Source organism: Myripristis murdjan, chromosome 5 (genome assembly GCF_902150065.1).
Source record: "Myripristis murdjan chromosome 5, fMyrMur1.1, whole genome shotgun sequence".
Lineage (NCBI taxonomy): Eukaryota > Metazoa > Chordata > Actinopteri > Holocentriformes > Holocentridae > Myripristis > Myripristis murdjan.
Genome location: NC_043984.1, coordinates 31,748,015 through 31,860,514, shown reverse-complemented (window position 1 = coordinate 31,860,514; position 112,500 = coordinate 31,748,015). Strand labels below are relative to the sequence as shown.

The 112,500-nt window shown below is 42.8% G+C and overlaps 4 protein-coding genes and 1 long non-coding RNA gene across 8 annotated transcripts in view; 3 read left to right on the top strand and 2 right to left on the bottom strand.

Annotated features, from left to right (window-relative positions):
- The first annotated feature begins 19,678 nt into the window (after positions 1–19,678).
- On the top strand, positions 19,679–45,262 carry wnt4 (wingless-type MMTV integration site family, member 4). The gene is made up of 6 exons (XM_030051049.1): positions 19,679–20,382; positions 40,640–40,721; positions 41,786–41,939; positions 42,751–42,882; positions 43,602–43,744; positions 44,500–45,262. The coding sequence occupies exons 1-6, from the start codon at positions 20,120–20,122 to the stop codon at positions 44,968–44,970; spliced, it is 1,245 nt and encodes a 414-aa protein (XP_029906909.1). The 5' UTR covers positions 19,679–20,119; the 3' UTR covers positions 44,971–45,262.
- A 271-nt stretch (positions 45,263–45,533) lies between these two features.
- On the top strand, positions 45,534–61,570 carry LOC115358912 (uncharacterized). The gene is made up of 2 exons (XR_003928215.1): positions 45,534–45,689; positions 61,424–61,570. It is a non-coding gene; the product is annotated as an uncharacterized LOC115358912 (long non-coding RNA).
- cdc42 (cell division cycle 42) lies at positions 61,194–82,439 on the bottom strand. 2 transcript variants are annotated; one of them, XM_030051050.1, is made up of 6 exons: positions 82,342–82,439; positions 72,232–72,372; positions 71,598–71,670; positions 71,071–71,180; positions 67,466–67,663; positions 61,194–63,099 (listed from the first exon to the last, which is right to left on the bottom strand). In XM_030051050.1, the coding sequence occupies exons 2-6, from the start codon at positions 72,334–72,336 to the stop codon at positions 63,010–63,012; spliced, it is 576 nt and encodes a 191-aa protein (XP_029906910.1). In that variant the 5' UTR covers positions 72,337–72,372; positions 82,342–82,439; the 3' UTR covers positions 61,194–63,009. The 2 variants fall into 2 exon arrangements, with proteins under 2 accessions (XP_029906910.1, XP_029906911.1); XM_030051051.1 differs by lacking the exon at positions 61,194–63,099 and adding an exon at positions 64,573–65,678.
- An 840-nt stretch (positions 82,440–83,279) lies between these two features.
- Positions 83,280–86,883, bottom strand: snrpe (small nuclear ribonucleoprotein polypeptide E). The gene is made up of 5 exons (XM_030052612.1): positions 86,707–86,883; positions 85,591–85,617; positions 85,386–85,448; positions 85,059–85,137; positions 83,280–83,529 (listed from the first exon to the last, which is right to left on the bottom strand). Exons 1-5 carry the CDS (start codon positions 86,758–86,760, stop codon positions 83,474–83,476), a joined length of 279 nt encoding a protein of 92 aa, XP_029908472.1. The 5' UTR covers positions 86,761–86,883; the 3' UTR covers positions 83,280–83,473.
- Positions 86,884–112,236: 25,353 nt separating this feature from the next.
- sox13 (SRY-box transcription factor 13) overlaps positions 112,237–112,500 on the top strand; it is a 54,771-nt gene continuing 54,507 nt past the window's right edge. For all 3 annotated transcript variants that reach the window (XM_030052041.1, XM_030052040.1, XM_030052038.1), the window contains exon 1: positions 112,237–112,500. This exon is cut by the window's right edge and continues 58 nt beyond it. The gene's annotated coding sequence lies outside the window, so the exon portion shown is untranslated.

The following is a 112,500-nucleotide window of genomic DNA, read 5'->3' as shown; positions in this document are numbered from 1 at the left end:
GTGGCGATAGAAAAACGGCGAAGGAGAGACAGAGCAAAATAAGCAGAACAATTAACACTCCCCGAGCTTCTGTACGCGTCGGAAACAGTCATGGCAAAAGAAAAGACATAAGAAGAAACTGAGTGATTAATGATTATTTGGGAAGGAAATGGGTCATTGCAGCAACAGAGGAACAAAAGGATGCAGCAGAGAATAAATTGAATACACACACAAATACAAGTGGTAGGTATTAAACTTACACTGCAAAAAAAAAATCTCCGTTTAGTCTCAAAATCTTGTGTTTTCTTCAAACAAGTGAAAAAATCCGTCAGTGCAATGAGATAATCCCACTTGTTTCCAATGCATTTTCATTTTTCTGGGAACGAGGATAAATCTCTTGAATCAAAGCGAAATCAGGATCGAGAAAATGACACTTGACTTAAGAAAACTCTGCAAACAAGTGAGATGATCTCATTCCACAGGCAGAGTTTTTCACTTGTTTGAAGAAAAGCCAGATTTCCACACTGAAAATGAGGCTAAATGCACTTGTTAAGTGAATATTTTGAGACTTTTTTTTTTTACAGTGTAATGTAATGATTCCAGCGTTTCGCAAGCAAATGAAGTGGGAATGTATGAAAAACAAATGTGGAGCGCAGAGCTATGAGGGTGTGAGAAATACCAGCATACTGCGCTGCGAGGCGAAGGAAATATATGTATGATATGAAAATAATCCAAAAAATGGAACATATGAAAGAAGATGGATGGGTTGGACTGGGCTGAACATCTGTCTGCTGCTGCAGAGAGCAGGAAAAAAAAAAAAAAAATTCTTCACATTAAAGTGCTGCAGGGTGAGGGAGCCAGTGTGTTCCTATAAGGCCGCAGCAGACGCGGTAAGTCTGAGTCACCCATCCAGAACATGGCGCGTCGTGGACGTTTTTTCACGTGGGAGGGTGGTGGCGATGTCGAAAACACACCAGTTACTGTACAAAACAAATCATACAGATTCGCGGCAAGCGGGAGCGAAAAAAAAAACCTGGAGTCGGCCGCGATGAGATCCTCTGCTTATCATCAGATAGCATGCCGAGCCACCCAGAGATTCCACACACACCACATCTGCTCAACACATGACCCCGCAGCCATGCCATACTGTAAAGCAGCCAGGCGAACGCTCCAGAGACGACGCTGCGAAACGTTCGCGTAAGGTTCTGCTCCGATCCGCTTCTAACCGAGACAAAAAATGACTTGGAACGAGGGAGAAAACCAGACGGATGAGGGATGAGAGCGAGAGGAACATAACTCACGAGCGAGACCGAGGCGGTGGTGTATGGGGAAGAGCCGCGGAGACGACAGCTCCGGCGCGGATCTAGTTATTGATTTGCGATGAATCAGCCTTGGGGTGCATTGTTTGAGCGTGAACGTGCGGCGTGTTTGTGATTTCTTCCAGATGATGATTTATACGACGGTCTCCCGCCGCCCCGGCGCTCACGTGACTTGCGGGAATGAGCGAGGTGACCTAAGCGGTGCTCATGCTCGTATACCCGACATGCATCCTCCCTCTTCTCCGTCCCATCATTCTCATGACCTGGCGTCGCTCCATCCAGTGCCTCTCCCTCTCATATATCCCTTCATCCCCTTGCTGACTCACCCTTAGCCCTCCATCCCAGGCCAGGGAATCGTCACTTTCACAGCGGGTGTGCACGGTTTGACCCTGTGTCGTTGTAAGCGTTCGGGTCTGCATCTACGTATGCCCGCGATATGGACGCATTTTGCCAGTCTGAGAACGCATGTGCTGCATGCATGTTGCTCTGGATCTGTGTCAGAGGGGAAACAGGTCCCTCTCGCTGCCAGTAAAGTCCCATTAATCACCCGTACAGCCACAAGGCAGGCTGGGCCGGCGGATGGGACCGTATGTCTGTAACTCTAAACCACAATGCCTTCGCTGCTTATGTACATCCTCCGTCCACCATCGATCACGCATCTGGATCCCATTGTCTCATGCCCCAACATCAGACACTCATCTGGAGAGAGGGGGAATGGAAGGAGGAAGAAGGGCACTCCGATTACGGGTAGAGTGATTAATCATAACCATATTGGAAGCAGGACGAGGCAACGACAGTGTTGGGCTACAGGGCAGAGGGATAATGGCTGCTCCGCTGGGGTTGGGGCGCTGATAATCCTGTAAGGGTGTAACATGGAGGGGCCGGAGCCCAAAGGGTGCACACAGAGAACGGGTAAAAGGTGAGACCTGGACTCGGAGAGAGGAGCTGAGGTGAATGAGCTCGTCGTGTTTTTTCCAGCCATACCTCTGTTTTACGTTAACACAGGCAGAGGCGTTTATACCAGAGTCAAACATCTGATCCTGGTCGACTTACGGGTGTGGGTTTGAATCTGAATACCAGTGAGAGGCTCAACAAGCTTGTCGGCAGAGAATATTTAATCATGGCTGAGCTTTTCACAGTGCATGGCCACCCACAGCCATCTGATTTCCACACTTCCTTATTTCCCTACTGATTTGACTTGATTTCATGTACAGTAGTCCTAACTGCTAAGTGCAACGTGGATATGAAGTTCATATAAAGTTCATTACAGCCAGTCAAAGCTGCCCAATTCTAACTTTCACTGGAAAACTGCCCGAATAAAAATCCCCAAACCATGCTTTTAGAACATTTACATTTTATTGATTATGTCTTTTGTTTTTACTTGTGTGCTTCCTAGTTAGTTGTAGTAACTCACCAAATGTATGCAATGTTATAAAGGGCAGTAAAATAATGCATTATTTATACCTTTTTCTTGGTCAAAACTGCAGCTGCAGCTAAATACAGCTACATACCGCACTGTACTGGATCAGAATAGACCGACCCATCAAGTAATAAAAATGTCTTGAATCAGTTTTCCATCTAACTTTGTTTATTTCATTGGTAAGTATCCAGGAAATAAGCAGGATAATGTACAGCCACGTGGTCATTGTGGCAAAATGCGACCCAAAAAGGTGATCAGCACTTAGATGCAAAGCAAAGGGGATGGCTGGCTGTGCATTATCCTTTATGTATAATTTCATGAAACAAAATAAACCAGCTCCATGTTTGTGACACAGCGTATCAGAGCAATTAATGCAACAGATGTAGATTACAATAAAATAACGTTATATACTTCTAACAACTGATTCTGAAGGGACGAGAAAAGAGAAAGTGCGACAAGACAAGAGAAAACAGAGATATTCCCGTTGTGTGCACATTATAAGTACATCGAAATTCTGCAGCACACAGACTGATTTTGGCGTTTTAATTTTCCATTTTAGGTAGTTTGCTTATACCCAGAACAAGCGATAGTGGAATACTTTTTAATTCTTTGATCAAGTTGCTAGCATAAGTTCAAAGATCAGGAAAAAGCCCTGACATTAGAAGTGCTAGATCATTCCTGTGACCTTGGAATGACCGTGTACGATGGAGAGAACGGAGGAAAATTATTTTCAAGGGAGGCAGTGCAGCCGGAGCAGGTAGACGAGGGAAGATAAGGGAGAAGAGGATGTAATTCAAGGGGGAGGGCGGGATGCAAAGTATTTCTTGGAGAGCAGAGTTTTTCCGCTGTTTGACAGAAGATGAGGAGTGATTTGACCGCGAGGAGGGACGACTGGGTCGCCATAGGGGGAAGGGAAGGTAGCCAGGTAGCCAGGAGCATTCCCCGTGCATTTCATAGCTGCATTTTGTCAAGTGAACGTCAAAGAATCCATGAGGTATCTAAATATTCCTCTTCAAAATCCCTCATTCAAGCTGAGATGAAGAAAGGACAGCGTTGGAGGGCTGGATCGGTTTCAAATGAGTTCATCCGTGATCAAATCAGGAAACACCCTACAGTACTGCGCTGTCACTTGTTTCTCTCTTTTCCCTGTGTGTTTTCCTTCTTAATGATCTGGAAGTGCAGCTCCATCCTGTTCACCTCCCCACAGAGGCGACTCCTCTCAAATATCACCTTCAACTATCCTCCCAAACAGAACTTTGGGCTTCAAACTCCAAATTTGACTCTGTGACAATCCTCCCATAACACGGTGGAGACGGAGAGGAGCTGCTGAAAGAGAAAAAAATTTCAAGAGGAAAAATCAGCAAAAAGGCTCTTGTGATTCAAGCGAGGCTCTCCAGATCCTGGACACCAGACAAAACTTCATCTGCGGCCGCTCCTCCTCCAGCCTCCACCTACCTCGGCTGACAACAACACCGGGCGGCGTTCAAAGAAAATCCACTAAATGGATGGGGTGTGAGCTCCAGCTGCCCTGAGTGTGTGAGGGCCAGCACTGACACATGTATTTCTGGATTGAACTTGACAACAGCTATTGTTTTGAGTTGATATAATATGTTGGATTCGGTGTTTAGCTCATATTTTTTTGGTGGAAAAAAAAGTCCACAAAATAGCTTGAATGCTGCATTTTGGCCGGCGCTGCATTAAAATCAGTGAAGTCAAACGTCACATGATAAATTCATATTTACAAGGTGTGTTTGGGTGGTTATCATATGTCTGCTGGGATGGCAAGAAGCTGGACCAGTAAGGCTGTAAACAATGAACTGCAAGAGTTTTTACAATACAATACTGTAACAATAACTTATAATATTATGATTAAAAAAATGATTATTACATGGATATTATTTATTGCAGACCTAGTGCAAGGTTTTGAAGTTGTCAGTGTTTCGAGATGATGCATTTTTTTTTTTGTTGTTGTTGAAACAAAACACTTGTGTGGTGCTCTGGTGGAGAAGGGAGGAAAACCCTTACGGAAAGAAAATATATTTACCAATATATTAAATGAAATATATGGTAATGTATTAGAATATATTACATTTCATATATGAACAACTATATATAGAAATATATTATATATTTATATAAAATACATGGAATTATATATATAGGTGAATAATATATTTTGCAAAAATCATTTCCCATAATATATTGTATTTTATATTCAGAAAAATCCTCCATAATGTGTTTAGATTTAAACGTGATGGGTTAATGGGTTAATATATTTAAAAATACATGATCTATGACATTCCAATTATATATATGTATATATGTACAGATATATTGCCACATGTACTATGTGCAATATATGGTAACATATCTCAAATATATGTAAAAATTTATGGAAACATGTACATCAAATATATGTACAGATATATTCTAACATGTATGTGCACTATATGTGTACATATATAAGAACATGCATGTGCAATATATGAAATAATACATAAATAATTGCGCATTTCAGATATTGCAATATATTGGAAAATATAAAGACGAGTTCCCATATATGGAAATGTATTATCTAATATACCACATGATATTTTCCAATATACTGCAATATATTTTTGTTTCGTAAGGGAAACAAGTCAACACACCCACAAGCGACCGGCAGGGCTTCGCTGTGTGGAGATGCCATCTGCGGTGTAAAATGGAATCCGGGGAAGTAAAAGCGAGCAGAGCCTTTATTATGTTGTTAACATGGAGATTTCTTGCATTGTAACCCCGCTGCACAGTTCACACAGAGGATGTTACCAGCCGAGCACACAGCACTTTGGGCGCTCTTTGATCTGTGGATTACAGTAATTGATGTTGAGTTTTAAGGGATGGACTGTTCAGCGTATGGGACATGTTCACTGGCTGTGTGAGGCTGTGCCTATAAGAATCTGGATGAGTCATAACCCCGCCGCCCCCCCCGCCCCCAGCTCCGCTCAGACGGCCCCGATCCTGCTCTGGCACCTCTGTTTCTGCCCCATTCAGGGCGATAAACCCCAATTATGACTGCCCTCATCCGGGGTTCACACACACACACACACACATGCATGCAAAACTGTATGTAAGCTAGCAAGCACACACATGAACACACTCACACACACACACACACACGGGGTCTGATGGTCAGGTGCCCCAGACAGCATTCCCCTGTGTGATTAGGCTTAGTGAGCCATCTCTCCTCTCCAACCTGTCGCCAGTAGCTCTGCTTGGCCTTAACACCCAGCCAGCCAGCTATACAACACCACTGTGTGCGTATGTGTGTGTGTGTGTGTGTGTGTGTGTGTGTGTGTGTGTGTGTGTGCCTGAGTGAGAGTGAGTGAGTGAGTGTAAGTATGTGTCCACAAATCCAGTCAATGTCTGTGTCAAATTTCTCTTTCACATAGATCTAGCCTGTGTGTGTGTGTGTATGTGTGTGTATGTGTGTGTGTCTGCTGTCTGCAGCCCCTAAAGCTGTGTGGATTAGTGGCAGGACCCCACCAGAGCATGACAAGGCTTTTGTCTCTGGAGCCCAGTGGTTTTATGGCTGAGCATGCTTGTGTGTGTGTGTGTGTGTTGCCATGTGTGAGTGCATGTGAAGGCATGCAGCATAAAAAAGTTACTTGTTGTCTTTATTTCCTGGCCCTTTATTTCTTAATCACAGTGTGGCGATGGGTTAGCAAGGGGGGTTGTGGCTTGGATGCAGGCTTGTCACTGTGTGTGTGTGAGCATGTGTGTGCGTGTGTGTGTGTGTGTGTGTGTGTGTGTGTGTGTCTGAGGGATGCCTTGATGTCCTGTAAATAGCTCCACAGAGAGAGCAGCTCCAGTCCAGAGAGCGCTGGTTCGTCAGGGTCCCAGGAAGCTGCTGCGTCACCGTCCCGCTGCAGGCTGAGCTGAACAAACATGATCCATCATGAAAATGATCACGTTAGGCCATTCCCCTTCAGTGGATTTGGTTCCAGGCAGCAATTTCCTCATGTTTGCAAGTTAATTGGTTTAAACTTTATTTCCTCAAGGGAAATTTATCATAGACTTACATGTTGACAGTGCACAGAGTCTACATGAGGAATATAGTATAAAACAAAAAGAAAACAAGATGAATAATGCCCATACTTCTGGCATACAAAAATGTGTCTTCCATACATGTCCATTAAATAATATCTGAAATGGTGTTCCTCATGTATGACATGAGTGTATTGGTAACACTTTACAATAAGAGTACAACAATTAACGTTAGTTAACGTTAGTTAATGCCGTAATGGTTAATTAACTGTTAGTTAATGATTATTATGGCATTTACTAATGTTAATAATATCTACAATAACCCTTAAATAATATATAAATTAATACCTTATCATGAACAGCATTAGTGCATGATTCTTAGACACATTAGTTAACGGTTAGTTAACTGTTTCTTAATGTTTATTACCTGTTACTTAATGTTTATTACGGCATTAACTAACGTTAATTGTTGTACTCTATTGTAAAGTGTTACCTGTGTATTTAATTAACAAACACTGGAAGCATCATATCCTAAGCATCAATTCAGATATTGTTTACTTAGCATCTACTACCCAATAATGCATTTTCATTACTATTATTATTATTATAACATCAAAGGTGTGGATATTAATTTCTTGTTTTCTTAAGGTGACATTGGATTTAAGGAGCATGAAACTGTTCTCACTTAAAAGAAATTACTTCAAAGGAATATCCGACCCTGGGAATGTAGATACGCTTCCATATTTTGTAGCAGGTAGACATGAACGGTGGCTAGTGGTCAAATGCCGCACTCCACCACGTACTAACACGCAGAGCTGCAGTTTAGGTTGATAAGGTCTAAATTAAGTATATCTCAACTGGAATGAGGTGGTTAATCGATGGTAAGTATGGAAAGGGGTGGGTAAGAAGGTGCATGGATGGATTTACTCTTCCCAAATAATTCAGTGGCTGTCAGGCTGATAGGCGGGGATACTCTAAAGTGCTGGAAAAAGAGACGTGTGCACTCCTTATACCTGAGTATATCCCACACCACAGCACCTCCCCGACTCATTACTGCCTCTCCCCTCTGTAATTCCAGTGTTAAATCCCTCCGCTCTCTATACTGAGAAGTGTACCTCCGACTACATTTCACATCAGCCTAATGGAGTGTACATGCCAAATCTAAGTGTGCGTGTCTTCACATTGTCTGCTAGGCTGGAGCCGAGCTTTGACCCCGCTGTCCCTTGGTGCCAGTGCTCTGAGAGAGAGAGAGAGAGTGTGTGTGTGTGCGTGTGTGTTGGTAATTGGGGATCGCGGGCTGGACCGCTGCGGTTTTCCGTGGAACTGATTCCGATGGGAATACCAGAGCTTTGACCTCACAGAGCAAAGATCCCCCACCTCTAAATCCCTGTCTGCCATGTGATAGTACAATACACAGACGGAGAGAGGTATGGGGGGGGGCTGGGAGGGGCGTTAAAATATGACAATCAGTTCAACTTTCATGTGCTGAAAATGCCGATACCGATTCAGTGTTCCTGTCCCAGTTTACAGTTCCTGGCACTCGTGTTTCCACAAGGAGTTATGGTGGAAACACAAGCAGCCCAGACCTCCCGAACAGCAAGAAGGTCACTGTGGCCGCTTGTAATGCAGGCTAAACTTACCTTAACTGACTTTACCCTCTTTTTTTTTTCCAACTTGCAAAAAGAAAGTTTTAAGTCTGAATCTTCATGGCTTAGATTTAAAGTTTAAAACATATTAATTAGTGTCAAGCAATTGCAACAAAGAGAGGAGATGTGGTCTTTTACAGAAATAAAAAGCATAAAATAACACTGATAATGTGATTTTCTTTCTTTTTTTTTTTTTGACTTAATGATGATCACAGACTGAAAATCCTCATTTTACCTTAAGAGTGAGCCCAAAGAATTAATTCAGTAAGTTAAGTCATTTCTCAGTAAACTATACAGAATGAAACAGTGACTATTTTTGCACATCATATATGAACATATTAACGTCTTATTCTGTCTATATATATCTCAACATGCTCATTTATTGTCATATTGCATAATACTCTCACATTTTGTCCACTTACTGCCCTTTTTGTTTTAAAATTTGTTTGCATAACCCTAAAATCATAGGTACAGTTTCAAAACGCTTTGTAGATGCACATTTTAACACAATAAATTATAATTAAGGTATTCTAGTGTTTTAATTTTTGGCTTGTGTTTGCCTTATTCTTACTGCATCATGTTATGTGCTGCTATGACAACCCGCGTAAGTATCTTAAAATCTTCTGAAATGTCATGAACAAAGTTGAAGTGCAGCTGTTTGATTTGAAAAGCGTACAAAACCTCCTTGTTCTTGTTGCGTGTAAAAATACCCTCTGCAAGGTGAAGGTTTTTGCAGAGTTGGTTGGAGGTACAGCGAGGGCTGCGGGATGCCACAAGTCACTTCAATGCATCAGGCTTGTGTGTGTGTGTGTGTGTGTGTGTGAGAGAGAGAGAGAGAGAGACCTGTGTGTTTAAGCGCACGTGCACACACACACAAGTGCCTGGGCGGTCAAGGAAGGGCACATTCACGGTAAATCCCCACTTGGTTCAGTCGTGGTGAGAGCGAGAGTTGACGTGGTTCAGTGCCCTCAGAAAACAGAGGAATAAACCAAATTAAGTCCAGCTGTGTGTGCGTGTCGGTGTGTGTCTGTGTGTGTGTGTGTGTGTGTGAGTGAGTGTGCAGGGCCCAAAAATGATGCTGGGCTGGACAGGGAAGGGAAACCCGCGGCAAGAGCGAGGCCTGGCAGGCTGGAGCTGTTGTTGTTTTCACACTGGGAGTGCGGTTAGTGCCTGGAATACTTGACAAACCTTAGCAGCTGGGTGCAACTATCTGATTTCCTCTCCACGGCTGAAGTGGCTCTGATAAGGCGGGCGAATGCACCCCCGAGGACTCACACCTCTCAACGCCTTGACGCAGACACTAACGTGGTGCTCTTCGCCCGCTCTGCGAGGGCCCCCGGGACGCCGCCGCCGTCGCCGCCACCGCCGCCGTCGCCATCGACGCAACAATGGGGGGAAAACAACGGCCGCCGATGCATGTGCCGGTGGGAAAAAATCGGGTCGCACCGGGGCTCTTGAGCGCCAGGAAGGAGGCCTCCTGCGCACACGGAGAGAGTTTCCCTCCGCCCGTGTGAGACGCTGGCGAGGAATAAACACATAGCTGTGGCTTCTGTCACTAAAAACAGAGGAAGTCGCAGCCAGTAAATGTGGAGAGGGAGAGGGCCGAAGCTGCAGCCGGCACCTACGTATTCGACGCCTCGGGGGCCCACACACCTCTCTCTCTCCCTCTCTCCCTCTTTTTCTCTCCCTCTCTCTCTCTCTCTCTTCTCTGGTTGCTGAATAACCAGCGTGACCCCAGCAGGGTAGAGGGGACTGACCCTGGAAGTGAAAGGCTACTCCGGGATCACTGGGACCACCACTGGGTCACAGATTTAAAGCTGGGAGTGTGTGTCACTGTGTGTGTGTGTGTGTGTGTGTGTGTGTCCTCACCATGGTAGACGCTTCCATTTAATCATTAATGGCTTTTCAAGTGGGATGACGATATCACCAGTGTCGTAGCGGTAAATAAACAGTGAACCATGACCTCCAGTGGAGCCAATTACATTCATGCTGTTTTTCCTTCCAAGAGCTCAGCCTCATGCGACTCTCAATACTTTGATATTACATACGGCTATAGCTGCTGCCAGCGCTTCAATCTGATTGGCTGGAGGGGGCCTGTTAAAGCCGCATATCGGGGCGGCTCGAACATAGTTCCTGTCAGCTGTGTAACGCACTGTTTTGTATCAGTGCTCACTAATACATCAGTACAGCTCATTTCAAAGTGCACATTTTGTTTTATGTGCTGGTTTTGATAAGAGCTACACAATAGAGGGATCGCTGAAGTGTTTGGGTTTTGTTTGCCTGTGATTTTGTTGTTTTACTGCGTTTGTGTTTGTGTTTTAAAATGCATGCATGGTTGTATATAAGTGTATAGTTGTATTTTTAAGCATAGTTTATGAGCAGAATGATGTTTATGTATTTTTCAGTTGTTTTATTAATGCAAATTCTGCTTCTATTCAGTTCTGCTTCTACTCAAACTCCTAAACTTTACTTTTAATATTAATCAAATCATTATTATTATTATTATTATTACATTAGTCCAACTATGTTAGCCTATCTCAGCCGTTAGCCTCCACACTCTGCCCCTTTTTCAAAATCCCAGCTGCTTCAAAATCAGGATTATTTTCCAGCAGTCAACACTCTGAGCTCGCTGAGACATTTTTTTATGTAGATATGTGCCGTATTAAAGCCACTGTGGTAAATTATTTAAGTCGATGCCGCGGCTCAAGGTGAATAACATTAGCTGAATCACCTGGTACATCTCAGTTCCAAGATGTTCTAGATATTATTCTCCACAAAAATGGTGCATTTTTTTTTTTAATTATTTAATTCTCCCTAGTTTTAATTGTTGGCCACTGGCCATGCTTTAAGCATAGAAATGGACTCTGGGTTGCCCTTTAATTTCCTGTATCAGGATATCTTATTGTGCATTATTGATTATCTTCAGTCTGTGCAAAAAAGTTAAATTACGTAGATTTATGTCGCCCTAAGAAAGGTGATGGACGCCTCTCTGCAAAATAAAACAGATGAACTGGATTTAATTGGGTTTTAATTCGGGTTATCACACTCCACCACCACGTCAAGTCATTATAGCGACAGGAAGATGTAAAACTCCCAGAAAACTAAATGTTCACCCAGAAGCTCCGACGTCCACTCGGCCACTTCCGTCACACAGGCTCCCTGACATCAGCTTTTATCTTGTGAATGAAACCTGCTGAGCTGAGAGGAGGATCCTGCGGGACCCTGCCTTGTGTGTGTGAGTGTGTGAAGGAGCTCTCTGGAGAGTGTATAGGCTCAGGGCTTTGAGTCTGTCCGACGTGCTGGGATCAGACAGCAGCACAATGACCGGGGTCAGAGATACAGCCAATCCTGTTAGACCATAACCACAGCGAACCCGTCAGAGAGCATGGAGCAAAAATATATATGTTTGATATTTGTTTTGGAATATGTGTGGAGATATGTTTCAAAATGGACAAAAATTGAAAAATATATATACTCTTATACATTTAAAGATTATTTTGAAACAGGTTTTGGACACTGGAAATGCATCTTCTCGCTTTGCACAGTTTACAACACATCCAAAATATGTTTTTTCTTGGGTTACACCAATATGTTGTGTTTTATTTTAAAGGATGATATCAGCCAGTAACTCCTCCCTGATATTAGTGAGCTGAAGTTGTCATGTTCATAAAATTTCTTATACAGCATTTTGGTCAGATTCTATGCCAGTATGCAGGAATATTTCAAAATCATCATTACTAAAATGTTTATATATCAAATATCTGACCAGAAAAATCACTTCAGTGTACCTTACCCTGAATTACAGAACTACTAACCCACCAAAAACTAGTTTATGACAGTGTGTGTCCCGCATCAAATTCTGAGAATCCAATTCTGAAACAACTGAATATCGTCGACATGAAAATGATCAAATCCAAAATATTGCATATCAGCACACCCAAAGCATTTGCTCTCGCAGGTTTATCTGTGACATAAAGAGAGAGAGAGAGGGAGGGAGCGCGAGCCCTGCACAAACTGTGTGTGTGTGTGTGTGTGTGTGTGTGTGTGTGTGCACATCATGTTGGAGTGTGTGGTCAGTGTCGACTTTTTGCTGAACACCAAAGCTCTTCCAAACCCAGTGACAAAGCCTCAGCAGGTGGACGAGTGGGGGCGGGGTGTGTGTGTGTGTGTGTGTGTGTGTACCGGTGGGGGGGGGTCACAGAGGGCTCAGTGCTTCTCCTCATCACGCCCCTCGACCCTGAAGAATGGTCTGATTAACAAGAGCCTAATAGGATGATGGGGCCACACTCGGCCTTTTACGGCGGCTCTACGGGGCCGCGGGGGGCCGATGCACAGAAAAGTGAGGGGACAAACCTCAGAGGAGTGCAGAAAAATATTGTGTAGCAGCAATGAGGGTTATATCCAATTATTAAACCATTTATTTTTGTAATCGTGCCCTCTGAATATGAGATTGTGTGATTATCCCAACCCAATCTCCTGTTTCATTGTCACTCAGTCACATTACTTTGAAGAGAAATGACCGAAAAGTTGACTTTCTCTGAGTGGAAACCTTCTCACTACTTTGATTTTATCCAATAAAAAAGATTGAAAAAAAAAAACAAAAAAACATTGCAACCAACACTGTTTGTTTGCTCGGCCATTCAGACTGAAGGAAACCAAAAATCTGGAGCTCTAAGGGAAAAACAATATAATTAATCGTGGGATGTATAACCACTTCCAGGGAGTTACAAAAACTAATGAGATCACTGTTAAATTATAATGCAATGAGCCCAACACCAGTGCACACACAAAATGTCAATATCTGTTCAGTTTTAATCATATTTTCATGTATTATCATCTGTGTTTATTGTTTTTTTTTTGTTTTTTTTTTTGGCTCAGTTTATTTGCTTTGCTGTCTTCCAGGCCAAGACTGTTCTATAAATGAGCTCTTTAATCTCAGTGAGGCCTTCCTGGTTATACATTACACATGGTAAAATGTATAAAGATATGCCGGATTACAGGAAAATGCGTACAAAATGATGCACGAGACGTGTAGATACTTTCTAGCTGATCGAATGGTGCAGCCATAAAACAATGGTTTGTATATTTCATTCAGGATTGTCATGATACAACTTCAGTGAAGCACTGAAACCAGCAGATACAGAATATGTGTGTGATATTGTCGTGTAATATGGAAATTGATGTTTTTCTCTAAATTTGAAGATACTTAATCAGAGTTATGTGGTTTTAAAAAAAACGATGTCGTTCCTGTGTTTTAGGCGAAACTGCCTCCTTTGGTTGACAGATTTGCCGATGAACTCTCGTCCTCTGGGGTCCGCTGAGGCTCTCGGCGGCGGGGCCCGTGGGTGACGGGACGGTCCTGCCGCTGCGGTCACATGACGCCCGCCAGGCTTTGTAATGGACGCCTCTCAAGTCTTTTCAACGGAGCTCAGTCTGGCCCCGGGACCCTTGCAAGGCCTCTAGGGGACCGCTGCTGAATCCCCATTGTCTCTGCAAGTGTGTGTGTGTGTGTGTGTGTGTGTGTGTGTGTGTCCAAAGGGCTCTCTGGGGCCCTCTTGGGGGCCGGTGACTCCTCTTTGTCTCCGGTTGGCCTGCTGTCAGAGTGTCTTTGTTATGACAGTTGGGCTGCTTTTATACGGACTAAATCACCACTCTCAGCTGTTCATTTACAGGCCTAACCCCTGACAGCCCTCGTGACACCTCACACACACACACACACACACACACACACACACACACTTCAAACATCACCCTCCTCCTCTCCACCACACCCTTCCACCACCAAAACAGAAAATATTTCAGCATTCACCCGTTACAAATCTCTGATCTTTCGCCCAGTGATGCTGGAAACTCTGTGAGGGCAGAGGGAGGACGACGAGGAGGAAGAGGAGGAAGAAGAAGAAGAAGAGGTGGGAGGGTTATAAGGTGGCCGGGGGAATGGGGAAGGGGCGGTGTTAGCCCAAAGGGGGTGTGACCTCTGACCTCTGTGTTGTGGCTGGGGCACAGGGAGGTCAGAGGAGACAACAAGCCCTGCTAATCAGTAACTCTCCTGCAGATACTGCACACAAATAGATAGAGAGAGATAGACGGACGCTGCGGGAGTCACTTCACCTCCGATCTGCAGGGAAGGAGCCCATGTTGCCAAAGCAGTTTAGCATCAGTTAAGGTTCATATTGTAACTTGTGGTCATTATATAAAACATTTTAGAGGATCCCTGCAGCGGCAAAAGTGCAAAATCTCTCTCATTTTCAGTGTTTTTCTTAAAACGAGTAAAGAAATCTACCGGTGGGATGAGATAATCCCACTTGCTTTCAATGCTAATGGACTTTTCTCCAAAGTGTTCTTAAATCAAGTGTCATTTTCTTGATTCCAGTGGGTTAATCTGCCTTATTCTGTCTTGTTTCACCATATTTATACTAGCTCCCAAAAAAAAATCCTGAAACAAGTGAAACTCCAATTGAAAAAAGTAGCATTATCTCATTTCCCTTTACCTTGTTTAAAAAAAACAAACAAACAAAAAAACAAGATCTTCCCCCCTGACATGAGACTAAACTGATTTGACTGATTAGACGGAGATTTTTGCAGTGAACGGGAAAAAAAGACAAACAATAGGAAGGAAATAAGAGGAAAAAATCAGAAAACAGTAGAGCAACAAGGCAGAAAAAAAAATCATTAATGAAAATGGTATTAACAATAATAAACAATATCAATAAAATATGTGTTCACTTGCATTTCAGATGGATATGTTGAACTTAAGGTGTCATTAAGTTTCACATTAAGTTAAAATAGATAAAGATAAAAGTATATTTGATGCCAGTTCCTTTGTATCCAGTCCAGTTTCACTTGTTTCAGAAGTTTCCCCAGAAACTCAGTGTCAAAGTGTTGAAATTGGGTTTTTTAACTACTGTCAACAAAAGGACATTTGATTTAAAAAAAAAAAAAAATTAAAAAATTAAAAAAACATGGCAACACGTTGATTTGACTCGTATTCTTTTATTAAAAAAAAAAAAAAAAAAAAAAAAAAAAATCAGACTTTAGGTCTCCGGCCGAGTCAGAGCTGATAGAGAGAGACAGCATGATGTCATTGATATCTATAGTCAATATTGAAGAGCATCGACCTGTTGAGTGTGTGTGTGTGTGTGTGTGTGTGTGTGTGAGAAAGAGAGAGAGAGAGAGAGAGAGAGAGAGAGAGAGAGAGAGAGAGGAAATGTGGAAGAAAGAGGGAGGACAGTAAATACTTACATTGTCCTATGTGTGTGTGTGTGTGTGTGTGTGTGTGTGTGTGTGTGTTGGAACACTCCAGTGGAAATGGTCTATTAGATTCGGTTCAAGAAAGATTGGGCAAGAGAGACGGAGAAACAGAGGAAAAAACGAGAGAGAGGAAGAGAAGTGTTTGAACTGTCATCACTCTTGCAGGATTCACGGCATCAGACACACTGTGTTCACACGTGTGTGTGTGTGTGTGTGTGTGTGTGTGTGCATGTGTGTGTGTGTGAGTGTTTCGCCCAGGGGTAAATGTTAGCGGGCCGAGCAGCATTAGTGTTACCGGGGTGATGGCACAGGAGTGTAAAGCGAGGGCAATATAAAACCTGTCCATCCCAGAATGCCTTTGTGCCGGGCGTGTGTGCCAGCTCCCGTTGCCGTGGAGACGGGGGGTCGTTGGGGTAACGCCGTCTGTCCTGACTCAGGCCTTTTCTCTCTCTCATGACCCTCTTTCACTGAAGAACACACACCCCGCGCCTTTCTCTGTCTCTGTCTCATCCTTCGTCTTTCTCTCTCTCTCCGCTACACACACTCATGCGCAGATGTGTGTGTGTGTGTGTGTGTGTGTGTGTGTGGGCTGGCTGCACGCTGTGTGTAGCGAGCCCAGATGTCTGGGGGTCCGCAGGGGGGATAATGGTTTCTTTCACAGGCAGCGGTGTGTGTTCATGAGTGCGTGTGTGTGTGTCAGCTTGTGTCTCCCTCAACAGTGGCATACACACACACACACACACACACACACACACACACACATTTACAGCAACTAAACATGAACACACTGCGCTGGAATAGTAGCCACTTACACCATGCCACTGTGTATTCTCTCTCTCTCTCTCTCTCTCTCTCTCTCTCACACACACACACACACACACACACACACACACACACACACACAAGGCTGGGAAGGAAGCGGCAGGGTTGAAACTGCTGAGTTTTAGCCCTGGTGGTTACATACTTGTGTTTATTATTAGATTTATTCTCTTTCTGAGCAGAAGAAGAAAAAGAAGAAGAAGGAGGAGGAGAAGGAGAAGTAGTAGTAGTAGTAGAAGAAGAAGAAGAAGAAGAAGAAGAAGAGCTATAGTTCAGTGTAAAGTTACAAACAGATGATTTCAGTCAAAAAACAGTGAAACTGTGCTGGAAACAAGTGGGATAATCTGGCAGATTATATCACTTGTTTGAAGAAAAACAAGATTATAATTCAGAATAGGTTCAGTTGAGACGCAGCTCAGCTCCACTGACACCGAGAGTGATTTCCTGCTGATCACTGACGACGAGCTGCTCTACTCACTTCCCCCCTCTGTTGGCCAATCAGCAGCCGAGCCGGTGCAGACGGACTCTGGGAGCCTGGACGTGGCCCTGGGCCGGACGCCGCTGGACGCCGCGGGCTGCGCCGGTCCAAGCGGCTGCACGGCTCACATGACAGCCTGTGATGTGCGGCGCGGCGCGATGGGTTTCACAAAATCCCCTGTGAGCTCAGCGCAGGTGCCACCCGTCTCGCTGAGCGGCAGCGGCGAGCGTCTCCAGGAACAAATCAGCTCGACTGGAGCAGAAGCCCGGAGGAGCCTGTCAGGCCTGAATGTAGGTCAGCGGGTTTCCCACAGCGGAGGCGTCGCTCTGCACAACCTGCACCCCGTAAACTCTCAATCCCCTTGTCCACTGCTGTTTTTAGCTCTTATTCTACACTGTGTGTGTGTGTGTGTGTGTGTGTGTGGTTATGTGGTATTTGCCCTTTTCACCCTGATGAACTCTGTTCCTTTAGCTGCACATGGATCAATGAAGCTCCATCTCATCTTTTAGTGGCTTCAATCTGAAAGATGGCCTGTATGACTCAGCCCTGTGTGTGTGTGTGTGTGTGTGTGTGTGTGTGTGTGTGTGTGTGTGTCTGCCTGCCAGGAGCCACATTGTGCACAGCTGGTGGCGCGGCTGCAGCGTCTCGTCCCAGCAGGGTGTATTCTTAGCTCCCTAAAACCCAATAAGTGAAATGAGATTAGACGACACACACACACACACACACACACACACACACACACAAGCTTAAAACCCGGCCCTTGTGTGATGTATCAAAGGCTACTTGCCAACCTCGGTGAGACGATTATCTTGCTCCTCTTTCGATTTTCTCACGTTTTGATCGAATTTCAAAAAGCTGCTCACCTGTGTTCACTACAGACAGCAAAACTTTAAAAAAAAAAAAAAAAAAAAAAAAAAAAATCCAGGCCTTCCAGCCCACTGTGACCGCTGTCAACTAAATAGGCCAATGCTACACAATAAATGTTGTGTCTGTAGCTATTAGTTAAAGCGGTTGGAGCCGTACAGGCCACATGTCCAGATTTCAAGGCCAAAATAAAATTCTGAGATTTAGATACGTCGTGAAATCAGGTCATTTTCTGAAGCAGAGAGAAGCAGATGCAGTTTGTTTTCATTGTTATTTTATACATGAAAAGTTACCAGAATGCAGGAAATACAATCCCCTTCGTCCTGAAAATGTGCTGGACCTTCTCGCTCTGGTTTGGAAAGTCGTCCCGTTGCTGGACTGTCAAGGTGATGAAGTCTCATTTCTGTCAGTGGGCTGGTTCTGGATCTTTCCACATGGCGCTGGACCGCTGAGGAGACGGGACTGCAGTTTCAGCTGCAGCAGAAACTCACCCTGATGTTGGTGCTGCTCAGGTATGGAGACGCCAAACCCGAGTATTGTTTAGGCTTCAACAAAACTCTGCAGCTTCGAAACGAATTCACGAATCAACCAAACTTTAGACTCCTGTCTTTATAAACCCTACACACACACTGCTCTTTTTGATGCACACACACAAACTTTTCTCACTTCTGACTTAAATCCCCATCTAAACCTCATTAGTGACCATACAGTCATTTATATTTGTTCTACATTTATTTTGTTTTATTTTTTTATAAACTTATTTTGGTCATTCCTCAATTTATTTTCATTATGATTTATCTCTATTTCACTTTTTCATTATATTTTCATTTATTTCTTAACTTCATTTGGTTTGTGCCTGCTCTCACATATTTTTTTTAATATTGTTACATTGATATTTTGTTGTGTCCTTATTGCATGAATTATTACCTGTTATTATTAATATTATTTTTTTTATTATTATTATTACTCCAGGGTAGGTCTTTCTTATGAATAGCTTTTCCTCCCTTGCTTAACATTTATTTAAGCAGGTAAAAAAGGCCCGTGATTAAAATGTCTCTTGCAAGACGGGCCGGCCCCTTTTGTTATGTGTGAATAAATTAAATGAAATATTAAAAATTAATATGTTAAACCTCTCTGCTGCTGCCTCCGCCTCGCGCCAGGATCAGGTGAGTCATATTGATGTGTTATATTGTCCTCTGTGGTATTACATCAGGCCAGCATGGCTGCCTCACCTTATTATACTCCTACAACATTTTCATCAATCAATAGGCTCGAGCTGACATTTGTCATATTATTGGGATTTGCGGGTTTCAAATGCAGACATTTTGCAGCCAAGCTTTAAATAGCCTGTTGACCGCAGAATATTTGGTTGAGTGTGTGACAGGGAGTGTGAGGTGCTGCCAAGAAGTGTGTGCGGTTTAAGGAGAGTGTGTGTTTGCTGTGCATGTGTGTGTGTGTGTGTGTGTGCGAGAGAGAGAGAGAGAGAGAGAGAGAGAGAGAGAGAGAGAGAGAGAGAGAGTTGGAGAGGAGTGGGGGGGCGGCAATAGTGAATGGCTGTGCTATTGCATCCTCCCAGGAGACCTCTAAAACACACATAAGTCCGTCCGTATACACACACACACACACACACACACACACACACACACACACACACACACACACACACACACACACACACACACACACACACACACCACCTTACCGTCGCACTAAACCCGCCTCCTTCATCCCCAAAAAACTCACTCCCATCTCGCTGCCATACCTCTCTATATCCTCGCACCGCCCCTCCACTGAAGTCAGCTCGCACACTCTCCGCTCTGCCAGACGCACCGAGAGACGGTGGTGTGCGAGGAAGAGCCGTGCCGTGCGTATTTTACGCGTAGCCCACGGAGTGTGTGTATGTGCGCGTTTGTGTGTGTTGGAGCTGGAGAGCCCGCGGCGCGCCAGCAGGAGAGCTCTGCTTCTGTTTGACCGGAGGGTGATAAGCCTTCAGAGAGGAGGAAGAACCGTGAAAAGTCAAGCCTGAGAGCCTCGTTAATTTGCCCTTTTTTTTTTTTCTTCTTCTTCTTTTCTTTTACAATTCCACTGCCTCTCCAACCGCGTCAGCGCGCAGCCGAAACGAAACGCAAACAAGTTGAATAAGAAGAAGGGTCCCGTTCAGGTCGTGGCTCCGAGTGGTGGTTCTTGTTGTTGTTGTTTTAAAACCTTGCAGCATCCCTCTTTTCCCCTCTGAGCGTGGAGAGGAGGAGGGAGGGAGGGGAGAACCGGACCGGCCGGGCGGACCGTGAAGCTGCGCCTCTCCGCCGCGCCTCCCCGCTGGATGTCCCAGTGGATGTGGGACGATGGATTAAAATCCTCCTCCGTCCCTCTCCGGACCCCCGCCGCCGCCGCCGCCGCCGCTGCCGCCGCCTCTGCTCCTCTTTGGGCTCTCCATACGCGCCTACCGACCCCCGCTCACCCCGGGATTATTTCAGCTCTCACCGATCTCACCTCCCTCCCTCCAGAGATGACCGAGGAATATGTTTTGCGCTGCGTCCTGATGCTCTGCTTTGCGCTCCTCTCGGCCAACGCGAGTAACTGGCTGTAAGTAAAGTTGAGCTTTTTTTTTTTTTTTTTTAATTATTATTATTATTTCTAAGCCCATCTCCTTAGAGACTGCACCAGAACAGGGACCTTTCCTGTGCATTACCACCTGTCCTTCTCATCCCTTTCTTTCAGTCACTATTAGATGTCCAGTCTCTCTCTCCTGCTGGTTAATGGTTAACCATGCCATTCCCCTCACACACACACTCTCTCTGTCAGACTTAATAACTTACCAACGCTGCTTCATCCCTAAACAAAGACTATACCTTACAAAAACACTCACATATCAAGTCAGGGCACTTGTACTTTTTGGGACATGTGCTGCTTTTCAAGAAGTTTATTGTCATTTCAGCAACAGAGTTGATGTGTCTCGATGTGTTCTTGAAGATGACAACAACATAGACACACAAATCATCATACAGATGATAAGACAACGACAACATTGACAACACACAGTGACAATGCAAACTGTAAAGTATAAATTCATATGCAAACATGCGAGGTGTCCATGTTTCTCACGTGAAAATCAGGGTTTCACCCGTGTCTCCTTTCATGTGAAATTTAGTTTTAACGTGTGAGCCAAACATTCTGGCAGGTGGGGAAAAAAAGGGGGAATGAGAAACATTTTTTCACCTATAAAACTGGAATTTTTACATCTGAAATAAAAACTGTCACGCGTTGTCAGAATACAGCATGAAAAAAATTGTTCACATATGAAGGCCGATATGTGTCCAAAATGCACATGTGCTTTGAATTTACATCTGATTTTTTTTTTTTTTTTTTTTTTTTTTTTTGCAAGGGAAGAGCTGGTCTACTTCCTAAAGCAAACCTTATCTAGTCAAGGATAGAGAGATGAGCATAACACTCCCACTGGAGAAGATTTAATGAGGTGATTTATGTTGCAAGACATGATTTAGTAAGAAAATGCATTACGGTGCAGGTGGGAAGGTAACAGTGAGACAGAAGCCGATAAAAAAATCATGTTTGTACATCAATTTTCCTTGTGAATATGGTGAAATTCAACTTTTATTCTGTTTGGAAATCTCATAAGGATCCATGAGAGTCCCCAGATCCCATTCTGTCAACCTTTAGGTGAATTAGTTAACCCTAAAATCTGCTTACAAACCTCTTGATACTCCTTTGTTATATGGGACAATGAGAAAACCATTAATGCCACAGGGCTGAAATGTGGTCATTTCACTTTTTTTTGTCAGCAACACTGCAATTTCAGGAGACAAGGTCATTGACAGAAGTCACGTTAGGCAGTTAGGTGACGACAAGAGCAGCTTTACAAAAAAAAAAAGTTAGAAAATTTAGAGGAACTCAATACAAATATCCTAGCAAAGGCAGTGATGCCAAATGACATAAATTACAAACTATTAACTCACTACAGAGTACCTCAGACACTATAAATTTATGTAGGAATATTACAGGGATATCGTAGAGGATTAAATTTAACATAAAGCACCATAATTCACGATTGAGTACCACAGACAGATTTCATGTCCTTGTAGGAATATTACAGAAAGACATTAGGAATATTACAGCTGCACCACAGGAGATAAAAAAAAACACCATGCGGTGCAGTAAATTCAATATTAATGTGCTGTACTTTGATGGAATATTATAGGAATATTATAGGAATATTATAGGGATTGTATTGGGATACAGTAGGAGATTTGAAAGCCTAATACCCCAAAGTTCAACAAGGTCACTATAAACTCACTACCACAGTCACATGTATCTCCCTATGGGAATACTTTAGGAAAATTATGGTGTTTATTTTATTTGTTGTTGTTGTTGTTGTTCGTCAGGTCAGTGTGACAGCCCTAAATCCCGTCCTGGGACACCGCACGCTGTGACTTTGCAGTGTATCCGTAGTGCCACCTCTTCCTGGGGCCGGTCTGTTGGGTCGCATGTGTGTGCCTGCTCTGTCGGCAGCCAGTGGGAGGTGGTTAGGTGGGTTTCTGCATTCCAGCGGAGGCTCTGCTCCACTTTCTGCCGCCATTCACTCCCGTGCAGTCAAACAAATTTACAACCACCGATAATAATTTAGGAATGACTGTCCTATTTATTCCCCTCCCGCCACCCTCCCCAAAAAAAAAACAGTCCAGCAATTGCTCACATACTGTAGGTAAGCCTCAGGTGTAGTGGCGAGGAACACGAGGACCAGGTTGCCATGGTATTAAAGTTTATATTGCTTGACTCTAATGAAAAATCACTATAATATTCCTAAAGGGACGCACAGTATGTTCATTTACAGTGACCTTACTGTGTAATGGTGTCATTACAACCTACAATATCCACGTTAATTTTTCTGGGACATATTGTATTGTATTGTATCCTCATATTGCAACAGTACACGTTCATCGTGCACGGCAGACGGCCTGTGAGCGATAGCGCCGGTCAGATTCAACCCGAAACGAGGCAAATTAAAAGCACTCTGCCTGCCCTGAACTCTCTGTCACTGAGTGCAGGGCAATTCTGCTGTTTGGGGCTGAAGGCGTGGTGACAGCAGGCATGTACGGGCAGGCTGCAGAGCTGCCAGTCTGCTGCGTGGGATTACACTGCTGCAGTAAATCTGCAGAGCTGTATGTGGTGTATCTGGGCTCTCGGCACGTCAAACCCTCAACCTCCAAACGGCAACAGGCACACTTCGCTCCAAAGGTCACGAGGAAGCGAGTAAATGAGCGGAATATGATGAATGTTATGGATCAAATGTATATGTGTATACAGGGAAGCTCACTATAAACAGCTACACCTCATCGTATAAAGTATGTCTTGACGGCTTATCTGCTCGGCCGATAGTCATCGTGTCTTTCAGGGCTTTTGTTTTGAACCTTCACGTTTTTTTTTTTTTTTTTTTGTGAAACAAACTTCTACATTTAAACTCAGATGTCTGTTGTTTGTTTCCCTTCCTCGTTCTGATATCGATCGGTTAAAGCAACATGGGAAAAAACAAAACAACAAGACAGGGGAGGACATCCTTCAGCGTATTCCAGCATGGACTGAAAACGTAATTTTCTAAGATGATTATTTTCCCATGTGGCCTATTGCGATGTTATCATTCTCGCATTGTTGTGAGGCAGATATTTCACTGGGAATAACTGAGATGAGCTGGGTCCAAAGCATGCATACTTTCTATAATAACAACAAGAGTGATAATACACAGGCAGACAAGCTAAAAGCTCGTTTTTGTTTTGCTTGATGATACAAAATCAGTGACTTTAATAGTCAGTTCTTCACTCACAATGAATCTGAAGAAGAAAAAAACATCTTTTAAAACTTGAAGCTTCCTCAGGTGAAAACTAAGATAATAACTTAATTTCGGATGCAGACAGGCTACTTCATTCACAATTACGTGGAAGACAAATTCATAAAGATCCACCGCTTGAAACCCTGTCTGCATGCTGTGAACAGTGCATAGCAGGGCCCTTAGGAAAACAGAGAGCTGTGACTCTGCGCTCTGATTGGCTGAGTCACATTAAAAACACTGTAAAATACCCAATAAAGTAACAACCGAACAATGAAATATAAGCATAACCGAAAACCACCGCTCGCTCTGGTATTTATGCATCACTTAGCAGCCACTTTGTCGAGCTCATGTTTAAAAAGTCATCTTCGCTGGCAGAGGAGCAATGTTAAACTATGATTTATGAAGAAATAAACTATTTCTCGAGCGTTTTGTGTTGGCTCACGGTGATTCAGAGCGGCTAAGATGGCTTCGGGGCTTCAGCTACACCTCCCAGCTGCTCAAACCGCAGCCTCGCGTGACTTATTGCTTACATTACCCTCAGCGTTGCTTATTATTGTCACCTGTAGCCCGTGTGCCAGCGCCTGGTCACTTTCCCAAAACCGCCGCGGCTGCTGAGTCATGCTCAGAGTCCCGCGGCCGGAGAGAGGGATTTGAACGCTACTCTTCATTAGTCTGTCCGTCATCACCCTCCTCCTCCTCCTCTTCCTCTTTTCTCCCTGCACCGACTGGTTCTGCTGCACCTGCACACTGCTCCAGGGATCTGCAGTGTGTGTGTGTGCGTGTGTGTGTGCGTGTGTGTGTGTGTGTGTTTTACTAAGCTCACTTCTCCCTCAACTGTGGCACACTGCACATGCTTTCAGTCGTTTCTCCTAAACACACTTAAAGGGAAAGGTGGCCTCGTATTAACACATGAACACACACGTTTAAGAGGAAGTGGGAGAGCGGTGTGTGTGATGGTGTGTGTGTGAGTGTGTGTGTGTGTGTGCGTGCGTGAGTTTAGGAGAAGGCAGAATGAAACACTTAGAGGTTTCTCAAGTGTCAGTTTAAAAAAAGTTGAGGCTGTAGCAGCACTCAAAACATCGTCTCAAGTACAGTAACTACAGTAGTTGGAAATACTCACTTTCCAGCGCTGGTGTGGAGCAAGGAGGATTACAGCTGGCATCCGTCTAAAGAAAAGGCAAAACAAAACAAAAAAAGCCAGCAGTGCTCCGTTTCATTTATTTATTTAGTTACAACGTCATGAATCTGCCCCGGAGAAAGGATTATAATCCCCATTTATTTGCTTAGGAAAGCTCATCCCCTTTGAAACATCGAAGGAGTTGAGTAATTGCTTTTTAAACATTCGTGTTCTGACTTCACTTTCACTAGAAAACAGCACGGGCACTTTCGGATGCCCTGCTCCCACTGTCAGCGGCGCGCGGCAAAAGCAGATGGCAGCAAATCAACTAAAAATGTGGAAACTCAACAAAATGTGGCTGGGAGGTCAGATTATGGCCGAACGCTCAGGTCTCGGCAGAATATTTTATGATTTCAAAACGCCGCCGCTCTGTTGCCCGCTGCACTTCCGCATGTCTGACTGGCTTTCCGGACGTGATGCCATGCACATATTAGGCTTTACTCACTTGTCAATATATGATTTATCTAATCGCTCTGTAATGTTTATGATGACTAAGAGATACTAGAGCTGCCTTGTTTCCAGTGAAACAGAATGAGGCCTGAAAAATGTGAAAATGAAAGTATTTGCATTTAAACTGCAGCACTAATACTGACTCACTTTTGATGATTGCCTTGTTATGGATGTCTGGATTCGCTGGAAGTACCAAGAACGTCAGGAACATGATTTGGATGGCTTAATTAAAAGGCTCAAATATGAAATAACCATGCTCCGTGTTATTTCGGACGGTATTACGCGATACGTTTGAAAAGCGGAGTGGTAGGCATGCGGGATCCAAAAAAACACGGTCGTTTTAACCACGAGTGAAAAACAAAAGGATCTGGACGGGATCCAGTTCCAAAGAACTACAGAACGACGACGACACTGATCTCTCCCTCTCCATCTCTCCATCTCTCACTTTGTATCTCTGTTTCCGTGTGTGTGTGTGTGTGTGTGTGTGTACTTGTATGCACTACACAGCGAGGATCAGAAAACATTTTTAACCCACAGAGCGGGGACATTTTTGGGAAGTGAGGACATTTTGGCCAGTCCTCGGAGCTACAAAGGCAAAATCTGGCTTATTGGTTCGATTAGGGAAAGGCTGTGGAAGGCCGTAAAAACGAATGGAAGTCAATACTGTATAATGTTCTCGCAAAGATAGAAAGACAAGAATGTATGTATGTGTGTGTGTGTACGTGTGTGTGTGCGCAGGCGAACGTATGTGCACATGTCCTGGATAACCATGGTGAGGTGCTAAAGAGATGGCAGCTGATGGGTAACTAGAGAAAGCAGAGACCTTGGCATTGCGGCACACTGTGGCGCCTCACACTTCGGTCATACGTACACACACACACACACACATGCATGCACACACACGAGTGATGTGAAGCTGTGGCATGTTATTTCAAGCCCGCTTGACACCGGTGTGTGTGCAATTATCATGGCACCCTGAGAGGCGCTGGACATCAGTCAGGGTGAGCGGACGCTGCGGCGGCTGATGAGGAAACGCCGGGATTAGGTCGAGTGAAAGACGGCTGCAGAAAGAGAGGAGAAAGGTGCAGAAAGACGCAGAAAACGACAGGTATGGAGGGCTCTCAGGTGCTGTAACACACCCTCCGGTGGCCATGTTGGAAGCCCCCAGCTGGGCAACAGGTGTCACCCCCCACCCCATGTCAGAGCTTCCAGATGCTATTTGGAGAAAACGAGCAGGGCTTTGTAATCCCATTTGCCAATCAAGCCCACTGTAGGTAAAATAATGTAAACAGAAATTATAAAGTTTTTTTTTATTTTTAGATAGCTAGGAATCTTTTTTTTCACCTCACATGGGCAGGAGGGAAGATTCCCATCGACACAGTTTGGAATCTTGCATCTAAGAGGTCCTGGGAGCTGGGAAGTGCCCAGTTTAATGTCTCCGTTCCCACCAGGACACGTTCAAGAGCCCCAAACACACTCCAAACACACACACACAAAAAAAACAAAAAACAAACACGGCTACTAACACGGTGCACGTTTTCAGGAAGCTTACAGATTCGGACAAAAAAAGAGCTGCTCCACCGGGACAATGTGGCCAATAGTTCATGTGAGACAGTGAGTGAGACATGACCAAGAAATTTTAAAAAACGATAATATTAGACCAACGCCGTCCACATCGCTGCTTCCTCTTTTGCCTCTTTGTCGCAGGTCCGTTATTACGACCTCCTCCATCGTCGCCACGTATGTTGTTGTCAGAAACCTTTCGACTCTGCGCTGCCCTCTAGTGGATTTATTGCTTAACATCCATGCCGACATAAAGGACGCATGCAAGTATGTGGGAAGTGACGGCTACATCGCCTGAAATAGGTGGATTTAACTTAGAGGGAGTGTAAATGAGGCTGAAGTGTTCACATCAGTTGGAAAGTAGAGATTACAAGCTGAAAGATGGCACTTAGAGTAAATACAATGGGACATGAATGCAGTGTTAGACGTTAGGTTAGAGATAGACAGTCGTACATTAGAGATGGTTCAGGTTAGGCGAGGTTAAGGTTAAGGTTAAGGTTAGGGTTAGGATCCACGATGGACTACCGGGATCTGGCAGGTATGAAAAAAAATAATAATGCTGTCTCAATAAAATTAAATAGGCAATGAAGTGAAAAGCGGTTGACGTAGCAGTGCCATCCCCTCACTCTGGTGTCTGTTAAAAATATTAGCTCGTGTGCCTACTGTTGATTTATCGGCATTAAAATGATCACTTCTCGATAAAAAAAAAAAAAAAACAGTAGAGAAATTTGTATTCGTTAGCAATCAGCTGTTCCCAGTCGCTGTTGCCATGGAGCTGTGGACCTCCAACATGGCTGCCAGCGGGTGTGTGTGTGTGTGTGTGTTCACCACCTGGAAGATACGGGACAAAGAAAAGAGACGCATAATACAGCCTGTAGACGTGATGGAGCTGATATACATGGACGTTATATGAGCACACTGACACACACACACATACACACACACACACACACACACACAAGTACACACTAATTGGTTCCTAGCCTTTTGGGGCCGTGGCACTAACACCAGGCAGGAGGTTAATTTCATGGCTTTTATTGCCTCTTTTCCCAAATGTGTGTGTAAGTGTGTGTGTGAGGGTTGTGGTGTTGGCAGAGCATGTTATTTTTAGGGGGAAATGAGCTCTAGTGGAGCCAGCAGCATATAAATACACCCAGACACACGTGTGGGCACACACACACACACACACACACACACACACACACACACACACACACACACACACACACACACACACACACAAGCCGCTAGCTTTGCAGTAACTGTGTTAATTGTTCTCCATTCTCTGTCATCATGTGTTTAAATCTCCTCCAGTCACATTCATCAGATTCTTTTCATTTTCACCTCTCTCCCTAAACGCTTCACGCTGGATCGTCCGCCCGCTTCACTTCCTCTTTTTCTCTCCTCCACTCTCCGTTTTTTAAAAAACGATCCTCTACTTTCCTCCCCCCTTTTTCTCTCCTCTCACATCCTGCCTTCATTTTTTTTTTTTTTATCTTTCATTTTTTCCATCGAGGCCACTCTTCCCTCCCACTCCCTCCCTCCTACCTTTACTTTGTCTGTGTGAAATTGAATACATGAGAGCGAGGCTATTTACAGCATTATGACTCTCAAAATTAGATCCACATAGTCCTTTATACAATAAGCCTAACCCGCTCTGCCAACACCAGCCTCAAGCTGCTAAGCCCAAAATTCCACCAGTGATTTTTAAAAAAAAATATTTATTTATTTATTTATTTGTTTATTTTATCATTGATCTCCAAGTAAAATCATTCTTCAACACTGTGGATGTCTGCTTGCTGAGGTAAATATTTTCATATTGCAAACTCAAAGCCTTTGAGGAGTTTTACTCATCACTAACCACGTTTCCATCAACGTATTTTTATGCGCATTTTGAAGGATTGCATTAGAAAAGGTTGATAGAAATGACAAAATTCAAAATAACTTCCTCACTTTCACATTAAAAGTTTTTTGGCTCGCTTTAAGTGGTTTTAAGTGTTAAAGCGCTAAAAAAAAAGTAAGTTCTGATGGGGTGAACGTTTAACTCAAAACCTCATAAGTTTGCTCAAATTTGCTTGACAGTTAGATGGAAACACAGTGACTGAGATTTCCAACGTTTGAGAAAGCAAAGTTTTTTTTTTAAACTAAAAAATATCAGGGATCGGATCTTGTTTTAGCAAACTGAGGATCTTATTCCGTGATGCTTTGCGCCCATTTTGGAAAAAATGCACCACCTGGAATTCATCACTCAGTATCTTGTCTTCATAACCGTGACCCATTTGTAAACTTAAACTCTTAAAATGAGCCAGAACTTTTCATAGCAACTTGACTTTTGCACCTGTAACTTGAAATTCTGGACATCTTCCTTTTGGAAAGAAGCTCTTCGAGGCACCTTTCTTTTCAAGGATAGCAGGTAGTTCATGTCTTTTTTTTTTTTTTTTTTTTTTTTTCCACATTCCACATGTTACACAGACGAGGATCGTTTTAGATGGAGTAAGTGGTGTGTGTTCTTGGTTGGCTTTGGTGTCTCACATGTTCACTCACATGGTGGTTTTCTGTTTTTTGGGGGAGAAACTCACTTCTTTTTTTTTTTTTTTTAAAGTATAAAGTGGGTAGATTAATGTGAAGAAGAATGTGCATTTAATGATCCTTGTGGAGAATCAGTTCGGCCCCCTCCACATGGAGGTGTGAGGTCAGAGGTCAGCTACAGAGCGGCAGGCCTTTGCATCTGCTGGGGCGTCGGTGTGTTGCTCAAGGGCACTTCAGCAGGCAGTGTAGGGATTTGCTGAAACGAGGCTTGAACCCGACTCGTCAGATAAAGTCTTAAGTTCGGGAAAAGATAATACTCCTACAGGCTGGACTCACTAAAAATATCACACTTTTTTTTTTTTTTTTTTTTTTTTTTTACTCAAAAATCAGCTCTTGGATGGCTGAACGAACCAGAGTATGTTCTTTGTTGGCTTTGGGTCGGTGAGCTTCAGCCTTCAGACAGGTTCAGAGCTCACCACAAGGTTCACGAAGTTCAGCGCCGAGGTTAGTCTGGTTCAATGTAAGCAACCTCTTTTCTCCACAACTCCTCTTTTTCCACTTCTCCTTCTCCCTCCTCTTTTATCTGCTTTCGCTCCATCCTGCCACGCTCTTCCTCCGATCTACGCTCAGCTCAGTTCAGACATTTACAAGGAGAAGCTCGGCTTGCGTTAAGGCATGATACAGTACAATTCAGTATGATGGTAATCAAAATTCAGATAAGGCCCTATATAAAGTCTGCGCAGCAAGAGCAGAGATTAATGTTAAATTGATACAGAACATGGCACAGTGTTTACGGTGCAAATCCACATGTATGGGATTGAGCATATTTATTGCACATGGATTCAATGGGAACTTTTATCTTGCACTTTTCAGTTCGTAACCCTGCAATGTGAAGGAAACAAAATCCATCTTTAGAAGCTGTTTAGTCTCATATTCAGGTTTAAAATCTTGCTTTTCTTAAACAAGAGAAAAAAAAAATCTGCCAGTGTGATGAGATGAGATAAATCCACTTGTTTCCAGTGCAGTTTCAGGATTTTTTGGGGGGGACCATGTATGAATAAGTTGAAACAAGGCAGAATATGGCAGATTAGCCCGCTAGGATGACGAAAAAATCAAGAAAAATGCCTCAACTGGCTTTGCCTTCTACAAGACCTGGTGAATATAAATGTCCAACAAGTGAAAACTGTCTAAAAACAAGTTACTTCTGAGGTGATCATGTCTTATTTTAAGTGTAATGAGATATTTTGACTAGAAATAAGACAAATATTCTTGGTAAGATTTTGAGTTTTTGCAGTGCAGTGATTTCACCAGCAGCCTAACCAATCAGGTGTAAGGAGCTGGTCAAATTACACAGCATCTTATGGCACATGATGAGAAAGAGAATTGATATAACATACCATTTTAATGATTTTCACGGGTTCGCTCTCCAGGTTTGGGGCGTCCCGTGTGTCTCCATCCTCATCTGCTGTGCCTGAAGTAACTAGCGGTTAAAACAAGAGCAGGGGAGGTGTGTGTGTGTGTGTGTGTGTCGCAAGGTTTTTTATGTTCTTTGCGAGAAATGGCAGCTCGAGCGTTTCACCGTGTTGTTTCACAACCACGCTATAAAGGATCCAACCCAACGCTGCTCTGTCACGGTTCCCAGCGTGAGGACCCGGATCTCCCGGGACGTCCCACCATCATTTTCAGGACTGTGAAAAATGATGGCGATGGAGTTTTATTGGTAGTTTCTTCAATCCTCTTGCTCAATTCAAGTTTCAGGCATGTAGCAGATGATTTTATTCAGAATGATTTGACATGATGAGCAGACAGAGGTTACGTGGCGTGTGTGAGTTATGAGACGGGTCCTTGAACCAGCAGACCTTCATGGACATTTGAGGCGTTCAGGAGTCCCACGGCCGCCTCACAGGGAGGAACTGGGGACCTGAGAGCTAAACTTGGTCCTGGGGTTCAGTGCTGTGTGCAGCAAGGTGCCTCGGGGTAAACTGAGAGTGCAGTGCCCTCTACAGGTCGCTCTGAGCTCTGCACTCTGCATGGGTCCAGAGCAGGCTGAGGGGACAGGGAGGGTTAGTCCAGGTCACACCTCGGTGTGTTTAACTGTGTGACCCGTCAGCTTAAAAACTGCATAAAACAGTTTTTTGAAATAAAATAAAAATCCCAATCTTAGCGTTTAGTCTCATATTCACTTTTAAAATCTTGTTGTTTTTCTTTTTGTTCCTGAAAACTGCTGCAAAATCTGCCAGTGGGATGAGATAATCCAACTTGTTTCCAGTGCTAACCAACATAGTTTCCAGATTTTTGTCTTTTGTTCTTTGTCTTCTTTGTCTTTCTTTCTTTCTTTCTTTCTTTCTTTCTTTCTTTGACTCAAGCATCATTTTCTTGATCCTAGTGGGCTGATCTGCCTTATTCCGCCTTGTTTCCAGAAAAAAAATCACATCAGAAACAAGTGAAACTGCATTGGAAGTGGGATTTTTTTTTTTTTTATTATCCCACATGCTCATTCTTTCCCCCACTTGTTCAAACAAAAGGAAGAAGAAGATTTAAAAATTCAAAACGAGACTGGCTGTCTTGTGAACATGTTTTTTTTTTTTTTTCCCCCACTTTGGATCTATGAAACCTCTTCATGTTCCACAAACAGTATCCACAGATTGTTTTGGTAAAACTCTGAAAGCAATTCATTTCTACTGACTGTGCTTTATTGGTATGAGACAACAGCTCTGCCAAAGCATCAACATAAAGGAAGAATAATCTCTGGTTGCACAAAACTTGAATCTTTAAGGGTAGGGTAATGATTTGATGCAGTGTGTGTGTGTGTGTGTGTGTGTGTGTCTGCCTTTTCCAGAGAGACGTTTCTTAGATTCTCTCTCGGAGTGCTCTTCCTTGCGTTTCCCATCCATGCTATATTTACCTCTGCCTGTGTACCTCTGCTGTGTACCCAGCGCTGGAAAGGTAAACGTGTGGATATTTTCATATAAATACACATTAGAGATGATGGAGGCGCAGAGAGAGAGAGAGCGCTACAGTTAACCGGCGTTTATGTAAAGCGGCCGGTGGAAAAGCAAAGGGGGTCTCGCGTCTCGCTGGTCGTCTGGTTTGAGTTTCTCTTGGCAAGAATGTTTCAGAAGTTTATGGATTTACGTTACTGTCATGCAGATGATCCCATCCCCTAAATCCTCCCCGGCTCTCTGTTGCTTGGGGGGTAAAGCATGAGGGGTTTGTCCAGAGGGGTTAAAGGGTTTTTCCAGCTTGGTGTTTACTTTGCTGAAGAAATATCTCACAGTAAATGAAGTGTCAATAGAAACAGTTCTAGTAGCATTGAGAATAATGATAATCCGGAGTCTCCATCATGTAATTAAATAGTTATTTGTACTCAGGCAAGCAAATCAGTGTTGCACTTTGGCCACAGACAAATGTCACTATGATTCAGATGCAAAAGAAAGACAAATTACAGTGAACCCTGCCACAAATCTCAATCTTAGTCTCATTTTCAGAGTTTAAATTGCGTAATCCCACTTGTTTCCAGAATTTGCCTGCATCAAGTGTCATTTTTTTTAATCCCAGTGGACTGATCTGCCTTGTTTCAACATATTTATGCTTGTTCACTGTAACAAGTGAAACTGCATTGGACAGAAGTGGGATTATCTCATCTCACTCGCATTTTTTCCCCAATCATTTTAAGCAAATGCAAGATTTTCAGACTCAATATCAGAATAAAATTTGTTCCGACAGATTTGTTCGCTGTGTACGGCTAAAATGCTGTAACCCGGCAGATCAGATCAGTCGTGCAAGTTCCTGTCTGACTCCGCCGTGTAAGGTTTACGTTTTCCTCCCTTCGCTTCGTCTGGGAGTGAAAGTCAAGCCATACTGCCTAGTGAAATTTACCAGTTTAATGCTGCATTGCTTTTTGGCAAACAGGCCATGCAGAACATTACTCAAGACCTTTCCCAACTGGTTCGGGTCCACATTTCAGTATCGCATGCATCCAATAAAACAGGAAGCACTTATTTCAATAAAATGTCAACTTTTATAACTGGTTCTATATACGCACATTTCAGGCTTTCGTAGTCATTTGAAAACGCAATAAATAACACGCACTATGGGATTATGTTTTTGATTAAAAGTGAGTGTTAGTCCACTCCTCCGCTTCCCGTCCGCAGACAACAACCTCAGCACCAATGTATTAAGGCATGAGCATTTCATTTTCCTTTACTGAGGTCCGTCCACTAAGCAAAAATGACAGCAAATCCGTTTTTCACTTTAAACTGATGATTTGATGACCAGGATAATAGGATAATTTATCACACTGAGCAAATACTAACATGGCGCCAGGCAACGGCCATTGCTCCACTTGAAATATTGACCAAGGAAGATTTTTTTTTTTTTAAGGTAAATTTGCATTAGATGCATGGACTTTTAATGAGCTGTAGTGACGTGACACCTCTGGGGTTTGGAGTAAAGGGTGGGTGAGGGGGACATAGCAACAAAAATTTTGCTTTTTCCCCTAAAAATGATGGGGGTGAGGGAGCGTCATTCCACCTGGAGTGTGTTGCGTTCGCAGGCCGCTGTGTGTTTGTGTTGCTTTACGCATCGCAGCCTTCACAACACCACTGGCTCCACCGGGCTTAGGCCTCCGGGATTTAAGCCCACAACCAGCACAGGCCTGAGAGAGAGGGAGGAGAGGGAGAATGAGGATGAGATAGAAGTGGGGGGAGTGGTGGTGGTGGTGGTGTGTAAATGTGTGTGTGTGTGTGTGTGTGTGTGTGTGTGTGTTGGGTTTGGGGGGCTCTGTCCTTGCAGCACTGGTTGATTCCTCCGTTTCCCTGGTGAGATGTTTTGTTAACCTCGGCTCTGGGAAGCGGAGGGTATACACTCCAGCATGAGCAGATAAAGCGAGTGAGGACTGAAAACACTCCATTCTCACACACACTCGCCCAAGGCCTGCGCTGAACTTTTCCCATGGGTGTATACACACACACACACACACACACACACACACACACACACACACACACACAGAAGATCACCTGAATAACAGCTTATCCAATGTTTATTAAATGTTTCCAGGGTGAATGTTCGGCCAGCGGGATGCCATCCAGCTGTGTTTGTCTGCGTGTGTGTTTCTCTGTGTGTGTGTGTGTGTGACAGGTTTGTGTTGCTGGGCTCTGTTCTCATAGGTTGGTCTTTATCACTGTCTGATGGTCTCCCAGCTGGATGTACGTGTGGATCCGAGCGCCGCGGCCTGCCCAAGGCTACGCCTCACGGCAAAGCGGGATCAAGCGCAGCACATGGCTTTGATGAAAGCCTCGTCCGCTGCTCCCTCGCACTGCCGTCGCCCAAATCGGGGGCCGTGCAGGGCCGGGTTGGACCAGCTCCACACCACAGGGGCAGGACCTGCAGGATTTGGCATTAGAAATGACCTTGCAGGGTATTCTGGGACAGTGACCCCCAATCCCAGCTAAATGGGGAGTAGTTTAATTTTGATGCTGTTCAATTCACAAGAAACGGCTCTAATTAGTTTTAATCACAGCTCCTGTCCTCTCACGTTCAGCAGACAGATATACAAACCAACACCAGGGATCCCTTTGTAAAATTCCAGGACTTTTCCAGGACTTTTCAAAGCTTTTCCATGGCATAAACATTTATTTCATTTTTGCTTTGTTTACCAGAAACAGTGAACAGTTTTGTTTCCACTACATTCGGATTTTGGTTCTTACCTTTCCTGACTTCCACAGTCTGGAATACATTTCTTATGTTACGTCAAAAATGTCTGAACCATGGAAACCCTGCAGTAATAAATCAACAAGAGACAAAATTTGGGGGGTTATTGACAAGAAAAAAAAAAGTTAGGATCTAGGTTACAGTGGAAACGCAGCGACCGCATGAAGGCAGTTGTATTGTGAGAGACTGAGGTCATGCCCGGTGGTTGATATGAGCGGATGTGGCTGAGATGTGGTGGAGTGGTGGTGAGCAGGTTATCGCAGCGCTGAGTGGTGAATACTGATGCTGTCGGGACAGGAGGAGAAGAAGAGAGATTATCTGGGCTGCTGAGGAGATGAGAGGGTGGATGGAGCGGAAGAGGTGTTTGACCCGTCAGGATGGGTAATATGAACACTGATGCTACTGCTGGGGCTTCTGTGGTGACCACTGTTGCTCCAGAACAAAAAATCTCCACCTTAGTCTCATTTTTTTTTTTGCACTAAAATGTCATTTTCCTTAAATAAGTGGAAAAAAAATCTGCCACTGGTGTGAGATAATCCCACTTGTTTCCAATGCTTAGCAACTTGTTTCCAGACTTCAATCAAGTGTGTCAGTCAAGCGTTCTTGATCCTAGTGGGCGGATCTGCTTTGTTGTTGTTGTTTTGGTGTATTTATACTCGTTCACAGAAGGAAAAAAAATCCTGAAATAAGAGAAACTCCACTGGAAACAAGTGGCGTTACCTCATCCAACTGGGATTTTTTAAAAATCTTGTTTTAAGAAAAAAAAAAACAAGACTGAAAAGGAGACTAAATATCTTAAGGTTTTTGTTTGCAGTGTATTCAAAGTACTAGGGCTACCACTACTACTCCTACTCCTACTCCTACTACTACTACTGCTACTGCTGCTACTCTTCTCTCACAGAGTTAAAAGGTCTGATGTTTACCTTAACAGACAGACCTAGCTGAGTAATAAATAACATCGTAAAATCAATTCTAAACGTGTCCATACAAGCTCGCACGGTAAAACGGGTATAATGAGTTTAGTCTTCGTCAATAACCTGGCAGCAGCATTCTGCGCAAACTGGAGCGGAGCCACGGCTCGATTGAGACAGGCGAACAGGGCTTTACAGAGGTATGTGTGGTCTTGGGAACTCATAACTCTGAACTCATAAAACATGCTTGAGAAATTTTTAGAGGGGGGAAAAAATGTCTACTTTTTACAGAAAATGAGCCCGAGTGTCAATTTTGGCGGAATTTCCCTTTAATAAGGGCCACTTTGACATTCATATTCTGAAAACTGAATTTCTCTTGAATGGCTGTGCAGAGGTTCAGACAGCAGCAGTCCTGGTTTGAATGAAATCCTATAAACCTGGGATCTCAACACATCGTTTAATGTTGCATTCACCAGCCAAGACCACGCTACAGTGGCTTGATAATTAATGGTTTAATTAAGATAAAAGTTTTGAAGCAGATTGAAGAGTTGAGATTGAATGGATGGAGGTTTGGAGGTGAATGAGGGCTGAGAGAGGGTCGGGTTGTTGGGAGATGAAGGGAGAAGAAGAAGAAAGAAGTGGGGGAGTCATGCAATGAAGGAAGGAAAGGAGGGTTAGAGAAATGAAGCATGGAGAGAGGAATGGATGGATGGAGGGAGAAAGGGAAGAGCTGACAGCAACAGGTGAAGGTATGGTGAATTAGGTAAGCCAAATTAAGGAATTAAAGTCATATCAGTCCATTAGCATCAACAAAATGACACTTGATTCAGTAAAATTGCTGTGACAAGTTGATTAGCCCTGGAAATCAATGGAATGATCTCATCCCACTGGCACATTTTTTTTTTCCATTGGTTTAAGATAAACAAGATTTTAGGACTCAGCATCAGATTAAGTGGCTTGTTAAGATGGCGATTTTTGCAATGATTTGGTGTGTGTATTCCCCTAAAAAAGATTCCTCTTGATTTTAATGAGCCTACGGCTTTTTTGTAGCTCCACCCTTAGGCCAAAATGTACAAAGCCCATTCTCCCACTACTTGCATGCCTCAGCCTTCAGGAAATCAGTGGAGCACGAGCGGCACAAGGCCTGCTCATGTTTTCAGTGAAGAAATCTGCCAAAGCGGTAAGATTTCATATAATTTCATTTTCTGACACTGATCTGGGACTGGGTCACGGTGGCAGAAGGCTGAGGAGGTCAGGTCTGCCGGTCCTTTCCAGGGCCACATCCAGCAGCTCCTCCTGGGGGATCCCAAGGTGTTAGGATATACAGTACAGGCCAAAAGTTTGGACACACCTTCTCATTCAATGCGTTTTCTTTATTTAGTTAGCTGATTGGTTCTTGCCATAATATGAATTTTAACAGTTGTCCAATAGAGCTGTCGGCTGTGTAGTAACCTGACTTCTGCACAACACAACTGATGGTCCCAACCCCATTGATAAAGCAAGAAATTCCACTAATTAACCCTGATAAGGCACACCTGTGAAGTGAAAACCATTTCAGGTGACTACCTCTTGAAGCTCATCGAGAGAATGCCAAGAGTGTGCAAAGCAGTAATCAGAGCAAAGGGTGGCTATTTTGAAGAAACTAGAATATAAAACATGATTTCAGTTATTTCACCTTTTTTTGTTAAGTACATAACTCCACATGTGTTCATTCATAGTTTTGATTCCTTCAGTGAGAATCTACAATGTAAATAGTGATGAAAATAAAGAAAACACATTGAATGAGAAGGTGTGTCCAAACTTTTGGCCTGTACTGTATAATCGCCCCAGTTGTGTCCTGGCTCTGTCCCGGGGTCTCCCCCCTGTTGGTTGAGCACTTTCACTGGGACGCGACCAGGAGGCATCCTAACTAGATGCCCGAACCACCTCAGCTCTTTTCAATATGGAGGAGCAGCTGCTCTCCTCCGAGCTCCTCACAGATGTTTGAGCTCCTCACTCTCTTCCTAAAACTGAGCCCAGCCACCCTGCAAAAGGAAACAAATTTCTGCCGCTTGTATCTGCGATCTCATTCTTTTAGTCAAAACCCAAAGATTGTGACCATAGGTGAGGGTTGGAACGATGATTGACCTGTAAAAGCTTTGATTTGAGAGTTTTCGTGATTTTTTCTTAATCCTGTTCTGCCTATTCCTTTACTCTGCCTGACTTCAAGAAACTAGAGCTGTGGTTCCCAAATCCAGGCCTCAGGATCCGGGGAAGCGCTGCTCTTTCATCCAACCAGGCACTAACTGAATTCACTTCCTCTCCCAGACCTAAATCCGTCCTGGTTAGGTGACTCGAATGAAAACCAGCAGCTCCGTGGAGCACTGAGGGCTGAATCTGAGAACAGCTGTTTCGCAAAAGTGCCGCGTCAAGCGAAACTGGGTTGGAGACAAGTGGAATCATCTCGCTTGTTTTCTGAAAAAATAAGATTTGGACACTTGGAGCAGTGCAGACAGCGGCTGCCGCCTCTCTACGGTCAGCTCATGAGAAAAACTATTTCTGTAAGCTGCAGCTGGAACCGGTGATATGAGACTGAAGTGAGGCGAGGTGTGTGTGTGTGTGTGAGGGTCAGGGCATCTAGACGGATGTCATTTTCTCTCACATCTTGGATTGTGTGCGTGTGTGTGTGTGTGTGTGTGTGTGTGTGTGTGTGTGTGTGTGTGTGTGTGTGCAGTGTATCTCCCTGACCTGTCTGGCCTGGAGGTGGTGTGTGTGATAAGCCACTTTCCCTCCTCTCAGTGTCCTCACAGCCAGACATTTAGCCCAAACATTCCCACAACGTCATGGGAACTGAGCTTCCTCCAGCTGAGCGGTGCGTTCAGGGGAAAACACTCGACTCAGACTCAACCTTTCACAGCTTAGAGGAGGTACATGTCGCATTTTCAAACATCGGCATATCATATTACATTGATTGTGATGCCTTACCGTTCACAAACCAGAAAACAGGTCACGACTGATGGCGTCTCTCTCATGCCAGGGTTGATTGTCAGGGCTGGTGTTTTTCAAAATTGAAAACATTTCCCATAAACCCTGTTGTGTCCTGTCATTAGGAGGATGTTCCTGCTTTTCTCATCCCCCATCCCGTCCCCGGCATTTTTCTTTTTTTTTTTTTTTTAATTTTCTTTTTCTTCTTCATGTTTATCCTCCTCCACTGAAGAGGAGGATAAACATTCTGGTATTGATTTTCTTCCATCAGCCAATATTTTCCACCCTCTGCTGTTGTTGGAAACTCTGAAAACTTCAGCTCTGTTTGCTCTGCTCCTCCCGTTTTGTGCCATAAAGCAATCCAGCCGATGTCCTACCAAATGTGACTCGGTGCTCGGAGGCTGGAGGGCAGGAGTCACCAATTAGAGGTCTCCGATCCTGATCCGGACTCCGTAATAGTCCACCTGCCTGGCGAAACAGTTTGCACCCTTTTTTACGGTGTTGTGGTTTGTCCAGTCCCGTGCTTTATGTAAATCACCTAACTGTCTTGGCCAATCAAAGCGATCGCACAGCAGGAAGCGCTTGCATTCAGTGTGAGAGGGAAGCAAATGTGGGAGAAGGAGAAAAAGAAAAATGCCAAAACGGTGTTAAGGAATAAATTCAAATTTGTTAAAAAATGATCACTTCGTATTCCATCTAGTAAAATTGCTGTTTTTGTTTTGTCTTAAGTTCCCTCCAGCATTTTATATTAATGGAGTATATCCGATAAATAGTAAGTAATCGGTATTTTATTTACATTTTTATTTTTAAGGGAAACTCATTTTGATACTTTAATTTGTGAGTACGCCTGCTTATTTATTTTCCTTACTTTTACAATGTGTTTACAGTGAGAATGGCTGGGAAAGGTACTTCTTTCTTAATTGCGCCTCATTGCAGTTTATGCTCACTCACCTATAGACCCTCAGTGTTACATCCATATAGGCCTACAAATCACCACAGTCAGTTAAGATGGCTTGGACGTTTGCTGGGGACAAACTTTTAGTAACCGGATCTCCTAAAAGTTTAATTGAATAGCCCTGCTGCAGCGGCTGCCAGTGTTTTCAGTAATGGTCTTGTTTGTTTATGGTAATTATACTGTCTCCAAACCAACATGGCAATGATTTATTTATTTAACTTTGAACAAATGTTGGGGAAAGTCACAGAGCCGCGCTGTCGTGATTCAGCGCTTCTCGAGCCCGTCTTCTGGGGATGAGATGATTCATCAAAAATCAACATTTTGCCAAAATGCGACAACACAGGGTAGAGGTGGGGAAGGAAAATGAGTGAAGACATCAGCTACATTTCACTCTGCTGTTATCAGAGATGAAACGAGTGATTCAGCACAATTTCACACGCTGAAATATCAGATGCACATTGAAATGACTGCCTTTTTAAAGTGCATATTCTAACAAGTGAGTGTCATTCTGCACAGTCATACTTTGTTGTCATCGAATGTGTTGCACTGTGAAGCCCACACTGCACACCGAATCACATCGTGACTTAAGCATATCGCCCCGTCCCTACTTTCCTCTGCTCCCGTCTTGATCCCTCCATGACGTCTCTGTCCCGCTGAGATCATTCCCTCCGTCTTTAGGGAGAGCGCTGCGATGTTGTGACGATGTCGTGTTGATGTTGTTTCTCTCTCCCCGTCAGGTATCTGGCCAAGCTGTCGTCGGTGGGAAGCATCACTGATGAGGAGACGTGCGAGAGGCTACGAGGCCTCATCCAGAGACAGGTACGGCTCCGAGATATTTACACATTCTCGTAATTGTGGACGCAGAATTAAGGATCGACAAGGCAAAGAGGACAGCAGCAAACAAACAAACAAACAAACAGAAAAAAGGCTTAGTGATTGGCTTAGTGGCTTAGTGGTTTTGGAAAATGATCAGTTCATTCTTGTAGGGCTGATTTTTCACTTAATGGTGCCAGTAAATCTTGTGAACACACTGAATCAGGCCACTTTGCCTCAACAAATGAGCCCCTTAAAGACTGATTTTCCCTTAAATTTCCCCTCACATAGCTTCAGCATTAGAAGAAAACTGTTTAAACTCAGTGAAATATACAAACCCAAGATGCCATTGTGTTATGGCTGCAGCATTACAGCAAATAGAAAATATCTAGCGGTCTTGTGCATCATTTTATACTCATTTCCCCGTGATTCAACAGGACATATTGGGGATCTTTGGAAACCTCCGGATCCCTGCTAGTATTTTTAATTTATAATTCTGTGAGTTTCTGTGAGCTTTTCCACACAGCACTCAGAGACTCCACTGCTGCTTATGGGGCTTTTATTTTGAAAGTACTGGTACTTCTGCACAGTCCCATAGTTCATTCATGGCAGTGATATATCTCCTTCTGAGAACACAAAGACTGTGGTAGCTGCATGAACACTTGTTGCTAAGCTTAAATTATTTAACCCTCCTGTTACCTTCAAATTTATGAACATTTTTATCAATTGATGTCAAGTGATTTAAACCTCCAGAAAATGATTAGAGTAATAAATAATCATAAAGATATTGTTACCCAAATTGATTTGAAACTGATAGCATTACCCTGTGTCTTACTCTGGCAGACCTGAATTGAAACTATTTGTGAAAAATGTGACATAAACTCATCCAAAACAGCTGCTGCCTTGATTAATCTCGTGATTTTGACTTATTACTGCTGCTACTGACCTTTACCTACCTCTTCAAATACTGATTAATAAACATTTGGGAGGACAGATATGTATCATTTTGAGATATGTGTGTGTGTTTGTGTGTGTGAGGCTGATCTAAGTTGCGTCCGTCCCCGCTGCAGGTTCAGATCTGTAAGCGGAGCGTGGAGGTGATGGACGCGGTGCGCCGAGGAGCCCAGCTGGCGATAGACGAGTGTCAGTTCCAGTTTCGGAACCGGCGGTGGAACTGCTCCACGCTGGAGACCATGCCTGTGTTCGGCAAAGTGGTGACGCAGGGTGAGACAGGCACACACACACACACACACACACACACACACAGACACACACACACCACAGCTCTGACCCTGCCAGTAAACGCTCACTCTGGTGTTGAACAGATGCTGATACGACTGTGTGCACCGGTATAATTAGATCAAGACTCCAAAGCTTTGTTAATATGCAGCTTTAATATTTTTAATATGATTTTCCAAACTAATCTCCATCTTGGCAAGTAATTTAGTCTCATATACAGTCAGTCAACTTATTTTAACTTAAAACAGGCAAAAAAAAAAAAAAAAAAAAAAAAAAAATCTGCTAGTGGGAAAATCCCACTTGTTTCTAATACTAATCAACTTTTTGCCAGATTTTTTTTTTTTTTTTTTTTTTTTAAACAAGTGTCATTTTCTCGATCCTAGTGGCTGATCTGCCTCATTCTGCCCTGTTTCAGACTTGGTCCAAGAAAAATTGTGAAAAAAAAGTGAAAAAGTGGAAATGAAACCGCATTAGAAACAAGTGGGATTATTTCGTCCCTTCGGCAGATTTTAAGACTGAATGTGACACTAAATGACTTGTGAAGATGGATATTTTGGCCAAAAGAATGTACATATTTGTGTGTGTGTGTGTGTGTGTGTGTGTGTGTGTGTGTGTGTGTGTGAAAATTTCATGCTTCTCCAGCTTGATGTTGCTGCCTGTCAGATGCTTGCTGATAGATAAGAACTGTATTTTATGATTCAGAGGGAGTGCGCTGTTGTGTGTTACAAAATGAATCAATGTGTATGTATGTGTGTGTGTGTGTGTGTGTATGTGTGTGTGTGTGTGTGTGTATTAGGCACCCGCGAGGCAGCGTTTGTGTATGCCATCTCAGCAGCCAGTGTGGCGTTTGCGGTAACAAGGGCCTGCAGCAGCGGAGAACTGGAAAAATGTGGCTGTGACCGCAACGTTCATGGAGTCAGTCCAGAGGGTAGGTCTCTCGCTCTCTCTCTCTCTCTCTCTCACACACACACACACACACTCACACACACGTATATATATATAGTCCAACATCAGTGTATTGATTAGACATGGACACTAATTGATATCCAAACACAGGAGTACCCAATTTGTACAATTTAAATTCTGTGCAAAAATCAAGAGAAAAGAGCAAAATAATGGCATTAAAGTATTAGGTGCAATGTTTAAAGGGACAGTTCATCCAAATATACAAAGATTTGATGAGGTTTTGACTTCTCTGTGATCTTCAGGTGATCTCCCAGCACCAAAATATCTGTCGGTCCCAAAGGAGGTGCATTCTTCACCTTCCTCCGGGTGGACAGATTCAGGTTGTCAGTGTTACACAACAGGAAATAGTTCCCACCAAAACGCCTCACCCCCCGAGGGCCGTGGATTACGCCGCATATCCGTGTCATTGTTTTTGGAAAACGCTGTTGCTGTTGAGTTTTTGACATGTAAATTTTGCGCTCCATAAGAGAATAACCGTCTAACCCTGTTGTGTTGTGGCGAGGGGAGGACTGTAGAAAACTGGACACCAAGCCAGAAACTATGGAGGGATAGATTACACTAGCGGTACATGGGAACATATCCTTTTTTTTTTTTTTTGTATTTTGGGTGAACTATCGCTTTGAAAAAAATACTCAGCACAATACAGATAACCACTGTGTGTGATTTAATCTCCCGCCATAGGGTTCCAGTGGTCAGGCTGCAGTGATAATATTGCCTATGGAGTGGCCTTCTCTCAGTCCTTTGTGGACGTGAGGGAGAGGAGTAAAGGCCAGTCGTCCAGTCGAGCGCTCATGAACCTCCACAACAACGAGGCCGGCAGGAAGGTAACTCACTGTCATTCAATGAAGCCATTCATTGGACAAGCATGCATGGAAAGTTTGTGTTCACACTGTCCTATTTTTTTTTTTTTTTTTTTAACCCTCTAACGTTTTTTTTTTTTTTTTTTATCAATTTGACCCCAGCAATTTAAACCTCCAGAAAATGATTAGGTAACACTTTACAATAACAGTACAACAATTTATGTTAGTTAATGCCGTAATAAACGTTAAGTAACAGGTAATAAACATTAAGTAACAGTTAACTAACCGTTAGCTAATGTGTCTAAGAATCATGTACTAATGCTGTTCATGCTAAGGTATTCATTTATATGTTATTTAAGGGTTATTGTAGATATTATTAACATTACTAAATGCCATAATAATCATTAACTAACAGTTAATTAACCATTACGGCATTAACTAACGTTAAATGATTTTAATAAAAAGTTTATGTGTCAGGTACTTCATTTTGTCGCTGACTCCCTAAATAGCCCTTTACATAAAACATATTTCCCCACTCATCCCCCTTATACATCAAAGTTCTTGTTGGAATTATGTTGTTTCTTCCCAAATGTCCCATTAACTCTCAGTGACCCCAAAGATAATAAAATGGGTACTAGGATTCATTCTCTGAAAAATTCCTGAAACAAGTGAAACAGGAAGGAAATAAGTGGGATTATCTCATCCCACTGGCTGATTTTTTTTTAACAGGTTTGAGGAAAAATAAAGATTTTGAGTGTAAATATGTTTTTTCTCCACAGGCTATTTTGTCTCACATGCGTGTGGAGTGTAAATGCCACGGCGTGTCGGGCTCCTGCGAGGTCAAAACCTGCTGGAAAGCCATGCCGCCGTTCCGCAAGGTGGGCAACGTCATCAAGGAGAAGTTTGACGGCGCCACCGAGGTGGAGCAGCGCAAGGTGGGCACCGCCAAAGTCCTGGTTCCCCGCAACTCGCAGTTCAAACCTCACACGGACGAAGACCTGGTCTACCTGGACCCCAGCCCGGACTTCTGTGACTACGACCCGCGCACGCCGGGCATGCTGGGTACGGCGGGCCGCCAGTGCAACCGAACCTCCAAGGCCATCGACGGCTGCGAGCTGATGTGCTGCGGCCGCGGCTTCCAGACGCAGGAGGTGGAGGTGGTGGACAGGTGCAGCTGTAAGTTCCACTGGTGCTGCTACGTCAAGTGCAAACAGTGCCGCAAGATGGTGGAGATGCACACCTGTCGGTGATGGGAGGGGGGGGCTCCGAGGGCGCTGCCAACGAACAAAACAAACGCCCCACTCCCCTCCACATTGACCTGGACCAGAGGGAGGGAGAAACGTGTGGTCCTCCCTCTTCTCCCTCTCCAAAAAAAAAACAACAAAAAAACAAAAAACACCCCCACCCCCCACTACTGGTCAGTGGGAGCAGACTGAGTGACTGACGGGCCGTCCTATTCATTTTATACCACCTTAAAGGATATCGATACATTATGCATGGGATTTCCTGAAAAGAAAAAGCTGCAAAGGCAAATGTATTTTTTTTTTGTTTTGTTTTGTTTTGTTTTCTCAAGCAGAGAGCATCTTTCTCTCTCCTTATGTCTCCCTCCCTCACTCTCAAATTTGATTTTTCATTGTTGTCGAGGCTTTCTTATTTTTGTAATGTTTAACTTATTTGATGCTGTTGAGAGTGAGGAGATGGAGGGGGGAGGGAGGGGTCGGACTCAGAGGGAGAAGGAGGAGGAGGAGGAGGAGGGATGGAAGGAGCAAACTGGACGTTCATGGACGGGCGGGTGGGGGTTTATTGGGGTTGGGTGGGGGAAGAAAGGGGGGTTATTTGCCCTCTGTCCTTGCTGCTGCTTCGGGGACTCGTCTTGGAGTGCTGGATGTCAAAAAGGGAGACGCTGAGCCTATCGGAGGACGGACTCGGGACAACAAGAGGAACGCGACACTGACTGACGTTTTTTTTTGTGATTTGCTTTCCTTTAGTGTAACGTGGCTGTGCTGAGGTTCAGCTGCCGATGAGTAAAGAGGCCGTTTTTACCCCCTGCAATGCCCTGATGCTGCTCCACTCACACCCACAGAGATACCACACACACACACACACTGAACACACACACACACAAACACACTCTCCCTCTCTTTCTTTCTTTATAGAGTAAGAATGATGAGAGACAGGTGAAAGGCACTGTCACCTCTTTCCTGTCTTTTCTATTGGCCCTTAGCACTGACAGGTGGGGGACAGGTGAGAAGCATGCTGTTAGGCGTCACACACACACACACACGCACACACATGCACGCATGCACACACACCCAGCAAACATTTTGATGTTGAATAGATGCTGTTATGACGTCGAAATACCCAAAATGAAAGGTGAGACGCTGTTTGTGGTTGTGCAGAGCTGATCCCTTTTTTCAAATCAGCAAAATTCCTTTCCTGCATAATTCCAAACCTGTTTTAAAGGAACAATTCACCCAAAAAAAACCCGGATATTTATTATGTTTACTCACCCCAAGTTGTCTTGAATGTCCGATGAAACGCCTCCACTGCACAGGAGGAGGTTCCTCAAACTAAAGTCATTTTGTTAGAATGAACTTCATCAGTGTCTTTGACAAAAAGCAAAAAAAAAAAAAAAAAAAAAAAAAAGGAGATAAAAGGTCAGCTTCAAATTCTCCAACTCCTCATCAGTGTAATCCAAAGTCTTGACTGTTCATCCACATGTTCTGCACATCTGAAACAAATGTTCTCTGGCTAACACGTTGCTGCAAAAATGCCTCATGTACGGGAATCCTGCACAACTGACTTGCATGTTTGCTGAATTTAAGCCCCGCCCACCGCCGGTTCTTTGGCCAGGAGTCCTCCTCGCCGACACCTGCGTCAGCGTAAGACATTATACAAACTATACAGTTGTTGGGTGAAGTAAACGTTTTAATGTGAAATTTTACTTTCACAAAAAAAAAAATGCACTCTGCAGTGTTGAACTTGGCCTCGTCCATCACGCCGCTGTCCATCAAATGCTTGCTTGGGTCTATGCAAACACAAGTAATCACATAAACAAACACACACACACGCACACACACACACACACGCACACGAAGGGGGTTTGCCAGAGCGCTGCCAGAGCATGTTCGCCATGCATGATGACTGAAGCACTTTCTCTCCAAGCGCACATAGAGCCCTCACCATTTAGCAACAAACATCGGACCACATCTTCATTTTACCAGATTTTCCTAAGCAAACACACACGCACACACACTCTCTCTCTCTCTCACACACACCCAGCCACACACACAGACACACGCACACACACACACACACTCCCATACCACTGTCAGGACGTAGGGACTGAATTGTTGTCTGGGCCAACATGTACCACCACCATAAAGCCGAGCTTTCCTATAGTAACATGCTATTATTATAGAGACATACTGTAGATCTGTAAAGACTTATACACTGAAGAAGACTATACTGCCTATGAATGTATGTTAATATGGAATATATGCTGTGTCAAAAATGACTGTTGTCATGTTGTGTTTGTAAAGAAGACCATCATGTGGGCTCGTGTGTGTGTGTGTGTGTGTGTGTGTGTGTGTGTGTGTGTGTGTGTGTGTGTGTGAGGAAGAGAGAGAGAGAGAGAAACAGAGACAAAGAGTTGTAGGGTTTCTACCTACCTAGTTTTATGCAAAATTAGAATCTGTGCATAAGAACCCTGAATGGAAAGTTCATATACGATACAAAGTTTCACTAAAAAAAAGAAAAGAAAAGGTTTTAACTCATGGTTTGAGGTGGTGTGGACTCATCACAGAGCGGGGAGGTCATCTAATCGCTGCATCTTTTGAACTGTATGGGTACAGTAGCACGGTTTTCAGTATATTGTGCATAATGTAGATGATAGAAACATGCATAGATTCACATTTTCTACTGCTGAATTTTGAAAAAAAAGTTCTTAAAATATGTGCAAAGTTTGGATGGAAATCCAGCTCAAACTGTCCATAAGGAAAGAATGACAGCGTGAGAAGACAGAGAGATGGAAAGAGAGAGAAATACATGAGATACATGAGAGCAAAGTTATACTGAGGAGTGTCGCTGGTTCTGGGCTTGGAAAACAGGCATGCAGATCCTATTCCACCACCACATACAGTAGACACACACACACACACACACAGACACAGACATACACACACATCCCTGCTGACAGACAAGCACACATATTTCAATAAAATCATCCATTTCCCGTGTCTTTCAGCAGCGTTATTACGCGCCCACAGTGTGCACCATGCAGCTTTTTCTGCTGCTTGTGTGAGATACATTTACACCCCCCAGGCCCTTCTCTGCAGCCCTGACACCTATAAACACAATTTATGCGTCAGACATCACTGCATATATCATCCCGAGACACCAGAGTCCGTTTCCCCCGGCGCTGGAAACTGGGAAGACTGGTTTTTGGGAAGAACCGGAGCAGCCGTTCAGGTTTCAGCCACTGCCCAGTTGGGTTTGGACGAGGAGGGAAGAGAGGCAGAAACACCGGGCCTGAACAGGGATTAGAGCGAAATGCAGACCACATGGCACAAGCTTTCCTCCCCTCCCCTCTGCCGCTATCAGTATCTTACTACCAAACCTCCTCCCCGTCTTCAGCTCCCTCGCTGTCTCTTTCTCTTGTATTTTTGTTGACTTGCACTCGTTCCTCTCCTCTGCGGAAAGTGTAACTCTAACCGCTCTCTGTCTGCGCCGGTGCAGATCTGTCATTAATTAAGCCACCATGATGGCCCAGATGAGGTGGGTGGTGGTGGCCACAGTGATTGGTAATGTCTGTGGGCTGGTGTCTGTGTATGTGGTCTGTCCGTCAGCCAGTCAGATGTACAGTCAGCCGTCAGTTAATCTGCTCGTAAGTGATACAGTCAGTCCATCAGTGGTGGGGGGAAAAACCCCTCGAATCCTTTACTTAAGGAGAAGCAGCAACACAATAATGGAGAAATGCTGCATTAAAAGTAAAAGTCCTGCATTCAAAATGTTACTTAAGTAAAGGTAAATCCATGTGCAAATCTGTGCTCTCACTTTACAAATTTGTGTGCACATATTCATAAACCGCACCTTCGAATTACAAATCCGTACGCTCAGACTTGTAATCTGCCCTTGGATTTGTAATCTATACACTCCAATTACCTTTTTATGCAAGAAAAAGTAAGCTTTTCCATTTGTTGCAGTGATATAGCATAAAAAAACAGTTTGTCTAAAATTAAGAATATACTTTTCTAATGTCATATAATGTTTTTGTGCTTTTTATACTTCGGTGCGTACACATTGTCTTTCATTCATCATTCTCCATCTCAGATTTAAAGAGGGCACAGTTTATGAATCTATGTGTGCAGTTTTGTAAACTGAGAATAAAGATTTGCACATGAATTTATTGGAGGTTTCTGTCGTGAAGTGTACTTTGGTAGCAAACATAAAGCTTTTAATCATGAGGAATGGTTCGTTCAGAGTGCTAAATTATTGACGCATTCACCCAGAAGTGTGTTAATGTAAGTCTAACTGCTTCATATCCTGTCTAGTTTACACTCTAACAATGCATCACATTTGAACTTTTGCATGTAAAAACTTAGGGCACCAGCCGTCAGATTGATGCAGTGCAGTAAAAAAAAAAAATACAAAATTTCTCTCCAAAATGTAGTGCAGTAAAAGTGTAAAGACTCAATACCTGACAACTGGGTAGAAGTACAGGACTTGAGTAGATATACTTGGTTACTTTCCACCTCTGTGCATCAGTCAGTCAGGCAGAGAATAATGATGCATCTTGTGGTTTACTGTGCTTGTGGTGAGGAGAAGAGGCTGACAAGGAGGTTTTGTCACTCAGTGTGTGTGTATGTGTGTGTGCATGTGAATTTGTTGACAGTAGGATATGACTGATAATGGTTTCTGTGGGCTGATGCCACTATTTGTGGATTGAAACTGATGATAGCTGGTATTTGGTACCAACATCTTTTAGCCAAAAAAAATCTCAAAAATGAAATGCATGCAGTGTTTCCACTGGGATTTATTCTCGTCAGGGTGCACTGCAAAATATCTCCATCTTAACAAGTCAGTTAGTCTCATATTTATTTTTCAAAACTTGTGAAAAGATCATGTGAAAAAAATCTGCTGATGGGATGATTGTTCAAAATCAAGTTTCAGATTAAATCCATGGGACACAAACTAACAAATCTCGGGGTAATAAAAATTATAATCATCATTTTATTCATATGTAATTAACAAACTACATCATGAGGTGGATGACAAATACTGGCCCATATCTGGCCTGTATTTTTTTTTTAATTAAAAAAATATATATATTGGTTCAGATACTGGCAAAGAACACATTGGTCTATCTGCAGAAGACAGACACACCAAACCCAATTTGTCTGAAAGGTGTATGAAACATAAACAACGCAGCCTGTCAACAACACTGTTGTCAGCCAAGAACGTAACTCATCCACCTGCTTTTAAAAAGTATCACCACTGTTGGTGTTGCATATGATGGATGTTTCATTTTGGAAGGAAGCTCTTCAAGTGCCAGCAGTTGGTGCTCATGTCTCATCACCACTGTAAGGCCAAGTGATAAAAACCAAGGGGCACTGCAGTGCTGTGATGCTGCAGTGCTGCCTGATGAAATACCTGCTCACAATTTGGACACTAGGTTCTTCTGAGGTATCTTGTCATTCTGGACACCAAACTGAATTGACACTTTGCATCTCAAGACCTCAAGACGTGACTTTAGCTGTCAGACTTTTCATTTTTCTGACATTGTTGAATTTCTGCGATGATACTTTGGTAGTGTAGCAATCAGTGTTGGGGGAAAGTTACTTTTGAGAGTAACTATTTAGTTTACCAAGTTACTGCTCCTAAAAAGTAACATTCCTATGTTCCCATGGGGCCTATGTTTATCAGATTTATGTGGCACATAATGGGAATATGACAAACAATGCTGTGTTCCCAAGGTCCTATGTTCAGAAGATTCTATGTTCCCAGGATCCTATGTTCCAAAGGTCCTATATTCTCAAGATCAGATGTTCCCAAGGTCCTATCTTCCCAAGGTCCCATGTTCCTAATGTCATATGTTGCCAAGATCCTATGTTCCCAATTTCCTATGTTCAAAGAGTCATATGTTCCCGGGGTCATATGTTCCAAAGGTCCTATGTTCCCAGAGTCATATGTTCCCGGGGTCATATGTTCCCAAGGTCCTATGTTCCCAGAGTCGTATTTTCTCAGGGTCCTATGTTCCCAAGGTCCTATGTTCCCAGGGTCATATGTTCCTAAGGCCCTATGTTCCCAAGGTCCTATGTTCCTAATGTCATGTCCTATTTTCCCAGGGTCATATGTTCCTAAGGTCCTATGTTCCTAATGTCATATGTTTCCAAGGTCCTGTGTTCCTAATGTCATATGTTCCCAGAGTCATATGTTCCTGGGGTCCTATGTTCCCAGAGTCGTATTTTCCCAGGGTCCTATGTTCCCAGGGTCATATGTTCCTAAGGCCCTATGTTCCCAAGGTCCTATGTTCCTAATGTCATGTCCTATTTTCCTGGGGTCATATGCTCCCAAAGTCCTAGGTTCCCAGTGTCATATGTTCCCAATGTCATATGTCCCCTAGGTCCTATGTTCCTGGGGTCATATGTTCCCAGTGTGATATGTTCCCAATGTCCTATGTCCCCTAGGTCCTATGTTCCTGGGGTCATATGTTCCCAGTGTGATATGTTCCCAATGTCCTATGTCCCCTAGGTCCTATGTTCCTGGGGTCATATGTTCCCAAAGTCTTAGGTTCCCAGTGTCATATGTTCCCAGGGTCCTATGTTCCCAAGGCCCAATGTTCCCAGGGTCCAATCCCAACATCATATGTTTGGAGAAAAGTAACATGTAAAAGTATCTGATTAGAGTATTTTTAAGTTACCCACTTCAAAGCGTGCCTTTTGAATATGCATTTTGTTGACATCATCAATGCTGTTGAGAAAAAAACCTCAAAAGCCATTACAGGCAAGAAAATGTTTGTTTCAGTGCATTGAAACAAGTGAGACTGACCACATGTTTTCAGTATTTGTTGACAGCAAATGCACACAAAACAAGTAACAACAAGTCGGCCTGAATCCAGATAACATGTTTTGAATCGATTTGTTCTCGATTCTTAGAAAAACACACCAAACTCGCATAAAGTAAATACTACAAGGCACAAGTTGCTGCAAGGACCCCTTTTCCTGTCACACCAGGCACAGCTGGCTGAGCGTTTCCAGCTGACATCTTCTTCCATTTTTCCGGTCAGCTCGCTAACCAACATTTGCATCGGCATCAGTAAGCTAAACCAGCCCATCAACAGTCTGCCAATTCAATGCCAACACACCATGTACCACTGCAGTGCAAGATTTCTCCATAGATTTTAATAAAAAGGTAACAGAAGTAATGTTTACAAAGGTTACAAATAATCTATTATTTAAAAAAAAAAAAAAAACTAAAAAGTTAAGTTATTTGATACTGCAGAAAAGTAATGTAATTACTGTAACTCACTACCCCAACCCTTGCAGCAACGGTAACAGGTACGCTGTGTATTGTATTATGAAACTTGCAGGGCAAACTCTGTCAAATGCTTTTTTTTTTATAATCCAGTAAAATGAGAATGCCAGTGTAATCTCCCCCCTGGCCTGAGATATGTGGAGTAACCTGAACCTGCACATAAATCATCCGCCCAGCGCTTCTTCACAACAGCAGCTCTAGCTCATGTTACAGCTCAGGTGGCTCCGCATACCTCAGCTCAGACGTTTTCTGATGATCGCTCTCACCTCTCACCTCTCTCTCTGTCAGCTCGTGTTGTGTCTGTGAAGGGTTAACAATGCAGGTTTGGCTGGATATTAATGCCACTCGCTCTCAGAGCCCAGCAGAAGGCTGGCTTTAGCCACAGGGCCCGGCCCTCCCAGGCCTCTCTCAAACTCCCAGATCTCTTCAGCATACTTCTCATATTAAAAGAAAACAAGTTACACAAATGAGACAGATGGTTCTTGTTTGTGATGACAGTTGCAATTCTTTCCCCTCCGCCCCCCCTCCTCCCTTCTTCTTCCCTCTCGGCTTTCCTATGGTTGTCTCTGCATCTTCTTCTTCTTCTTTTTTTTATCCTTTTTATTTTGCCCTGAAATGGCCACGTTGTGCAACACAAGCGGAGCAGAGCCGAGGCTCGTGGGCACTGCGGCGCCAACACCAGGCTCACATCTATTATTATGTATTATCTGAGGTTCCTGCATAGTGAAGAGAGGGAGGTTTGATTATCCAACCACTCGATCAGATTTACCTTACGCCACTCTTTGTCACATATGCGTTGAAATCGATGATGCAGCACTGACCAGCAGTTGTCACCAGCAGCAAAACAACCACCGCTATGACAAAATATCAAAAATGTTTTCATTTTATATTTTTTTCATCTATATTTATTTATACCATGGACTAATTGAATAGTCGTGTCCTATTGGCCTGAGGTTGTTCAAAACGTGTGTAACACACATGTAGCCTGGCTCAAGTTTAATTACTGTTCTAATTTCATACACTTAGTGGCCATAAAAAAATGATAATCATAGTGACAAACTGAAACTTGAGTGCAAGGCTAACTACATCATCCTACATTAGCCTATGTTTACTGTTAACTATCACATCCTGCCACAAAAATTCAAAATTTGTAATTATTTTACTGAAATAAGATTGTCATAACACCAACACTGACTTTGGTGAGCAATTTTTGTGTATTTAAGTGCCATATTTAATCAGTGTTGGCAAACTGAATAATGTTAGCTGTACCAGCCAGTAGCATCCCTGATGCTGGGTTGCTTGACTTTTATGAAAATAGTGTGGCCAGGAAAAAGATTTTTTAGAGCATGTCATTTACTAAATTAATTATCTGTCCTGATTTTTTTTTTTTTTTTTTTTTATTGTCAATCATGCCTTGCAGGAAGAAAAAAAACACCCAACACAAAAGTTTTGTGAGGATGGTCTTACATTAAAAAAGACCTTGGTATGGACTATTCCTTGCATAATACATCAGTTTGATCCTGGTCACTTTGATATACATGATGATTTTACCTCATACAGATTTTTGTGAGGCCAAAAGGATGGGTAAACTCTACTTCGGAAATAAAATGGTACAAAGTAGGGTGCAGGGATACCCTATTTGTGCCAATACTGGACATAAATGTAGTGTCTGAGATTTTACTTGGACTAATATCTGATAAAGCATATCAGTAATAAACGAAAACTGTCTTGATTTTCTCCTTTTTCAACACATGGAAGCCTATTTTTCTAAAACGGTGGGAAAAAGAAGGATTTTCTCCAAACTAATGGTCCATGATACTCTGTATTGTATAAGTTTTGTATTCTGTACAGGTATTGGCACTGATCAAGGGAGCTTCAGGAGAAAGAAGTAAATAAATGTTAAGTCCATAGACATTTACCCAGGTGGGAAAATGTGACAATCATAAAAAATAAGGGGTAAACTCAGCTGGTTGATTTGTTTGTGTGAACTTAAAGATCTCTGAAGTCTCTCTGTCCGCCAGTTTAGGTTGTTTTCAGTGTTTGTGCCTCTCGCTCTGCGCTGCTTGCAGGTAGGAGAGATTTTGCTCAGTGCAGCCAGGCTTACCGCTGCATTACTGACCTGATTCTCAAGACAGACGGACAGAGAAGACAGACTGAGCGGCAGACAGGGGGAGGTGGTGGTGGTGAGACTGTGAGGGAGCTGGCCTAGTAGGGAAGTGTTTGTTACCACCCAGTTTCCACTGGGAAACTCCCAATTTACAATGCTTTAAGTATTTTAATGCCTTATTGAGTCTAAGTCATACTTTTAAATATCATTTTCATCATACTAATGATCAGTCAGTGAATGCCTTGCCTCTAAAAAAATCCCACAGCACTGGGAAAAAAATGGAACTATCTCATCACATTTGCAGATTTACACATTTTTCTTGTCAGAGAAAAATAATTTTGACTTTATATGAGGCTAAATGACTTGTTAAAATGTATCAGCATGAAATACACAGGAGTTAAAGGGATGGGCCGTATGCTCTGGACACTACTGCATCACAAATCTCCTTGCAACCACATCTGGTGCCCTCATGGAGGTCCTGTGGAGAACTGGCGATGTGCAACAAATGTCTAAATATATAGAGACTACAAAAAGACAGATTCTTGAAAGTATTGCTCTACCTTAAATGTAAATCAACTCAGTTATGGGGAAAGTTTTGATCGAGTAGATTTGTTTCCAATCTTAAGTTTCTGAGACAGTAAACTGACCAAATTAACTGATGGTAATGTAAACACCCAAAGGATGCTGCAACTGATGTTAGTATCTATTAGATAAGTTAGCTAGTGTGCAAAGCCAAGTGTTTACAACACAGTAACAGCTGACCAGACACTATAGGTTGCTAGGTATCAAGCTGGCAAGACAGCATAGAGACTAATAGCATCTACTGAACGCTGTTGAGCAACTATGTCTGTCCAATAGATGTAGGCCTCCAATATGGCCACCTGGGGGCGCATTAGCTGACATCAGATGTGCTTGACAGCAGAGGGAGTGTGGACATCCTCAGATCTCAGCTTCACCTCTCAGACATCAGATCAAATGGCATTGTTCCTCGGACTAAAATGCATCAGGTCTCTGGAAAAACTCTAAGTCTAAGGTCTCGTACAACTGATAATCCTAAAAAAAAAAAAATCCTTCAGACAAAAAGCCATCAGACAAACGTCCTAAGATAAATCTACCTCTGGCAAGACGGCATGAAACAAGGAAGGACTTTTCAAAGTTTTTCCTGAGACCTGAAGCCGCTTCGTCTGAGGAGCGATGCTGTTTTGTCTGATGTCTGAGAACTGAAGCTGCAGTCCGAGGACGGCCTTAATTATACACCATACATATTATTAACACATGAAGAAGAAACCCGCCAAAACACTGAGAGTGTAAATCCCTGCAGAAGGCGAACGTGGAGGCCGTGCGTCTGCAGCCTCACAGCTTCTGTTACTGCTTTCACTTCGAGTCAAATCCCCCAACCTGCCGGCTGCTGAGGGGCTCTACAGGAGCCAGAGCCCATCATGAATGAAAAACAAATTTTTGTAAGGAGGGGGTGGCGGGGCGATGAAGGTGACCCACAGCAGCTTACTGTCTACATTCCTGCTCGGCCCTGCTTAACTCCCTCTGGGCCTCCGCAGACAGACGGGCAGACAGACAGACGGTCAGATCCAGTGGGTTGGGCTGCGTCGGTCCATCCAAGAAGAAACCGCACACGCCACTTGTGATTTTGAAAAGATACTTGGAGAGATGATGCATTTTGGCAGTGTTCTGGCGTCTAAAACATTATTACAGTAACACAGTGAGCGTGGACAGATACAGATGAAACGACCGAGCATGGTTTAAGGTCTGCTTTGTGTGCATAATCGAAAAATCTAGATGCAATGTTATGAAGTGAGCGCAGGCATATAGGAGGGCTCATAATCTGTAAACCAGGAATCAGTTTGTTTTCTGTCCTGGTGTATTTTCTGGACTGATAGAGAAAACTCTGTCCCTCTGCTGGTATCTGAGTGCAGTAGAAGTAGAAGTACTGTTCCTCTGCTGGTATCTGAGTGCAGTAGAAGTAGAAGTACTGTTCTTCTGCTGGTATCTGAGTGCAGTAGAAGTAGAAGTACTGTTCCTCTGCTGGTATTTAACTGCAGTAGAAGTAGAAGTACTGTTCCTCTGCTGGTATGTGACTGCAGTAGAAGTAGAAGTAGTGCAGTAAAAATCTCCTGCAGTAAAAGTCCAAAGTGTCTCATTTCAAATGTCCTGGCAGTAAAAGTGACTGAGCTCCTTTTTCCAAACAGTAACTGTGTTAGCTGGGATCTTTTCCATGCAGTTAGAAAAGGAGGAGAGAACACGCTGCACACTACATGCTTTTAAAGGGGCATTACGCTCAAACTGAAGCGAGGACCCTGTAGACTCAACTGACACATGTGGAATAAGCGCATAATGCAGTGGTTGAGTCTACATGGTTCTCGTCATCAGGCCAACTCAATGATGTTTCTCCCCTTTCTCCCCCCACAGTTATTACACATTTTGCCAGTAGAGTCCGAATGGTCCGAATGGTGGTTTTTCGTCACGGAGCTTTTATTGTGAAATTTGGAATTGACAAAAAGTAGAACCAACAAAGTAGACGTCTTTGCTGACTGAGCTTTTATTGTGAAAAGTTCCATAATCTGCCGTTGATCATTTGTTCTCTGTGATGGATCTGATTTAAAATGTAGTGAAGGACAAAACTTACCTCTACGTCTGTCCATCAGTGTATCAGCCCTATAGACGGTTTGTGGGACTGACTGCTTTTTGACAGATCCAAAATGTCTGTATCGTTGCTGGATGAGGTGTTTGCTCGCTTTGAATTTCCAGAAATGGATCTTGAGGCAGTGAAGATGATCTGGTGATTTCTGAGATCTCCACTGTGGATTTTTGTAACAAGGTCGAACATTTGAGGGTCGATTCTTCAGCCCTGCTTCATCCGTGTTTAACAAAGCAGAGGAGTGAAAGTGACAAGCCAGAGCTACACACACACACACACACACACACACACACACACACACACACACACACACACACACACACACAGGGAATAGTGTTCATCAGGCTGTTGATGGGGGCTTCAGCTGCCAGCGCTTCATCTGTGAATGCTGGTATGGAGGATCTATATGATCTTCTCTCCACACACACACACACACACACACATACACACACACACGCACACACACTATGCCTGGCTATAACCATGTCTGTCATCAGAGGGATTTCAGTGAAATTGTCAAGGACTTTCCCTCTACACCTGGACGCTAAACTGTGTGTGTGTGTATATGTGTGTGTGTGTGTGTGTGTGTGTGTGTGAAAGGGGTTGGAGTGTGTGTGTTACATGTATCAATTAGCCAGCAGCAACTAGCCGTGTCAAAATAATCCTTGCAGTGACCAGTGGTGGTGTCGCCCGATTGCTGCCTGGCTGTCAAACAGATACACTTTCTCTCTCAAATACATACTCACACACACACACACACACAGACACACACACACACACGCCAAACATAACTGCATGGAAAATGGATAAATGGATGTTGTAAATGTGCAATGCTCCGATCTGCATGATATTTATTTATATTTATAACATATTCATAATATTTATTGCTCACTGTGGGGAAACTGGGTCACTGCAGCAGCAAATGTTAGGATACAGCAAAAAACAAAAAAAGAAAAGAGAAAAAAGAAAAAGGAAATAAGCATGACGTAACTATAATACAAAAAGGAAAAAAAATACACTCATATGGAAATACATGCAATATTTTTCATCTTGTGTTATATAGATCATAAAAATAAATACATGTCTAGATGACCATGCATATAGCCAGAAATTTTAGAGACAACTGAAAAAATAAGTTATCATATCAATATAGTCAGTTAGGAATTCAAATGTGCATCTGTGCAAATGAAGCGGAAAACTCAAATATCAATATTTAGTGATAAGTGAATCAATAATGTATCACAAGAGGAAGTATAGGCTATATATAGCTATTATCGATTTATTGTCCCAGCCCTGGTTCATATGTGTCCATGTCCCTCAGAGTGAAAAGAGCCGGCACGGTGGAGTACAACTGGTTATTTTTGCTGCACACTCATGAAAGTTTTATGAGAATATGAGAGAAAAAAAAAAAAAAAAAAAACATCTCTCTGGGTTTGGGTATTTTCTACGAGTTAAACCACGCTGGAACATTCCCCAAAGGCTGACATCCTGTCCTGCTGCCCAAAATACAAATTTAATGCATATGCAGCAAAAAAAAAAAAAAAAAAAAAAGACCAATCTCACCTGCGCTGTTGCAATACTCGCGCTTTTCACTGGACGTACAGGATGTGCAGATGTGAATATTTGCCTGGCTGACTGCTTGGACCTTGCCTGTAACTCAGACTTGGCACACGGCGGAGGACTGAGGAGGTTTCAGTTCATATTGTAACTGAGAGACACTCTCCACATATGAATTATGGCTGTGTTATAAATCAAGACGGCTCTTCTCTCTCTCTCTCTCTCTCTCTCTCCCTCTCTCTTTCTCTGTGCCACCTCATCCAGGCTGCTGCGGGCCGTGTAGCCCAGGCGGCCCGGGCCCAAAAAACCCTGAACCTCCGCATACCCAACATATAGGCCTACACACCATCACCCCCCCCCCCCCCTCTCCTGCCCCCATTTCTATCTGTGCACCTATCTCAGCCCTCCCTCTGATGAAAACCACATTGCGCTCCATATGTCGGCCAGAGGTTTTGGACAGTGGAGCAGCAGAAAGCAGAATGTTATCGATGCTCCGGCCAGCAACGTCGAGATTTACTGTCAAACACACACACACACACACACACACACACACACAGAGCGGGGCCGGACAGGAATGCCCACGTATGGCTACGACTGATTTACGGCCCTGCTTCAATAAACTGCTAAAACACTGCGCTTTTCATCATAAGTCAGTATCTGTGGAGATCATCATAAAGTCGACTCGTAAAAGTGGGCGCGGCACACACTGTCAGCTCTCGGCCAGCATGCTGCGTGTGTGTGTGTGTGTGTGTGTGTGTGTGTGTGTGTGTGTGTTGTTGAGACAAATGTCCTGGTGAGATGCCTGGTTATTACATCCTCCACTGCAATTGACCGTCCCACACGAGACGTCCAGCCGGGGCGTTGATGGTGATTGGACGTCCCGCAGGACAAAACATTCGATTCAATTTGTCAAAACATGATGAAGACCAATGGAGGCCAGGTGGTGTCTCTCTCTCTCTCTCTCTCTCTCTCTCAGCTCGCTGGAATACACATTAGTGTGTGAAAACAGGGCGCTGGGGGGGTAGACATGCACACACACACACGCGCGCGCGCGCACTGACAATATTTCAGCAGAGAGGAATGCCCTGCGTGATAATTAATGGCTGTCAGCGTCTCTTTAGCGTAAGGAGGCGCTGACAGACAGCACTCCAGAAACGTAGGGAATGTGTGAACGCCTCACAGGGGTGGATGAGGGTTGGCGGGAGGGGGGGGGTGTTTGGGTGTAGCCTCCACCCCCACCCCCCCAAAAAAAACACACACACACGCACACACACCCCTGCTGTAGATGCTCCGGGTCACCAGGCCTGGCTGATATCACCCTCATTTGCTGCCATTTGAGGAATTCCTGGACATCTGTGTAAGCTGTGTGAAGATGATACTGATCTCTCGACGCTGACCCACAGTGACCCCATGCAGTGTGTGTGTGTGTGTGTGTGTGTGTGTGTGTGACAGATAGGGGAGCAAGTGTAGCCTGTGAGAATGAGATTGTGTGCAATAAATGTACCGTCTTCAGGCCATTTGAGATGAGCTTTCCTGAATATTGCATCAATAAACACAGATGTGGTAGGAAGAGACCATTTGATCTACACCTGTAATGTGTGTGTGTGTGTGTGTTTGATCAAGTTTCAGCTTTTTAGAACACACCTGCCCTCCCTGTACACATGTATGGCCCTCTGTCTGATGTACTACAGGCTGTAATTTCACATATTTTTATCATGTCTCTATATTATTGTTCTCATTTGTTTTAATTTTGCATTTTCATTCTCACTTTTCTCATCACTCACTTCATTCGTCAGTCTGGTTCTGTTTATTTTCTCCTGAGTCACAGTATCTTTTGTTATTTTGCATACCCTCATCATTTTATAACTCCTTTATTCCTCTAACAAATTCCACTTTTCTTGAAGAGTTGGCGGCTGGGTTATGTATGTTTAGTTACCACATTTTTTTTTTTTTTTTTTATTTGTGGTCATATTCTAATCTACTATTGTTCTGTGATTTTGCTGCTGCAATCCACCCACAGTTAAGTTTTTATCATAACTCAAAAATATGAACCATGTGCACGAAAATGACATTTCTCAGACCAATGTTGCATTTTGAACATGCCATACTGATTTTCATACCAATCACAAAACCATCCAAATGTTTCCAATTATCACTTCACACAGAGATGGGAAATGTGTGAGTGTGTGTGTGTGTGTGTGTGTGTGAATCACACCGCAGGAATGGACTGTGAATGACAATGGAGGATGCCTCCATTTTCATGCATCATGTCCACTGCAGGCCTCAGAGGGACAGGAGAGTCAGCAGAGGCAGACATGTTTAGGTAGACGGTGCCCCCTGCTGGCTATACATGCCATAAGAACTCCCTTCTAACAGAATTAACTTTTTACATTCTGCTGTTTGGGTGGAAACGGTGTTATAATAGTAAAATAAGTTTTTCGTGCAAGTGTACAGCTCACTGTAACCACTTTACCTTTTATTCTTATCAAGCAGCCACACAGACAGTTGCTTGTCTTCCCCTACAGTTCTTTACAGTTAAAAAAAAAAAATCATCTCACTGGTAGTTATGTGGGTTACTGTCTCCAATCGCAACTAAAAGAAAGAACGGCCAGGCAAAAATAGTAAAGGCAATTAAGGTATAAGTTTAATATTTTTTAAAAGAATGCATATACAAAGAACAAAGACTTCAGACAAAGCATTTGGTTTTGCACCAAAACAACAACAGGTTATAATAATAATAATTATACTGACTTGGGCTGGACGTCAACCCAACTCTAAGCCACCAGTAAAGAAAAACAAGAATCAACCGATCACAAATAATCTTTACCAAACAGTCTCTCTGCCATTGGAGGTTTTTTATTTGACTCAACCAATCAGAGGTTTTCTTGGTGTAACTGGCAGGTAAGAGTTCAGATGAGTTCCGACCCCTAAATGTAAAAGGAGTGAAAGTAACCTTTTATATATATATTTATATATAAAATCAAAAACAGCACAAACAGAAAAAAAAAGAAGAAAAAAAAAAGATTTTGGTAAAAACATCTGGAGCCTACATCAACATTGTGTGCCAGCTTACATTATTATTACATCTGTTAAACCTATCTTCAGAACAGAGACCAAGGCTCAGCTACATGAAGCACCTTCCAGCTCGGGACGGGCACAGCGGACCGGACAGCCCTTCACACCGCAGACGTACAGCCTGGATTAAAAACACTAACCAAGGCACCAAATTCTGACCTGGCACAGAATTGTGGCGGAAATCCATGTTCGCTGATCATCTGTCTTAAAAGAAAAAAAAGAAAAGAAAAGAAAAGAAAAAAACGGTTCTCCAAATGTGGCTTGCCAGTGCGCTCCGAGGTTTATTTGGCGTACACGGATGTCGTCCGCTGTGCCCGCTCCGGCTGTAAGGTGGTGACAATGTTTCAACAGCAACCTGCTTTACGCTCCCTTGGTCCCTGGCGACGTATGAAGAACACACCACTTGTTCTGCTAACACTGTTTAAGTTCCCTGCTTCCAAAAAGGCCAATCGCTGGGGTCGACTAGCGGACCCGTTGCTACTGGATGCCTTTAGCTCTTCGGTGAACACCACCCTGCGAACGGACTGCTACTCTGCACCCTGAAAGTCTGAAGATCTGCGAGGACCGGGTGCGAGACGGCTGATTTTACCAATTCCGTTGAGGCTAGGATGGGACCGCCGCGCTGCACCGAGTCCTGTCAGATCTCCGCAGTATCCTCGTTGGTCTAGACTGAGTCTATCTGAAACGTGGAATAAATAGATCAGACTTCCGTTGTGTTTGGGGAGGGAAGGGGTGTTGGCAAACAAAACCACAAAAAAAAAAACACTTCAATTAGCACTTTTTCAGATAGTGCTGAGAAAGAGCGTAAAGACTGAGCGGTGAGTGTGCTCGTCAATAGAAAGGGCGGGACCGGCAGCATGTGCGGCTGTCAATCAGGCAGCTGTAGAGGGCTGGGGGTGGGGCTTATCTCCATGGAAAGCTTGAAATTGGCTGAGGACAACTAAGCAGCTGGGCGACTAAAAAGTAAACAGGCCACGGCACTGACTGGGTTTAAGTCGATCTAACAAAGCTCACAGATGTGGATTCTACTTGTACATAAGCCTGGTATGCTGCTCCCTGTCCGAGGCGGTGCTGCGCTGCCCGGAGCCCGCAGCGGCCAGCTGGCCAGGTTCGGTTCCTCTTTTGTCCCGGACTCAGACTCGGGGATGAATCTACTCATTATTGCAGAGAATTATCTGAAACTTGGTAGGTCGTTTTCTCTCTCGTCTTCGCTGTGGAGGACAAAGCTGTCAACCAGCCTTAGCAGAGCAAGGGAAAGGGGGAAGGGCAATGGGGGGGGTCATGTGTGTATGCATTTAAGATGTGTGTATTGTGTTGTGTGTGCGCTTGAAAAGGTGTGTGTATGTGTCGGGAAAGGGGCTCTCATAGCAGCACACATCTACGTTTCCTCTTAGGCTCTGGGGGCTCCAGTGCGGCCAATATCGCCTCATCAAACACATTCTTTAGGCCTTTCTGTGGACACAAACACACAAACACACAGGCTCAATAAAAGAGAAACACACACACACACACAGGTTAAATAAAAAGGCTGAAGGAAAACTAATAAACATAAGCATAAACAGCAGAAAAATGACAGGTGGCAACTAAAAAATCACTGGAGTGCATTTAAAATGAGTGACAGTTTAGTGTGACGGTGCTAATTTAAAAAAAACTAAAATAAAATAAAATAAAAGAGACAACAATTCAATAAATCAATTAATTAACCAAAAACACAACTGCATCCTGCTCTACTTCAATGTGGTTATGGTTAGGATAAATAATGTGAGCCAGATCAGGGATAAGGTGTCAACATAAATCATGTGTCTACTGTCTGAGCGTGAGACGAAGCTGGGTTGTGAACTGTGACAGTCCAAATCAGGGGCGAGTCAAACGAGAAAGTGGAGGAACAAGAGAACACAGGTCCAAAGACACGGTACACACACACACACACACACACACACACACAAAACAGGCTGGGTTCGTGAGGTAGGCCAAATTAAACTAACAGGCCAGACGTACACAGGCACCATCCACGCACACACACACACACACAGACACAAACGGCCAGATAGTAAATTCTAAGTCAGTCTGATGAAGCTGATTGAGGATGGGAACACACAGCGTGACTTAAGACTGAAAATACGACACGATAACACGAATGCTGTCGTGCGGATATTCTAGGTTTATCAGTTCATCTTTCTTTCTTTCTTTTTTTTTTTTTACATTTACACATCTGGCGGCCTCAGGGAAGCTTGCAGCACGTCACACCCCGGACATCACCTGTTTGATCTGTTGCCCCCTGGTCGCTGCTGCAGGGTTATGAAATCACAAACAGACTAAAAAAAAAACAAAAAAAAAAAAAAAAAAAAGTTTTTTCAACCCGGACCCATTATTGAACTCTCTCTCTCTCCCTCTCATCATTGTGCAACATTTCTTCTTGTTTTGTGTGTGTGTGTGTGTCTGTATGCCTGTCACTCAACTCAATTTTTATACTATTTATTAACCAATCTCACATCACAACAGATATTGAAGTGATACATATTCCCTCCCAAGTTTGAAATAATGGCGACGACAAGATCGGGCGGCGAGTCCTACACCCTCTCATATCGTCTGGACGTTCACCACAAGCGAGTGCCATCTCGGTCCGATTTTGAAAATCAGTCATGATGCCAGATCGAGGCTGTAATCGGCCTAAAAAGTCACGCAGTGTGTTCCCAGCCTTCGAGGTACACGTTTCTGCTCTCATCCTGTTTGCCCCTCAGCAGAGCTACTTACAGTCTGAGCTTAGTCATGTGAAGTGAGCGCAGCTGCTCTGAGTGTTGCAGTGTGCGGGAATGCAATGAGCCTCCAGCATTGCTCAACCCGGTCCTCACTAACCCTACACAGTTCTTCTCTGTAGACCATGAAAGAGAAGTTGCAAAGGAAGAGAGAGCCACAGGAAGGACATCGAGTTCATATATCCTTTATTAATTAATTTCACAGATCATTTCACACAATTATAACTTTTTTATTATTTGTACTTCCAAGACAGCAGGATATGCACCACAGAAAATGGCACATTAGTGTCATATATAGAGAAAGTTGGGCCAAATAAATAACGCACAGTATGTCATAAGACTACAACTTTAAATAAAAATCATGTGAAACCACTATCAATAAAAGTTTAGTGTAGCTAATACTGCAATCATGGAAGTCAACAGAGAAAATCAGCTGACATGTTGCCAAAATGGCCGAGCACTCTCTGTATACGACTTTGGTATGTAACAGCCCTATATGTTACCCACAGCCTGTTAAAGCATACATTAACAGTAGTAGAAAAAATACATCAACATTAGGAGTTGAAGTTCTGTGAAGTGTTAAGATCAATCTCAATACTGTGGAGCCTTTAACAGCACCACCCTCCCTTTGGTCTAAACTATTGCTGCTGCTGCAAGAGAGAGAGGGGAAAGACTAACTACAGTAAACAATGGCTACATCCCCAACTGCATCCTACATCCTCCATAGGCTGCCGCTCCACTGCTGGCCAGAGCCCAGACACATGAGCACTGGCCAAAAGTAGAAACCTGTGCGGGAAGAGGCTGGGAGACTAGTTTTGTGGAAGATTACCAACTCAAAGCTGAAACAACCACATTCCAGAAGTGAGAGATTTTAGTATGAAGATCCAAACCAAAGGTTAGCATAGTTACAGAGTAGAAAAGGCAATTAGCAAAAGTCCTTGAGGTGCAGAGAGCCCTGACGTCGGCAAAGAGCAAAAGGAAGCAAAAAGGGAGAGCTGGGATGCACTCTCGGTGAGGGGAAGTATAAGGGCAGGAAATGAGTTGGTTAGCTGGTTGGCAGACACTGGTCTAGATTTTGAAAGCAGCAGAAATGAAGAGATGAGGATTAGAGTGGAGGAGATGAGGGCAGAGGAGATATGGGGAACAGGACAGGACAGAGATGAGGGCAGCGGCGACGGGGAGACTTTAAAATATACAGCATTTCCTCTTTCTCTGCGTCTCGGGCGGCTCTAGGGCAGCTAGGATAGCTTCATCAAATACATTCTTCAGCCCTCGCTACAACGACAGAGGGGAGGGGAGAGAACAACAGCACAGTTAGCACAGCAACCACAGAGATGGAGAGAGAGATGGGAGAAATGTGGCAGAAAGATGAGGAAATGGAGACGGTAGGGGAAAAGTAGGAGAGTTACAGAACAATCATGTGTACGATAGGCATGTCAGAAAGATACAGGGTGAGAGGCAGCAGTGTTGAGCACACAGAGAGAGAGAGAGAGAGAGAGAGAGAGAGAGAGAGAGAGAGAGAGAGAGAGAGAGAGCGAGCAGCATTTGAACAGTAGGCTGGTGCTGAAGGTGTGGACAGCGTGCTGAGATCCCAGACAGGAAACAGGAAATTACATCAGCAGCTGTGCAACAGCTCTGCCCAGGAGCGAGGGAGGAGAGACAGGAAGGAAGGAGCAGAGGAGGGAGGGGGGACAACACCTCAGCTCCATCAACACTATTGTTCTCTCCCAGGCCAGCCTGCTTTCCCAAACCCTGATGTGAAACCAGTGTCATGTTCCCTCCTGGATCTGAGGGTGTTAACTGTCGTGCCGAGCGCTTCAGCAAGACGATGGACCATCAGAAATACAATTTAAAAGTAATTTTCATGCTGAGTGACACATACGAGGACTTTATCAAATAGATCGGTCAATATGAGTACCAAGCACTTCAACGGGTAGATCAACCAATGAGTACAGAGTGCTGTATCAATCACATCAAGTGACTGTTGCGTACGTTGTCAGGTAAATCTACAAATATGAGTACTTGCCCAAGTGCTATTCGTTTTTTAAGTAATTCATGCTATCTAGTATTGGCTTGTTCTAAGTATTAATCTGATAAAATTTCAAATTGGTCACTGTGTAACAACCCACAGAAAACAAAACAAAACCAACAAACAAAAACCTAAGACTGATAAAATACAAAATATACACATACTAAATAAAAGGCTTGAAGAATTAACTTGTCACTCACTGTGGTAAAACACACTGTACTGACTGGCCCTTAAAAGCTACATTTTCAGAACAGGTTATCAGCTAAAGAGCAGTGTCGTAGGTTAGGCCAAATAAAACAGTGGCATTTAGCCGGTAGAGCCACGGCTGCTCCTCTGAACAATGGGTGTTACGACATGAATTTCATCAACAGTGACATTTTTACTCTCACTGGAAAAGTTTCATATTGCGGCAAAGCCATTTTACCATTAAAGTATCGATGTCAGGACAGCCTCAGTCACTGGTCCAAGTATGAGTATTTGGGAGCTGCACTGATGCCAATCCTGATACTACAGATACAATCAGCACACCTCAAACAGTGTGTGTGGGAAGCTGATCCCAGAACTGGGCCCTGGGCCATGTGCTTGCTGGGACGCTCCCAGGATAACAGTGTAATAGTGGACTGGTGCTGCTCCTTCTGGGCTCTTGTGTTGGACAGATCTTAGCTAACACATGAGTTATCTGTCCCACAGAAACACTCTCCTCTCTGGTCTGTTACTGAGTCCCACATGCAGCCTTAACTAGTCTTCTCAGCTGCACTGGTACAAGCGAAGACAGTATGCTATGGACTAAACTGGGCAGGCTTCTTTCTAGCCACATGGAAAAACTCTGAAATGAGAAAAGCTGCTGAACTCTAAAGTTAGACAGGTCACTGAAACCAAACATGACCAGCATGCAGATCAAAACATGGCATACATTGTGTGTACAAACTTGTTCCCCTTTCCTCCACTTTCTTAGTTCTTGGTTTTGAAGCGTGCACTGTGTGTCCCAGTGTGTGTGTGTGTGCGTGTGTGTGTGTGTCTGCACACATCTTACCTGCGTGAGGGCTGAGCACTCCACATATTTGACGGCCTTGAGGTCCCTGGCCAATTTCTCAGCTGTCTCGGGAGTAATGGGTTTCTGCTTGTTCTTGGCCAGTTTCTCTATAGTGGATGGGTCATCCCGCAGGTCAATCTGGGTCCCAACCAGCAGGAAGGGCGTCTTTGGACAGTGGTGGGTGATCTCTGGTACCCACTGGGAATGCACATAAAAACATGGCCATGCCACAGTCAACACACCAGTGCAGAGGTGTTTGTGAAAATGCCAATGCTACAGCTATGTTTCTGTTGCCAAAAGAAACTACAGCAAACTTCTACAATCAGGGCTTCCCCGGTGTATTACAAGCCAGGCGGGCTGCCAGGCCTCGCTTGGTCTCCCACCAGGCCAATACACAGCGAGAAAGAATTTTTAGCACGGATGAGAGAACTAGGTGTGCTGCAGGTCCTGTAGGTTCTGTGTATTTCCCAAACAATATTTCCCCAAGGGTCCCTGAATGCAATGAATCCTGAGCTTTCCTAATGTCAAAATGTTTCTTTTTGTTTGTCTCTCAATAGCAACTGTAGTTTTTGATCGTGCCCGATTCAAACAATAGTAACAACTCAGAAGAAAAGCTACTTGGAGTGGCAGCAATTTCATCCTATGACCGTAAAAGGGGAAAAGGTGCATGCACTTGCTGTGCATTACCCCTCTCCCAGTGTCTGGAGTTTCAGGGGTTTTCTAGACCTCCACAATGTAAATCGGGGGAAAAGCAGTAGCCTAGTTAGTCTGCAGTAACAGAGTACTTCTCAAGTTTTTTATATGTCATTTATACTGTTGTTACAAGTCAATTATCTGCTCTAAATGCAGTGATAGGAAGAGATAGGAAGTGACAGGAAGAGAACCTGCAAGTTACAGTTGCAAGCAAATTATCCTGGCCAGGGCCACACCTGGACAATGTTTTACCAACATCCAAAAAAAAAGAAAAAAAAGAAAAATTACATAATGCAGTGTTTGTTGTGTCTGTGACTAAAACCTCTGCTCCTAAAACTTTTCGAGACCTCCACAAGCACACTAAAATAAGTGTGACAGAGACGCTGAGACAGAGAGGACAATGGAAAAGAGAGCAGCAGAGGGGAGAAGCAGGAGATTGATGATATAATATAGGCCTGTATCATATAGACCATATGGACACAAGTCATGGTGTCAACCAACGACAAATTACACCTACAGGAGCTTTTCTGACCTCCCATTCTAAATCCATTGACATTAATATGGAATTGCCCCCCCTTTTCAGCTAGAACTGCTACCTCTCTTCTGGGAAGGCTTTCTACAAGATTTGGGAGTGTGTCTGTGGGAATGTTTGCCCGTTCATCCAGAAGAGCATTTGAGGTCAGACACTGATGTTGGGCGAGAGGGCCTGGCTCACAATCTCTGCTCTAGTTCCTCCCAAAGATGTTGGACGGGGTTGTGGTCGGGGCTCTGTGCGGGCCGGTCAAGTTCTTCCACACCAAACTCACCCAACCATGCCTTCATGGAGCTGCTTTGTGCACTGGGGCTCAGTCATGCTGGGACAGAAAAGGGCCTTCCCCAAAGTTGGAAGCAGAGAATTGTTCAAAATGTCAGGGCAAGCTGAAGGCATTAAGATTTCCCTTCACTGGAGCCGAGGCCAACCCCAGAAAAACAAGCCCATAGCTTGTTATCCCTCCTCCACCAAACTTAACAGTCGGCACAATGCAGTCAGGCAGGGAACATTCTCCCGGCATTTGCCAAACCCAGACTCGTCCATCAGACTGCCAGAGTCCAGCGGCGGCGTGCTTTACACCACTCCATCTGATACTTGGCGTTGTGCTTGGTGATGTAAGGCTTGCATGCGGCAGCTCGGCCATGGAAACCCATGCCATGAAGCTCCCGGCGCTCAGTTATTGTGCTGATGTTGATGCCAGAGGAGGTTTGCAGCTCTGCAGTTACCAAGTCAGCAGAGCGTCGGCCACTTTTACGCATATTGTGCCTCAGCGCTCAGCGACCCCGCTTTGTAACTTTACGTGGTCTGCCACCTGGTGGCTGAGTTGCTGTGGTTCCTAAACGCTTCCACTTGGCAATAATACCATTTACAGTTGATTGTGGAATATCTAGGAGGGAAGAAATTTCACAAACTGACCGAGCCACAAATGTTTGTAAAGGCAGACTGCATGGCTAGCTGCTGGATATTATACACCTGTGGCAATGGGACTGAATCACTTGAATTCAGTGATTAAGAGGTGTGTAACAACATTTTTGTCCATATAGTGTATATAATGTCATATAATATATGCATCTCAATTCTAGAGCAAGGATCTTCATTTGTTCGGACCTGGCTGCTCAAGTGTACAATGTTATAAGAAGTAAAATGTAACTTAAATGTATTTCCATCAGCTAGGTTGCAGCAAATAAACTGTCTTTCCTAAGGTAAGAACAGACATCAATGATGAAAATTTAAAAAGTATCACAGGACTGGTTTGTGTTGGACAAGCTGTTATTGTTCTTTGATGTCAGCTAAGCTTTGGCCATCTTTAATGCTTTCATGCAGATGAAAACAAAGAAATGCAGTGCAAATGCTGTACAACCACAACAAAGACAAATGTGGGATCAACAAAAAGGGCAACATGCAGACCTGAAGATCTGCTTGTTTTAACATCATTATTTTTCCAAGAAATATGTTTCCATCGCTTTATCTCATTATGTTGTTACTGATAAAAAACAACCCTGCTTCACCTCGTTTGTGTAAAACACTTGTGAATACTGATTACTGAAATGTTCTATTTCTATTCACCTTTTTGAATTTGATACAATACCATAAATTTCATAAAAAATAATAATAATTCTGACTGGCCACTAAGTTCAACAATGTACTTTGATGCAACTGATAATGTAATAACTACTGAATATAGCAATATCGAGTATTGCTTTATTCAGTAGTTATTAAAAAAAAAGAAAAAAAAAAAGAAAATGTCACCCTGAAAAAAAAAAAATAATAATAATAATAATAATAATAATAATATATATATATATATATACACACACACACACACACACAATGTCTGCCACATGCATTCAGATCAGGTGGTACTGTTTTGCTGGCCTGTTGAGACCTTTGAGGTTGTAAATAGTGATTTATACCTATAAATAAATTTGAAATCATGTAAAAATATTGACTATTCAGACCTCTTACATTCTTCTTATTCTGGTAAGTTATTACATTAGTAGCCAGCATTCTTATTATCATCATATAAGTTATTGCATGCCCGTGGGAAATGATAGGGAAGGCGACATAAAACTTAGATTTTTTGCAGCCACCGCTTGCCAAGATTACAGTAAGGGTGTTGGGAAATCAGAAACAGAAAAGCAGATTTTTAAGGGTACACGTTGGAGCTGACATAAAATAAACAAATGAAGATTCTGCACTGGTTCTCATTAGATTGTCTTCATAATTGCAAATGAAAACAACCCCCAAGATTGATAGTTTTGCATGAATCAGCACTGCTGGATGCCCACGTGAAATCATCACCCAAAAATCCCAGAGCATCCACATTTTATGATGGAGACAGAAAATCAGGAGCCGTGACAAGAACACAGAACAGACTTGCCTTTTCTTTAACGTTTTCGAAGGAGGAGGGGGACACAACCGAGAAACAGACGAGGAAGACATCTGTCTGGGGATAACTCAGAGGTCGTAACCTGTCGTAATCCTCCTGACCTGGAAAAAAAAAAAAAAAACACCAACGTTAAAAACACGCTGGGCACTGACTATCTAGGCGTTGGTACTGATGCAGGACATGTGTGTGTGTGCAGGCTGAAGCAGACTGCCAAAACCATAGGACACACCTCAGTCTAAAATAAAACTCTTAACACACACCCTAGTTTCACAAACATCAGCCTATGGATGGAATGCAGAGGAAGACAACTCATCAAAGGCGGTTCCCCTCTGCCTCCCATCAAGCAGCCCAGTACCCTGTCTTCCATTCAGCTGGATAGAGACGTCTGATTTGTATTCTATGTACTGACAATGGCATGAAATGTATTGGCTGACATTTCCCCTCCACCAGGCCTTGTAATTAGAGTGACTGATTAAAAGAGTAGAGAGCGAGTGAACGGTGACCAAAGAAACACATACCTGCAGTATCGAACAAGCCCAGAGTGTAGGGCTCCCCTCCAATCATTACAGTTACAGCATAGTTATCAAACACCTACAACACAGAGACGGAGAGACAGGTGATGTCAACAGAAATTATCATTCAGGTAGCTGATATAAAAAGAAATTATTTATTGGTCCCCATGAATATTTTGGAAGCCCATGCCAAGACAGATTAACATTTTTTTTATTTTTAATTACACTTAATCTGCCAATCGCTGATGTTTTATGTGAATATATAATTTTTTCAAAAATTACCCATTTCAATCAAAATGAAATAATAAAGATTTACTGCAGGATTTTTTTCTGTTCAGGGTGGAAAAACCTTAAGTACAGTATTAATATTGTCAGAGGAAATTTAAACTCTACAGAAACCCTGACTAATCAAATAAATTTAGGGTTAACAGTTATTTAAGATTCCAGCTATTTACAGAACAACCTTCAAGAATGAAATGCTGAATAAAATACCGTATGCTAAAAGAATGACATATTAATCCACATTTTACATAGCTGTGAGAAGAAGAACCACGTGACTGGTAAATATCTGATATTTAGCAAGAGGCCAATATATGTTAGCAAACTGATAAGTTGGTCTAAAACTTGCTCTAACACTTACCGTAGGTACATATTCGGAGGGGAACTTGTTTGTGGTATAAGAGATGAGCAGACAGGTTTTACCCACTGCTCCATCCCCAACTACAACACACTTGATGGTCTGCATAGTTGTGTTTTATAGTCCTCACTACTCATTCAAGATCTGCAAAAGAAAAGCAATGAGGGAGAAAAAGAAAAAGAAGAGGGGAATGGATTCATTAGTGACAGTCAGGGCAGAGGGCTTACATGCCAGAGCAGCAAAAACAAAACTAAAATAAACATGTGGCTTTTGACTGAAAATGGACACAATGATTCCTCAATCTGTGCCCCCTAAGATCGTCAGCTCAATGCAGAGGGTTTCAACAGGAAGTCAGGATTTGCCTTTGCCTTTTGTTTTTCCAACAGCAGGAACCAGGGCGGAATCACAGAAAAAAAAGCTTAACAATGTCATCAAGACAAATGCAGAGCAACAATGAATTTTCAGGAACTCACTGTATAAACAGCACAACGTTCATTTTGGATACTATCCATTATGAAAAGAAGACATGAAACATCCTATGGGGTGCAAAGCTGTGTTCAAGAGATGCTGACTTTATGCTGACTGCGTGCATATCCATAAAAAAAAATGTTTCGGGCTGATGAAGCCACAATGTCAGTCACCAACAGCATAGACCTATAGGCAAATTCAGAGTGTCAGCAAGAACATACAGCTAGACATGAAACTACACACGCAGCTTTAGCAGTGAGGGGGTCTGCATCTGCAACACTCACCTACAGCCTGCACTTTCCATTTTCTATCACCATGTTCAGTAAACAGCAGTAACACCAACAGATTATAAATAGAGTATAAAAGCCTGCAGATATTTTCCAAAGTGGGCCGACTAAGCACTGCTCTGCCGGTCTAGTCACTTTCCACATGTTTGTGACCAGATGTGAGAAGTAATGTGCTGGAGGTTGAGAGTCTCTCTTACTCTCTCTTACAGATAAAGCCTAGTGTTAGCAGAAATCTGATTTCTCAGGATGAAATGTTAAGTTTCACCGAGGAAATTATTAAGCACATCAGTGCTCAAAACTGACTGTATTATTGTTAAAACAGGTGAAGATAAACAGGTCTGTAAGCCAAGATCACCTATATTAATAAGGCAAAAAAACAGGATTACAGGCATTTCTAGTGCCAAGACACTTCAAAATATACAAAAACACGATTCAGACGCAAATAACCCTTGGAAATCCAATAATTACAAACAATTAATGGGAAATTGGGCAAAACTTGCCATCTCTGTGGAAGGGGGCGAGTAAAAAGAAAACTTCCCTAGGGGGATCGTTTTAAGTTTTGCATGCAATTAAAACAGAATTAACAGGGCTCTGATTTAATGGACAGCTGGAAGCAGAGATGAGATAGTGCTGATTAGGTAGCAACTAGTTAAGACTACACTCTGGGAAGCAACAGAACATAAAATTTCAACAGCATTAATCTAATTCACTATCTCCCTCTGCTCTGGCACAGTCACTGCCTCTCACACATCAACATCCACACACACTCCCATTACACAAAGTGTTACAAACCATTTTCCCTTCTGTATTATCACCATCTTCTCCAAGTGCCCAGCTATGCATACGTGACATATCTATGTTTAACCACTGTGAAAAATCAGACCCCATCCTTAATCAGACAAAAAAAGGCCCAAAACCAAACACAAGCTAAGGAGTAGAGCTTCATTTGAGTTCAGGCTCAACACCAGCCAACATTTTGACAATATTTCTCTTTGACAGACATAATTAAAACTGAAAAGTGAGGCAACTCAAGCCAATCCCAACGGCTTCACGCATAAATGTTTCTGTTTGACAAAGGGCTGTTTATGGGGAGTTAACCCCCTCCCCCTATTGATTAATAACTACAGCTGCCAGATCAACTTGGGGTCAAAAGGAAGGGTTATGACTGGCCAGATGTACAGATGGTAAATGGCCTGCATTTCAATAGCGTTTTTCTAGTCTACAGACTACTCGTGCTTTACAATGTTCAAGGCCCACTCAAGCCTGCTCAAGGACACTTCACCATGCTCTCTGGAGGAGCCGGGCACTGGAACCAGGAACCCTCCAATTACCAGATGATTGCTCTACCACACCATATTAGGATTATTATCTTTTCCCATTAAATTCCCAGAAAGAGATAATCAACAGTGACACTACACTACACAAAAATATACAGACAGACATGGAAGGGAAGCAATATTAGTGGCACATGTGGTCGTCCACTGACTGTGTTTGGTTGTACCACCTCAGATGATATATTCCAATAAAAAGTTTAGTTCAATGATGTGTAGATAACTGCAGTGGAAAAGACATTATCAAAAGATGAGCTCACAGTTTCTTCTTATGAAGACTGAATTTGAAAAAAAGAAAGGTTGTGCTGAATTTACTGAGCCAATAAAGAATGCCAACAGGACATCAGTACGTGAATATTCGTACTTTAGGTTTTATTACTGAGATGAGCAGGAGTAAGAAAGACACAGAATTTGGTTTGGCAGAGTAAAGTTAGTTTTAATGTTAAATACTTGCCAAATAGCCTTGCTCTGCATTTTAAATCATCAGCTGGCCCCTAAACTGGGTCAGTTTCAGTCTAGAGTCTTGCTAACACTGAAAAACAAAATCTAATAGATAGATGTATCAATCAGAGATTGTAAAAAATTAACTTGCAGTATAAAAAAATCAAATGTCCTCAAGTGTGACGTGATACACAATCTGTCACAGGCCATGGTCAGTCAGTGCAGAATTTAACAACAGGACTTTTACATAACTCAGACTTTGTATGGCTCAACCAAGAGCAAATATCAGAGCATATATGATACTCTGAGACCAGAAGCCATGCCAGTAGAGCTGTCAGACAGAAGTTTGGCCACCCAGAATAAAATTTACACCATCTTGTCTCATGCCTACCACAGGCAATGTCCTTCAGCACAGGGGGAGAAGCACAACCCTCAGCAAAGCTCCAATTTATATGTCAGGTGACCCTTCTGTCCCCTTTTTTCCTCTACTGAGACGAGCTCTCCCCTCCCTTTCGCAGCAGACAACGGGTCACTGCGGCTTCAAGCTGGAGCATAACGTCATCACTTAGCTGTGCTGCACAGCATCAGTAGCCCAGTGCCTGGCCAGAGCCACCAGTATAGGACCAACAAAAAACTCAATTTTCATATGAATCGGTAAAATCACATATAGTGACCTTACATCTATGACCAAAATACAATTACTATAAATACTATGCAGACCTGCAGCTCCATACTATAGCACATAAAAAGGTGACAAAATTAACAGCTAAACGTCAATGCTACAGCATTTAAAAAGATAGAAGTTGATGGATAAATGAGAAAGGTAATACTCTCACTGATGGTGGGCACTCACTAGCAAACCAGATTCCAAGTGACTGAGTGCAGTTTGTCTATCAGCTGTTGGCCAGAAGCCTGAAACCATCCATCTGTCTTGGCTGTCTAATATGCCCCTCTGAGCACTCGACAGGCCAGTTTCTGAGGCAATGCAGCATAAAATTAGACTGGGTGTATGTAGACCACAATCAATGGCGGATATAGGCGGTGGCATGGGGTGGCAACTGCTACCCTTTTAAAAAAAGGGCCTGCCACCCCGGCTTTCGGCAATCTAAAAAAATGTTGCTGGCTAGAAATGTACAATACCACAATTCTGATGTCCAAGTGTAAGGGATCACAACATGGTGTGTGGAGACTTGTGGAAAAACTCAAAAGGGATGAGAGGGATGGGTACTGCACTTTTTCGGAATATCCTCACTATTCCGGTTGTGCACGAGTCATGTAAACATGTACCAAACCCAATTAGGGTCATATTCTGGTTGGAGGATTTTCCGAATAAGACCCCTGGCATATGCCTGTTTTAATCAGAATATTGTGCCATGTAAACACCTTAATAGGAAAATGCCCCGTACTCGAATATTCAGTTACGTCTACGCATGCTTGATTCACAAGGGACCCTGGGGCATCTTTGTTGTTATGGTTACTGCATGTGGGGAGAACGACATGGCGAACAGCATGGCGAAAAGCAGTAAGAGCCAGCATTTTTGAATGTGGAGCAGAAGACAGTCTGCCTTCAGCTAATGAAAGACTTAATATCATGGAGTATATCGATGGGAGAAAACACAGAAATAACGATACCTTCTTCTCCTTCTGTATTTCCGGCAGACCAGATGCCTTATAGGCGCATTGCTGCCCCCCGCAGGTTGAGTGTTGCATTAAATAAGAGCGTGGAATACGCCGAAACACGGGAATATGCCAAGTAACATGTAAACGCAATATTCCAGTTGTTACAGCGCATATAAACACCTTATTCGGAATATTACCTTAACCAGAATATTGACCCAAATCAGAATATGGTGTACATATTCTGGTTGGGCTTTCTGTCTATATGGGCTTCGCATGAACAGATAAACTGTTTCATTGCAAAGTCTATAGAGAGAGAGAGCCCAGTGAAGGCGATTTGCTGCTGGGAAACAAAAAACAAAAAACACTGCAGTAGTCTTTTGGACAATGAGGCCAGTGCTGAGCATGACGATGATGATGAGGAGTCCATTCTAGGAGTGGAAACGTGTACAAAAAATTCGAAGCGTGTACACGCGCCATATAATTGCATGTACACATGTACACGTAAAATCCATCATCCTCAACAATTGACACAGGCTGCATGTCGAGGGCAACCATTTCCGCAATTAAGTTGTTAATTGCTTTGCTTCGTGGCTTGTCACATTTTCTGGATATGAAATCCTTCATACTAGCTTGCTGTTGTCGTCCTCCACTCGCACCTGCACTGACGCCGGGCTCTGTCCCCAGGCTATTCGGGTGTATGGTTACCATTGAGCCTGTACTGCTACCCTTAAAGGCTAATTCAGCGTGACACAGTGTACACTTTACAGTGTTTCAACTTACGTTTCTTTCAAACAACTGCCGAACAGTGCTTCTATTTTTGGTGGATGCCATCGCGCTCGTAAGTGAACTTAAAGTCACGTGATGAAAAAACAACATGTACACGGTTAGTGTTTTTTCTAAACGTTTATGATTGGCTAACTGTGTACACGTTCACACGTGTACAAGTCCCGCCCCTAGTCCATTCATTGTACTGAAAGGCCAACTGAGTTGATTCTGGAAATTGTGAGTCAGTTACAGCCTTACTAAATGCTATGACTATGACTACTATTATACTACTATTATACACTATATACTATTAAACGACTATTACTATTACTGTCACATATCACTGTCAAATTTATAATGAAGATATAATTATAAGCCAATGTGAAAATTATGGTTGTAAAATTATGGCAAATTCATTAGATTTCCACTAACACTGAGGATAAGTGCTGTTGACTGGTGATAACTGGAGGGTAAAAACAATCCTACATGGTTCCAGATTTCATTCATTTACACTTCTGAGTATGTTTTTAACCACCATCTAGGCCAGTTTAAGTGCTCTGTGTTGCCCCCTGGAAGTGGCCTGAGATATTCTTGTAGTTTTGTTTTATTGAAAGGAAAAATACTATGAATATGAAAAATTACTGATCTGTAAGAGATCTGATGTCAAAAAGAAGTTAAAGCTTGCAGAGTATGTACTGGGTATTAGGCTACAGATTAAGATTAGTACGTAACATAATGTAAATCATATAAGATAACAGCATTCTCTGCGTAACCCTTAGTGATTCTATGAATAACTGCAACCAGTATAGCAGCAACTCTTGGTAATTACATAGGTAGCCTAATAATTATTATTGCACCTCCAATTTCAGTAAATTAAAGTAATTTACATTATGGTTGCATGCTCTATCCACAATCCTCTAAGCCACCCTGCCAAAACGCCATGCCACCCCATGTACAAATGTCTACATGTGCCACTGAGCACAGTGATCCACCATTTTTCCTGCATAAGTTATAATATGTCTGCACAAAAGCCTCTGCAGAGCTCTGCAGCACTGAGGTGGGAGAGGAGAGGAGCTTGTGGGGATGAGAAAGGAGAATTACAAACAGGGGGGGACAGAACAGCAGACACCAAATATTATAGTGTGAATAAGGGTAAAGGATAATTCCTTCTTGTGACGACACTTTTCAGCAATTCGTAGGACTGCACCCGAGTCACAATTAAAGAAGTCGACTCAAAACCGGCTTTTCAATGTGACTAATCAACGTTGCGACCACTTGCAGGTGATATATTTTTATGTTGATTATGGGCAGAGTGCCTGACAACAAAGCATTTAAGTCTTGTTAGAGTATCTCTGAGTGACCATGGGCTTCGGTATGGTCCCCTGCAATTTGGCAGGTAATCCAATTAATTTTTGAACACTAAAGCTCTGGACAGAAAGGAAGGGTCAGTGGATTGATGTCTTTAGATACTTGGTATATGACACCTACTAATGCACACTACACATGGGAGACAGAATGTGTCAAAACAGGAGAGCAGATGATCTGCAGGTCATTCCTGCAGTTTGTGGACGACAGAAAACTTTGGTGGTTTTAGGGTCACTGCCATGAGACTGAACAGGGCTAAAGCAGGCAAACTGTTAATGCCTCTCACTTGCCTGCAGACACTGAGAACAATAGGTGTATTTGTTGACGCTAGCGCCTGACACTTTCTATCTGTCCAGGGCTTGGTGACTCACGGATCTATGGGGCTTACATAACAGTTCCCTTAACATACCCACTTCTTTATTGTCCACATCTGTCATCACTATTTGAATGGCTCAGTAATTATGGCTGTGACAACAGGCAGCCAATTACATTATGGCTTTAAACCCTTAAAAACGTGATACTGAGACCAAGGAGTTTGCACAGACTTACAGCAGACTGAGCAGCAACCAGCATTTTTTTTTTTTTTTTAACGCCATGCGTTCCCTGTCCAGATTCCCAGTATTTTTTCCTATACGGTTTTCAATTTAGGAAGAAAATAAGATCTGTAGTTAACTCACAGTCTTGGTATACTCTGTAGCTGTGTCTAGTGTTTGTTCATGATTCTACCAAAATTTGTCACTACACACTTTCAAATCTTTAGTATTTGACAGCTAGCTAGCTACTTTAAAGCAGGAGAAACTGGTGGATATAAGGTGTGTGTGGTTCAACAGACAAAAGAGTTTGTGCCTGTTTCATAACTCTATACTACTCTGTACTACCCACTGGCAGAATTTCTCAAATTTGGAGGAGATGACAGCGCTGACTGCAGCACACTGCCCCTCGCTTCAAGGCAAAAAGACTCAACAGTAAGTGCAAAACTGAGAAGCGGGAGTAACAGATGGGACAGAGTTGTACTAGGGGGCCAACTCAGTAAAACAAGCTCAATGGCCCACAGGATAGGATATTCACACAACCAAAAGGCAAATGCATTGTTTAAAATGAAGAACCTCCAAGCACCCACTGCCGGTAAATTTTGCCTATCCATCTTTTGTCACTGGTCGGTCTATTTTTGAGACCACAGGTTAACCTTTGTGTGCCACAGTCTTAACTCTTTGCACTACACTCTCTAACTGTAAGCCAAACAAACCAAAGCCCCTGTATCAAATAGGGTCCTTTAAGATGTCTGATACACTGCTTTACACAAAGCTGTGGTGGCTTGACTTCTGTTTCACTGACAACTGGACAGTTGTCTAGCCTGATGTTAAGACTGATATCAAAATATGAAGCATTCTAACTTCAGAGTGTATGTTAGTGGCATGAATTCTCTCTCATAATTTTATCTCTGTTGAAACTTGATTTACTGTATATGAAAGCAAGTTTTAAAATAGCACGCAGCACAGAAAACAGCATTAAAGCTACTAGGATGACATGCAGCGTTAAAATTTAAGCCTATAATTATTTTTGACAGTTAAAAAAAAAAAAAAAAAACATCTTTCAGTTTACCAGCAATTGGCAGGTGAGTAAAAATTTTATAGCTGAAACAATAAGTGACTTGTTTGGTCGACCAACAGAAAATTAATCAACTATAATTCGGATAACCAATTAACTATTTTAGTCAATCATCAATTAAAATGCAAACCATATGCTAGTTATAGTTTCACAAATGCTAAGAATCACTTGCTTTTCTCAGTTCCATTTATTTAAAAATGCTAATGAACAACTTCTGCACACCTAAGTCGTCTTTATGCAGGTGTGTAGGAACAATAACAGACTAAATGTAGAAAGGAGGTCATCCTGCACACTGCTTTAACTTCAAGAACTTTCCTATTTCATTCACAAAAAACTCTGATGTTTTTCGGTCTGTGATCATGCATGAAATTAGATTGACAATGACGCATAAAACACAACACAGCCAATCAATCGTAAACTGGCATAACAACACCACGTAAATGATACGCTGTTTTAACATCAACTGTTTGAGCATTGTTAGTTTTTTATAGATGAAATGAATTATCAATTAATCCAAAAAAGACATAAATAAAAATACTCCTTAGTTGCAGCCCTGCAAAAAAAAAAAAAAAATATATATATATATATATATGTATATACGCACGCACACACACACACACACACACACACACACACACACACACATTGACTAATCCAGGTAACCAACCATTATCTGGAGGAAAAGGCTACTTTCCTTGACTGGTGACTAGCCAATCTCATCATCTTCATCGAGCAACTGCCCAAAACTTCCAACAACCTAGAGTGTCAAACATAAGCAGCCCTGGAATACCTGAACACACTCTTGCAATGAAAGTCAGACACTTTATTACACCAATACTCATGGGCAACAGAGTCTGCAGGCTGCAGCTGTAATAATGCTTTCAGACTTAATCCACTCATTTCTGTTTGTGGGCCAGCTCGCACTCTGAAGGCTGGCCAGCTTAAGGAGCAGTGGTGGAAGCAGCTGAGACTCAGTGTGATGGGGTGACAGATGCTTGCATTTAAAACAAGGATACAGAGTACAACACTGTACATGGGTCACAAGTGTACCAAGTGAGAAATTTAGTCGTGAAAAGCTCATAAGCTTTTCACAACTGACACATATGTGTCTGTACTGACAGTGAGAAGCTCAAGCCACCAGTAGGATCAAAACAATTCTGAACACAGTGAATCACAAATGAAACAATACTGCAAAACAGGGGCTGCCATTGTACCAGATTTATCAACTTAAAATCCCCTCACTGATTAGTCACAGCTTGACTGAAACCTTCTCTTCAGGCTCATTTGGACCACAGAGCCCATGATACACATGCATGCAGACTTGACCCCCCCAAAAATTTCAATTTTAAACTAACACACACAAACAAACAGTGCCTAATAAATAAATATCAGAGAGGCAGAGCGGATATATGCTGTGTTTCCCGACAGGAGCTCATGACTGTAATGTTACTGCTTTGTAAGATCTTTTCTAGGTCAGCATTGAACACACTTGGTGCCGGAGAGTGCCTGCAGCGATAATCTTCGAAACACTCAGTTCAATTAACACTATCCAAACGACAACATACAACATTACACTTCACCTGATGTACAACTACCGTTACAAACTACTGAGAGCTCAAATTAATTAGCTTTAGCCACTCAATTTCGGCCAAATCGCCCGGCCTCGGCCTGGCTTCCTATATTTACTCGGTTAAATCAGTTCCCCACTGGGTATTAAAAAGTCAAGCTAACCAACCATAGCGCTAAAGTTTAATTTTGTGGTCGTCGACCTTAGCACCAAAATGTTAAGCAAAGGGACGGGGCCCGGCTTTGACTGTAAAAACGGCTACCGTTATTCCTTTTATTCAGTTTGTTACTCAGCTAACGGGTACAGAGGTCGGTTTCCGTTAGTTTGGAAGCAACGTCCATTCAAATGACCCGTAGAGTAAGATAACCTACAAATCGCCTCTCAAATCTTTTAGCTAGGCAGGCCTAGAGGAGGTTTATTTACGAGCCGGTCTAAACACTCCGCCTGCTTTGCTAGCCGCTCCACTATCCCGTTAACCCTAGCTACCTAGGCTAACCTTAGCGGATGCTGTAGCTGAATGAGATAACCTAATAAACAATCACCACCCGTTTATCAGAAACGCTCAACATACAAGACAATCACAACAGTCTGACTAATAAAAGGGAAGATATTATTCGCATTTCGATGGGGAATAATGATGAAAAGAGAGATTTTTCCGTACCGTATCCTCTATTTGTGTGTCTGCGCCGGGCGTTGGCAGCTCCGCGCTAGGGGCTTCCCAGTCAACAGAACAGGGACACGCTGCGTTGCGTAGTAGCCTACGTAACGTTGATCAAATTCACTAAAACAGTTTGGTATTTTTACGTATCTTTTTCCATTTTTTGCGAGTGTGTGCTGATAAAAGGAGAATCCTTAAAAACTGGAATGTGGTACTAATGCATCTTTGCCCTTGTACGTGTTATCATTAATATCATCATTGTTATTGTGAGTTTAAAGCACATTTGACGTAGAAATGGCGCGCTAGAGCAAACGTTTGCCCTAATCCCTCCAGGATCAATAGGCTGCCACTAATCAATTCCTATATTCGTGTACAGCAAAATTGTTAAATATTATAAACTATATCCTAAACAGTGTCTCATCCGATGTTAAATCTCAATATTATTCCCACATCTACAATGACTGGTTTGTCTATTATATACTGTCAGTTTACCTCGTATATTATATTCTATATTTTAATTTCCCGTTTTTGTTGATGTTTTTCTCTATTGAAAATGAATGGTACCAACTGCTTCATACTATACAGTTCCACTGGTTTTGTAAACCCTGACTTATAGCACTTAATGAATGCGATGCTCCCATTTTTTTTTTTTTTTTTTTAGCTTTATTTATTTATTTCCACTTTTATTATATGAAACATGTCGCTCCCCTCTAATCTTGGTAACCCTATCTGTAAATTCCAGGAAAGGGTCCCGCCATACCGCATAAACAAGCACACTAATTTTAGTTCATGTACTTTGTCCTGCTAGATTTGCAGCTTGGAGTCTGACCTACATGAGAACAATGCAATAACAAAAGTCTGCCACTAGATGGCAGTGGAGGTTAATGTCCCTCAAAAGCCTTCAGAGAAATAAAGCTTTAGATTAAAATATTGACAGCAGGTCTAAGAAACAAAACAAACCTTTATTTTGGAAAGGGAACCATTTTGGTAAAAATAAACAATTACATTATTCATGTTACACAGAGTCATTTTCAATCAATACCAGTTGCAAAAACAAAACCAAAAAAAAAAAAAAGTTAAACTAAAACAAGCAGACTTTCTAGAAAAGGTGGGAGGTGCAGGGATCTCAGTTGTTTTAGCTGGAAACGCTCTGCAACAAGGTGATGTTGTCTCCTTTCAACATGATCCTCCCTGGAGGACACAGATGACACAAGAGGGAGAGAGAGAGAAACACATGTTCAAGTGCATCAAAAGAGCCAGATGATGGACGGAGAGAGAAGCACGTGATTATCTCAGTTATGGTCAAAACACTCAACACCACGAACGCACAAAGGCAAAGAGAAAACAGGGCCAATTCAAGCATTAACTGAGCAAAACGCAAACACTCAGTGGGTTCTTGCATGTCAACTGTGAATGTAGACGTGAACGTATAGAAAAATCGCTTAACATTTGCTAGGAGGGTAATACTGGATGTGCACTTGAAAGATAGAACCGCCAGGTGAGCACAGTTGCGATGTATTACCAACTGGCTGTTCAGATGGTGTGGACGGCAGCTGGTTATTACCCAAAACGTGTGACAATAATTATTGGCTCTTCAAAACCAAAATTCGAAATAATGTTTGTGCATCTGCCAAAGCTGCAACGGTAATCCAATTACAGTTTCACCGTGGTTTATATGTGCCTTCAGGTTGGCAAAACCGGGAGCTGCTAGGTAGAGTTCAGAGCTCATCCAGTCATTTTGTAAGCGAGTTTAATCCAACATGCATCTAAAATACAGCTTGAGTTACACTACTGAGTTGACAGCATGCACAGGCGTTCAGGTCTCGGATCAATTATCTGTGCAATTAAGTTATGTATGCTTCTGGTCATCTGGCTGACAATGTTTTCATTGTGAACTGTATTGCACTCGGAGTTCCTACAGAACTTTGTGATCATCAATCCGCCTGCAAGTAAACATGCATTGGCTGGAGCTGAAATTAGTGAAAAACTGGGTAAGGTGTTGGTGAAAGTTGAGTGTCATCAGTGAGAAACTAACTGACCTGTTAACGAATAAGCAACTACTGAGCAATAGTATGAGGTTGAGTCAAAAACGGCTAAATGTTTGTTTCTGGTTGAGCGTTTCCTATAAAGCAACTACAAGGAACCTTCATTTTGTGTTGATGTTAGCAGCCCCTTGTGGACAAAAGCAATCGTGTTTCCCAGAGCACACACTGCACTTCCATAAGCACCACCACCTTGTGTTGTAAAGATCTCGATCTGGCTGTGTTTTGAAAGTGAGTGACAGCAACACGTCACTGCAGCATGAAAGAAAAGACACCTCTTTGGGCAGAGGAGCTAAACATGGCCGACGGAAACAACAGCAAAGGCAGGAGGACAAAGAGCTGGAAGCAGAGCGATGGTAAATCCAGCAGAGCCTGGTTAACTGTGTACTGTTATCTGACAGTTTTTACATGGTCTGCCAGTCTGAGTGCCGTAAATCATTTTGTGTGAATATGCAGTGACACAGACCAGTGACAGGCATTTCAAATAATGAAACAGAAATTTCCAATCATCACTGATGGTCTCACTAGCTTATGTGGGTCATAAAGAGGCATCAGTATTAAACTGAAACGGTTTCATAGCCGGTTAAAAGCTCCTTGCAGTTGCTTTAATTCGGCTTTAATCCTCAAGTGTGACACAGGCAAGTGAGAAAAGCAGGTGTTCATGCACGGGACTCTCACCCAGGGGTTTTCTGTTTTTAGTCTTCATGTGGACTTCCTCAGCGTCGTCAAGAACCAGGTTCATGTACTCATCAAAACCCTACGACAGGGAGGAAAATTAAACCTGAGTCAGCCTATGCGGCCCAGACACCTTCTAAAAATAAGGCTAATATATGTATTTAATCAACATTTACCACAATGGAATTTTAGGAAATCAGCTTTCTGGTCAACTTAGGAACAGTGTCAACATATTTTTGATGGTGTTTGGGGAAAATGACCATCAACAGAGAGAGAAGTACACAAACACCATCCAAGCTCAATAAAGGAAAAGAGCAGGAAGGAACTCACAATAATGCAGCCCTCTATCCGCATGTTCACCTGCTCGTATAACCACACTTGGATCCGCGAGCGCTATAGTTGAAAAGAGGGAAAGGGGATGAGAATTTACACTCTGATTAACAAGTGAAATAAATTAGTATTCATTTATATATACAATGAAGGAGAAAAACAAACACTGGAATCAATTAAAAAAGGAAGATGACACTCTACTTACATTTTGTAGATATCTGAAAATAAGGTTCTGATACAGGGAGTTAAGGAAATTCAACAGCCACATTTAAAAGAAGTAATAAAACAACATTTGTGTCTGGTGCTACTGTTCATATTTCTGAATCTGTCTGGTTTCCAGCCATTCTTGAAAACAAAAACAAAAAAGAAGAAGAATAACTTGTTTTGTAGTTATCAAGTCACCCAGTAGGCACAGCAACTGGGAACCAAGTCGCTGATTCAAATACATCATCAGGTCTTGTGATTGGTTTGCTTGCTTCATGTGAAAGACGGACATAAACCTTAACATGCCCTTCCCTGCAATGTTACCCCCCTCATTCACAACACAACCTTACGGACACTTTCCCTGAAATGTTACTATGATTTAAAGTGGGGAACTGGCAGCACAGATTTCCCCAAATATTGATCCCCAAGCAGGAACACTGCAGGGAAAGACTGCACCTTTGAAAGGCCACTGCACAATAACATCTGACCAAAAAGAAACTTTCCTCTGGAAGATAAACCCAAACATTTCATCATTAATTTATCATTAATTTCACACCATTCCATTTGTGCCAACTCTGAGGGTTTTTGTGATGAGCAATGTTTTGTTAGTCAAAGTTGCAATTAAAAACTGCCTGTTTTAATAATGCAATCAATAAGCACATCAGTTTTATTTTAGTATTTTTGTGCCACCAGATGCTAACATGGAGCTCTGCACACGGTGATACAAAAGCAAGTCACAATCCTGACATTAGACTTAACGCAAATGTAAAATATGACCTTTGATTTAGCTTTAGGACTGTTTAGCTGATCACTTATGGCACTGAAAAGCATTTAGACAGCCAGTCGGTGGCCATGCCGTGTTTTCACTGCCAGGCCACACTGACTGCTGTGTTTTCAATGGAGTTAGTCGCCTCCTTTCCCTCAAGTGTGTTTTAACCAACCTTTGCGTGTTTTAACGAACAATAAAATACTTCCCAAATGATTTACAGAGCTAGCACCAACACGACTTTCTCTTACTACTGTCCGACTGGCTGCTAACGTTACCAGTTAGCCTAGCTGCTATTGTAGCTAGCAGTTCGGAGCTAAAATATCGTTTTTTAACATAATGAAAGGATACGATGGGCTGCACCATAACCTTCTGCACCTTCTGGCCTTGTCCTCGGTACGCCATCCCTCCAAAAGAGTGATAAAGATGAATTAATAAACAAAAATTTGCCGGTTTTTAAGGAGCGCACTTCGACGAAACGCTCACGTTGGAAATGTTCGTCAATGGCGGGTTTCCTTCCGCGTGATCCGACTAACTTGTCTCGTGATGAGGGACAGCGCCCCTGCAGGCAGGAGGCCATCACTGCAGCTGTACTTTTTATCCAACATGTATATTAAAAAAAAAAAAAAAAAAATGCATGAATAGGGGTGAAATTTAACATCACACGCCCGTGTTAAATGCAAAAAATATTTTTAGTGTCGGTACAAGCCACAGTAAAACTTTAAAACAAAACAATTTCCCTGAGGGAACCTGCCCAAAGGGATCAATAAAGTTTTATCTAATCTAATCTAATCTTTAACTGTCCAGGGTTAGACTTTCTACCTCCATGTAAGACGAATAAGATAAAGTTGAAATTAAACTACCTTGTTCAAAATGCTACTACAAGGGAGGTAAAAAGCATTTTGTCCACATATTGGAAAGTGACTATACAATAGTCACTTTCCAATATGTTTGCATATCACATGTTTTGATGAGCATTATTTCTCAGTTGATATATCAAAATGCAGCAAGGTCTAAACTTTGAAAACAAATCCCCAAACAAACACAATGCCATGAAGTCAGGCATTATGTTTGTTTCACATGATATACTGCCTCATTTGATGCAGCATTACAGTTTGCATCATGCACCGTTATTAAGATTATGGCCTAGGATTTCAAATAAATTCATGTTTGCAACAGAACAGCGGAGTTTGAGTGATGATTCATTTCATTGATTTGAATCGAGCTTCAAATGAGTAAAATCAGCAATCCTCTGAAAAGGCTCATTTGGGGGAAAAAAACACCCTATCACATCATAAAATAAAACATTCATTCATTCATTCATTCATCTTCCAAACCGCTTATCCTCACTAGGGTCGCGGGAAAATAAAACATATAATAAAATAAAATATAATAAATATAAGATAATAATTGTGTTAAGCACAACTGTGGTTAAGTGCAGCTCTTGAATAAATATAATTAATTACTTATTTACTGGCAATACTTCAGCCTGAATAAAATATTTCATACGTCTATCTACCTATGAAATTACAACAAAAACTCATCAAAACCATTAATTAGAGCACATTAAATTAGCAACATTTTTATTAATGCACTTACTACACACATTCATATGCAGAATAATGAATTTTAAATACAGAAAGGGCTGAAGCTGAGAGTCAAAACCTCCTCATATAACTGCGGGGCCACAATGTTAACCACCGAGCCTCGAGGCAGCCCGAGAGCTGCCTGCATCACATGTTGCATATTTGTGATATTTTTCCAACACAATAGATTAATGACCATATATTAAAACACTATTTATCTTGTGCTGGAGACAAAGTCCCAAAGAAGACATGTTAAAAATGTTAAAAATGATAACTACAAAAACTTTTATGAGATCCTGTCAATATTATGTTTAAAACTGTCACCACCGTCCTTTTGTTTCCTTTGTATTGTGTGTGTTAGTGAGAACATTGTGTGTGTCTGTGCGTATGACATGCATGTGTGTGTGTACGGTGCAGATGTTGTGTCAGCTGCACCGGTGCATCACTGCCAATATTTTTGAGATTTGGAAAGAAGAGCCACTCTGGATGTATGAATATGAAATATGCCCAAAAGACATAAGACCTTGACTGCAATATCAGTGAGTAAAGAGCCATTATTGCTAATTAGAAGGAAGACAATGTCAGTCTTGACCTATGTTCATTTATTCATTGTAACTTTGAAATATGAGCAATGTTACCCTGCACCCAAAAATGAGCGTCTCAAACAAATGTATCTTTATTAGATATTCAAAAGCTGCTGGGGTTGGTCCAGGTCATTTCAAAGTGTTTTTCCACATGAATATCAGAACGAGAACCAGAATCAACATTATTGGCCAGGTGTGCTTATGAATTCAAGGCAGCTGACTACAGTTTACAGTAGCTTCCTTAGATATATCACTCTAAACAAAAAAGATGCAGCAAAAAATAAACACCTCCTCTACAAAACAAATACTTCTCTAATATGACAATTAACAATTATTATTACCACATGAATGGAATAAGTGTATGGTGTTGAAAATGGGATTTAACTTTAAAAGGTGTGTTATGTTGTTATGTTTAAAATTATGATGATGTTGTGGATTCTGTGGTAATTACAGGAATAACTCCTACTATAAGAGATTAAACTGTCCTGGCTAGCCTGATTGAATCACCACTACTGTCCTCTAGAGGGTGCTGTGGCCCTACTTGAAACTGCACAACCACCTGTGCAGCAACTGGTGCTGGAATTTAATTTTAAACAGAAACTCCCAAATGTTAAAATTAAAGTAAAGTAGTGATTTCTCCACTGTCATCCAGCACTTAAGCTTTTGATTGGCATGTGGCTCCTACTGGCAACTGGTTTACACATCTGTCATCTGAATTTATGGGTTGAGATAAAACACAAAACATACAAACAAAATCTCTCTTTCAACTTTGAACTGAGAAAACTAGACTAACACTGATGCAAAAAAATTTAAAAAAAGAAAAAACTTTAAACATGTGGCTAGTATCATCACGGCAATCAGCCTGCATCTAACCATAACTGGCCAAGGTATTCCCCATGATATTTATAGATGGTATTTTATGAAGGAGGATTGGCAATTTCTCTGTTGTGCACAATATACCTGTAACTTGATGAGCTGAGTCAGGGAGACCAGCCTTGAGTGTGCAGTTAACAATAGTATTAATAACATACAACGCAGGCCTGTCCCCCAGCCCTGCACAGAAAGTGTGACGGAAATTAGCAGCCGAGGACAGACAGGAGTCCGCAAATGGGGGAAAGAAAAGAAGCAAGGAGCCTCGATGGCGCAGGCTGAGGTGTCGCCTTACAGGCCAGGAGCCCCTCGGCCGCATCTTAAAAGGCAGGGCTGCTGCAGCGTGTGGTCGCATGCATCGCTCATCAGGCATCGTTGTCAAGTGCCACATGCTTGTCTTTGTGCTATGAGGGGAGGAATGGCCCGCTGACTCTCAATGCCACACGCCTGCTCACATTCTCAAGGAAGACTAGGAGCAGGGAGACAGGGCAGACGCTGGCACTCCTTCTGGCCGCCGCGAAGGCCCCGGAGCCAAAATAACAACGAGGAGGCCCGTGTTGACATGCACCTCATAGCCTCCTCATGGTCGTGTTCACGGTCAAGGTCATGCTGCTGTGCATCTTCTCATATCACATGAAAAACAACTACAGTAATCCTGATAATAGAGAGAGGAACAGAGAGGGAGAGATACCTTACAAAATTAGGGACTACAGATTAAAACTAGCTAAATCTGCATCATCTCCCATTGTGTTGGAGACTTAATGCTTTGTTGTGCATTGACTTTGTCTAAAAAAAAAATGGATATTGCAGAGGTTCAATTTAAGTGTGGAGGTTTAAGATCTTAGTTATTGCCGCTTTAAGAAACAAACTCAAAGTTCCCAGAGGATTATCATAGGATTTGTATGGTGATATCATTTATCATCACAAAAGTGTTGATTGATTTATTTGTTACTATAAATTCACTACCGAGCACAACAGGCTCGCTATAAGAGCTTAACAATTTCGATGTTATTTTTTTTTTCTGCATACTCAAGTATTCCTTTCAAGAGCTGGTCCATGGAAATGCCGCACCGTGTTTACAACAACCAGGATGAGCGTAAATCCTGTTTAATTTTAGACCTGAGTCTGGTCGCTGGGATATTTCGATATATGCCCGGATATTGCGGCTTTCCAACACCTAGTCCCATTTATTCGGGATCTGTGTACGTCCAGTTTCCACTATAATTCTTGAAATATTGTCTTCATTCATGTATACAGGGATAAATCTGGATTTAAAGAGAATAAGATTGATTGCTCTGTGAATATGGCCTTAACCAGGGGAGTAAACCAAATTATTTGTGCAGCAAACTTGCTGTGGAAAAATGATGAAAATGGGGCAGTCACACACACACACACACACACACACACACACACACACACACACACACCTGCACGCACACAGACACACACACAGGATACGAGTGCCCAGCCACAACTTGCGGAGTGTATGTTATCTACCTTTTCCTCAAACTCTCTCACACTCATTCAGGCTCATTTCCCTAGCAGTCTTTTATATCTTCTCTTTCCTCATCTAACACAGGTCTGTTTACCCCCCCCCCCCCCAACCCCCCGTCCGCCCTCCCACCTCCCCACCCCATCCCAAACCTCCGACCCAGCCAGAGGAATTGCCCGGGTTAAATCAACCTCCTCTCTACATCACTTCCTGTTCCTGTTGGTGGTGATTGTTCTGAGGGGAAGGGAAGGCAGACGGAATGGGGGGTGTGTGTGGGGGGAGGGGAGGGAGGGGTGTTTGGTTCTTTGTTCCCGTGTCTGCCTCACCTGCCTGACCCCCACCTGACAGGCCTGACCCCCGCAGGCCTGGTAGAGCCAGCCAGACAACCCGCTGGCTGTCTGTTTCCTGCCTCGCTGACTCACAGGATATTCATGGCGTGCTGCGAATGCTGATACTGGACAGACTGGAGGGTAAGACTGATATACTGAGCCGATATTGTTATTTTATTAAGAATGGATGGGATCCAGTCTCCACCACTGATATGATGGCTGTGATGCAGTTTGATTGATTACTGTAGAACCGTCCACCTGAAATTATTACGGTGCGATATTTTGATCAGACTCCACACAATATGTATGTTTTATTATTGTTATTGTGGTTTCAAATGGAGATTTTTAATGTCCTATGATGGGCTAAATGATATTTCAAAGCATTTTCCACTCTGACAAGAATAAAAGTCTGGGGGAAGCGCTGAATACTTGTCATTTAGTGTCACTCTTGGGCACGAAGATGGTCAAATTTAGCAACTTTTTGCCTGGCGGCAGAAAGTGTATTGTCAGTCCCGCCCTCCTCCCGCTCAGTTGGTAAAGTTCCCACCTCAAAACTCATCACTCATCTTGATGTGCTGTCATCTAGCCCGAGGCTGAGGTAAGTGGCATCCATAAAGCCTCCACAAGGCACTGAAGAAGCAGACGGCGAATGCAGCCGATCTGCAATAAAAAAAGCAATGCTCATGTTCAGCAAACATTTCGATTTTCTCACTGCTTTTCTCCACTGCTGTCGCTGTTGCTGTGACCTCCCCATGCTGTAGCCCTTTACCAACTGCAGTTCCACCCAGACCACAGGAACCCTTTTGAGAAACCAGGAACCTTCACCTCTGTTTCCACCAAAGGAACCAGTCACTCTATTTGCCCAGGCGTTTGAGTTCCTGATCCCCAAAATGGTTCCTGCAGCTGAGGTAGCCTAGTTCTCTGCTGTCAGATGGAGGAACAGCAACCACCAACACAAATAAAAGATCGTTTGGCTCGTAATTTAGAGAAAAACACATCGTTCGACACATTGTTGTTGTTCGATCCATTACTCTATGTAACAGCAGTTCCCCCTTTTCAGCTCGTGCTTTTCTAGCATCCTTAATCTCATTTTCAGCCTCCACGCATTTCTTCTTCAAAATCAAATGCAACATCATGGCAGCACAGTTCAACATCTTGAGCATCTTCCATGTTTACTCTTTTGCCGATGACAGTCACCTGCAGAATGACGAGACACCTCCTTATTAGCATGAAGTTCGTTGCTCTCAGGGCTCTTGCTTTGCCTCCAGAAGCCTCTTTCACAAGCAAGACATAGGACATGTAGCCCAGAATTTTTTATAGATGGTATTTTATGAAGTGTAAATATGGAAATATACAGTTGCAGTCTAGTCTGGGAAGACTGCGAAGCATCACTGCTACGACAGCAGGCTATGCGAAGGAGTTTTCTCTTAATGGTGATTGACCTTTGGTGATAACCATTTGAGGCAAGGCCAATAATAGCAATCACCTCCAGCTTACTGCAAAATGTTCCATAGAAATATTTCTCGCTGGAGTGATTGATGATTCTGATTGTTTTGACAAATTTGTCTGTCTGTGAACTATCTTCAAATGATAACGTGCTAAGCAAGACCAGTCACGGTCAGTCTTACTGATGGCCACTCTGAAAGGAAATAGTGCACACTGCAAAACTTCCCAACACCACTGAAAAGCTAATTCCAAGTAGACAGGGGATTAATAGCTCTTTTACACTATCAAGGGATATTTCCATATCCTGGGACCTCTCAGAAGCCGCAAGGTTCTGGAATTGGCTTTTTTTTCTGATACTGTATGTATGATACTGTATAACAGTAAGCTCGATGGCCGACTCCCCAACCCACTGTGACATTTTAAATCCAAGTTTTCATTTCTAATAGTCAATTCAAGCTATGGCTAAATACTTTCATGACTTACCCTCCCAAACGCTCATAAGGCATGACAAGACATGAACATCTCCATTTGTCGAATTTGCAGTTTCCATTGTCTCGCCATTTTTGCAGTTTAGTCAACTTAGTCAAGTTTTGTCAAGTCAATGCTTGACTCATCACGATCGACAGCACTGCTGCTAAAGGTTCCCGGTACTCAGATTTTAGGATCACCTCTTGGGTAGAGCCAAAATTTATTTCCAGGAACTTTCTCCAGACTCATGTCGGAGCCTAGAGGAGCAGCTCCAGAATCCATGAAAGAGTTTTCACAGCGTGACGTAAGATTGTCAAATGCATCACATTTTCAGACATGTCAGTTTCTGTCCTTGCATGGCATGGCGCCGGTTTGTTTGCAGATGCATCGATATGGATAAACTCTTACGAGTCAATAGTGTTGACCCAAGAGCCTTCAGCTTTGTGAGTCCATTGTGACTGAGAGTTGATTCAAACTGAGTCTGAACCCTCTACCTATTCATTCTCCTACCTATTCAGTTGCTGTGCAGGGCTGTTCTCTCCATGTGTGCCCGTGGTCGATCGTATCACCCAGGAAAGTTCTGAGAAAGGGGCGGCAATCAGTGAGTCTGTTGCGAAACCACCGCGATTACTGACATGTTTATTTCCTTTATTCAAAGTCGACAATCAGTTTGTTTTTGTAGAGGGTGGAGTGCTTCATTACAGCTTTAACCTGTGTTGTAGGAAGCAGGCCAATAATAGAACATGTGTAATCATGTTTGTATTGTCTGCGCCCCTAACCTTACCAACTATAGACTATGTTTATGAGTCATAGTGTTAATTATCCAACTGTATTGCTTTGTTCTATTGATGACTTTTCCTTTTACTATAGATTTTATCCCATTTAGGTTTGCGAAAGAGAAAAAAAAGTGTTGCAGACAAGTGGCATAGCACATCTCAACTTCTACCATACTTACTCTACATTTTATATGTAATATTGTTCTATGTTGCAGTTCTCATATAAAAACCTACTGAAATCTTGGGGATTTTCATGTTTTATTTCTGTATGGGTTGTGAGGATTTTGGTTGTCCTTGGGCTTGTGAAAACTCTTTAAAACCCTTGGGATAAACTAAAAACATGCATTGTCATCAATCAATAAAAAGTTTACGAAACAAAACAAAAGGTTTTGTTCCTGAATTCCTGAAAAACTGACACTATGGAGAAAAGAGGTTGCTTTAATTTCAGGAACAAAAGCAAAATCAAACAACTGGTGATCAAGCGAGAGGCAGTTTGTTGCCTTATGTGAAATAAAAAAATAAATAAATAAATAAAAAAAGGAAAACAGGTTGATAACCGCTAAGACTGTATTGCAGTTTTATATGTAAATTAAAAACATTATAACCTCCTAGGCATTCAAATTCATTTAACCAGTTTGCTATCATGCCTATCTACAGCGGGTAGGGCGGTTCGGCAGAGGTAGCCAAGTAAGGGCTTTGGTAATGCAAATGCAGTTACTGTGGTTGCTGTGAGGGGAATTTGCACAACTTGGCATCCCTGGCTATTGAGGTTGTTAAATATATTTGGTGTGGAGGGTGATAGTGTGTGTGGTGTGTGTGTGTATTCAGTAGTTTCCCATCACAGACCCAAAGCAAAGCGCTGGCTCTTCTAACGTGTGAGCTCTGGGGCTTATAGGTAATAGCAACATCAGTAAGTGACAGTCAGTAAGTGACAGCTCCATGGTGATATTTTGGGAACATTACCAGGGAACTTCCAGTTTGGTCACATCAGCCACACCAGGACTCAACACAGCACAAAGAGTGAAAAAAAAAAAAAAAACACTGTTTCCAACTTGTTCACACTTTCTCTATTAAACAATCCATTCAATAGCCACTGCCTTGGACTTGCACATGTGGTTCTTATCTTGTTTTAACAGGACCGTCAAGATGCACAATACATTTATTTTCCCTCCAATTAACACGGTGAATAATATGCAGGTCCGATAAGGGCTTTTTGTTTGAATCACTGTTTGTGAAACTGAGGAAATGTGGAGGCATTTTTCATTGTGAGGTTGTTTGGCTGTAACACTGGGGATCTGATGAACATGTCGGCCAAAGCCGCTCCAGAAGTGGCAGGGTCACTCAGCAGAGGTGCTGACGGGGGAGGAGGAGGAGGAGCAGGAGGAAGGCTGCAGCAATATCTCATACTGCACACTGGCCATCCCCATACCCACTGCCATAATCAACCATTATTCCGACAGTGTGACTCTCTCTTCTCTGTTGAATAGGTGTAGTTCACCTCAGCGGCCACAGCGCTGTCTGTCTGCTCACTGCAAACACACAACAAAGCTCCACACTGTGTTACGCCGGCCTGACCTGCTTTGTGTCCTTTTTAATTAATATCTTTGATGCTTTTGCATATTATGTGACGGTGGCTTGGTGTCATGTTAGATGAATGTACAGTATATGGAAAATACAGAAAAAGGGGGGAATACAGAAAAATGGGGAATATTTTAATTTCACCATCATTTCATTGACTTAGAATTAGCCCAATGAGAGACTGTGTTAGTATGACTCTTCTGTTCGTAGACTTCAAGGCAAGGCAAGGCAAGGCAAGGCAATTTTATTTCTACAGCACATTTCATACACGGAGCAGCTCAATGTGCTTTACATAAAAACAAGAAAAGTGAAAACAAACTATCGAAAAGAAACAAACATTTAAAAGAAATAAGAAAAAAAAAATAATAATAATAATAAAAGCAATTGCTCCACACTTTTCAATGTTAATCTGCCAATAGTCAGTGCAGACGGGTATGGAATAACTAAATCTTTTCAGATGGGGATCTCTGAGAATACATTTTATCAAATATGGATCCGCAGCCTGATGTGTATCAATACGGGGTCCTTGACACCAAAAAGGTTGACAGCCACCGATATTCAGAATACCATACAACTGTTGGTGAAAAGATCTGTCTGTCTGGCCCAACCAGGATCCATAGCAAATATCTTGTAGGTGTGGATAAGAAGCAACTGGTGCAGCATGTTGACAGCCTTGCAGAATGAATCTGACTCGGACAAATATTGGATCCCAACTAAACTTCTAGTACTTGTAATGTATGTATCTTTACTGAGTTGTGTTTGAATGGCTAGCTGACTAACATTCCTTAGGCCTGGTACACAATTCACACGCCAAGTCTGTAGGCTCCATTGGAAATCATTCAAGTGAGTGAAGCATGTCTGTGACCACACTACTCACCCTTATGGACAACAGGCCCAGCATCAAAGGCTATAGGAATTGATTGTTGGCATAGCAACTTGCAAACAATATAAGAATTACGATCAAATGTCTCAAACGGTGAATTAAACAACATATTAACACTACTTTATGTTTAGCTTCTTGATCAAGATATCATGTTGCCCGGATTAACACAGGCTGCAGCTGCAATAGCTTGCAGAGCGAGCATTATTGATAGCTTGATAGCTAACTATCATTGCATTGCACAAACCAGTATTTCTGTGGTTGTCACAAGAGAGCCAAGATGAGAATTTTCCACCACTGACAGGGCTGGCAGCGACATGAATTTCAGTGTGCAGTCCCATTGGTTGGGGGGCAGCACTGTGTTGACATTTCACACACATCAAATTGACAGGAGAACTGTGTGCAAGATGTTAGAAATGCCTTTTGCAGAGTAGCATGCCATCTATTTTTTTTTTGTAAGCTAGCTATTCTGAATTTTCTTTGGACTATAGTATGGCCATAAATATGTCCTTCACAAATAGAAAAATGTTGGAAAAGTTACATGGTTTTGAGATATTTCCTATCTCTGTAGATCGTCAGTGTCAGTAAAGTGATGAGGAAATATTCATGGGAATTGGACGTGGTAAAAAAAAAAAACATTGAACAGTGATCATTTGAAGTGACAGGCCGCACCAAACTAGAAAACATATGGGTTGAAGTTTTATGGTTGGGGTTATAAATTCAGACATTAAAGTAGTAAGTTGGATAGTTAATGTTAAAACTGGTCATACTTCATGAGGAAATGGAGTGCATGTGGTCAAATGATGTCATGGCGGCCGAAGCATCTGCGAGTCATGCATGAGGCCAGGCGCCGAGTGCAGCTTTGATGGGAAAGTCGACCAAAAGGGCAATCTTCCAGCGAACTTGGCATTTGCCTTAAAGCCTCCTTTTCAGATCGTACTTTCTGTAACTGCAATCAGTTTCCTTTTACCTTTTGTTCCTCTACTGAATCATGCAGCTATGAAACCAAAAGTCTAACAAAACAGGCTCGCAGACAAATAAAGTAAATCCACGTTTTCTAACCAGCACAGGAATAACACAAGCTAATTCTCGCAAATGTCCTCAATCAAACACCTTGAATCACAACCGCTGTATTTATAGGATTTGAGCGATTGCATCATCATTAATCATCGTTGGCACCTTGCTGACGTATGTGACAGCCAGGTAACAGCAGAACAGGCAGAGCCAGCAGTGTTAACAAAGCTTTGTTGTTCCAAAATTAGTACGCTATCACCAAAAATGTTTTCCTGCCTTTCTGTGTGTAGGTGCTCTACCACAGAACAATGAAATTTGTCAAGTAATTTCTTTCCTCACAAATTCTTTGTGGAATAATTGGATACTTATAATAAGGTAATCAGAGGCATTTGTCATGATCATGAGAATCTGGTTAGGTCTCTCTGCAGGCTGCTTTCATTCTCAGCAATGCCATGAAATGCTTTTAAAACCTTGCCTTGCACTGGGAACAAGTGACGTAAAAATGTTTTCAGGGAATATAAACTTTGGAACAGCACCCGTAATGTCATGACATAGAGTGTGATGCAGATGTTCCATTGACACAATATCATTTTTAATGTTTCCTCTTTGATGAATTCGCCAGATTTGGGCACGGCTTTTTTGAAAATTCTTGCTCAGTGATCTCAGCTGCAGTGCGAGCAAGTGATATGACTGTTGTGCATGCCAACAATATGACAACACTTTTGTATTTGTACGTCTTACAAATATTATGGACGTACCAACAATGCGCTGGCTCATGCACCAATATCCACAATAATCCCAAACAGCCATACAGTATCTTACAACCTTGTAGAGACAAAAACTGAGAAAACTAAATTGTCCAAAGGTCCCAGGCCATAACTAGCCAAGTAGCTAGTCGCTGGCAAATTTGATGGCGTGCCAAAGGAAAAATCATGACAAGAATCCATAAATCTATCAACCCAGCCAGCTGAAAACCCACCTCAGCCTTCCCCCAGCACACAAGATAGTCAAGGACTAAAACAGACATTACCACATTCAAAAAAAAAAAAAAAAAAAAAAAAATCACATTTGTAATTACTGGTGTTGAAACATTAAAAGCCACAGCATGAGACTAAACAGAAAGCTTGAATCATGTTAAGTGCTGCCATTTCTGCAATTAATCTTTATTGCAATCTTAAAGTGTAATTGGCATTGTCTCACAAAACTCAGTTCAGTCATGGCAAGTATCAAGTGTCACTTTATCTCCTCACAGGGTGAAACGTTCACACATTCCCTCCGCCTCTCAATCACTGTGGTTCGCTTTGTTGACAGTAGAGAAGTTCAACAGAAGGATAATTATCATTGTTGTTGCCAATTCTTTGTCTCAATTTGACATTTGTGGCCTGACTCGTCGGTGCACAATAGAGGATAAATAAGTCACGTTCCTCTTGCGAGAGCGGTGCAGGAACAATGATTCACGTCTTCTCCGCCGCCGTCTCTCAAGCTGACACATCTCGCTCAGGGTGGACAAATTACTGCAGCAGATGCTTGTGCTTCCGAACCTGCTGGCCGCATTAAGAGCAATGCCGAGAGTGGAGAGGGGCTCGCTCTTCCGACAGAAATGACAGGAAAAGTGGCCCGGCTCGCTGCCCGCACACTTGCACCTGGAACTGCTCGGGCCTGAATGAACAATGAATGAGCCATTGTCTTCTGAAAATATCTACTAGAGGTTATAATAAACCTCCATTAAAAGGAGAGCAGAAAAGGTTAGACTGATATAATGACCTTTCTAAAAAAAAAAAAAAACAAAAAAAAAAAAACAGTTTATATGATTTCATATTAATTGCATAATTCATCATTAGCACACTTATGATGTATTGGAAAATCCTGAATCTGATGAAACACTTTGATTGGACTCCATTTATTTATTTTTATTTTTGGGTTTTATTTGCAGTATTTAAAACCGAATCAGACTTTTGGTTCAGACATTTGGAATAAGATTCAGTCTTTAGTCTATTAGCCAAGTATATTTGCATAAACAAGGATTTTTACTTGGCATTGTTGCTCACAATATACATCTGAAATGTAATGTCATGAATATAAAAACACAAGAACGCGTACCATGTACCAGGGCTTAGGCCTGATCGCAGCGACTGGGGTTCGAGTCCAACCTCAGGCCCTTTGCTGCATGTCATCCCCTCTCTCTCCCCTGCCTTCCTTGTCTATCTCTACTGTGACTGTCGAAATAAAAGCAGAAATGCCAAAAAAAAAATCGTTAAAAGCATTTTCTGCGAGAAATGACAATCGTACAGTGTCAGCTAGTGTGCACTAAATCCAATGCGCCCTTAGGTATGTGATTGTAATATAAAGAGTAAAAAAAATTTTAAAAATTAAAGTGGCAATGAACAGGCCCTTACGCCTTACACGTGAGGCAGCTGTGGTAACGCTGATTGCTAACCCAAATGTAGACCACATTTTATGCAAAGATATACATTTGACAGACATTGCAGTTACTTCCTGTGCACACTATGTGGTGCTAGAGAGCACACATTAATTACAGCTACATCATGTTGCTGTATGTCCTACACAGATACAACATTGCCTGAGATGCATTGTCACATAATTCCCAGTTAACAATACACCGTTAAATCTTACATTTCCCCACGTATCAATACAAATTCTAAAGGACATTCAGAAGATATTTATTTTATACTCTTTAATAAAGTTTAGCACAAAGCCAGCAGCAAAGCCAGAGAAAATTTGATGTTGTGGAAAGTTGTTTCTGGCCTGGGCACAGTTTGCACGTTACCGTCACATTCTTCTCCTTTCGATCAACAAATTTGAAGAAACGTGCATATCTCCACCCCTTATGATGTGGACTGCTCTGCCATTTTGTCCTCTCTCCTGTATGAACTCCAGTGGCGACTGTTTTTGAGATGGATCTGGTTAACCTGCCAGGCTGAGATCGTACGAATACAGCAAACTGTGACTTCCTGTTGCCAGTAGGTGGTGCTATGACTATGACTTAATATTGACCTGTACATGTGTTCTGGCCTGGACTGTTATCAAGCGGGAGAAATTTGGGCCAGATTGGACAATGTGCATTCAACAAACAACTTCCTGTTTCATGGCATGAAAACTGACCGGCAGACCACATCAAGGGCGTTCCTCCAAAGCTTCACAATTTAGCATCACAAAGATCTTTGGATGTCACGGACCAAATTTAAAGTCACACGTGTTAAACCTCTAGGAGGAGCTTGTTAACCTACAATGCCCGGAAATGCTAAAAACGGCATAAAAATCGCACAGTAAATTCAAAATGAGTGGCTTTCTTTCTTCCAAGTTTAAAGGTGAGAGCTTCGACTTCGAACCTTATTGGTTTGCCACACCCAAGCCCCAGACCCATAGCAAATGTCAATTTTGTCACTTCTGATGTATGTGCAAAGTTTCATGAGTTTTCAAGCACCCCTAGCAGCTAAAGCAAATGTTTGAATCAGAAAAATAAGAAATGGAATAATAATCCCTACAGATGCAACAGGGCCTTCACACCAGTCGGTGCTCAAGGCCTAAATAGCAGCATTGCTCCTGGCATTGGTGATGGCCTTCAAAAACCCATATGGTTTGAGCTCTAGTCTCTAATAATGTAGTCTGATCAGGTTGGCTCACTCAGACATTTTTTCCAAAACGCACTGTGTATATCAGTGGTTTTAAAAGTGGGGTCCAGGGAGCCCCTGGGGTCCTTGATGGGCTTCCAGGCAAAATCAGGAATAATCTCACTTTAATTTCATTCACTAAGCATTGTTAAAATACAAATAAACATTTACGGGTGATTATTTTAACACTGTGTTTTAATCTCACCACTTCTGATCTGTTTGTCAGTGTTTAACTTTGACGTCGTAACACTTTGATGCTCGACACAAACCAAAATATCTTTTCATATCACATCCCCCCGGGGCAAACTCACTCCAAACGGATCTCAGTTTCTTAACTGAGAGTCGTCTTTAGGGGTCTGCAGCGTGAAAAAAGTTTGGCACCTGCTGATGTTCGGTGCCATCACAACACTTGCTGCAGACAGTTTGGGTAGTGCACTGTAACATTAGTGTGTATTTTAAGGGAACAAATCCGCAGAGGCTCATAGCAGCCGTGTGAACTGCGGCGGTAAGGTGAGGAGTGCATATGTATGGACTCACCAGCTGTTGCATGAACATTTTCATGAAGCAGGAGCAGAAGACACTGCAGCACACAGCAACAGGTTGTCCATAAACTGAAACCTCTGGGAGTTCAACCAGAGGCTCTGCTGCCTTTTCCCTGCAGGTCGCCTGGTGCTGTCAGTCCCACGTTTGCTCTGTCTGTGTCTCATGTGTCATTAGGTGATGGGTTTGTCCACGGCTGGTAGACACGGGCAGGACACAACAATGTCAACAAAAAGCTGCTTCTGCACAGACTGTAATTCACTTATGACAACACCTCTTTCCCCTCGCAGCCGCTGCTCTCTGAGGACAATGAATCACGAGGGCCATGTTTCATATTACCAGAATCAAGAGCTGCGTGTGGATAAAATGAATCTCTCCCTCCACAGTGTCTGTTAGTGCTTTATTTCATCTCGGAGAACTATTTTATCTAGCTTCCTGTTTTTATCTGCTCATGAAACTGACACCTGCTCGCTCACACACACACACACACACACACACAAAAACACACACACACATGCACGCACGCACGCCGTGGCAGCAGATCCAAATGAAGTGCCTAAATATGGTGAACAAAAGGTCTGCAGGGGAGCAAAAGGAGAAGCGGAACAAAAAAAAACAAATAAGTAATGAAATTATAACAATACAGGGAGAGGGAGAAAGGGAGAGAGAGAGAAAGAGTGAGTGAGAGAGGGAGAGAGAGAGAGAGAGAGAGAGAGTAGAGTTGCCACAATGGCAAGGAACAATAGTGCCACGTCAATGGAAAAAGAGAGATGGGGAGGGGGGGCGGCTATCTGGACAATAGAGCCGGTGACAGGAGCACAATGGCTGCAGTGTTTTCAATTAGACATTATCTCATAGACAGAGTGGCAGGTCTCATTGTGTCAGGGGGCTATTTCAGGGCTGCCTTTGTGTGGGGCAGTGCCATACCCCCCCCCCACCCTCCCCTCCCTCGCCACCCCTCCTCGCTCCTCAACACCCCCTCCCCCTACAGGGGCCCTGTTTTTTTTTTCTTGTGTGGAAAGGGAGCAGGCCTTTTATGTGGCCTGTTATTTGCTTTCCATCAGCGGAGGGCAAAGTGTGGCTGGCTGCCGGGGCCGGACCTCAGACCCACAGGGAGATGGAGCGAGAGGGGGAAAAAGGGACGTATGCTAGGATGGGGTGGGTGAGCTTGGAGGGGGGGTGGGGGGGGCACCTCGCTCTGACCCGTCCGGCTGACCCGTTTACGTTTGGTCGGCCGCCATTGGCTCATGCCGGGCGACACAGATCGGCACGAACACGCTCCCCCGGAGAATTTCTCTTGAACATTGTGCACGATGCTATCGACTCAATCAGGTCACTGTGGTCTTCGTATCTCTATAGAGTAGTGTTTGCGAACAGCAGCTCTCGACTTCGGTTTGACATGTTTCTGCTGGCAGATGTGTTGTTTTGCTGCATTCAGCGGATGACGGGTCGGAAGAGCGGGTGTTGTGGTCCGATCGCTTCTCAGAAATAATGCGAACTTTTTCTTTATCGGGACGGGATCTCGAGCACAGGCGCTCATGCAGATTCCTGTTGACACGCGCACAAAAAAAACGGTTGTTTCGTCAGTCCTCGCTCAGCCCCTCAGACCTGTGCGGTTGTGTGTGCTCTTTTCCACCTCACCTTTTTGCATGTTGGTGAAGACACCTTGGTCTCTCTAAATGTGCACATAGGCAGATCTGCCTTATCGCTGCAATATTGTGTCAGCTAAGCAGAATAATCTCATGAGGTTTTTCCACTGTTGGTTTTTATCTCACACTGTTGTCAGCCGGTGCAGAGGCTCTCCCTCTGGTGTGCATGCTACATTCCATGCATGTAGCTGATGTCATGGGTCACACAGCGATAGGTGAGGGGTGTCATTGTAAAACTATATTGTTAGCTCAGAATTACAAGGTTAATTACAAAGTTAGTGTTTGAGCTCATTAAAATTGAGTTGTGCACGTAGAGTCACGGTCTCTGAATCTAACTTTATCCTGTTGGAAACAGTAAAAGGATAGTGCATAAATAGTGTAAGTCAAAAAATGTACGTCAGAATCTGCTGCAGTATTACAATATCAGCACCACAGACAAAATAAAAGCCTCTAAAGAAATACTGCAGCTATTTTTTTTTTTCAGTAAATTAACCAAGCATACAATCCACAGTGAGTTTGACTTTCCCATAACTAAACTGCAAAAAAATGAAGCAGGCATCAAATCCTTTACATTCATATTCAGGGTTATATTTTTACTTTTTGTCTTAGAACAAGTAAAAAATATCTGACAGTGGGATTAGATAATCCCACCTGTTTCCAGTGCTAATACATTTGTTTCCGATTCTTTTTTTATTCTTTGTTTCAATACATTTACCCTCGTTCATGGGAAAAAAAAAACCCTTCCTGAAATGATTGAAACTGCACCGGACACAAAGATAATATCATCTCAATATCAGTGTGAGACTAAACTGCTTGTTAAGATGAATACTTTTTTGTAGCGTAATCGTTTTGTCAAACAGGATCTTCTCACAAATGCTAGATACTTCATTGTGGAATCAAATTGTTTAATCTCAATCTGAGCGGACGGATTAGCTCACTCTTGCGACATACACTGTAAATGTGAGGGGCAGGGTGACCCAAAACCTCCCTTTGCAACGGCCAGGCCTACTTCTCTCTTGGTCCAGCGTTTCTCGTGTCTATTTCGAGGCTCTGAACCAGTTCTGTGACCCGACAAAGTCAAATGTGTCTTTCTGCCGGACGAGCCAGAATCATTTCTCACCCCTGATTGATAAACACTGCTTTAATAAGAACCAGTGGTGGGATTTTTTTCTTTTTTTCACACGAGACCGTGAATGAAAATGGTCTCTATCGGTACTTTTCAGTCATATGCTATCAAGACCCGAGAGAATGAAACCAAACACTACACCCTCTCGTTTCACACTCGCAGCTGAAATGACTGAAAGCCGCTGCTCTAAAGTTTTCTATACAGCATCTCTACACTTCTTGTAGAGGCATTAACACATTTTAGGGAGCTTCTAATGAACAGCAAAAAAGCACAAAATTTTTCACAATACACTGCAAGTCATTTCGTCTCATAGTCTCATACTCTCTATATCTGCAAAAACCTTGGGGTTTTATCATGCCATTAAATTGTGCACTGCAGGAAAAATTCACCTTAAAAAAACTCATCAAAAACTCATTTCCTTTTCATTCTAGAAGTCATTTAGTGTCAGTCTTAATTAAAATATTGTTTTCTTAAATCAAGTGAGAAAAAAAAAAATGCCGGTATCATGAGATAGCCGCACTTGTTTCCAATGCTAATCAAGTTGCTGTCAGAACTTTTTGAAATTAAGTCTCATTTTCTTGATCTTAGTGGGCTGGCGGCTTTTTAAGAAAATATTTTTGAGCAGTATACAATACAATGGCATGGTAAGACTTAATTTTAAAACAGCACTGTAAACCATTCTGAACCGATAGCAGGAAGATATTAAGGTTAGGATGCAGGTAGGAGCACTGGGGCGTCATCTTAGTTTTCATGTTATATTTATACGAGTTCACAACCGAGTTGTAGGATGTCGAATCCACATCGACTCGGTGTCAAAATGTTTGCCGGGTGAAACCACGGAAGCGGCGCGCAAAGTGCATGGTTTTAATTATTTAGAGTGTATACAGTATGTGTGTGAAAAAGAGAGTAAAGTGGCAGGGTGTGCAGTCAGCAGCCCGCGGATAGAGCAGATATCAATCTAATGGGTGAGGGGAGCGAGCAGCCGAGTGGTCTGATTCCAATCTCTACCATGAGGGGCTGGCAACCTCAGAAAAGAAGTGCAAACTGGCACACAGGAAGATGGTGTGGGTGATTGACTTCGGTTGAGGCTGAGGTTGTTATGACATGTTGCATTTAGATTAGGTTGGGGCTGCTGATGCACAACAAGCAGCCAGCAACTGTCACAGCTGCCAGGGGGGCTTGTGCCGGTGCCACGGCCGCACCAAACTCACACAAAACACACGTACGCTCACTTATTTGTTGGCCTCATTTTCTCTCTTATTCTCTCCCCTGTGGTAACATTTCACTTGAGGTTTAGCACTTTATAAACCCACGAAAAACCCAGATAAAATTACATTACAATATCAATATACAATAGACGAAAATCAGAATATTTAATCAAATTTGATGATTAAATGTAGTTACTCATTAAACTATTCTATATTTTACACCTGTTGCATGCTCTGGTTATAATAATGATCATGTAATCACAATGGGCTTAAATGCAAGTATAGCATTACCAAACATATAGTATATATGCTTTTTCCTCATATTCCTATATTCTCTTTCATTTAAGAAACTTTTTGTATTGGGTTTTTGTTTCATCTCCTGATGTTATTTTGAACCCTCATTATGCAGTGGCTCATTTTTTTCTTTTCATTCTTTTTATTCATGCAGGTCTACTTCATACATGTTTTTAATACTAATAAATGATCAGTTTCACAATGTATTCTGTATGCTGTATTTGCTGCTGCGACACTTGTACGTCTCCATGCGGTTCATTTAAGTTTTCGTCTAATCTTACGTCGTCAAAATCAAATATAGGAGTTCAGGTTGTACAGTGTGGAGGGTGGTAAGTGCATTATCACCACCTGTGTGAAGCAGAAGAAAGGGACAAGCGGCAGGGGTTGAGGGTGCCGTGGTTCGGCCTGGCTTGGCCACAGGCAGAACAAACAGAGCGGGCTGGCGCTGCTTAGTGAGCGCTGGCTGGCTCCCTCAGCACAGACATAGGTGCACCACCTGAGACTAAAGCTACTAGAGTCTGAAGCTGGCAGGATGCAGTGCTTGCTGCTTAAACAAAAATTGTCTAGTTCCTATGCACAGTAGGACGGGTACACAGGGAAAATGAAGCACTGTGCTAACTTTGGGGCGTCACACAGGTTTACTGGACGAACTAGTGGAAACTTTTGCACAGGAGACGTTTGATCGCCTCCATTTGGTCTTTAATATTGTCTTAAAGATTGTGCTGCCTTTGTATCAGAAACATGCATGTTAGGTTTATCCTCCTGTCAGTGCCCTTGATCAAGACACTGCCATAGAGCTGGAGCTGCACTGCACACTGCCCCACTGCTCCTAATACTTGGGATGGGTCAAATGCAGAGAATGAATTTATATTAATTTTAATTTTAACTAGATTCTTGTTCTGGGAGTTTAATCTTCCAGATTCATAACAGAACAGGATGAAACTGCTTTGATCATGTTTGTTTGTGTGGCTGTGCCTCGACTTTTGGGGCGAGATCACTGTAAATAAATACACCACCATCTTAGCCAATTTGAGCGGGCACGTTTTCGCAGAGTGAAGTCATTTTGGCCAGTCGTCACTTCTTAAGGGATTCAGTTGAGGGTGAGGACCTGGATTTAGGATTAGGTTTGGAGATTATAGTTAGGTCACGGTCAGACTCAGGGATAGGGGTTAAAGGTGAAGAGGTGAGGTAGTGAGGGTTAAGGTTGCACGTCGCAAAATTCAAGGTTGATTGACATGAGGAATGCTCAGAGGCAACTGACATAACAAAAGAGGAAAAAGCAACGAATGTATCAGTGAGTCAGGCCAACAATGACAACCATGTAGCGTCAACCATCACATTTTGTGCCTACTGTTTTTTTTTTGTCCGCTGAATCTCAACTTTAGATTTTCCATAATGCACCTTTAAAGATACTCAATGCAAAACTGTAAAGAACAAAAACATCTCACTTTGGATTTGAGTAATTCGTTGGAGTGGAATAGACATAATCCACCCACGAGCAATGGATTAAATCACTTGGTTCGGCCCGTTCTGGCACCTGTGGTCCAACACACACAGTGGCGGGAAATCTCTGTGCGCAAGAGGTGATGCGTTTTACACCGAGAAACACGCTGCAATCTGCAGACTATAACACATTGTGGTAGGTGCGGTATAGAAATGACAGAAGCAGCCCCAAATTCAGACGTAAATAAAGGAAAAAAATAGGTCTATGGAAAGTCCCCAGATACAAAAAAGTGACAAAAGTAAAAAGCAGCAGAGATGGCTTATTTTTGAATAGAACCGTTAAAAAAAATCTTTGATATAAGCTACTTAAATGGAAAATATTGTTAGTCTAGCATTAGGAGTCACCATAGTGTTACTGGTCTCTACATACTCTACACAGTCTAATGGTTTTTGTTTTTGCATCATTGTCTAATAATATTTCATGATGCCAACAAGAGACTTTCAGATGAACCAGCAAGTGGAAACCAGGAAGATGGACACATTTTAATAAATAGTGCTTGTTTTGCAAGTAATAATACGCTATTGTTTGGAGCGTCTAGCTTCATCTTCACCTTTGTTTTGCCTCTTTTTTTTTTTTTTTTTTTTTTTTTTTTTTTGTTGTTAATGACATGTTGAAATGCCTCTCTAATAAAAACAACAGGAATATTTTCCAAAGGTTTTTATTTCAAAGGTCACACGGCAAACATCACGCGGAAATGTTATTGGACAAACAGAAAATAAATTACCTTTAGAAATACCAAGCATATTCAAATTAAAACATTGTCATCCTGAAGATCCTCAGAATTACAGGCTTTCCTCCGTGAATTGGTGAGGTGCAGAGTGAAGTCCACTGATAATTAGAAACACACAGCACAGGGGAAATTACAGAGTAAATAGTATGTTTGTTGTAAGTATCAGTAGGGAAGAGAATTACCACTGTAAAAAAAAAAATGTAGCTGAAAGTATATACTTGGCCATGAAGCATTACATGTAAGTCTTTTGCTGTCATTTTTCTGCAGTCTGTGTTGCAGGACAGTTATTATTCACACAGTTTTCTTTCCAAATCCACACCTGCAAAGTTATACTCGGCACTACAGGCTAAAACAGCTGGCCGTCCTCAATTTCACTGCAGCCATTTTGGCTCTCTAAGTTTTGATCCCTGCTATTTCTGGTTCCTCGAGGTCAGGGGTTTTCAAGCTTTCATGCTGCAGACCCCCATTTGATGTGGTTTTACCCGAGAGACCCTGCTCGGGGAAAAAAGGATTTTGGCTGAGTAACTGCTGAGGTGTCAAGATGTCATACTTGGACACTGACAAATACATACAAAGTGCTGAGATTAAAACAGCTCGCAGTTTAAAGTTATGGTGCATGTCCACACGATCAGTCTTTCCCACGCTTCCCATTTATTGCCTATGTGAGCAGATGTGCAGTGTGTTCTGGTGGGGTTGCGTTGCGTTTTGAGAGACAGGGCGTCACGTTGGCGTCTCCTCATTTGCATAAAGTTGGACTCTCAGCTACTTTATGCAAATGAGGGGCATCCAGTGCAATTCGCCACCCCTGGAAACTCCCGAGAAAGTTTTAAACTAAACGTTGTTGATAAAATGAAGACAGATTCAGCGACTGCATGGCTTGTGTCTCACCTCAAACCTAACCCTAAAACATTTCAGTAAACTCTTTATGTAATATAGTTATGTAGCCTATGTACCTACGAGTGATACGAGTGATGCATTTGTCCAGTCAGGTGCAGCTAAGAGGTGTTTGTATGGTTGTAGGAGGGGGTGGAGCCTGGCAGGGGGAGATGGGGGAGAAACTAATCATAGCTGTTTCTGGATTTCCTGTTGGAAATAAATCCAGGAAGACATGCAAATTTGTATTGGTTTCCTGTAAGGAGAGCAACTGCCAATCACATCGTCTAGCGGGACCAGGGGCACGACACCTGTGGACACACACCGCTCTCAGTGTGCGCCGAGCCACGCCCCTTTTCAGCAGTTCTGTTATCATTGGACACGCCCCTTTGGTCAGTCACCATGGAAAGACCCATCACAAACCATTAGATCATGTTTGTGATGTTGCATGAATGTGTCTGGCAACTATGGCCCTGTTCTTGCTAAGCCCCGCCCACTGCCATGCCCACTTAAGTCTGATTGGCCAGAAAGCTTACCTCCCTGCCTGAGTGTGTGCAATTATGAAACCCACCAGAGTTCTGGGCAAGATACATCCACTTGGTTAAGTTTATGGTTATGATTGGGTGAGGGCTTATATCAAATGGGCCAAAAGGCCAATGAATTTTCTGACCAATCACAGCACTTGAAAATGTAGCTTGCCCATAACTGTGGTGGGATTCATAATAACACAGGTTTTTCTGAGAAACAATTTTTTCCCTGGATTCTGTGGGTCCAGACAAATCTATTCATATAAGCCATTTTCATTTGCATCTAGACAGATTTTTCACCTTTTTGAATTTTGTCCAAATCTGTTGTTTTTTTTTCTCCACTTCCCGGTTTTGCTACAAATTTTGAGTAATTATCATAGCATTTTTATATTTTGCGTCTCTGAATCAAAAGGATATTTGATATGTGATACCTTTTTAACAAAATTTGCTTTAAAAATCTGAAAGCGAGGCTGATTTGAGGAAACTTGCCATAACTCATGAACACACTGAGATATCAATCTGAAATTTGAGACACCTGTTCAGGAGTGCATCCAAGTGTGTTGATTTCCATCAGTAGGGGGCACTACAAATATGAAAAGTTTATCTCATAAACAGCTAAGTGGACTATATTTTGCTTGTTTTTAGCACTGCATCAATTTCAAGTGAATTAAATTAAACTCATTTTGCTGAGGACCCCCTGGAAGCTCCACAAGGACCCTTGCGGGACTCCGGACCCCACTGTTAAAAACCACTTCGCAAGGTAACTGTTGCTTCTTTAAACTTCGTGCACCCCCACTAGGTGTGTAAACAAACAAACAAATAAAGCTGAGGAGAGTGAACATAAATATGTGGCATTGGATTGAGCGTGGCTGCCTTCAGGGTCAGGAGTGAGGAGGGAATCAAAGGGTTAAATCGTGGGGTTGAATCTGCGACATGATTCACGGAAAGTGGACACAACAGCTTGTTTATGGTCGAAATGATGTATGTTTGGCAGCCGCGAGGTCATGCACAACTTGCGAACGGGAATTACTGACTGATTGAGGTGTTTACTTGTCTTCTGTGTAGAGTTAAATTTTCCTGCGGGGCCACCAACGCGTTGCTTGTCACCAGAAGTGCGAGAAACATGAAGGCCAAGGTGCACTGACAGGACATCTCACCACACAGAGAGCACGAACCAGGCCTCAGTCCTCAAAAGTATAGCAACACAAACCTGTGTGTGTGTGTGTGTGTGTGTGTGTGTGTGTGCGTGCGTGCGTGTGTGTCAGAGAGAGAGAGAGAGAGAAAGAGAGAGTCTGTGTGTGTGAGGCTGAAAAGACGAACTGAAGAGAGAGAGAAAAAAAAAGGACATGAGTTTGAAAGCAGAAGAAAAGAGAAAGTGGAAAAAAGGGAAAGGGTAAAAGAGAGAGAGGGAGATGGAGAGAAAAAGGAGAAGTGTAGAAAAGGGTTTTGTAATCTCGGTATAGTGGTGTTGTGCCGTCTCCATGGCGACAGGCACAAAGGCCCGTGGTTGGCCATTGACGGCTAATTGTATTCTTCACAGCTCTTTTGTTAATTGTTGTCTGCCCAGCTCCCACTTCCTGCTGGGCCACGGCACAAAGCCACGAACAGGAGGGATTAGAAATGGCACATCAGCTCCCCCAATGCACAGCCAACCTCGCTCTGCCTCTTTCTCTCCCTCTGCTTCTCTTTCTTTCTCTCTCTCCTCCTTTATTTCTCCCCCCTTTCTTTCTCTATCGCCCTCTGTCCCCACAGAGCCTCGCATTTCTTTATCGTCTCCTCGTCTTGTACAGCCCCATGACTTCGCCGATTCCCTTTCTTTCTTTCCCTCTTTCTTTGCGGCTCTCTCTTTCTTTCCTTGAGGTCTTCACTTTTCCTCTTTCGTCTCTTTCAGCTGTGCTTTTTCTTTTTTTTTCTTTTTTTTTTTTGTTGCCTGCAGCACTGCCAGGAGGACAGCAAGGCAAACAGCTATTCACACTGATGCAGACAAGGTTACTGTCTTAGTTAGCGTTATTAAGGCGCAAATGGCCAGCACAATGCAAGAGCCCTTAGCTCAAGGCCAAAGATCCCACCTGTGTGTATGTGCATGTGCATGTGTGTATATGTGTGTGTGGGTGGGTGCATTGTGTGTGTACTGCTGGATTGGAAAAAAAAAAATCCTTGAAAATTTCACTGACACTGGTGCATCACAACCAACTCAACTCCATAATCATCCCACCCTGAACTCATGGAGACATAGTTTTTTTTTTTTTTTTTTTTTTTTTTTCATCTTTAAAACAAAGTTGAGATCTTAATTATGGGCCAATACAGTTTAATTCAGAATATAATATGAAATGCACAACTTGTACCACTACTTGTGTTATATCAATAAGTCATAATTCTGTTTTTTTCTGACAGGCACCTGAAGGTATCATAATGTAAAACAGGAGAAAGATGACCTGAATGATGAACTTGTGACCCCCGTGTCGGTAAAACAGACCGGATTGAACCGAATTAAACTGAATTCAGCCGAACTGGACTGAACTGTACAAACTGGACTGAATTTAATTTCAATTCATTTGAAAAGGGGGAGGGAAGCCAATTGAAAGATCGGGTTTAAATTCATGGACGATTTGGTTATCCGGTCAAATAAGTAGCCTATGTAAATACCGCGGTCATATATTATATTAACTATATTGACTCTCTCTCTCTCTCTCTCTCTCTCTCTCTCTCTCTCTCTCTCTCTCTCTCTCTCTCTCTCCTGGAAATCAGTCTCCCTTTAAGTGGGAGGTGAGCGGCAGGGCGCTGCGGACGGTGAGTGTTGGAAACCCAAACCAGTAGAAAGTCATCGGGAGCGAGAGGAGGGCTGCGCTCTCTCCAAAACATTACGCACCGCCGGTAACGCACACGACGCGCGTCCGCCTTCTGTTTCCCCAGCCGGTCACCTACCGACGCACCTCTCGGTCCCCGAAGGAGCAGCCGCAGAAGTCCGCGCACACACCGACGAGCAGCCGCGGTCCCAGCCCGCCGTGCTTTGCATGCTGTGAGCTTTTTTAACCGGGA

Coding starts and splice junctions, on each gene's coding strand:
- snrpe (XM_030052612.1), bottom strand. CDS start 86,760: ATGGCGTACCGAGGACAAGGCCAGAAGGTGCAGAAGGTTATGGTGCAG. Junction 85,618..86,706: donor AGGTTATGGTGCAGCCCATC/GTATCCTTTCAT, acceptor TCCCTGTATCAG/AACCTTATTTTCAGATATCT. Junction 85,138..85,385: donor GGATAGAGGGCTGCATTATT/GTGAGTTCCTTC, acceptor TCCCTGTCGTAG/GGTTTTGATGAGTACATGAA.
- cdc42 (XM_030051050.1), bottom strand. CDS start 72,336: ATGCAGACCATCAAGTGTGTTGTAGTTGGGGATGGAGCAGTGGGTAAA. Junction 67,664..71,070: donor TCGAAAACGTTAAAGAAAAG/GCAAGTCTGTTC, acceptor GTGCATTCCCAG/TGGGTACCAGAGATCACCCA. Junction 63,100..67,465: donor AGTGCTCAGCCCTCACGCAG/GTAAGATGTGTG, acceptor TTGTGTCCACAG/AAAGGCCTAAAGAATGTGTT.
- wnt4 (XM_030051049.1), top strand. CDS start 20,120: ATGTCCCAGTGGATGTGGGACGATGGATTAAAATCCTCCTCCGTCCCT. Junction 20,383..40,639: donor GCCAACGCGAGTAACTGGCT/GTAAGTAAAGTT, acceptor TCTCCCCGTCAG/GTATCTGGCCAAGCTGTCGT. Junction 41,940..42,750: donor CGGCAAAGTGGTGACGCAGG/GTGAGACAGGCA, acceptor TGTGTGTATTAG/GCACCCGCGAGGCAGCGTTT.